The sequence below is a fragment of the Peromyscus californicus genome, unplaced genomic scaffold (assembly GCF_007827085.1).
Source record: "Peromyscus californicus insignis strain IS unplaced genomic scaffold, ASM782708v3 Scaffold_4__1_contigs__length_199733344, whole genome shotgun sequence".
NCBI classification, from domain to species: Eukaryota; Metazoa; Chordata; class Mammalia; order Rodentia; family Cricetidae; genus Peromyscus; species Peromyscus californicus.
Window position 1 is genome coordinate 71,919,343 of NW_026294562.1, and position 121,896 is coordinate 72,041,238.

Below are 121,896 nucleotides of genomic sequence, written 5' to 3' on the forward strand. Positions count from 1 at the left end.
CCATTGGGTAAAACTTAGGAAGCGTATTGTAATGTGCTTGGTTGGTAATGGCATGTTTTATCTTCTAAGAAATGGCCAATCTGTCTTCCATTGTGGTTGAGCTGCTTCTCATTTCCACAGGGAAGAACAAAAGCTCCAGTGGCTTCCTGTCTGTGGCAGTTCCAGGCATGCATAGCGGTGGATTTTGGCCACTGTGGCAAGAATGTGGTGATGATTTGCATTCTGACAGCATCCAGTGTAGAGCAGGATTCCATATACTTGCTTGCCATCTGTAATATATATATTATATATAATATATATTATATATATTTGTAATATATATATTTGTAATATATATGTATTTGTAATATATATATTTGTAATATATATATATATATATTTGTTATTTAAGAATGTGTGTGGGTGTGTATGTGAGTGTGAGCACCCACATGTGTATGCAGATGTCTAGAGGCAGGAAGAAAGCCTTAGAGCCTGTAGAGCTGGGGGTTGTGAGCTGCTCAATGGTGGATGCTGGGAACTGACCTCAGGTCCTCCACAAGCACATTCACTCTTAACCATTGAGCTATCTTTCCAAGCCCTGGGACTACTTTTTAATTTGGTTCTTATGGTAGTTTGAGTGTAATTGGCCCCCATAATTGATGGGTGATGTCATTCTCTGTGCTGTGAAAATGTGTTGCTCTGATTGTTTGGTAAATAAAATACTGATTGGCCAATAGTCAGGCAGGAAGTATAGGCAGGATAAGCAGACAAGGAGAATTCTGGGAAGAGGAAGGCTGGGTCAGGAGTCTCCAGCCAGACACAGAGGAAGCAAGATGTGAAGACAGAACTGAAAAAAGGTACCAAGCCACATGGCTAAATATAGATAAGAATTATGGGTTAATTTAAGTGTAAGAGCTAGTCAGTAATAAGCCTGAGCAAGTGGCCAAGCAGTTATAATTAATACTAAGCCTCTGTGTGATTATTTTATAAAAGGCTACAGAACTGTGGATGAGATACTTGTCCCAACTGTGGGCCAGGCAGGACACAGAAAAACTTCCAGCTACACATAATGTCATAGGGAGTGGCACTATTAGGAGGTATGTCTTTGTTGGAGTGGGTATGACCTTTTTAGAGGAAATGTGTCACTGTGGGGGTGGGCTTTGAGGTTTCTTATGCTCAGGATACTTCCCAGTGTTTCAGTCAACTTCCTGTTGCCTGCAAGATGCAGGAGTCTCAGCTGTTACTCCAGTACCATGTCTGCTGCATGCCGACATGCTCCCCGCCATGATGATAATGAACTGAACCTCTGAACTGTAAGAGAGCCACTCCAATGAAATGTTCTCTTTATAAGAGTTGCCATGGTCAATGGTGTCTCTTCACAGCAACAAAAACCCTAACTAAGACAGAAGTTGGTACCAGGGACTGGGGTATTGCTGTGACAGGCCTGAACTTGTTTTTGTTTGGAGTAATGTGGACTTTGGTACTTTGTGTTAAGAAAGCAATGGTTTAAGTCCTGCTTAATGAGCCATACAAGTAGGAGCATGGAAGACAATGGTGCTAAGAATGATTTGAACTGTGAACATCAGAGGAGAAAAATCTTAGTATGTGGCCTAGAGACTGGCCTTGTGATATTTTGGTGAAGGAAGTGGCTGCCTTTTGCCCTTGTCCTGGTCTGCCTGAGACTAACTAAAGTGAAGAGTTTTGGATTAGTTCTGTTGGCAGAAGAAATCTTAAAACAGCCTAGGATAAAATTTATTGTGTGGTTACTAGTGTTAACTCTGATGAAGATTTATCATGAAAAGGAGCAGGCTGAGCAAGACAAAATATTTGAGGTGAAAAGGAGCACCAGAATGGTGGAATGGAGCTAAATTCTGTGTTCAAGGACGTAAACAGATTAAGAAATTGAATAAAAGCAGTGGTGACCTCAGGTCCAGTTCCCATCCAGCTAAGTTTCCAACTTGTGGAAAGGAACTAAAGAAAAGCTTAGAGCCAGGTATGGTGGTACACACCTTTTTTCTTTTTCTTTCTTTCTTTCTTTCTTTCTTTCTTTTTTTTTTTTTTTTTTTTTTTTTACTTTTTTGAGACAGGGTTTCTCCATGTTGTTTTGGTGCCTGTCCTGGATCTAGCTCTGTAGACCAGGCTGGCCTCGAACTCACAGAGATCCACCTGGCTCTGCCTCTGGAGTGATGGGTCAAAAGATATGGCCTTATTAGAGGAAGTGTGTCAGTGTAGGGTTAGATTTTGAGGTTTCCTATGTGTCCAGCATCTCAGTCAACTTCCTGTTGCCTGCAAGATGTAGGACTCTCAGCTACTACTTCGGTGCTACATCTGCCTGCATGCCACCATGCTCATAATGAACTGAACCTCTGAAATTGTAAGTGAGCCACTCCAATTAAATATTTTACTTTATAAAAGTTGCTGTGGTCATGGTGTCTCTTCACAGCAATAAAAACCCAAACTATGACAGTTCTTCTATTGTTGAGTAGTACTTAGTCTATTATGGATGAAGATTCTGGGAAAACATCTCTTAGTTTGTGGTTTGCCTGTTTATTCTCTCAATTATGTCTTCTGCAGAGCAGAGAGTTCATTTCAGTGATGTCCACCTTATCAAGTCTTTCACAGGTCATGTGCTACTCAGTTTTTTATCACTATGACAATACTTGAGATGGTCAACGTTTAGAGACAGTTCATTTGGCTGTGTGTTTCGGTGGTTTCAGCCCACTTTTGTTTACCATGCTGCTTTTGGATTTGGGGAGAGGCAACACATCATAATGGAGGTGGATGGCCGAGGGAAGCTGTTCATCTGATTCCTCATGGTGAGCCAGGGGACAGGAAGAAAGAGAAAGGAACTGGAGTTCTCCTTTAAGGGGATACCCCTAATGACTCAAAGACCTTCTATTAGGATCTACCTTTATGTTTCCACAAACTCCGAAGAGCACTATGTGGGAATAAGAATTTAGCACATGGACTTTAGGGGACATTGAAGATATAAAGTATAGAAGGTCATGTCTTACATGTGTCACATTCTCTAGGTCAGTGAAATGGCTTATTGGGCAAAGGTGCTTGACTTCAAGCCCAACAGCCTGGGTTCAAGCTCTGGGACCCACATGGTTGAGGGAGAGCACTCACTCTTGAAAGTTGTCCTTTGACGTTCACATGCATTCCATGGCATGTGTGTGCCTCTGTGTACATCACACATACTTAAATAAATAATAAATAAATGAAAAAGTCATTGGCAAATCCAAGATCATCTAGATTTTCAATTTTGTGTTTTATTTTTAGTTGTATTATTTAAGTTTTGTGATAGGTATAATCTATCTTTTTTTTTTTTTTTTTTTAAAGAGATAGGGTTTCTCTGTGTAACAGTCCTGGCTGTCCTGGAACTCACTCTGTAGACCATGCTGGCCTCAAAGTCAGAAATCTGCCTGCCTCTGCCTCCCAAGTGCTGGGATTAAAGGCATATGCCACCACTACTTGGCATATCTTTTTTTTTTTTTAATGCATGTGAGTGTTTGATTGTTCTAGTTCAGTTGATAAGGCTATCCTTGACATGTTTTATTGACTTTTCTCCTTTGTTATTGATCAGTTTGCTACACTTATTTGGGCCTATTTCTGGGCTCTGAATTGTGCTCTATGTACCTGTTCCTTGACTAATATTGTACTATCCTGATCAATGTAACTTTATAGTTGAGTCCTGAGGTTGGGCAATGTCAACTCTTTAGCGTTAGTCTGTCCCTTCAATACTGCTTTGCTTAGTTTAATTATTTTACCTCTCCCACATAAACTGTAGAATTCACTTGTTAATATCTACAAAATGGCTTTCTGGGGAATTGGAAATGGATTGTATTGAATCCATAGTTACAGTAATTTGGGAAGAACTAATATCTTGATAAGACAGAGTTTTCATGAACGTACAATATAACTCTGTTTAATTTGCTTCTTTTGTGTATCGGTGTTTTATAATTTTTCTCAACTAGATCTAGTGCATATGTTGTTAGATTTACACCTATTTCATTTTGAGGGGTATCAGTGTAATAGCATTTTTATTTCTTTTTTAACTTCAAATCCCACTTGTTCCTTGGTGGTATATAAGAGACCGGCCTTAAGAGATATTAACTGTGTTTTCTGCCACCTTACTAGCTTCACATATCTCCCTGAGATTTTGTTATTGATTCCTTTAATCTACATAGATCGTGTTGTGTGAATTTTCCTGGGGAGACATGGACAGATGTCTATTTGCCCCAGAACACCAGCAACAGACAAAGGACAAGAGTCTACTAAAGCCAAGCTTGATGAATCAGTGAGTTTCTTGCGGCTACTTAATGGAACATGAATGAATGTATCACCACAAACTCCACCCCCAACACAGGCAGTGACTCTCAGAAGCTGCATCTCTAGAGTTCCCTGAACAATAGCTCCAACAAAGAGACCTTATCTCCCCTTAATTGTTTACTGCTTATATAAGCTTTGGAGGGGGTCCTTGTGAATCTCAAGACTTTCTGATCCTCCTGAATCTTAGACTCCTTCCTTCCAAGGAGGAAATGTTTCAATTAGGAAGAAATAGCAACACAATAATATCATCTGTGAACAAAGAGATTTGTTCCTTCATTTCCAGTCGTATACCTCTCCTTTTTCTTATCTTACTGCATTAGCTAGGATTTCTAGTACAAGGTATAACATAGCATTTAAAAATGATTTTATATATATGGGTGTTTTGCCTGCATATATGTTTGTGCATCATGTGCATACTTGGTGCCAGCTGAAGAGGGAAGAGGGTGTCAGATCCTCTGAAACTAGAGTTACAGATGGTTGTGAGTCACCATGTGGGGCCTGGGAATTGAGATCCCAAAACAAAACAAAACAAAAAACAGCTAGTGCTCTTAACCAAGTCATCTCTCTAGGCCCAATTATTATTTTGAGATTGTAATTTAATTAAACATTTTCCCCTTCCATTTCCTCCCTCCAAACCCTCCCATATACCTCTCCCCACTCTTCTTTAATTCATGGCCTCCTTTAAAAAATTTTATTGAATGTATATATGTATGCTTATAGACATATATATTCTTAAATATAACCTGTTCAAAGTCCATATAATGCTGTGTTTTCAGGGCTGACTGGTACTGGACAGCTAATTGATGTACTCTTCCCTAGTGAAAGTCACCTCTCCCATTCCCAGCTTTCCTCTGTTGCCTATAGTTTTGTGTAGGGTTGAGGCCTTATGGGATATTCTCTGTCCAGCTTGGCCTCTTCACTGGGGTCATCCTTTTTCTCTTACATTTGGGCTGTCATGTTGATGAGTCTTTATGGGTGTAGCTTTTGATGTTACTAAGAGACAGCAGAGTCCCTGATCCTCTGGCTCTTACAATCCTTCCCCTCCCTCTTCTGCAATGCTCCCTAAGTCTTAGGCGTGGAAGTGGTTTGTAGATATATCCACTGGGACTGTGTGCCACAACTCTGCATTTTGATCAGTTGTGGTTTTCTGGAGGTGTCTCTGTCTGTTGCACAGTTTTCTTGATGAGGAATGAAGACTACACTTACCTGTAGGTATAAGGGCAAATGTTTGTAGATTGTTGTTAGGGATAATGGTGGTTTAATAAATTAGTGATCATAGATTATCCTCCAATAATCATGACTTCACTAGCACTGAGTAGTTATCTAGGCTTCCAGTATGGCCCAGGAATGGACTCCCTCTTATTGACTGGGTCTTAGTCCAATTAGAGAGCTGCTGGTTACCGCCAAGGTATTTCTGCCACTACTGCACCCTTAGGGTTATCACACCATGCTGGTTGTCAATGTGGTTCACAGGTGTCATCGACTTTGGAAACTTGCATGATGCCTTCTTGTCCCCTGAAAGCTAGTCCTCAGGTGAGGGAGCACTGAGATCAGTTCCAGCTTTGGGATCTCCTGGCCCTGTTTCTAAAGTGCATGGTGTCTTCAGCAATAGGAACTTACCTTCCACCTCTGGAGTGTAACCGAGGGCCACGGCATTAGGCTGCGTATTTTGGGAGTCTCTTGGACAGCCCTGATCAACAACTCAAAGGAGGGCTTCTCATGTCTGATATTGGGGTTTTTGTTAGGTGGTCTTTGACTCTTGGAGGTAGTACCATCAGCCCAGATGAGAAATGTTTATTAAAACTATATGTATACCTGGAGTTATGTGTAATATATTTTTTTGTAACTATTAACAGTATGATTCCATGTGGTTTTTTTAGATGTTCTTGTGACTTGACTCACCTCCTTCCTTCATTTACAGCTTCACCCTCCCTATAGAATCCCTTCTTTTCCCATTTGCCCTTCAGATCACTTGCATTCTGCTAGTCCCTTTGCCTTCCTCCACCTTCTTCACTTACCTTCCTCCCCCTCCCTAAGGAGCCCTCCCTTTTTCTGTTTCCTTGCTCAGATCACTTGTTCCCTGCCATTCGCCTCTCTATTGCTCCCCAACCCCCCTATCCTGACAATGGTCCCATTTAACTTTTCTGATTTCTGTAGTTGCTACAGACTGTGTATTCACATCTGAAGATTTGGAGCTAGGAGCCTCCAGTAAGAGAGAAGATATGATGTTTGTCTTTCTGGGTTACCTCTCTAGCCCCACTTGCAAAAAAATAATGGAAAGGCAGACTGTTAACCTGTTAGTCCCAAGAATTTGGCACTCAGTCTGAGATCTTTTCAGAACAAATCTTACACATTTTTCCCAAGTTTAACTCAAATGTTCTCTATGTGATTAGTACCCTTAGACCTGTGGAAGAGAGTTCAGGTCTTCGGCTGCCTCGAGCCTGCATTCCATAAACAAACACATACCAATTGTATTTACTGGGATTCACTGCTTCATGCCAGCACACCATGACCTGGAGCCTAAATATCATTCTCCCAACTAACCCTTTCAAGTCACTAGAGCTCCCCCATCTGCCTTGTCCCCAAAGAGTGACACAAAAGGAGGCTGTATTCAAACAGAGAAAACACCAGGAAAAGTCAGCATCAGAGAAAGAGGCTACTCCAGAGGTAAGGAAGGTTTTCTTAGCTAGAAGACAAATTACAAACCTGTGAAGCCCTCAGATGTCGAATGTAACAGATTCTTGTGTAATCAGTGATTATTCCCCATGACACTGAGCTGATCTTTCTTGGCTTCTCTTTGTGTTTTGATGGGCAGCTCCAGAGGCTTACAGGAATTGGCATGGCTTTGGAGCAGTTTCATACTAGGGCTGAGCAATAGCTTAAAGTATTAATAGTTTGTTACCACTCTCTCTTGAACTTGGGTTGCTATAGAAGCCTATGGTAACACTCACAGAATATGACATGAATTCTCTCCATTCATTCATAGACATTGAATGCCAAGTCTGTGAATGGTTTCCTCTCTCTCTGTCTGTCTCTCTCTCTCTTTCGTAAAAAGACAATATTTAAAGTTTCAAAAGTGACATTTAAAGAATTAGTTTTGTGTGAATAATTTATAACTTTAAATGGTTTAAAAGAGAATTAACACTTTTTATTATTTAAAAATTTTATGTGTATCTGTGCTTGAGTGTATATACAGTGCACCATATGTATGCAGGTACCTGAAGAGATCAGAAGAGGACATGGGATTTTCTGGAGCTGGTGTTATAGGGGGTTGTTAAGCCTTTCCAACGCACATGTTAGAAACCAGACCCTGGTCCTCTGCTAGGGCAGCAGATACTCTTAACCACTGAGCCTCCAGCTCTAGCCCCCAACTACATTTTAAATTACATTTAAAAATAATTCCTGGACCATGGGTATATGAAATGATTATATTACAAATAAAAAATGTAGCAGTAGAACTCTGAATATAAAAGCTAGAAAGAATAAGCCCACCGATGGGACTTACAGACATTTGCTAGCTCTAGGCCAGAGTGCAAACCCTCAGAGAATAAGTGCAGAGAGAGTGGAGGCCTCTGGTGTCCTCTGCTGAAATGACCAGGAGACCCTAACTGAGTTCCTAAGATGGTACAGGAACTGGACACCAACATTTTTTAGAAGTCAAGTGAATAGGACAATGGCTAAGGAGTAAGAGGTGGATCTCAAGAGAAATTACGTAAAAGCCTCAAACCAAGGAACCAATTAACCCCAACACAAGTGCACTGCCTGCTCCCGCTGAACCCCGCTGGACATGAACAAGGAAGCGTGAGGGCTGCCTTTCAAGAGCTATTCGGAGTGCCAGCAGGATGTTCTGCCCTTTGCCTAGAACATGCAACACTTTCCTGGAAGGGAGCAGCAGGATGCAGGGTTTCCTTCACACTTCTTCATTCCCTACACTACTAGCCAGAGATGCTGGGGCCAGCTTGTTCAGAAATATTTGTTCTTCTGGAGATTGTCCTGACTGCTGATGCCCAGTAGACGTTTCATACTAAAAAGAAAAGAAAGGAGAAGAAAGATCAGCTAGAACAAGGGAGACATCGTTAACTCAGGATCAACTGAGTTAGGAAGAGAGCTGGCCCAGATGGCACTGTGCCCACACTAAAGTGACTTCTGAGAAGAACACAGATGCTAAGAAGCTAAGTCCTTTTAACACAATGTTCAAAACATAAAGCCCATGTTTGTTTTTTTTACCCGCCCCCCCCACTTTCTTCTTTTTCTCCAGGTTGTCCATATGAACTTGACTGCCTTGGAACTTGCTTTGTAGTCCAGGCTGGTCCGAAACCTATAATCCTCCCACCTCTGCTTTCCCAGCAAGATTTCAGGCATGCACCAATACATCTGGCCATATCTGGCAACCTTTCATATTAATACATTTCAACCTGAGCAATTCCCAGGACTTCCTGCCCACTGGGCAAGTGAAGGTATTATAAAACACATTTGAAAATGAGCATTATCCATCAATAAGCGTATTTTTAGCTTTTGTGCACTTAGGGAAAGCCACTGGCTGGGAAAGATGGAGTACCGCTCTGTAAAGGATATATATATATATATATATATATATTGCACTAAGGCTGACCACTAGGCTGGATGGACCGTCTGACTCCTAGCCCTCCAAGAGTGCAAAACCTTACCATCTGCTGTCACTTTGTTGTTAGTTTGCATCTCCAAAGGGGAAAAGGTCTCTAAAGGAAATGGCTGGATTTTAAAACCTGAAGCTTCAGTGACACATCTTAGCAGCAGCTCCCTCATAGGCTCTCCTGATTAAGGGGAATGCCTGGTGAAGCAATCCCCACGGAGCCTCCCATTTGGGGGTGGGAGTATGGGAGTGGATGACCCCTGACTGGTTGCAGTAGGTATATGGCTTCCCAGGAGGCCCTTGGGGGCAGAAACGGGGCATCTCTGAGAAGTAGAGAAGGTACTGCCTATTCCCTTTCTCTTCCTTAGGCAGGCAGTGTTTCAGGGATCCCTGCTGGGTTTACTGAGCGAGTCTAGCTGGATGGCACGAGGAGAGAAACTGAAAACGGGTCTTTGGGATGAGAGTTGTTTTGAGAAGTCTTCTCAAGTTTGAGTGTGGTAAAGTTCCCAGGGAGGCTTCTAAACAGACAGATTCCCAGGCTCTAGGCCCAACCAGAGAACTTAAGGCTCTAGAGATGAGCCTTTTAAAAGAATCATTTTTGGTCCATCCACTCTTACAAAAGGCTTCACATGACTCTACACTGTAATACTGATAGACTAGCAGGTCTCCCACCGCAATCCTTCCTTCTGCACTTGAACTCAAATTTCCTCCTGGAGGGCCTCCTGCAGGGTAATTAGGAGAGACTAGGAGTGCCATTCCACAGCCTGCGCTTCTAAGACACTTGTCATTGCTCTAAAGCACAGTGCAGGCTGTTATAGAGAAAAATTCGGCACAAGGACAGCATCAGGAAAAAAGTGGTCGTTTAAGGGAGGAGAAGCCAGTCAAGAGGAGGAGGTCTCAGGCACCGAGCGAGGCTCCAGGGAAAGCTGCCTGAAACCACAGTAGTTGGGATAGATAGAACAGACCACCAATCAAGGGTAAAAGGAGGACTTGGAGTTTAAATCCACCGATAAAAGCGAAAGCAGACAAGGATTAAGGAACAAAGGAACAAGCTATAAGGATGAGGAGCTACTGGGGATAAGGTAACCCTGGTCCACATCCAGGCCTGCAAAGCAGTGGCTTCCAGAAATGTAGTGAGTTAGCTTTGTGAAACAGGGTTGAGAAAAGATTGGATTCAAATTCACAATACTCCTGTCTCAGACTCCCGAGTGCTAGGATTATGGTCATGTGCCACCACACCAAGCTGGGAAATTCAGCTTTTAAGGATGGGAAGATAAGAACGTATTTGTAGATTAGAGGCAGGAGCCAGTAGGATTACAAATAAAACCAAGAGTGAATACAGCCCAGCCTCCAAGGGGAGGGTTTTTTTGTTTTGGTATTCTACCCAGACAGTCTGACTGACTAACTGCTTCAGAGAAATCCATTAGAGGTAGTCATTCAGTAAAAGAGCTGGACAACTTTCCTCTAAAGGGCCAAAACGTGAATATTTTAGGCTTTATAGCAAGAGGATATACAATGTTGGATATTGTATATATTTACATACTGTTTAAAACAGAAACCCATTTTTATTTGTGGATATGTCATGCATCTTAATATCCACTTATAACACAGAAACCTATTAACTTACAGGCTGTGATGAAACAGGCAATGTGAACAGGAGGTGCACTGGATTGGGCCCAAGTCACATCTCACTCACTCAGTTGAAACCAGGCACCTGGGGTCTTGGGCTAGAGACTTCTGGGGGATTTTCTTTCCTCTGTCCCTTCCCTTTGCTCTTGTATGTAGCTTTGGCTGGCCTCAGACTCATGGCAATCCTCCTGCTTCAGCCTTTCTAGTGCTGGTATTACATAGCTGCACCCCAGCTCCCAGCTTTGACCTGTTGATTTCTAAGACATGCCCATGATTGCAGCTTTGTGGATTATTCTCATTTATTTCTATCTGTTTTGCTCTGCATAGTTCCCAGTTATGTTTTTAGGGGTAATGAAGTCCATGGCTGTTGGATCTTCTTGACAAATTCTTCCTTTTTATGAGATACTTTTTAAAATTAGCTTTGTCTTGAATTCAATTTTGTTAGATACTAAGTTATTTTTATTTTTATTTTTATAGCATTTGCAGTCTTTTTCCATATAGTCCAACTTTCTTTTCTTGTTTTAGGTATTTCTAGCTTCACATAGCTAGGATTTAAATTTTTCTTTGACTTCATTTGAATATCGTTAAAATATTTATTATTATGTGTGTGAGTTTTGCTTGTGGATATGTAAGTGTCTGATGCCTGTAGAAGGTGCATGTGAGGGTACTGCATCCCTGGAGTTCGTGTTACAAATGACTGTGAGTTGACACAGGGTTTGGGAACCAAACCTGGATCCTCTGAAAGAGCAATAAATGCTCTTAACTGCTAACCCATCTGTCTGGCCTCCTCATCTGAACACCTCTTTTATTTTTCCCAAGACAGTGTTTCTCAGTGTAGCTCTGGCTGTCCTGGAACTCACTCTGCAGACCAGGCTGGCCTGGAACTCCTGTCGTCCTGTTTACCTACACCTTTACTGGAGCTCAAACCCATGTCTCATATATGCTAAGCAGGTGCTTCTGCCCAGCCACACGCCCCAAACCCACATTCCCAACCCCACGTGCTTACCTAACTTTGCAGGCTTTGTTCTCAGTTGGAAAAGATGTGAGCCTCTTCTCCAAAGAATGATTAGGTAAGAAAGGACCAATTAGTAGTGGCATTTGATTGGGAAGCCTCTGAAGATGACTCCAAGGAATGAGAGTAGGAGAGCCTTCAGCAGCCAGGTTCCCCCCAAATCCTGCCTCGGTCATGAACCAATGCACACCCTATTTAAACTCTCTGTGCTACAGTCTCCTTATCAGTATAAGATACAAGAGTAGCCACCTCAGGGATTGCTGTTAGCAGGTGTCAAGACCGTAGGATGGAGCTGGGCATGGTGATGCACACCGTTAATCCCAACACCCGGGAGACAGAGGCAGGCAGAATCTCTGAGTTCTCGAGGCCAGCCTGGTCTACATAGTGAGTTCCAGGACAGTCAGGGCTACACAGAGTGACCCTGTCTCTTGGCTGTAGAATGACAGCTGGGATGCAGTAAAGGTGGTAAGTGCTTGCTATCCTTTCGAAGCACTTCCCCTTCATAGGACTAAAAATGGCACTTTTCTGCTCAATGTTTTTTGTGAATATACATTAATGAAAACAGAAAAGGGGCACTGAGATGGGCACACGTTTAAATAAGGGACAATTTATCTTTGTAATGGTAGCTCAGAAACCATACCTTCGATGTAGCAACCACAAAAACACATTTCTGAGTGAAAAAATTTTACCAACGTCTAGATTTAGAAACTGATGTAGGGATAAGGAACACACAAGCTGAAATCTCCTATGGTTCTGTACTGTGGTGGATCCCTGAGTAAAAAGTGCAGTAATATAAATTTAGAAAAGTCCTTCTTTAACACACAGGCATACACATCCGCTGGACAATATCTGGGTTGGGAGGATGTGCTCAAAAGCAGTGGCCTTTCTACTGGAGAGTTACCATGAAAAAAAAAAAAAGTCCTCTGGGGGAAAATTTTTTTAGCACCATGAATTTAAACTTGGTCTATATTACAAGACCTCTTCTCTGAAAACAAACAAAACTGGCTTACCTGAGAAGAGAGCTACTGGCATGGTGGACAGAGGCATTATGTCTGCCTTTCGGGAAGACTACATTCATTCTTCATGTGTATGTGTGACAACTGTACTTTATTCTAGCAGTGAGATTCTTCAGTTAATTTAGTGCTTTATCTTTTCATTCTCCATAGAACACAGATTCTGTAACAATGAGCATAATCTGATACATACTGTTAAAATGGAACTTTTACTTTATGACAGGTCAGCACAAATACTTTGCAGGGTATTTCTTTAAAAGCCAGTATAACAGTGATGCCAAAGGATTTCACACAGCCATCTTCAGATCGGACATCATTGCTACAGATCAAGAGAGCCTTTGGCAAGTGACTGATCAATCACAACACTACTGACATGTTCATTCTTTATCAGTTAAACTTGAAATAAATCAACAACAAAATAAAACAAGGACAAAATCCAAGATCTGTTGAGCAATGACTGTGTTTGGTAATGGGAAGAACACTAAATTTGAGTCAGTCTATCTGAATTCTTGTCTTTGTCCGTGGATGGATTATCTGAGAAAGCAACCTTGATTAAGAGTTCTTCGCTTCTAAATTGACAGAGCTAACTTTATGGTTGTCTAGAGTCTTTCTAGGCTTAAACTTCCACAATCATCAAGTTCTTGGCACTGATCCCTTAGCTGAGTCTCATGTGATAAAGTGAAACCTCTAACAAGGCAAACTCGGCAACCAGTTCCACCTGTAAAGCCCAGGTCAGTTCTTTATCGCCTGTGCTCCATGTCATCTCAGTCCTCAAATTCACAAACAGCTTTAGGTTCCCTACAAGATACAAACTCAAAGTACATAGTTTCATGACAGGTTACAAAGTCACAGAAATCAGAAGAAAAACCAGAACGGAAGAAATATGAGTAGACCCCAAACATCCTCTCCGGTGAAACAATACAAGAACTCACTAACAGAAGAAGGCAAGTTTGTATATTAATTATGCTAATTACTAATGCATATTAACTCTTCTTTGTGAACATGCACAAAATATATATACAAAATTAGTTCTCTTTGAACACATTTAAAGTCCAGATATGTAATTGAGTGTTTCTGGTGCTGTGAGTTAGAACATGGTATTTATCACACTTCCATGTGTTTCTCATTCTGGAGAAGGTAGAACTCTGTTTGCTCATATTGACTCCTACTGTATTATCTGCAAGTCTACCTCTTTCACACAAGCACAGAAATTAAAGAGGTGTGAGCCCCATTAGGGCACTGTATCCATCCCTTGCTTTTCTTATCAGACCTATCCATCTTTCTGTTCGGAAAGACTGGATAAGGGGCTTTCATCTTTTCCCATTTGAAAGTCAAGTAGACTTTATCTCTTTGGATTCAAGGTCTAAATTTGTCCTGTTTCTTCTTACTGTTTTAATGGAATTCCTATCTCAACTGTATTTACACAACCTTGCATATTTAACTATGATTTGCATTGTGGAAATTAATTTAGCTCAATAAACATGACTGTGCAAAGCAAAATTACTTAGAAAATGTCATTTTCTTAATAAACATTATCCTTCTGCAAAAGCACTAAAATACTTTCTGTTTAGCAGTAATGGTTATTTTTAGCAACTGCATGAGCCTTGGAGCATTTTCCACATCTAACTTGTGATTCCTCAGGAAATGTGAAACTCACTTGTCTAGTGTCTGCTTCTCTCTCCAAAGACTGAGGATCTACAGCTAGAGGGTCTCGGGACTAAAAGTTCCTAACACTGATCAATGGCTTCACCAGCTGGATATCTGATTAGGCTTTGCCTGGTTGTCATTTGCATTGTAAAATAAAGACCTTTGTCTTCATAAATATAAAATTACTTAATATACTATATAAATGACTACATATACTTATACTGAATGTGTCTTTTCAGACTATCTAGTCTCCTCCTGCTCTCCATTCCTTATGAGATTGTGATATTATTTCCTTATGGGGGTAAAATATTTCTCTTGAGAATCACTAAAACCAAAATTGAATTTCTCAATTAATTACTATTTAGGATAAAGTCCAATAACCAAGTTTGAGGGGAAAAATAATTAAGACACAGAAATAAATCATACTACTGAAAAATAGTGCATGATCTAATGAATATTATACCTGAATGTTTTCAGACGATTAAGCCAAATTATTTAAACTTTTTGTTTGTTTGTTTGTTTTTTGAGACAGGGTTTCTCTGTGTAGTTTTGGTGCCTGTTCTGGATCTCTCTCTGCAGACCAGTCTGGCCTCGAACTCACAGAGATCTGACAGGATCTGCCTCCTGAGTGCTGGGATTAAAGGCATGCACCACTACCGCCTGGCTTTATTTAAACTTTATAGTTGAAAACTAACACAGGGCCATGTTTTTAAATGTCCTGCTGAAGCCATCATGTAACACAGCTTTCATACAGGTCAATTACAGCAGCCAAACATGCTGCATTTGTTGGTTAAAATAATATTTTGGGCTTTTGTTGTTGTCAGTTATATGACCTACAAGTTACATCTTTATTTTCTACTATTTCTTTGATATTAGAACTAGGAGTTCTCGATTTTCCAAATAAATTTTATCGGTTTCTACCCTGTTTAGCAACTTACCACTGAATTTATAAAGTATTGAATAAAAATTGCCTACTGTAACAAATGTTCCTCTGGCTCATACCACAGTACAAAGATTTAGTAGGAATATAAAGTGACTATTTCTGTCAGCAATACCAATACTTCAAAAATTTTCACCTTCCCAGATGTTGGTACAGTGAAACTTGGGTATACTCAAAAACTAGGATGAGAAATATAAATGTGTACAGAAGCTTAAAACTCGTTTTAGAGTAAACTGGAAAGAAAGAGGAACAAAAGCCAGGTCTGAGAACAGGACAAGGGCCTTCCAATAGAACCCTGCAATGCTCTATAGGCTCCACGTAATAAGGCACAACAGTTGGAAATGGTACGCCAGTGACACCAGAGAGGGCCCTGATCCCACAGGCATCAGTATTCTGCATCAATGTGCTTTGCAATGGTGTTCAGCTGGATGTTGGATGTTCCTTCGTATATTGTACCTTAAACAAAAGAGAGAGAAAAGGGCAATTAGGAGTTCACCCACAGCCATGTAAGACATGAGTGCTAAAGACATTAGCCCGCATTTGCACTAAGTACCAGGATTCAGTGTCCACAGTAATTCTGACTAAGGTAACACTTTTCCATTTGATCTGTAGAGGACTAGAATCAGCTTTGAACAGTTAAGGATTTAGCTCTCAGAGCACCAGTGTATAAACCCAGCCACTTCTAAGGACCTTGCAGCTTTCAGAGCTGCTATTTACTCTCCTCACTGCTGGTGGAGCACTGGAGCACTGAGGCATGATGAGGCAGCTGCCTTCTGAAATTAGAACCATACTTCAAAGAACAGTATTAGACTACGGGAACGGCAAATACTAACAATTTTAGTAACAGAAAAATGAAGACAGTGGACTTTGTTGCAGATTTCTTAGAAGGTCTACTGGGGCATTTTAAGAGTCAATTTGATGTTTTTAGAAATATAAATTCATTTTTCTGATAGGACGAAGAAGGAAGAAATCTAGCTATGAAGAAAGTCAATAAACACACTGCGGAGATTAAAACTGCTTTTACCTAAGTACTAGTAATACAAAATCGACAAATACTCTAGCCCAAACACCCGCAGTGGCAAACAAACCAAACCAAACCAAACCATCAAAAGTCTACTGACCGATCTTGGCGTCTCGGAAGAATTTCTCCACAGGGTAATCTTTGGTGTAGCCGACTCCTCCCATCCACTCAATGCACTTACTGGTTGTTATTCCGGCCACCTACCAGAGGCAAGTAGTAAATTAGAGAGTAGAAGTCCGCAAACGTGTGCACGATGAGCCTGTGAGGGACAGTTTCAGGAGCACGGATTGACTGTGAGCAAGTGGAAGGGCTCCAGTTATTTTTAAGTCTCCACACCACTTTTCTAAAATACCCTATTAATTCACAGAAATTTTTTTTTAAAAGAAATCAGACTTGTTAATATGCACATGCTTGCCAACAGGGCATCATTTATTAGCAATGTTTATTGAGGGTGGGAGAAGACAGACACTGCCCCTTCGGTCCTTGTGTTCATTTAGAGACAGCCATTAAACCAACTGGCATAGAAATGTATAAGCTGCAGAGGGCAGAAGAGCTTGTCAGAAAAACTGTTGTGATTTAGATGGTGAGCTGAGGAAAGAGTGTGGCTAGGCCCCACAACACCAATTAGGGGTATTACAAGTTGAGGAGCCACATGTACAGGGCTCCAGGGAGAGCAGGGGCCCATTGGTCTCAAGGACCAGAGAGACTGGGGTCAGGGTGAGAGGGGAGGAGAGACTTGGAGGAGGTCAAGCAGCTTGGCTTCCGCAATGACTCCTCAAGGATGTCCAGAGAGAGTCTAACCCCTAGAAACCAAATGTGCTATCTTACGTGATAACAGAGGGGCTTTACAGCTGGGACTAAGTTAAGGTCTGGAGATCAGAAAATTAACCTCGATTATTGAGATGGAGCATGTGATCCCAACAGTGCTTCTAAAGAAGGAAGGATGCTGGAGAGCTAGTCACTGAAGGCAATCTGACCACAGCAACAAGAGGGAGTCCGAGAGAGAAAGAAAGAGCTCTGAATGTGCCACATTACTGGCCATGAAGAGAGACAAAAGGGCTGTGACTCAGGGATGCAAGCAGCCCTTGGGAGCTGGAACATTTTCCCCTGGAGCCGCCAGAAAGCCTTTCTGCTAACAGGTTCATTTGATAGCTGTAAGGTCCATCTTACATTTCCGACTTCCCAAAATGGCAGCTGATGAAATTGCCCATTTCGGGACACTTAATTTTGGGGAATTTGCTTGCTATAGCATTGTGAGAAATTAATATGAATATTGTTCTGTTTACTGTGAGAAGTCACTATAAAGTTCCAATGGACATCAAAACAACAGCAAGATTGGGCTAGGGACAGCAATAGGGACCACGAGATCAGCTGGGTGACCCAGGAGTTAGGTTAAGGAATGATGCATCCTGGACAGATAGGTGACAGAGAAAGAGAGAGAGAGAAATACAGAAAGAGGGTTGGGGGAGGGAAGGAAGGGGACAAGGGAGAAAGGGAGAGAGGGATGGAAGGAGGGAGGGAGAAAGGAATGGGGAGAGAGAGATTTAGAGAGAGAGAGGGAAAGAGAGAGAGAGAGAGTCTGGGGGTTAGGCTCTGGGGGTTAGACTCTCTCTGGACATCCTTGAGACACCATTAAAACAGTCAAACTGTTCATCCCCCTCCAAGGCCAGCTTGCCTTTCCAATTTCTTTTCCTCTCTCACCCTGACCCCAGTTCATGGCAGTCTCTCATTTTAGGAGCTGTAAGGGTTAAATGAGCATTTGTCAGCATATCCAACCTGGAGCCCATGGACTGTATGTACTGCAGGAAAGCTATGAAGGCAGTCCAATACATCTAGAGATGAGAATGTCCAAAGGTTGGATATCCTAAATCTTGACTCGGTGTCTAGACTGGGAGAGACCTGCCCCATGATGTAGGTCAACTCTCTTGCCATAGTTCCATGTGTACACAGAGAATGGGTATGTCTGAGTAGAAGGTATTACAAATGTAGATCATCTTTTGTTGGTGCTTTAAATCTCGTATGATCCTGTCAAGAACACATCTTCCATGGCATCCACTTTATCCCAACTGAAACCATGGACCTAAGGCCATCACTCAGAGGCGGCCTCTATGTACTTGGGGTGGTGTGTTTCAACCTGAACTGGCCATTCATGAAAACACTGAGACACCACAGAAGTAATACATCTTTCCATAGCAGCTTCACCATTTCCCATTTCTACTGCAGGAAGTGGAAAGAGAACGTTTTCTTCCTTGGAGGATAACCTAAGCTCAATCAATATTCCCAAGTGAAAGACTAATAACCTCATGTATTTTTTTTTAAAGGAGACTGAATAACTCCTTCTGTTTACCTCTGATGTATAATACTTGGCCATAGATGCTTCTTTAATAAATGGCTTTCCGGCTTCTAGGAGCCTAGCAGCGTTGTACGTTAGTAACCGCGCGGCTTCCAGCTGGGTGGCCACCTGGGCCACTTGGTGTTGGAGCCCCTGTAACATTCAGACCATGTTAGAAAATGACAGTTCGCAAAACGCGGCTTACCTCTAACTGCAAGGAAGATACACAATGCCCACGGACTCAAAATACACCCCAAAGAAATCCAAACCCATTCCTTTCAAATACCCTAAATCTGCCATCTAAAGTTAAATAATACACTGCAGGTATTATTGAATCTTTTTTGGGAAAATTTCAAAACTCATGTAATCCTTCACGGTTTGCTATGATTTTAAATAATGTCATCATAAAGTTAGGTTTTAAAACCTTGACTCCCATATTTAATAATTACTTTTAACTGTCTATGATGAAAATTGAGCTTACACTAAGTCCCAATAGAACAAAATTCTTAAATACTCTTTGCCTGATTGAATTAAGAAAATTTTGATTTTTGAACATGGTCTCAACACATCAAGTTGTTAGCTGTAAAGTAGTGAAAGAATATTGGAAGCACAAATTTTCTTCCTTCAACTAAATTTTATTGATGTGAGTCTATCCCCATGTTCAAGAAGTTCAAGTTGTGCCCAGTGGTAGTGGCACACACCTTTAATCCCAGCTCTCAGGAGGCAGAGACAGGTGGATCTCTGTGAGTTCAAGGCCAGCTTGGTCTAGAGTTCTAGGACAGCCAGGACTACAGGGAAACCCTGTCTCATAAACAAACAAACAAACAAACAAATAAATAAATAAGAATAGCAGTTGCTCTACTTTAAAAACCTTTAACTTCAGTGCGTACGCGTGTAGTGTGCATTTGCCCATGTGTGCTTGTGTGGAGGCAGAGAATGCTATTGTCTTCCTCTAATGCTCTTTACTATTTTTTGAGACAAGGATCTCACTGAACCTGGTGTGCATCCTTCCGGCTGCTGGCTAGTGAGCCTCTGGGATGTGACGCCCTACCCCAGTACTTCCATGTTAGCCTCACTCGGCTTTTATCTGAGCTCAGATTTCCAAGCTTGCCCCTCAAGTCTTTTACCAATTAAGCCATGTCCCCAGCTCCCATATATTCTATTTTTAAAGAATAACTTTTAAAAGTATTATTTAAAAATTACTATCACCCTGAAATTTTATTCGTCGACGAGGTGCCACTAAGCGCCTGGCAATGACCAGAATGACTTAGTGAGAAAATGAACGTCAACTGTGGTAGTGATCAACAGTCCACTAAGCTTTGTTGGGCCATGGAGGGACATACTTGTAACCCCAGTACTCGGGAATGAGAAACAAGAGAGGTTGCTGCAAGATCACATTCAGCCTGGGCTATACACGGAGACACTGTCTTAAAACAAAACAAAAACCAGAAACAAACCCCAAAGACCTGATTTTCTAGAAATATAGCTTCATTGTTTATGACAGACTGGAATGATTTTCATACCCAACCTATCTAGCTGTTCAAGCATTTACTGTATGCTGGTTCTGTGTTGAGCAACGGGAGGCACAACATTGAACACCATAGCCAGAATTCCTTGTACTCATTGTTTGAGTCTAACAAGAATAGTCAAATAAATAACTTCAGTAAAATGTGATGAAGATTAAGACATTCTCAATTAAAGCAATTTCTTAATATTCCCATTAATGAAAAGCCTTTCCTAAATGAAAGGAGTGAAAACTGGGGAGGTGGGGGAGATGGCTTATAAATATCTAATAGATTCTTTTCTGTGACATTTGATATTTGCAATATTTTGATATGCACAAAGTCTATCATAGATATGTAAGTTATGAAGTATCACAACAAATGGGACACCTGCAAACCTATGCAAAGAGTATCTCCCTGCTGTGACATGTCTTTTCGCTTATGCCATCTCTTTCTGTGTTATGGGCATTGACTTTTGCTACAAGCTAGGCAGGCACTCTACCATCAAGCTACACCCCAAGGCCACTGTCAGACCACTACGACTTTTTCTTTTTTTTTGGGGGAGAAAAATTTATTTGGTAATCAAATTCTCTGCTTTCCTTCCTTCCTTCCTTTCTTTTTTTGAGATAATGTTTTGGTATATATCCTGACTGCTGGCTGGCTTCTGACTTGCTGTGTACCCAAGGCTGGTCCTGAATTCATGGCAATCTTCCTGCCTTAGTCATGCCATGCTAGTACTACAAGCGTGTGCCACTGTGCTTGGAAAATTTACTAATTCTTTTCATTTACGACTAGTCTTTTTTATGTCTCACTTATAAAATCCCTTCTTATCTTAATGTCATAAACATAGTCTCCTACTTCTTTCTCAAAATTTAAACTTGCTTTTTTTACATGATTTCTTTGATGTATCTGAATTCTCTTTGCTGTAAGAAGCAAAGATAATTTCATTTTTTTCCACATGGAGAGAGTAGTCTCACTTTGTGGCCTACGAGGCTGCTTCTACCATGTATCAGTCTGCACACACGCATGTCTGTTGCTGGCCTTTTTGTCTTTGCCTATTAGTCAATTTTCCTGTTTTATGTGGATATCACTGTTCTATAGGTTTTTGATGGCTTTTTATGTGGAATTCAGAGATTATAATCATTTTTGCAAAATACATTTGGGTCAATAAACTAGTCACCAAGGTGTTGTTTATTCAATGACCACATGAGGTACCATGGGAGGCAGAAAAGTAACAAAGGTATGCCTCCTGCCTTGAAAAAACACCCTCCTACACACAAAAAACTCCTCATGATAGCTAGATGTGGGTCCCCTGAGAGCACTGTAAACACAGGCATTGCATGGAAGACATGCTCAAATCTATGCTGAATAATCAAGTGAGGATAGAAGGATGAGGTGATAGGCCGGCCTACCCGTAAAGCTCGGGAGCCTAGAGAATCCAAGGATGCCAGCGACACACCCAGGTGAAAAACCAGTCCTTGGTGAGAGGATAGGCAGGTATTACCCGACTGACTCTCATTAAAGCTTCGCATAGTTAATGATCAAATTCCTCTCCCCACTTTTGAGGCAGGGTCTTTCTACATAGTCCCGGCTGTCCTGGAACTCACTATGTAGACCAGGCCAGCTTCAAACTCACAGAGATCTGCCTGCCTCTGTCTCCCAAGTGCTGGGATTAAAGGCGTGTGCCACCACTGTCCCAGCAATCAAATTTTGAATATCAAATTTCTGCCTTAAAAAATTTATATACCTCAATAGTTTCTAAAAATGCTACCATGGTTATACTCAGTAGTTTACCAGACCCATATATATTTACCAGACCCACATACATACATACATACATACATACATACATACATACATACATAAACATATACTGATTCCTAGCTAGCAGGGAAAATCAAAGCCCCCTTTAACCTGTCTCACTGATGGTCTTTCTGGCTGCCATCGGGAATCCATCATCTGTGTCTATCCTGAGACAGTGTGCTGCTATACTGAAATGGAAACTAGACTAGAAGCCACCACAGAGCATCATACCAGCTACACAATTTTGGGAACCCATCTTCTGTGTGTCCCAGTTTCTCTTGTGTAGGATGGGGCTAATGGTAGGAGCTGCGGCCAGTACAGGGTAAGCAGTCCTAATCTGAAAATCTGAAATCCAAAATGCTCCAAAATCTAAAACTTTTTGAGTATCAAGATGGTGCCACAAGTAGAAAGTTCAACCCAGGTTCTTTTGTTTCATATATAAAATTATTAAAAGCATTGTATGAAATTACCTCAAAGCTACATATGAGGCATATATGGAATATAAATGAATTTTGTTTCATCTCACATCTCCAGGATGTCTTACCATGTCCACAAAAATGTCCCAAACTCTGAAAACATCTGAAATCTGAAACATTTGTAGTGCCAGGCATTTCAGACAAAGTCATATGAACCTGCACCGGGCAGAGCCAGGATGTGAACTCAGGAGATGGCAGACTTCTGAGGTCGTGAGGAGACAGCTCTCTAGGGCTCACCACAGCATCCCCAACACACAACAGCTGCCTCAAGCACTATGGTTCTGCCCTCGGAAAAGATTAAGGTGGCCGCATGCCCATTAATCCTCCCCCATTAAACATCCTTGCAGGACTCTCCATGGCTTTCAGCACAGGAAGAGGGAAAGCCCAAGGCAACAGAGTTTCATTATACACACCTGAAAATCAAATACTCGTTTGCCAAACTGTATCCTTTCTTTAATGTATGGAATGGTGTAGTCAAAACATCCTTGGGCCAGTCCTAGCATCTGTTAAAGAGAGAGAGAGAGAGGAAAAAAAAAAACCGTAAGATTAAAATGTATTTTGTTACAAGTTTATGCCTTTAGTTACCCAAGTTGCAATTCCTCTCAAGGGAGGCTGAAGCATTCGGGAAGGGAGAAGCGGAATGAAGAGTTGAAGAGTCGGGTGTGTTGGGTATTCACTGCATACCTTTACCCCTCTGGAGTATCTGACCATCTGGAGACAATGTGGGCTGATTTCATGTACGGAGGAGTGAGTGTATCTAATTCTAGCACAGAGCTATGCAGAGAGAACCGGGAAACTGCTCCCAAGTCCTCTCCACTAAGCTCTGATTCTCCAGGCCTAAAGCGAGCCCTAGGAGCTTAGACCAGGCTGACCCAAGACTCCAGACCGCAGACTGTCCCTCCAGTCCTCCTCAGAGCCACGTGTGGGAAGCCACTTCTCTTTGTTTGGTTTTGCTTTCTTAAGTCCAGAGAGGGCAAACCCAGGGTGTGGACAAGCACTCTCCCCGTCAGGGGGGTGGAGAGGGGTGAGGGGGTGTGGCCAGAGCATCTGCATTTTCAAAAGCTCCTTGGGTGACTTAACTGGGGTTCAGACAGCCGAGGAAGGAATCTTGCAAAAACATTAATGTACACGCTTGAGGAACAAGTCAGGATGGGGTAACAATTTTAGCTGAACTGTCTCATTGCTAACCAATTTCCATATCTATTGAACGATCCAAGCTTAAAAATGGTTTCTAAACTTCAACATAAGGTAGCTAGTAAATCACTATCTAATTATGTCAAACTATGTAGGTTTTTAAAAAAGAAAAAAAAATCAATAGTTAAAGCTTTGGGGGGAACTGCTCACAAACATCAATATTTCATTAGTGTTCATTCACATTTTCTTTTAGCCTTTATTTAGTATTCTCTGGAGAAGAGAAGATCATATCTAAAACTAAGGGACAATGCCCCACAATTCCCAAATTAAAATGCCGTAGCAAGTGTTTTTGTGGTTAGAGATGATATCATCTTCCAGCATGTCTCTATTGATGTGAAGACTGATTTCGGTCTTTAAATATTTTTTTCATCATTTTTAAATGTGTATGGGTGTTTTGCCTGCATGTATGTCTGCACCACATGTGCATGCAGGACCTTCAGATGCTAGAAGAGATCACCGGACCCCTGAGACTGGAGTTACAGCTGGCTGTGAGCCATCACGCATGCTGGGAATTGAACCTGGGTTCTCCGGAAGAACAGCCAGCGTTCTTGACTGCTGAGTTATCCCTCTAGCCCCTGATTTTGTTTTTTAGATAGGTTTACTATGTACCCAGGCTGCCCTTGAACTTGCCATGTCTATTCTCAAGCCCTCAACCCTTCTGCGTCAAGCCTTGTGAGAACTGAGATCACAAGCATGTGCCAATACCACTGAAATTATCAACTGTGAGTGAAAATATGCATTTCTATCTTGGCAAAATGTTTCCATTGTAAACAGTAAAGAAATAAATTCTCTACCACTGCAAGATTTTGAGGAACTGTGACTCTGGTTCACTGTGACATATACCTTTTCCTCTACAAGCACACACTGAGACACTAGATACCTGCTCTTAACATTTCACTGGGTTATGAGATATTGTAGAGTAATTGGAATAAAGCCCATGTCATGGACTTCATGATCAGAACATCTATATTATGTATATGTCTAGGAACCATGAGGTCTCATACTGGAGCTTTAATGCTGCTTCTGATGGCGTTACATAACAAGAAAACCTTTAAAAGCACAGGTATGCCAGTACTCTTTCTAGCTTTGTTAGAAACCGAAGTTGAATATTGGTCTAAGAATAGTTTGTTAGGGTGAGGGTATTGCTCAGAGGTAGAGCAGATGGTTAGCACATTTGGGTTCCCGGATTCAATCCTCAGCAACCCAACCCAAAAAAAACCCAGTTTGTTAATGAAGTTATGAACAGCAGAAAAGGGCTGGAGAGATGGTTCAATTCCCAGCAACCACGTGATGGCTCACAACCATCTGTAAGGGGATCTGATTCCCTTTCTGGTATGGATGAAAATAAAGCACTCATATACATAAAAAAAATAGGCAAATAAGTAAATATTTTGGCCAGGTAGCACACCTTTAATCCCAGCACTCGGGAGGCAGAGCCAGGTGGATCTCTGTGAGTTTGAGGCCAGCCTGGTCTACAGAGTAAGATCCAGGGCGGGCACCAAAACTACACAGAGAAAGCCTGTCTTGAAAAAACAAAAAAAAAGAAAAAAAGAAAAAAATGTGGAGTAATAATAATTCAACATTCAACTATTTCAATAGCTAACAGATGTAATTTTTATCAAAAATCTAAAAGCTGTAAGTTAGTAATTATAGTGAGTGATTAAAAACAAATACGTATCTGACTATTGATGAGTCCAGGAAGGGCTTAGGGGGCCCCAACTCTCACTGTAGAACTACCTGCTACTGACAATTTTGGGTGGGGGTAAGTCATTGTCTTCAGTTGTGTCCCCACCGGTGACTCCACCAGGCTCCAATGCACAGCCCCAACCCAGTGCTCACACAGATGGCCCTGGAAATGGTCACTGAACAAAACCAGTAGTCACAAACCCTGAATCTGGTAAGACGAAGGGCTTATGGTGTTGCCATACATACATACATATACATGGATCCTCACATAATAGAATATGTATCCTTATATAACAGGATGGTTGTTCTTAATTTTAAAAATTTCTAAAAGAATGAACTTCAGGTTTTAAAAAGTTAACTGAAAAATAATGCCATATTTAATATGTAATATACTTGGAAGTTACTGGTAATAGATAGTATTGTAATGTTCTCAAAGCAGAAAACAGCTGTCACTAATCCATTGTTTGATCTTGTGGACACTTACATAATTGACCAAAGTGGAATTCAAGAGAAATAATCTGAACCCATTCCTTTTCTTCACTCAAGGGCAGGGTGCCACCTTGTGGTCATAAGCTTCCAGATACTGCTCTTATTGCAATTCTTTTTTTTTTTTTTTTAATTTTATTTGGCTCAAAACATGAACGAGCTAAGATGTGACTTACCTGTGCAGCAATTCCTATTCTACCTTCATTAAGACTTCCTATGGCATACTTATAACCATGTCCAACTTTTCCCAAAACACTGGATTCCGGAACCTGAAAATACAAATACATACTTACTTCTACATTTAGATTTACACAATTTGTTTTGATTCTAAATATACATAACATGTAAATACACATACACAATTGAATGAATGTATAACCCCAACTTGTGAGCTATTACTCTATCACAGTATCGAGTAAGCTTCAATGAGCCAGGCTGCAGCTGGCTCAGGGGTTGGGAGCACTTGTTTTTCCAAAGGGCCTGAGTTCAATTCCTAGCACTCAGTATGATGGCTCAAACCATCCATATCTCCAGTGTCAGGGATCTGACATCCTTCTCTGACTTCTGAAGGCACCAGGCACCCATGAGCTACACATACATGCTCTCAGGCAAAACATTAATACACAGAAAATAAAATAAATAAATCTAACACAATTAAGAAAAAAAAAAACCCAAAACTCCAGTTTGACTGCCTGCTGACATCTGTGTCTCCTCACTATTACATACTCCCAAGCCTAAGCACCATCTACTTAGTAATGAATGAGTTTAGAAAAAAAGAACCTCATCTAATTTGTCAATAACATAAATGAATAACAATTTACCTCCAATCCTTACTTGTATGTTAATAGTGTTGAGATAACTTATTAGAAACTTCAAAAATATGAAGTATTTTAAAGGCAATTCATTGAGACAATTTATTTCTAGAAAAGTCTACTGTGGTGTGTGTATGTGTGTGTGTGTGTGTGCACATGTGTGAGTGTACACTCTCCTGCTCAGTAGTAGAGGAGGAAGGAAGAAAACAAACTATAATATTTCTTTATAATATAAAAAAATTAATACTTGAAGTGGAGAGATGGCTCAGTGGTTCAGAGGATTTGTCTATAATTCCAGTTCCTACATTCTCTTCTGGCCTCCCAGGGCCAGGCACTCTATCTCTCTCTCTTTCAGGCATGCGTGAGAAAACGCAAAACAAAATTCATATACATAAAGAAAAATATCCTTGATACTTAATACTAGGAACAATAGAGAATACTTGGCTTTAGTTAGGAGTGAGAGCAGGGAGGAACTGAGGAGGATAAGGGAAAGCAGGAAGAAGGAAGGAGTGAGGCTCAAAGACATCTGTAAAGACATCTCAGTACCTCCCATACACATGTGCCCACAAAAATCCCGGAACAGTGGAATATCTGTAGCGACCCACCCTCCCCAAGACAGGCTCCATCTAGCTCAGTTTCAGAATCCTGGAGATCTTGTTTTGTGGAATGTTGCCTGGCTGCTTTCCACTCTCACTGAGCAACATCCCCATCTTGTGGCCACTGGTGTACCGACCTCAGAATTCCTTCTTCCAGCAATGTTTGGTTCACAAGTGCCAAGCTTATAAAGTGTAAATGTTTCAGAAGTGTGTAAGTTGTAAAGACAACAATAATTGAGGCTAACTTCTGGTATTTTCTCTCTAGGTCAGAGGCCGGACAGAAAAGTTTCCACTCTGGGCCTCAACTCCTGTGAAAAATGCCCTTGGTCAGGGCCTGATTGCTGACCAGTTCCACCAAGGACCCTTCTGTGCACACTTAACACCATTTGCTGTTTTGACATTTCTCTTGTACACTTCCTGTGGTCCTATGTAAGGCTTATTTCTCATTAGTCTCTTACTGAATGTTCTAGAGTATTCTAGAATACCTACCTTGACATTTTCAAACGTTAACTGGCACGTGGAGGAAGCTCTGATCCCCATCTTGTTTTCCCTCTTGCCTATATGAAAACCGTCTGTGTCTCGATCTACTAAGAAGCAGGTGATGCCTCTGTATCCCTAAAAAGATTTAAAATGTGATTATCACTTGGGCTTTTAAGATCCTTGCTTATAGAATTCAGAATAAGAAAACTAAAAGGTTGCAGAGATGGTTCAGCAGTTAAGAGTATCATTGTCCTTCCAGAGTACCAGAATTTGGTTCCCAGCACCCACGTGGTGGCTCACAACTGTCTGCAATTCTAGTTTCATGGGATCCAGCTCCTTCTTCTGGCTTCCATGAGCATCAGACATGCATGCGGTTCATGATACATGCAGGCAAAACACTCACACACATAAAAAAGTAAAAATAAAATGAAAACGAAAAAACATGAAGAGTTCAAGGTGAACTGAAAGTCACAGGGCTGGAGAGACAGCTCAGCTGGGAAAGTGCTGCTGTGCCAACATGAGGATGTGTGTTTGGTCCTAAGTACCCATGTGAACTTAGCACGCTTGCAACGACTGTGCTAGGGAGGCAGAGACAGGTGAATCCCTGGGGCTTGCTGGCCAGTCAGCCAAGCTTTAGCAGTGAGGCCCAGATCCCAGTGGACCCAAGTGACCTTGCCTCAAAAAGAGCTGGGGGGGGGGGGCGTGGAGAGAGGATTCAGTAGTTAAGAGCACATACTGCTCTTGCAGGGCACTCAAGTTTGGCTCCCCGAACTACATGGGGTGGCTCACCACCACCTGTAATTCCAGTTGCCATGGATCTGACATCTTCTGGACTCCATGGGCACCTGTACCCATGTGTACATACCCCTACACAGACAAATACAAATACACATAGCTAAAAATTAATTAAAAAAAATCAATCTTTAAAACAAAAGTGGCCAGTTCTTGAGAAACAGTGTCTGAGGTTGACTTCTGGTTTCCTCACAGACGTACCCACATCTACACAAATACACACATGTACAAAAAGAAAGGAAAAATAACATGGACTTTAGTAATAGATACTGAAGGACTCTAAATTGCAATATGTGCATTACAAAACCAGAATAACTGGAGAACATGAGTCACTAAGTCTATGCCAGACATGGTGGTGCATCCTTTAAGTACACCTCAGCGCTTGGGAAGCTGAGGCAGGCAGGTCTCCATGAGTTTGAGACTAGCCTGGTCTACATATCAAGTTCTAGGATGGCCAGGGTTACCCAGAGAGGAGCCTTACTACTACCTGTACTTCTCCAGAAACCACAGTGGGTGTTAAAATTATTTTTATAATTAAGTATGTGATCATGAGACCATCAAGTTTTAAATTCAATATTCTTAAATCAGAAGACAAAATAAAGCATACTTACCATTTTTGCTGTATGTCTCTTCCATCTGAATAAAATACTTTTAAAGTAATATTCTTCAAAGTATAAATGTATTTCACAAATATTTAAATCCTTCATTATGACACAGAATAACTGAAGTTCTACCCAATTAAAGATTAGGATATTAGGAGAGAAGTAATAAGTGGTCCTCTATGTAATTAATCATTTTGTCAACAATGGTTATTTTAAATGAATAAGAGTGGGGAAAAAAATGGTCAATTCAACTCACAGAGAATAAGGAACTTAAGCCCAGTCCTAAAAAGGGACTGAAAGAAGGAAAAGAACAAAAATAAAAGGTGAGAAGAGGGAGGAAAGATTTTTCTTTAAACTTACCGAGGTGGGGTCCACATTTGCAAAAACCAGGAAGATGTCTGCGTGTTCAGCATTGCTGATCCACATCTTGGACCCATTGATGATATAGTAATTTCCATTTTTATCAGCTCTTGTTTTCAAAGCAAAAGAGTCACTACCAGCTCCAGCTTCAGAAAGGCAGAAGCTCCCTAACTATACATGTGAGGGGGAAAAAACAAATTAATTGTATTTATTATTTGCATTTTTCGGGGGGTTTGATTTTTCAAGACAGGGTTTCTTTGTGTAGCCCTGGCTATCCTAGGAACTCACTCTGTAGACCAGGCTAGCCTGGAACTCAGAGATCCACCTGCCTCTGTCTCCTGAGTGCTGGGATTTAAGGTATGTACTGACAATGCCTAGCTTTAAAAATGGACATTTGTAAGTCAAACCTTTAGTTACTTTTCCAAAAAAAATCTATATTTGGGCTGGGCATGGGGGCCTATGCCTTTAATCCCAGCACTCAGGAAGCAAAGGCAGGCAGAACTCTGTGAGTTCAAGGCCAGCCTGGTTTATATAGCAAGTTCCAGACCAGCTAAGGCTACATAATAAGACCCTGTATTAAAAATAAGTCTATATTGTCAAAATAGAATTGTGATTATTATTTTTTAAAAGCACCCTTACTATTTAAGATAAAATAAGGATTTAGGAACATATGCTTGCTATGTAGCATTTCCTGGTCTGCCTTCTTTAAGACTTCCCATGGCACACTTCGAGCTACTAGCCATCTCAGGTAGACGATGCAGGGAGATCACTGGAAGTTTGAAACCAGAAAAAAAAAAAAAAAAAAAAAAAAAAAAAAAAAAAAAAAAAAAACAAAATAACACATGCTTAACTTTATTAAATTCTAGTAGATAGTTGTCCTGGCTGTGTTTGTGTGCCAACTTGACACAAGCTAGAGTCATTAGAGAGGAAGGAGCCTCAGTTGAGGAAATGCCTCTATGAGATCCAGCTGTAAGGTATTTTCTCATTTAGTGATCAGTGGGGGAGGGCCCAGCCCATGGGGTTGGCGGTGCCATCCCTCGGCTAGTGGTCCTGGTTTCTATAAGAAAGTGGGCTGAGAAAGCCTTGGGGAAGCAAGCCAGTAAGCAGCACCCCTTCATGGCCTCTGCATCAGCTCCTGCCTCCAGAATCCTGCCTTGTTTGAGTTCCTGTCCTGACTTCCTTTAGTGATCCATGGGGTTGGTGGTGCCATCCCTCGGCTGGTGGTCCTGGTTTCTATAAGAAAGTGGGCTGAGAAAGCCTTGGGGAAGCAAGCCAGTAAGCAGCACCCCTTCATGGCCTCTGCATCAGCTCCTGCCTCCAGAATCCTGCCTTGTTTGAGTTCCTGTCCTGACTTCCTTTAGTGATGAACAACAATTCTGAAGTGTAAGCTAAATAAACCCTTTCTTGACCAACTTGCATTTTGGTCAGGATGTTTCGTTGAAGCAATAGAAACCCTAACTAAGACCACAGTGATCTCAACAAAGGGACTGGAAATGAACTGAAATAGATGTGCTGATGTCTTTTGAGACAGGGTCTCACCACACACCCCAGGCTGGCCTGGAAACTGCTATGCAGCCTAGTCTGGCCTCAAACAAGCAGCCCTCTTGCCTCAGCCTTTGAGTACTAGGATTACAAGCACGCACTGCCATGCCTAGCTAAAAGGAATTGTCTGATGATTATTTCCTAAATTTCCACATGACAAATGAGACGTAGAATGTATTTCTCTGGTAGCAGCAATTTATCGAGCATTGCATGGTTGATTGATGGCGCTGCATTGTGGTCTCGAGTAATTAAAGTCAATATCGCAGTTACTTTTCTCCCGAAAATATTGTAAACTCAGACTCAATCCATCTCAACAAGTCATTTCAACTCACTTTTTCTGTAGCCAGTTTAGGCAAATAGGTAGCCTTCTGTTCTTCTGTACCGAGTTTTTTAAACAGGTTGTTAACTATTGTGTTCTGGATGTCACACAGGAGAGCCACAGATGCATCCACCTTGGCTAGCTCTTCTATCACTATGATGGAGCAGAAAAAGGAAGCGCCTGTTCCTCCATGTTCGGCATCAATTCCAATGCCCATCAGCTAAAGCAATGACAGAGAGGAGAGATGAGACAGGTCAGGAACGCTGTTGAGACTGGGAAACTTCTTGCAAGTAAAAATTCAAAAATAAATTGTAAACACAAAAATGACCTGGGGCCCCTTATGCTAGGCAAGCACTTTACCACCACCTGAGCTACAGTCACAGCCCATCATATATATTCTGAACTTTAAAATTTTATGTATAGTTTAATTGGATATAGCTATTTTGCTATAAACAACAGTCTATTAAAAAACCCTAGGGGTTTTTTTTTGTTTGCTTTTTTTTTTTTCTCTGAAGGATGAAATTTATGCTAGATGTGTTCCCCTCACCCCTGCTTTGGGCCTGGGATAACAAAGAAAGACACAAAATGCCTTGAATAAGGAAAGGTAAGCATGATCTGATGGTCTTTCTTATTAAGGACTGCATGGGATGTTTCAGTATTTCAATACAGGCTCCTGTATACTGATTTGATGTAATAAGCGAATGTACAAGAGTAACCAGCCCCCAGTGGACCTGTCTACAGCTCTAGCTGGCACAGTGTCTGCTAAGCAGGCCTTTCTACTTGACCTTTTCAGTGGAGACAATGACTGCACGGCCATCCATTTGGGGCCACTTTGGCAAGTCCAAGATGGGCAGCAGACAACATGTGGTAGTGTTTGAGTGACACACTAACAAATCACAGGTGCTGACACACAAGATCAAGTGTTGGTCAAGGCTTCCCAATAGGTGGCCATTTGATCTCAGCGCCTATGTCTGGGACATGAAATGTCCTTAGTCCTGCTCTATGTGTAATTGTCCTTATTTTAGGAAAGGAACATAACATATACAAATGGCTCAAGACCCACATCTGGTAGCTGAAGGGGTGATGCTCCCTTTCTCTCTGGGCTCTCCTAGAATAGCACTGATGAGTGAGTTAGGACTCTGGCTACATGTTTCAGGTTGATGATGTAGCTGACATGAAGGCAGATATAGGAAGGATGAAAGCTGCGGTGTGAGAGAAGTGGAAGGGATTTCCCATCGTGAACAATTGTTAGCAACACTGCTTCTCTAGAAAAGTCACCAGTGTTCTGTAATTGGAAATATGTGGCAGGTGACTGACACTGGACTATAGAGTCAGGACTGTAAGAGCAGTTTATGGAGGTGGACAGTGAGTGCCCATGGCCTCGAATACAAGAACTACTACCACAGGAGAGCAATTTTCAAGCTGTGAGACCACCAAAGGTCTCCCCACAGAAGCCAGAGAGTCTGTCAATGATGAGAGCAGAACTGAGCTGGAAGATAAACCATGGGGCCTTTGTCTTACACACTAGGCTTCTGTGTGGTTCAGTATGTCTCCATACAGGATTCCATTTTCCTTAGTGTTTCATTGATAACAGAAAGTTAGCAAACTCATCAAAAGCTGATCCCATTAAAGCAAGGAGAAATGAAATTATACGGCTAAGTGCCAAAAGCCACTTTTCAATAAAGTGACAGACAAGACAAGGGAGGTGGTGCCAAATAGCAGTGACTAATTCTGGCGCATCCTTAGTATTAAAAAAAAAAAAAAATCTATTTGCACCTAGAGAAGGGAGACACAGGAATAAGTATGATGATTGTTTTGCTTTTGTTTTTTATGCCAGGGTTTCTCTGTGTAGCCCTGGCTGTCCTGGAACTCACTCTGTAGACCAAGCTGGCCTTAAACTCACAGAGATCCGCCTGCCTCTGTCTCCCGAGTGCTGGGATTAAAAGCATGTGCCACCACTGCCTGGCTCAGTATGGTGACTTTTAAGATGTTCTTCCTTGAAGTTTCCACACTGATAACACCCCACTCATAGCCAGATTAATTCTACTATAATCTATTTTATATGTCACACTCTCACGGAAAGGCTATGTGAATTACAAAGCTGGAAATCTGGTTAATGTGGAACTCAGATAACGGATCTGCTTTAAGACTGCCACACACACAAGAAACCACGCACAGTGTCTACAATGTAATTGTTGCATGGAGCTAGCCAGTTCTTTGTTGCAGCTGCCCTGGGCACTATAGGATGTTTTACAATTTAAAGTATCAGTTCAGTTAAAAACCTTTAACTGTATAAAATCAACTAAGACCTTAACTGAAAAGAAACACAGATACTTATGACTAGGAGTGAGGAATTCCCTTTGCTTATCATAACCTCTCAATTGAAAAGTCTGCACATATTTTAATATATAAAATGTATTTAAAAGCAATTGGCCAACACAAAATGGACTCGGTGTTATTTGTGTGCTTTTTGTTTTGTATGGGTGTCTTTTGTCTTTTGTTTTGTTTTGTTTTTTGAGAGGGAAAGAACATGAAGCTAAGTGGTTAGGGAGGTGGGGGAAACCTGGAGGAGTAGGGGGAGGGAAAAGAATAGGATACAAATACATTGTATGAACAAATTTAAATAATAAAAAGTTTGAAATGAGAATTATGAAACATATACCCCTTGTTGAAATAATCCTTGTATCACTGATTTCTCCATTTTTGAATTTTCATCCATAGTTGAAACCAGAGGAGCAATTTGTTCCTGTGCAAATTTTTTAACTGTGGTGGAAAAAGAATTGCTGGTAAGTCTATGTTTAAGTAGATAAAATAGATATCTTTAAGAAAGAAATAGCTCATTAACAGTTTGTTGATAAACTTTTACTTTTTAACCAATAAATTAAAATACACATGACTATACTTAGTCTTTTCTCTTTCAAAATAGAAATTACAACTTCCTTCTTTAAATTCAGAAAAAAGCAATCCCCTAATCCCCTTCAGAGCAAAAGTATAAAAACAAGCCGGGCAGTGGTGGCGCATGCCTTTAATCCCAGCACTTGGGAGGCAGAGCCAGGTGGATCTCTGTGAGTTCGAAGCCAGCCTGGTCTCCAAAACGAGTTCCAGGAAAGGCGCAAAGCTACACAGAGAAACCCTGTCTTGGAAAAAATAAAAAAATTTAAAAAATATATAAAAATAATATGGTAGGCACAAAATGAAAAGTGAAAGCCTTATTCTTCTGCCCTGGATTTTCAGTTCATTTCCCCAAAGGTAACCATTTTAAACTTGTAAACTCCTGAAAGCTCCCTTTAGTCTTCTGTACAGCTCTGCCTAGACACCTTGCCTATCGGTTTCCTTCTCTTACACAAAGCAGCCAGAAGACACAGTCAACCCTCTCCTCGCTTTCCTTCTCCTCCTCTTATCCATTTATTATGATTTTTTTTGAGACAGAATTTCACTGTGAAGCCCTGGTTGTCCTGGAACTCCCTACGAGACCAGGCTGAACTTGAACTCACATAGATCTGCTTGCTTCTGCCTTTGGAATGCCGGATTAAAGGCATGCATCACCATGCCAGATGTCTATTGTCTCCCTACTTATACCTTGGTTATCTTTCTCCATCAGCATATCGCCCATCTAACATCTTTTAATAGCTACATGGCCACACACAGGAAGGTTTCTCTGTCTAGTACTAAGAATGTTCTGGGGCAGGGCAGGCAGGCAGGCAGGCCTTTGTTGTGGCGATGCTTGCCCTGTGCATTGTAGAACAGTTAGCACCATGCCCTCCCTCCAGGGCTATATAAGAGACTGGCAATGAAGCAGCTTCTAGAAAGAACTGGAGAATCAGGGAACAGGGATGGGGAAACCTTAACTTGTAACATAGCCTTTTATTCTGCTGTTGTTTTTATATTGGTATATTTACCTTTTTTTATTTTTCAAAAAATTATATGAAAAATTCCACTCTCAGGACTCTAAATCCCAGCTACTTTGGAGGCTGAGATAAGAAGGTTACTTGAGCCCAGGGGTTTGAGACCAGTGTGGGCAACACAGCAAGATCCTGTTTCAAAAATAAACAAACTCCCTTCAACCCCCGCCCCCCAAACAGAGCAACGACAACAGAGACCATCATATCTTCCAGGCTGTCTTGTATAGTTTCCCAATGTAGACCCAACCCGTAACCAGAGGGCTAACGGGATGAAGCTGAGAAATGTACTGACCTATTTTCTTCATCATCATTTCCTCATCAGAAAATGTCTGCAGAGGTGCAAAGGGCAGCGCATTGTTTGTTAGACTGAGTTGAGCTTCTGGCTGTGAGGATTTGAGGACACGAGGAATCTTCCAAGAAGACAAGCAAGTTGGGAAGTTTCTTCGTAGCTTTAGGAATGGCTGCGATAGAAGAAGGGACATAACACATAGGAGGAAGCAATTTGAATGTTAGTTTCTTTGGGGATAACTTTATCATGAATTCTTAAGATGTACTTATATGTATGTGAGTTTATGTCTATGTGAGTTTATTTAGATCACATCTGTACCAGTGCCAGCGGAAGAGGGCATTGGGTCCCCTGGATCTAAAGATTTCGATGGTTGTGAGCCCCATGATATGGGTGCTAGGAACCAAACCTGGGTCCTCTGCAAGAGCAGTAAGCACTCTTAACCACTGAGCCATCTCTCCAGTCCCATCACTGATTCTTATATCCTACATCTACATTTCAAAATAAGAGAGCTGAATTTAGTACATTTTAAAATTCACTGTCTTTAAAACACAAATGACTTGAATATTGTATGGTATCTCTTTTATCCATCAATGAGCTACTCTAAATAAACTCTCTAATTAAAGATTTATTTTTATTTTTAATTCTGTGTATGTGTGTGTGGTCTGTGTGTAGGTATGCACACATGAGGGCCAGTGCCCACAAAGGCCAGAGGTGTATGGTGATATTTTATTTGTACTGAAATGCGATTTTAATTGTATGTTAATAAATAAAGTTGCCCCGGGGGTCAGAGCTATTAGAGCCATAGCAAAAGCTGGGCGTTGGTGTTGCATGAAGTTAATCCCAGCACTTGATAGGCAGAGCTAGGTAGATCTCTGTGTGTTCAAGGATACAGCCAGCATTGGAGACACACGCCTTTAACCAACCACAGAAGACCTGGAGGTCTGTACAGAAAGGCAGTGACGAGGCAGTCATGTGGTTGGGTTTACAACCAATGAGAAGGCAGAACAGAAAGTCTATATAAAGACAAACAGACAGGAAGTAGGTCTCTTTCAGAGAGGTCTCTTGGCTGAAGAGGCTAGCTGCAGCAGGTGGGTAAGGCTCTTAGCTCTGATCTCTTGGCTTTCTTCTTTGCATTGGTTCTGTATTTCTTATTTAATAAGACGGTTGGTTACATCTACAGAGGTGTCTGATCCCCCTGGAGCCAGAGTTACAGGCAGTTATGAGCCAACTGATGTGGGTGCTGGCAATTGAATTTGGGTCCTCTGAAAAAGCAAAACAGTACCCTCCCTCCCTCTCTTCCTCCCTCCCTCCCCTCCTCTCCTTAGGGTCTCTATGTATAGCTCCTGCTATGCTGGAACTTGCTATGCAGATCAAGCTGGCCTCAAAACTCACAGAGGGAGATGGAGAGATGGCTCAGAAGTTAAGAGCACTGGCTGCTCTTCCAGTAGTTCTGAGTTCAATTCCCAGCAACCACATCGTGGCTCACAACCATCTATAATGAGATCTGGTGCTCACTTCTGGTGTGCAGGCATACATGCAGACAGAACACTGCATACATAATAAACAAACAAACAAACAAACAAACAAACAAATAAATAAATAAAGTGGACTTTCCACTTCAAATGATTAAACAAACAAACAAACAAAACAAAATAAAAAAACTCATAGAGATTCCCCCTGTCTCTTCCTCCTGGGATTAAAGGTGTGTGCCACTACACGTGGCTTCCAGGACCTGTTCCCAACACTGAGCCATCTCCCTGGGCCTAGATAACCTTTAACCATCGAGGAAACAAGTTTCTAGACTTGTTCTCTGAGGACATTTGTCATTTCACTAACTTCTTGGATAGGAGTACAATACTCCTGTTGTCTATGACTAACCACTGTCAGGATGGGGAGACAAGGTAGGACAAGGGTTAAGGAAACAGGTTTTGGAGTCTAAAGGAACTAAGCTTAAATCTTAATATTGGACATGTAATAAATATGCAATTTTGGCAAGTGATTTCATTGTTTTTGGAGGGTACGGTGGTTTGCATAAGAATGTCTCCCAAAGGCTCATATATTTGAATGCTTAGTCACCAGGGAGTGGAACTAATTGGAAAGATTAGGAGATGTGTCCTTGTTGGAGTAAGCATGGCCTTGTGAAAGGATGTGTGCCGCTGGGGATGGGCATTGAGGTTTCAAAAACCCATGTCAGGCGCAGGCTCTCTCTTTCTGCTTGCAGATCAGGATGTAGCCCTCAGGTACTTCTCCAGCATCACACCTACCTGCCGGCCTGCCTGCCTGCTTGTGTGCCTGCCCGCCACCATGCTCCCTGCCATGATGACAATGAACTAAGCCTCTGAAACGATAAGCAACCCCCTAATTAAATGCTGTCTTTTATAAGAGTTGTCTTGGTCATGGTGTCTATTCACAACAATGGAACAATGACCAAGAGGAGTACAAGTGATTTTTTTTTTTTAATGTCTCAGGTAAAATCTCTTACAATCTTAGTTTCTATTCTTGTAAAATGCAGGTAAATTCTTGGAGTCTTGTGAGGATTGATAAAACAATCTATGTAAAAGGTTTATCACAGTATCATTTAGTAGGCGCTCAATAAATATCGTGACTGTTTCTATTACAGCTACTTAGAGTCCAGCCGTGCGGCGGCAGTGCTATTGGAGATGGTAGTGAGAATACAAACTGTTAGCTGCCGCCATTGCTGGCTGTGGCAGTTGGAATGTGATTGGCCCCCATAATGTCATAGGGAGTGGCATGATTAGGAGGTATGGCTTTGTTAGAGTGGGCATGGTCTTGTTGGAGGAAGTGTGTCACTGTGGGAGTGGACTCTGAGGTTTCCTATGCTCAGGACACCGCCCAGTGTCTCAGTAGACTTCCTATTGCCTGCAAAATATAGTACTCTGAGCTATTCCTCCAGCACCATGTCTGCCTGCATGCCACCATGCTCCCTGCCATGATTATGGACTGAACCTCTGAAACCGTAAGCGAGTCACCCCAATTAAATGTTTTTCTTATATGAGTTGCTGTGGTCATGGTGTCTCTTCACAGCAATAAAAACACTAAGACACTTGCCATCTTTGGGCTTCTCTGTTGGAGTGGTCCAACCCCTTAACAAATGTAGCATCACTATAGCGACACGTGCTCTCTTGGTGCTTTGTTCATACATTCACTAACTCAGGGAAAAAGACACAGAACCACTATGTTTGAAACCATGATCAACCTTCGTTGCATGTCACTGACTCTTTGCAATTGTATGCTGAAGTACAAACATATCCACATGGGCAACAGAACCATTGGCCAGGGAAGAAAAACATGTGTTGCCACTTTTTTTCTAGTTCGGTTTTTTTTTTTTTTTGTTTGTTTGTTTTGTTTTGTTTTCAGAATTAGAAGACAGTTTAGGGAAAAGCTGCCCAAATAACACCCTTTGTCATTAAAATCAGAATTGTGACAAGAACTTTAGATTGGGAAGAAGGAGGGGGTGAAACACATTATTTTCCTCTTGATGAGACAGGCAAGGAAAAAAAGAACAGGAAATGGGAAGTGCAAAGAGGCTCCAGCTGGGAAGGAATGCTGCTAACAGCCAAGTGAGACAAGCTGTAGCAGGCAAGCTGTAGCAGCCGGCAAAAGGAAGAAAGGATGGGGGGAAGTGGAAATATGGAAGTGGGAGAGAAATAAATACAGGGCAATTTTGCTCAGTGCTGGTGATGGAGTCTTGGATTGTGCCCTCGATATATAGTCCAAGGAATGAAAGAATGAGCCAACTACCTCCATAAACCGCCTGTGAAACTCGCCTATCCATTTCAAAACCTGCAATACACTGGCCTACATTTCTCATTTCTAGGGGAGGTTATTTACTTCACTGAGCCCACTACAGAATTCTTTCTGTCTCTTAGTCAATATATCACCTTTGTACCTAAGTTGATCTTTAAAAGAAAGCCCACCGCTGAGAAACTTAAGAAGCCAGTGGGTCTTACGATAATACCTATTTTTCCTGCTGACACAGTCATGAGCCCCCTTCGTCTCCATATCGCTACTGACAAAGCACACACCAGTTCAACCCACTAACAATGACTTCAGGTTCCGGAGGAGATAACAGGCAAATGAGCTTTTAAAAAGTTCAAAACAGTATACAATCATCATAAAACATGAAGATTAAGTGCTGTGAATAGAATCCATTTCTGTCCAAAGCATCAAGAGTGAGTCCTTTAGTCTCTTGGTAGTTGATAATAAAGGAAAGGAAATTTGTCCTCCTCTTGCCTTTAACTGCTCAACCAGGATTTCACTGTTGATTTTTCTAATGCTTTCCCCTGTGCTTTGGCATTGACCATAGTCATTGCAATTTTGGTATCCACTCCATCAAAATGATCTTCTGCAGCTAGAACCCATTGTACCACATCATCACTTTTTTTTTTTTTTTTTTTTTTTTTTTTTTTGTACAGAGCAGCAGTTGTTGCTTGAATGGCATAATGGTTATTTATGCCTTGCCAAATCCTTTCCTTAGCTCCAGTCTAATACGTTTTTACTCAGCTGGCCAGAGAGTTCTGATGTACTATGGCTAGAACGATCAAGTCCATGAACTTGGGGAAGGGTGAGGAGTGGCATCTTTAGTTCATTAACTGCTGACAAAAATACAGCATTTAAAAAATTGTGAATGTGAGCCGGGCGGTGGTGGCTCATGCCTTTAATCCCAGCACTCGGGAGGCAGAGCCAAGCGGATCTCTGTGAGTTCGAGGCCAGCCTGGGCTACCAAGTGAGTCCCAGGAAAGGCGCAAAGCTACACAGAGAAACCCTGTCTCGGAAAAAAAAAATTGTGAATGTGGGCAACACATTTTGGTAATACTAGCAATAAATGTGACTCTGCCAAAAGAAATCACAGCCATTTTCATATAACACCTATTTAGTACCAATATCTTGAAATATATTTTTGTTCATCACTATGGCAAAATTACAGAGGTTATTAGAATGACTGCTAGGCTGTATTTAAAAAGCACACACTGCTCTATCACATTAAGACATTTTATAACTGTTTCATTATAATTGATTTCCTTTATAATGCAATATCTTTTATTTTATGCATTTTAAACATTTTGAGGAAAGGTCTATAAACTTTTACTACACTGCTACATATGCTGCGCTCAAGGTGCTGGAAAGCTAAAAATGCTTGACTGTAGAATGTTCTGGCAAATCTGTTATTATTCATGCTACATTTATCCATTGTGTCAGTTAGGACCCCCTTTCCACTATGCTTGAACATAATGAAGTGTTGTTTTAAATGTTCCTAGAGTGCTTCAATATCCAACTGCATTTCTAGCCCAGGAAAGGCGAAGAACACATTGCAGAAGCCATGTTGACCTGCAAAGACTCAGTCAGACTGGCAAAAGGAGAGATTTCAATACACATAGTTGCATTTTGTCCTAAATCCCTACAGTCGCTGTTTTTCTGCCCTGCGTGCCATCCTGGCTCCTACCTCTCTGAGACAGATCCAGAAGTATATCTTTGTCTATCCCCTGCTGACACAGGGCATGAGGAAAGTCTGCTTTTCCTGATGCTGAAACCACTTTTTCCCTTTTCCCAGATGCACGGTAACTTTGCTTTCCTCATGAAACTCTTCTTTCACAGTCTCCCTTCCTAGAGGAAGGAGGAAGGGTCCCTGAACTTCCCACTAAAACTTGAGAATGTTACAGCGCCATCTTCTTGGGGGAAGGACAAAGAAGGGAGGCCCTGTCTCTTCAGACTCAGGAAAGTTACCAAAAGCACCCTTTCTACCCTTGACCCTTGTTCTGCCCTCCTGGACAAATGCCCTGATGTACTGCGTCCATCACAAACATTCTTTCCACCCAACACCTACCAGGAGGTTAGGACATTTCAGTCCAGAGGCCACCTCAAGTGACATTCTGGTCATGACCTCTTCTCATATCCAGTGAATCCCCACTTCCACACAATGTTATTGTGCATCTGCTCTGAGATGTCACTCACTACTGCTGTCTCTTAAGGTCTCTCTATCTGACCACAGCCTCAATACCTGTCCCCTGGCTTTTCTGATAAAATATGGTGCTAAACTTGTTTTTGCATGTCACCAGATTTTCAAGCCTATCAACAAATCTATTTTTTTCCTTCCAGCTGAGATCCCATGTTGACCTTTACAAATATCATTTCACAATACTGGAAACATTCTTACCCACATTTTCTTCTTTAACAACAATCTCTTTATGCTGCTGAGAATTTATCTTCCCTTTCCTAGATCAAGGGCAACTTTCCTTTTTTTGCAAAGCTTTGTCTGGAATGACTTATAAATGAGTTGTGAAAGTTCTTTTTCCCTACCACTCACCCAGTTTCCTTAAGTGAACCCTTTTGAAATGCAAGAGTTAAAACTTAATTAAAATGAAAATGTATTAAAACTCAATGGCGATAGGGTGGTATTAAGATGAGAGGCCTCTTAGAGGTTGATGAGGCCGAAGGACTCCCCTCTTGTGAATGGACTCAAATGCCTTTGTATTAGTTACTTTTCTCATCATTGTTACCAAACACCTTCCAAGAAGCAATAGAAAAGATGTATTTTGTTTGGCTCACTGTTTGAAGATGCCTTCCACCATAGCAGCGCTAAGATGTGCTGGTGGGAGTGGCTAGTGGGTATGGTGACAGAAACATGAAACTTTGCTTACGTTTTGATGGATCAGGAAGCAGAGATGGGACGGGAAGCGGGCAAGGCTACACGTTTCAAGGCTACCCCGGAGACCTACTTCTTCCAACTAGTCTCCAACTCCTAAAGGATCTACAACTTTTCAAAACAGCATCGCCAGGTGGAGACCAAGTGTTCACGCACATAAGCCGGAGGGGGCATTTTATATTAAAACCATACTCCCTTATAAAAGAGACTTTAAACAGTATTCCACTCACTTCCCCTCTGAGTCAGTCAGTCATGTAGGTCACAGGGTTCTCAGCAAGGAAGCCCACACAAGGTAATCTATTCTGTTGGTGAGTTGCTTTTGGACAAACCAGACTTCAGAACTATAAGAGAATAAATGTCTGATCTCTGTAAGTCGCCCACTCTCCGGCACTCTGTTAAAGCATTATAAACAGACTAAGATGCCATATTTATAGTAAGACACAACAATTCTACTTTAGTCATAGGCACAAGTACACACATACAAAGGATACAGTGAAGTCAGCAAAAGTATAAAAAATTAAAGAGTCAATTAAATATTAATGAAGAAATGGCTAAATTTTTGTGCTATATTGATTTAATACAGTATTTCATAGTCATCAAGGCAAACCAGGGAAATAATATATCAACATGGGCCAGGTAATGGTGGCGCATGCCTTTAATCCCAGCACTCGGGAGGCAGAGCCAAGCAGATCTCTGTGAGTTCGAGGCCAGCTTGGTCTACAAAGCGAGTTCTAGGACAGGCTCTAAAGCTACACTCAGAGATCCACCTAGCTCTGCCTCCAGAGTGCTGGGATCAAAGGCGTGTACCACCATCGCCCGGCAGAACTGTGGGGTTTTTATTGTTTATTTCTTTGAAGATAAATATTAGCAAAAGTGGGTTCGTGTCAGTTATATTAGTTTCTGCTCTTTCATTAAGAATACTTGACAAAAATTTTAATGTTAAAACATATTCTCTAAAATTGTATTTATGTGTAGATGTGCAAGCCTGTATGAGTATATTTGCTTATAGGATCCCATGTCAGCCAGATGAGGGAGTCAGATCCCTTGAAGTCACAGGTGGCTGGGCCCTGGGGACAGAACCCAGGCCTTCTGCAAGGGCAGTAAGGGCTCTTAACTGCTGAGCCATCTATCCAGGATCTGTTGAAACTTTTTTTTTTTTTTTTTGTTTTTTGAGACAGGGTTTCTCTGTGTAGCTTTGCACCCTTTCCTGGATCTCCCTCTGTAGACCAGGCTGGCCTCGAACTCACAAAGATCCACCTGCCTCTGCCTCCCGAGTGCTGGGATTAAAGGCATGCACCACCACCGCCCGGCTTTTTCCTTTTTTTTTTTTTCTGTTGAAACTTCTTAATGTGCATATAAAATGCTAGAAATAAGTTTTAGGTAATACAATCAACATAATATTTAAGGATTATTTCTTGGAAATTTTTAAAAGTTATATATATCTTTTTTTAACCATATTTAAACTATATCTAGCTTAAAAGTTAAACTAGATAAACTGGTTTATTCTGGAAACATTTCCCAATAACTGACTTCCCTCCCTCTATCTGGCTCCTTTCTCCTGACGGTCAGGAGAACAATGACTTTCCCTGAGGATGCCTTATCTGATTAAGGTAAGTTTTTCTAGAAAGAAGGCGATGTCCTCAACACACCCAAGGCTGTTTCAAACAAGGAAGATTAACTGTAGGATAAGACTAGTGTGACTCAGAGCTCAGATATATTTTGCCCCGGACTACTACTGTCCTTGAGTCCATTCACCTCCCTAAAAATCATTCTCAGTGACCTGCCCCGCCCCCTTTATCGGTAGTTCTGATTTCCACACTCTTTCGATCTGTGGTCTGAAAATAGTAAATGGACAAGTTGCAGAAATAAACCATATACAATTTTAAATTGCAAACCATACTGAGTAACGAAGTTTCCCATTATCTTAACTCTGTCCAGCTGGCCCACTGATAACTGTGTGGACAGCCAGGTTATCAAACAGACTGTATGACAGCTGTTTTGTACAGTTCAGAGAATGATCTATAGGAGCTGTACTTTTGGTTTTCAGTGTATGAGTTTATTAAGTAGATAGGGAGCAAAAGATAAAAGAATAAATAGTGAGTAGATGGCAAAACATTATCAAACTGGGCACTCACGAGTAGAGACACTGGAGTAGCCCGATTGAGAAAACAAACAAAAAGTAACGTCATCAAATCAGGTGGCTTACAAACCCCTACGAGAAAGAACTGGGGAATCCCCTTCAAACAGTGAGCGAGAATTCCAGATTGAGAGAGTCTTGGACAAAGCAGAATATCTGCTGGGTAACGTTTCCAAGTAAAAGAACAAATAGCAAGCAGCAGACAGAGAACATCAAATCAAGTGCTTACGAACATCCAGCAGAGATCAACTGGCCAAAGTGTCAGCAATCCTGCACAGAGAGAAAGAGTCCATCTTCTCTCCACGGATGAGCTCCAGCACCGCTGCACTTCTTCCTAGTCTCACTGTAAGCATTTTTATATTATAGCATAAACAACAGTAACCTGGGTTGGGAACGGCGTATCGTCTAACCGTGTTTACTTCGGGGTTGTCCTTCCCTCTCCCTGTCACAGAGGTGGGGGAGACAACCTTGCTTCCAGAGCCAGCCTCTCAGTGAGCACCAACAGCACATGACAGCTTACCAATATAATGTGCATCACAACAGTGCTTATGTTTAAATAACTTACATTTTTTTAATAATGGCCCTAAAGTTTGAGAGAAGTCAGCCCGGCAGTTTGGATGTGCCAAAGAAACTAGTATTTCCTTTAAATGAAAGGTTACAGTTCCTACCTTAATAAGGAAAGAAAAACAAAACCAGACAAATGGTGAGGTTGCTAGGATCTATAATAAAAACAAATGATCCATGAAACTGCGAAGACGTAAAAAGAAATTCATCCTTCTTTTACTCTAGCATCTCAAGCTACAAAAGTAATGGCCACAGAGTGATGTGTGTGGCAGGTACTCAAGCTAGAAAAGGGCATTATAGACATCGGTACGGTACCAACCACAGGTTCAGATGTCCATTGGGCATTTAGGAAAATACACTTTGCAGAGGAGGGGGACTATTGTAGTCTTCTAAAATTTCCAGCATCTCTCACTTCCTTCTCCTCTGGGAAGAGGGGATAACTAGGGAACCCAAAAAAACCTTCTAGTTTTACTTGCTTTTAGTTGACTATGAGAACATCACTAATTTTGGAGGTCACACACCTGAGCTTTGCTATAGATGACACCTCTGACTGAGGCTACTCAACAGCCTAAAACAGGGTTTTTGTGCCACACCAACTCCAGTGTCGTCCGTGTGACATGAACAATTATGTCAATAATAGCGGACGGGAGATACGTGTCCCACGGGACTAAGCTCCCTGGAGGTCCCTGGCAGAGTGTCCGTGTTATGCCTCCTTCTTGAAGGAGACGTGCTTCACAGATCATGAGCTCTCTGGGCTATGGGTTCTGTATAACTGTTTTTCTGATAATGTTTTAATTAATCTATAAAACACAGTCAAAACTAATGAATGCTTGTGTTGTGAACTATGGAGGAAAGGGGAAGCTGGTCATGGACCTTATTTAGATATAGCAGAATGAGCTATTCATTAAAGACCTCAAGCCATTAGATAATACAAAGTATAACAGTTCAGGCACTTCTAGGGAATGAACACTCACCCACTAGGAATCCTTTAGGAATCCCAACTAAAGTGATTTATGACAGAAAACGTTATCTCATAGGAGACAGATGGTGGGCCCCTCTGTTGAGGAAGTTCAGCATGGAAAACTTAAGGACTGCAGCAGAACCCCTTCCCCTTACAGGAGTAAAAGTACAAGAGTCCATATTCCAGCAGGTAAAAAGGTTTTATATTAAAACAGATATGTGATAAAAGAACTGAAGAAAGACTTAGGGAGGATCTGCAACATCCAAATTGGCTAAGTGGGTCATGAGAACCAGAACAGTAGAAGTGCGTAATAAACTAGCGAGCGGCTGAGATAAAGATGAAGGCCACAGCTGCAAGAAGCCCACACAAGTCCAGGGACCGTACTAAGTTTAAAAAACACAGACTGCTCTTTGGGTCATAAAGTCCTTGTGAGTGAAGGGGTATGTCCAGCGCCGATTAATAATTGTGTGCTTGCTGTTTTTTTTTAAGATGATGTAATTGAATTATTGCCAAGCTCTTGTTGTTCCTTGTATGACTTGACAGTTTTCTTTTCTGTATATAAACTACTGATTTGCAGAAGTAAAATTGCAGCAGATTCAAACCACTTCTGAGTGTGTTGTCTGTCTGTCATTCGCCGAATCCTTGCCTTCCTGACTACCCAAGCTCTGGTCCCCCTATGGTCGTGGTACCCCCGATGGGCCAGTCCATGACATTTTTGTTGTTGTTGTTTTAAGTAGAACATTTGAAAACTTCAGATAAATTCAAAATGTGGATCATCTAACACAAAGCATGTCATTTGCTGCTTTATTTTTTTTTAACTAAAAGCAGACATATAAGAAATATTTGGTTTATAAGTGTCCACCCTATGGCCCAAGAGCCACATGCAGCCCAAGATGGCTATGAATGCAGACCAATACCAAAATCAAATACTTACTTAAAACATTGTGAGATTTTTCATTATACACACACACACACACACACACACACACACACACACACACACACACACACGGTTTATTTTTATTTTTGAATTATGCGTACACGTGTGTCTGTGTGTAGGCATGTGCAAGTGAGTAGGGGGCCCAAAAAAGCAGAGGTATCAGATTCCTGGAGGTAGAGTTTAGGTGGCTATAAGCCATGAACATGGGTGCTAGAGATTGAACCCAGGTCCTCCATAAGAGCAGAGGTGCTCCCAACCACTGAGCATCTCTCCAGCTCTGTTATATGTGTTTCTGCAATACGTTTTTGAAGCTTCATAGGATAGTTCTTGAACAAGAACTGTATAGATGACAATGTCATGCAAAATAAATGTATGCTTTTTGCAACTGCTGGCCCCAGCTTGGACACCTCTGGATTTAATGTATGCCCAAGACATTCTTTGTCCAGTGTAGCCCACAAGTTTGGCTATAGCTGATCTAAAGAATCACAATATTTAGTAAACAAAGGTTCTCATTATGATAAGGACATTCTTGCGTGAAAGAAGGAGGCATGCTGAGAGATGGAGATAGTATTGAGCCTGTATATATATCCCAGCAGTCTTTCTGCTCACTGGGGTCCTTCTTTCCTTTCCAATGAGTCCTTTCACATACCTGGTTTCCCTAAGACAGGCCTGAGACAACAGTCTGTCTTCTTAAAGTACCGGCCCCTGAAACCCGAGTTACTGGATTCTCTCTTTCCTGACTCCCCTTTGTCTGTAATAAACTTGTATGCCTCTTCTGTTCATCTCTTTACTGTCTGTTTCAGAAGGCTCAGTACCAAACATTCAGAGGGTGCACGTCCATGTTACCTGGGGAGCTTAAAGACAAAAGAGCTACCTGAACCCCACCATGAGGTTTGGGCTTCCTTACATCCAAAAGTCCTCCCAGATAACTAGTATGAAACCTGGTCTAAAATTTGCAGGGTTTTGTCTTGGTCTGGCCAAACACCGTAGGTTAGGCTTTTATACTTTCTCTTAGAGTCACTCATGTAACTCGTTGTGAAGTCCGCTGTTAGCAAAAGCACCCCACTAAGTCAGTTCAGTCAGAACCCCCACCTGATATCTGAACAAGATCCCCTTCTACTCCTTCTCAGGGGATGTCTGATCCTTCTGGGCTGTCTTTAGCAAAAATCATGTAATATCAATTTAGCCGGTATTGCTCCTATGCCTGCTGTTTTCTGTCGTTTTCTACCCACAGACCACATTAGCAGAATGTCTGAAATAAAATATTAGTGACATCAAATGGCCAGGGTAATGAGAACATGAAACCCACCATTGCTGGTGGGAATATGAACTCGTATAGCTGCCCTGGAAAACAGCTTAGCAATTCTTAGAAGTGTGCACATATCATATGAGCCAACAGTTGCTTGTAGCATCAATCTTAAAAGTTCTTATTAATAAAATCAGACCTGTGAGCCAGGTATTGGGGTGAAGCTGGAAGATCAGAGAGACAGAACAAGCCACAGCCACCTCACCTGGCCAACTTCTCAGCTGATCTTGTTTCCTCGGACTGGAAGCCTCTGTGTCCTCATATCCGAATGGCTCTCAGCTGAAATGTGCTGCTAGAAGCCTGAAAGCTTAACCAGTCAAATGCTTAACCAGCCAAATGCTTCTAGTTTCTGGTCCTCACGCCTTATATACCTTTCTGCTTTCTACCACCACTCCCTGGGATTAAAGGCTTGCTTTCTGGGATTAAAGGTGTGATGAGTCACCATGCCTATCTGTATCCTTGAACACATGGATTTCTGCCTCTGGAATGCTAGGATTAAAGGCGTATGCTAGCACTGCCTATCCTTTATGTTTAATATCGTGGCTGCTCTGTCTCTGACCCCAGATAAGTTTATTAGAAAGCACAATATTTGGGGGAATACAATACCACAGTTGCACCTTTGAAAACACACACACACACACACACACACACACACACACACACACACACACGCACACGAAGTATATATCAGACATCAGTGCAAGCCTGTGAATCAATCCTTCTCCCTAGGATAAGGGGTGTGTGTGTGACTACAGTATTCCTAACTTTGACAAAAAGAAGGAAGTAGACAGGGCTTTCATGGAAAACACAGCTATTGACCAGTGAGATGGCTCAGTTGGTACAGGCACACAATGCCTAGCCTGATGACCTGAGTTTGATCCCTGGAACCTACACCATAGAAGGAATAAACTGACTTCTGAGAACACAGATATATCTCTGTAGGAAATTTGAATGGTTTTTTAGGGAGGAAATGACCACTTCTAAGGCAGGCTTTGGGCTGGCAAGATGGTTCAGTGGGTAAAGGTGCTTGCTGCACAAGTCCAGCAACCTGAGTTCAATTCCCAGAACCTACAGAAAGGTGAAAGGAGAGACTTCTACATGCATGTCCACACAAACATCACACACTGAGTTCAATTCCCAGAACCTACAGAAAGGTGAAAGGAGAGACTTCTACATGCATGTCCACACAAACATCACACACTGAGTTCAATTCCCAGAACCTACAGAAAGGTGAAAGGAGAGACTTCTACATGCATGTCCACACAAACATCACACACTGAGTTCAATTTCAGAACCTACAGAAAGATGAAAGGTGAGACTTCTACATGCATGTCCGTCCACACAGACATCACACACTGAGTTCAATTCCCAGAACCTACAGAAAGGTAAAAGGAGAAACTTCTACATGCATGTCCGTCCACACAAACATCACACACTGAGTTCAATTCCCAGAACCTACAAAAAAATGAGACTTCTACATGCATGTCCACACAAACATCACACACTCATACACAATAATTAATTTAAAAAAATAAAAACCTTTTTATTAGTTTTTAAATTTTGAGACAGGATCTCACTAACTAGCTTTGGCTAGTCTGAAACTTATTATGTAGACTAGATTGGCCTTGAACTTGCAGCAATCCTCCTGCCTCTGTCTCTCAAGTACTAGATTTATAAGTGTGTACCACCATACCTGGGTATAAGAAAGTTTTTGATGATGTTTGCATAAATAAATGTCAGTGGCCTTTACATTTTCTTCATGGACATAAACCATGTCCATGAAGAGGGATTATGGTAGTCACATTTCCAAGAGGCTGCTGGTTCTTCTTGGGCAAGGGAATCTCCTAGAAAGTTAAATTTCAGATGTCTTCATCTTAAAATAAAAAAAATAGGCCAGGCTGATGGTACATGCATTTAATACCAGCACTTGAAGGCAGGGGCAGGTGGAGTTCTGTGAGCTCAAGGCAGCCTAGTCTACATGGCAAGTCCCAGGACAGCCAGGGCTCTAGAGTGAGACCCTGTCTCAAAGAGGAGGAAAAATGATTCTACCAATGCTGGGGGTCCAGATAGGTCCTAACCACAGTAGGGGTGTACCACAGGTGACTGTTTAGTTAGGGTTTCTATTGCTGTGAAGAGACACCATGACCACGGTAACTCCTATAAAGGAAAACATTTAATTGGGGATGGCTTATAATTTCAGAGGTTTAGTCCATTATCTTCATGGAGGGAAACATTAGGCAGCATGCAGGCAGACATGGTGCTGGAGAAGGAGCAGAGAGTTCTGCAGTTTGATCTGCAGGTAGCAGAAGGAAACTGGCTGAGACCTCAAAGCCTGCCCCCATAGTGACACACTTCCTCCAGCAAGGCCGCAACTACTCTAACAAAGCTACACCTCCTAATAGTGCCACTCTCTGTGGGCCAAGCATTCAAACACCAGCGTCTATGGGGGCTATTCCTGTTCAAACCACCACATTAGCCCTTCACAAGTAAGGGCATACAGATTGTTTCCACTTCTGGCTGCTATGAATATTTGTGTGCAAGTTTGGAACTCACATTTTTTTCCATATTGTACAAATGATATTTTTCTTACATGTTCAGAAGCATTGTCATACAGCACTAAGATCAATCTGTCTTTCCATGTTTTATGCCCTGCTTCCTCCTTCATATGAATACTCTTATGCTTTAGAGCCATTATTAAGCAAAATATGGGTTTATGCAAACACAGGCACTACAATACAAAGGTCAGATCTAATGAATGGGTAGCATATACTTCATATATACAGGTAGCTGGACAGAGGAGTAACTCATGTTATAGATTGGACAGATTATTATGTTATTCAGAATAACATGCAACAAAAACTGAGTTGTTTATTTCTGAAATTTTCCATTTAATATTTTCAGACCATAGATAACTGCAGGTAGCTAAAATTATGGAAAGTTAAACTATGGAAATCCTGGTTGGGAGAGCTTATTTAAGCCTTTAAATGTGTTCACTTAACCAGCTACATACTTGCTATTCATACAAAATAAGCTTCTCATTACTATTAATATGTATTTTTAATTTTGATTCTCAAGGCTAGCCACTGAATCTAAAGGGTAGAAGAAAAATATTTTACCTATCTCTTACGACAGAATTCTACTCAGCACCAAACTGACTCTGCTACTAAATGATTCCATTTCTCCAACATTGTTGAAATAAAATTATACAGCTAGAAAAGTGATCAGTTGTTGGTAGGAATTAAGGACCGGGGAGGGGAGTAAGGGTACTGTGAGATTATAAGAGGGCAACAAAGACCTTTGTGTTGCTGGGAATTCTCTTTAGCTTGACTGGAGTACTGCAAACACAAATAAGGATGTGATGAAACTCTACAGAACTACACAATTATACATAAGCAAACTGATTATCTGAGACAAATGGGTGGATCACACTAACGGCAATTTCCTGAGTGTGATATTGTACTATAGTTAGTAATGTGAGGGCAAACTTGTTAAAGAGTATGTGGGGCTCTATATTTCTTTTTTTAGTTAAAATTTGTGTGTTTGTATGTGTGTGTGCACGTGTGCCTGTGTGCAGGTGCCTGCTGAGAGCAGAAGAGAGAACAGGCTCCCTTGGAGCTGGAGTTGCAGACTCTAGTAAACTGCCCAGTGTTGACTGCTGGGAACCAAGCTCAGAAGAGCAGTGCACGTTCTTAACCATGAGCCATCTCTCTAGACTCATCTCTAGACTCTTCTCCTTCCCCTTCCTCTTCTATCTCTTCTTCTTCATCAGTGTCTTCTTCATCAGTGTCTCTATGTTGGCTGTAGAGAACTCACTACGTAGACCAGGCTGGCCTCAAACTCAGAGATCTGCCTGCCTCTGCCTCTCAAGTGCTGAGATTAAAGACGTGTGAAGCCATGCCTGGCTAAATTTCTTCTTAAAACTGCAGGGAGAGCTACATTTATTTGAAATGAATGTTGAGAAACTGTCATGCCTTCAAAAGAAATTAAGCAAATTATGGCTTTAAAAATTCCAGGAATTGGCGTGGCTTATGAGAAATTCAACAATTCAGAAGAACTCAATGGTAAAAGTTTAAGATTGTATCTATAGCAAATAATTTGTGCCTATTACGTGAACACGAATAAGAAGCATCCAATATGAAGTACTGATCTTCACAGCTACTGAAACTGAACTTTTCTCTCCCCCCAGGTCTCCGGCTCTCTGTTCTAGCCTCTAGGAGTTCCTAACAATGCCTTAATTTTCTAGAAGAACAGTGACTGGTCCAAAAATGACTAAACAAACCAAACTTCTGGAGTGCACTGTTAAACTTACTAGACTACTAGCTTCCACCAACCTGAAAGGAAAGAATGTTGTAAGGCAGTATTTGAAAGCTACCGACAGAGTTCTCAAGTCTGCTGCAACCCATTTGCCTCATTATCTCCAGCAATGTATTTGGTAAATGTACTTATTTAAGACTTTCTTCTGTGACTACAAAAGTTCATGGAATCTCTTCCACAGTGGAACATGTCCTTTAAAACTACTTGAATCCATCTTTGAAGGCTATAGTTACCCATATTTGGGTCAGAATAAACTATCATTTTATTTTCTTTGGAGTAAGAACCTGGTCTTACCTTAATACCTACAAGGTTATGAGGAAAAAGTCACCCTTTCCCAGACTTACAACATTATACAGTTCTATACCAGTGGTTCTCCAATGTATGAATTTGCCTCCAGGCGACTACTGGCAATCTCTGGAGATAGTTTTAGCAGCCCAAATTCATAACCTTGGTATCTTATGATGCCAGAGGTGACACTAAATATTTTACAACACAGAGGACAGTTCCCTATAATAAAGAATGAGCTGGCTAAAAATGCCATCAGTGCCAAAGTTGAGAAACCCTGATCTAGCCCTTAGGAAAGAAATCCATACAGTGTAGGCCCAAGACAGCTAGTGCACAATGATCCTGAGAGAAGATTATAGTTTCCAGAGAGGATTTTTATGATTATTGGTCTTGGCATCTGAGAGAAAAAAAAGAGTGGGAAACAGATGTAATCATTTTTGCAAAAAAAATCTGTCATTTCTATACTGATGAAGATAAATGTTTTCTACAAGCCCATGTTTTGGTAAACAAAAGGAACATTAGTTGGGACTATGGGTAATCCTTTGGGCAACAGACATATAGGAAAGGGCAGAAATCTGTGACTAATTTCTATAATGGAGAAGTTTCTTAGATTTGAGAAGCCAAAGATCCATAACATGATACAGATATGCCATTGGAGAACATTATATATCTCTGTAAAATCATCATACCAGCTATTCTTATATTTTTTTAATCAAGCAGAGTATTTCTCTATCTTTATACTTTTATTTACACATCTCCTTGGCCTTACTCTCTACCTGAACCTAAGCCACCCTGCTGTGGATATCGCTCTGTATAAAAAAAATACTGATTGGCCAGTAGCCAGGCAGGAAGTATGGGCGGGACAAGCAGAGAAGAGAATTCTGGGAACAGGAAGGCTGAGTCAGGAGACGCTGCCAGCCGCCACCATGAGTATCAACATGTAAGATACTGGTAAGCCATGAGCCATGTGGCAAGGTATAGATTTATAGAAATGGGTTAATTTAAGATAGAAGAACTAGATAACAAGAAGCCTGCCACAGCCATACAGTTTGTAAGCAATATAAGTCTCTGTGTGTTTACTCAGTTGGGTCTGAGCGGCTGCTGGACTGGTGGGTGAGAGAGATTTGTCCTGACCTTGGGCCAGGCAGGACTGGAGAAAACTTCAGCTACACCACCCCTTCTTTGGGCAGTCAGGTCAAGATCCATCTCCTATAAGCCTATCTGCCCATACTACTTCCTCAACGGTAGCAATATTCTGTTTCCTCATTCCTAATATTCATTTTTTAAAAACACACATGCCCCATCTTCCCAATTAAAAACAGAATTTCACTGGTGTCAGGGACCCTGTTGTCTCTAAGACTTGCCACGTACTGTAGTGGCTAGGTGTTCTGTCTATGACCTTGAAGCACTGCTCCTAGAGATGTAGCAGGTAACTGTCCTACCTACCTATGACCTTGAAGTACCTGCCCCTGGGGCGTGGCTCAGGCTACCCTTAAGACCTCAGTTGCACACACATAGGCCACTCTCTTTTCTCCCTCGTGGGCTTGGATGCTGAGATGGACCAGATGGAAGAACAGCGTGGAACTGTAACTAGGCCTTCCAGGACCCTACACTAAATCTCCCATGCTGTAGTGAGTTTTCCTCCCTAATAAATTCCTTCATCCTTTAAGCAGACTCTGTAGATTTCTCGTAGTAACGTACTTTACATAAAGACACCTTTATTCCCTTCCTCTCAGTGTTACTGGTGATGGGTTTTACCTGTATCAATAGCTAGTGTTTACTAAGCCTTTACCACATGTAAGAATCTGTTCTAAGTATATAATACCTAATATCTAATTTAAGCCACTGCTCTCCCCCTTTGCAAGCACTGGGTGTTGTTTCTGAATTTGTCTTTTGCAACTGAAGCCACTAATACAGAATTCAGAGGGTTCATAGAAAGAATGAAAATCACAGATATAAAATACTGTCCCATCCATAGGAAGCTCTTAGCAGATGCCAGACTTCCTGTTTGTCTTTGAACAGGGACTTCTCTACCTAGTTTGTTTTGAGATAGGGTCTTACCATGTAAGCCCAGGCTGCCCTAGAACTCTCAACCTTCCTGCTTCTGTCTCTAGAGTGGGAGATTACAGGTATGTGCCATTGTTGAGACTCATTTCTCTACTCTGTCACTTTCTATCACAGCAATTTTACTGTGATTAAATGCTCCGAGGCTCTCAACCTTCAATAGCACTACATAATCCCAAGGGCTAAACTCCCAAATTCTCTAAAATAGTATCATTCCCTGTTTGTTACAGAACCCCTCTTTTCCTCCTAGATTCTAAAACTGGTATCCAAAGAGCCTCTCTACCCCACCATTGCTCTCTCCTCTGAACTCAGGGGTACACTGTGAACCCCTAAGGACTTGTTCCACAACTAAATGGCATGTGGTTAGGTAGATGTAGTTGTAAAATCTTGAGAACAAACTTTTTGACCATTCATGTTTTAGTCCATATTGCATTTGCTATAGCACACAGTGCCTCATGCAGGACAGCAAGGACATTTACTGAAAGCTGAGTGGACGCTAGGCTCTTCTAAGGGCCTTCCATGAACATATGAATTCATTTAGTCTTCACAACTACCCCATAATTGGTACTGTCAGCTTTTTCCATTTTACAGATCAGAAAACTGAGACTCAAAGAGTAACTGGCTAAGGTTACACCACAGAGCCTGGGCTCTATATCCAAGCAGCTAGCCATCAGAATCTACCTTATTAACCACCATGCTAGTCAAAATTTAGTAAAATATGCTAATTTGTGGTAAAAAAAAAACCTATTTAGGACTATAAATGCACAAATCCAAACAAAATACCTCTATGGTCTCTCCAACGAAGGAGAAGCAGCGGTAGCTTTTGTCAAAGCCACCTCCTAATCCTTTGTATGAAATCTCTACATCTCAAGATTAAGCTGCTGCTACTTGTCAAGATGTTTATAAATTACGTGAGATCAGAAGCTGAAAGAGCACCAAGAACAGGTAGGGTTACATAAACAGTAGATCAAACTGGAAAAAAAAAAAACCCAGATAATTTTCTTTGCTACATTATTATTAAGCAACAATTACAAAACAGTATTAAATAATAATCATGAGAACCTACTGCTAATCCTTTGTGACAACACACTAACATAACTTTACTAATTTACTGAAGACCCAAGACTTGTAAAACAATCAAATAACATTAATTATCTATAATGTGAGACAAAGAGGTGCCGCCTCCAGGCATTCGACTAAAGAAACAGAAGAGCCTTTGATTCCTTGCAGTAAATGCAAAGGAAATATAAAAGCAAAACAATAAAGTCCCAAGAAACTAAACTACTTATACTGACAACCGCAAGTGTATCCAAATGTATGAAAGGTCTGTGAAGCATGCTGTAAGAGGCCAAAGGACTGTATGACAAGAAAGGAAAGTGTGGCAATGCTAATCCTGACACAAGAACTTCAAACAAGTCAACAGTTTGTGTGGCTACAAAGGCCAAAAATAAACACAAATGTAGATTTTTGTCAAGCTTTAAGTTCGTTGAAGATGGACCCTTCCCCTCATCAATAGCTTGTAAAACCAGGAATACTGCAGGATTTTGATTTCTATTCCCAAAATAATGGGATCCGAGTCTTATCTGGCTTGAGACTTGACAGCTGCCCAACAAAATAGATTACTATCTAGTTGGAGGTTTTCCAGTTCACCACCACCACCACCACCACCACCACCACCACCACCACCACCACCACCACCACCAAGGCATCGGATTTCCTTTCCCTTAAAAGTTAATCCAAACCAATTTATCAATCACCAGAGCAGGAAAAACACCCTCCAGGAAAGCTGTCTATTTCAGGCACCTGAAGAAATAGCATAAAGTCTAGCTAAAAATGTAGGCTGGCACAGTGGTTCCTTCGGCCATTGTCCACTCTGGTAAGAGTGTCTTCTGTTATTTCGTACTACAGTCTATCTTCTGCACTGTGCTATGTGTCTGTCTAATTCCAAGATGAGAAAGTCCAAGGGAGCCACAGGAGGCCAGAGAGATGCAGGTGAGACAAGAGGTTGGAATCAGTTCAAGTTTGAGGAAGGGGACTAGAATGGGCTCTTGGGCTCCCCAGAGTCTAAGGTAGGTCCCTCCAAAGGGGCCGCTCAGGTCCTCGCAGTTAGATAAATCATAAGAAATTCTCTCCCTGAATAGTAAGTCCCAGGAATATGAGGTCCCTTCCAGCTTTTTTCCAGCTGGGCTGCTGAAGGGAAGAGGGTGATTCGACGACTAGGCCTAGATTTTAACCATTTAAAAAAAAAAATGTGAGCCAAACTAGTGGAAACACATAAACTATGAACCAATAGCTGAGCAGCCCCCAACTGGATCAGGCCCTCTGGATAAGTGAGACAATTGATTAACTTGAACTGTTTGGGAGGCCCCCAGGCAGTGGGACCGGGACCTGTCCTTAGTGCATGAGCTGGCTGTTTGGAACCTGGGGCCTATGCAGGGACACTTTGCTCAGCCTAGGTGAAGGAAGGAGGGGACTGGATCTGGGTCGACTGAATCTACCAGGCCGAGCTGAATCCCCAGGGGAGTCCTTGCCCTGGAGGAGATGGGAATGGGGGGGGGGGGGGGGAGGACAGGGGAATCCGGTTGATATGTAAAATTAAATTAAATTATAAAATAAAAAAAATGTGGTAACATCGGGGAAATGTGGCACGAGAGAGGTGACATTTCTGCAAAATGCTTCCGAGGACCCTTGATTTTGCAGGTCGTTGAGACTCAGTGGTCTTAGCAAAGGGCATCTTGCAGAGGTGGCACTCCGATTCCAGGCGTGTTGGTTCCGCTGAAGCTTCTAGACCGGCCTCTTCCTTCTTCCCACTAGCTGCCGCACCTGCCCTCCCCAAAAGAAGCTGAAGCAGGCTGGGACCGATCCAGAAGGAAATCTAGATGGCGGTGTCCCGTCAGTGAAAGGTCTGAGAAGACCGTCCCCAGGCCCAGAGCTCCCAAAGACCATTAGAAGATGTCGTCACCAGGGACCAGTGTCGCCTGGACCTCCCGAGACGGTCGTTTCGAACCCACTCACCAGCCCGCCGGCACGCCACAGCTGGAGCGCAGAGACCGCCATCCTCGTCCTAGGCTGGGCCGCCTGCTAAACCTCAGTGCCAGGCACCCTGGGTGGGGCAAGCCCGGGCCCCGCCCACTCTGCTCATCCGCCCCTCGCACACCCCCTGGAGTCCCCGCCCACTCCCGCCTACGGAACCCCAGGAGAGACACACACTCTCTCCACTTGCTCCCTACAGCTCGCTCACGCGAGACTTGGGCAAGGCGGGGGGCGGGAAGGGAGAGGAGACACAACAAACATGGCGGTCGCGGCTGCGACGCTGGGGAACGCTGAGGCGGTGGCGGCGGCGGCGGCGAACAAGGTTGTGGGGATTCCTCGGTGCAGTAGTCCGGAGGTGAGTAACGGGATGTCAGCTTGTACGGCGGCGCCACGGTTAAGCTGGGCACGTTGACGGAATGGCGGACGGTAAAGTGCCGGGTTCGTCGCGGGCCGGCTAACACCACTGTAGCCTTGGCCACAGCGGAGGGAGGGGTCGTGCGCCCCCCGTGGGCTAGCAGCGTGGTGACCCGGGACCTTCTTGGGTCCAGCATGTAGGTGCCTGGGTCCTCCTCCGGGAGGGAGCAGCTTGCAAGTCGGCGCCGTCGGGCGGGGGCTCGGAGGCTCAGGGTGGGGAGCTGCCTTCTGCTTTGACAGGTGGCGATCGAGGGTGGGGGGTGCTCCCCCTATGTGGGCTGTTCTCGGGGTGCTAGGGTCAGGAGTCGACCCCGGCAATCCCAGGTACTGGGAATCTCGGAGAGGGTGTTACTCCGACGCCAGTCCCGGGCTGTTGGGAAGGAGTTTCTAGCCCCTCAAGTTTTCTCTTAGGAACCTTCCAGGGCTGGTTTCTACTGCCTGTGCCTTCCAGTGTTGGGAATAGATGAGGTTGGGAAAGGTGTTACAGCCAAGAGCTCTTCTGGTTCATTCAGGGCTCGTGGATACTCAACTCCTCAGGCGAGCATCAAAGTGCTCTGTGTCTAACTGGATCCAAAGTGTAGTCGGTTGAATCTGCCAGTAATCACGTGGCCCATTTTTAATGACCCCATTATGTGCTGGTCAGAACTGGACAGAGGCGTGACAAGTGAGAAGAGGACATGGTGACTTCTTATATTGTGAGATCCAGGGAAATTACACTTAGAAGACACAGAATGAAAACCATGGCTTAAAATATTTGGACTACTTTCAGATTTTGTCTTGAGTTTATGTTGTCTTCAGCACAGCTGAGGATGAATGTTTTCTTGGAAGTTCCTTGTAGTGAGTTGAGATATTTGATGTTCTTTTTCTGTAATGGTCTGGTGTTTCCCAGGAAACCATAACTGTTGAAGATGGGGATCAGATACGCCCTTGTTGAGCTCTGGTGGTTGTTACAAGTATTTCCCTAGTATAGGGCTAATGTACTTTTTAATGTAACTATACTTACTCAGCAATACTAAGCCTAATATCACTGGTTGTATACTGTGAATAACTGAGTAACTGCAATTACTATATTAAATTACATTTAATTTTTTTTAAATCACCAGTGGCAAAATAATAGTAACAAAAGTGACGGTGTTTTAATTGTGGGCCACCATGCTCTGCTATTGCTTTTTTTTTTTTTTGTCAGCCTATTTTTTTTCAGTTAGTGATAATGGTACACAAGTTGTCTTATTAGTTTATTAAACCTGTAGTTGCTAGTAAAGTTTTGACTTGTGTGCCTTCTTTTTTTTTTTTTTTTTTTCTTTTTTCTTTTTTGAGACAGGGTTTCTCTTGTGTAGCTTTGGAGTCTTTATCCTGGAATTCACTCTGTAGTCCAGGCTGGCCTCGAACTCACAGAGATCCATCTGCCTCCCGGATGCTGGGATCAAAGGCATGCGCCACCACTGCCTGGCCTACTTGCGTGCCTTCTTTACAGACTTTTTGTTTTTTGTGGCTTTTGAAGTTTAGTTGAAATTTCCTCTATGACCTTTTGGAGTCCCTTGGTGTGTGTGTGTCTCTAGAGTAAATTTCAATTATTCGACATTTTGTCAATGTTGTAGTGGAAAGAAAAGGTGGAACTAATTCGGGGTGGAAAGGTTAGATTGTATAATTCTTTCTGATTTCTTCTGATGTGGTTTCATTCTGGTTTTTTTTTATATTATATTTTCTGATTTCTCAGAAGAGCCTTATCACAGTGTTTATGCATTCAGTCTTAAGCAGTTAGGAACTCAGGAATTGTGTTCTAATAGTTTTTGAAGGTCCATGTTACTCTGTATGAACCAAGTCTCGTTTGTCAGCGTTCTTTGCTAATGTACTTTGCAGAGTAAGTCTTTCAGTGACCATAATCAGTAGGTTATGGAAGTAAACATGCCTATGGAACTATAAACAACTTTATAAGCCTGCCTAACCTCTGGGTTAAATTATCAAATAAAAAGTTAGGGCTAAGGATTCTTCCTTACAGTTAGTAACCCTTCAGTTTAAACATTTCTTTTTTAAAAATGCTAGATAAGTGAAATAGACTGTACCATTCTCTAATCAAGCTCTTTCAATTCTCTCTTAGTCAGTAGGGAGGGCATATTAAAGAGATTCTTGGTTTAAATTTATTTTTATTTTTTATCATGCATATGGGTGTTTTGTCTACATATATGTCTGTGTATCATGTGTATTCTTGATGCCCACAAAGGCCTGAAGAGGGCATCAGATCCCCTGGAACTCAAGTTAGAGATGATTATAAGCTTCCATGTAGGTGCTGGGAATTGAACTAGGTCCTTTGCAGGAGCAGCCAGTGCTCTTACCTGATTCATCTCTCTAGCCCCTTTAATTTTTTTCCGAAAGGTTTTATATATTTTATTACTGAACAAACCAGTTGGCTCATGTGAAACAGATAAAAGCAAATCAAACTCCATTTTAAACATGACCAAATCTCCAGAAGTTAAAAGATGTTCAGGCCCATGTGGTCGGATTGGTAGATGACTGTGATTCAGCATAAACCCTTGGTCATGACATTGTGTGCAAATTCTTGTAGACCCAGCCTCGTTCTCCTCCAGTGTTGGCGTTGGACCTGGTTTTGTTACCAGTTCTCATCCAAATCCATTGGGGGACTAGAACAATTTTACTTTTGTTTCATGGCCAGGAATTGCTTGATTCTGAAAGTCTTGTGAGAAAACATAGTGAGAAACCAATCAGGCCTAAGGCTCATGATGGATGGCAGAGGAAAGAAGGCCCTTTGATTTTTATATTACCTGTTTCATATTTCCCAATTCAAATCTTAACACCTCTTTTAAATAAGTAGCTCCTGATTAAAAGGTGTTTGATTGTATATATGTGTACATACACATATATGTGATTTATGGAATATTAATTCTTAGATTTTTTTTTCCCCCTCTATTAGCTTGAGCAATCTCTGTCTTATAAGGTTTGGAAGTTGTTCTCTTCTTTAGCTGATGAAGTAGACATACATCTTAGTTCATGCTAGTATAACAAATTGCAGGGACTATGTCTTAAAACCTGATGACTAGCTGGGTGTGGTGGTGCACATTTTTTATCTCAGCCATTAGGGAGGCAGAGGCAGGTGGATTTCTAAGTTCGAGGCCAGCGTGGTATACACAATGAGTTCCTGGACAGCCAGGGCTGTGTTGGAAAGACCCTGTCTCAAACAAACAGATTAACAAATCATCATGACTAAAAGTAATTCAGGGTTTATTTTATCCCGTACTTCCATGTAACAGTTCATCACTGAAGAATATTGGGGCAGAAACTCAAGCAGGGTAGGAATTGTGGTACAGAAGCTATGGCTGCTTTTTCTTTATGCTTACTGGCTTGCTTTTCTTGGCTTGTTCAGCTGCTTTTTTTTTTTTTTTTTTTTTTTTTTTTTTGGTTTTTTGAGACAGGGTTTCCCTGTGTAGCTTTGCGCCTTTCCTGGATCTCGCTCTGTAGACCAGGCTGGCCTCAAACTCACAGAGATCTGCCTGCCTCTGCCTCCTGAGTGCTGGGATTAAAGGTGTGCACCACCACCGCCCGGTTCAGCCTGCTTTTTATACAACCCAGGACCACCTGCCAAGGGATGGCACCTCCCACAGTGAGCTGGGCCCTGTCACATCAATCATTAATCAAGTCAATAGCCACAGGTTTGCCTACAGGCAAGTTTATGGAAGCATTTTCTCAAATAAGATTCCTCTTCTTCCAGGCGTTGTGGTGGTTCAAGTCTTTTTAATTCCAGCACTCAGGAGAGACAGAGGCAAGGAGGATCTCTACAAGTTGAAGGCCAGCCTAGTCTACATAGTGAGTTCCAGGCCAGCCAAAGCTACCCTAATGAGACCCTGTTTAAAAAAAAAAAAAAAAAAAAAAAAAAGTCTCTTCTTGGATATGCCTGGATTTGTATCAGGTTGACAAAAACCACCCAGCACAGGCTAGGTGGTTTGAACAAGCATTCATTAAGGTTGGGGACTGGTAAGTTTGAGTTTGAGGTGCTAGCAGATACAGGATCTGGTTTATGGTTATATACTCATAGTGCAGAAAACAGAGAGGAAATTAACTATTATTATTATAATCCTATTCTTGACGACCCTGCCCTCACAGTAAATGTCATATTAGAAGTTAGGATTTCAACACAGAAGTTTTCATTTGGAGCAATATTAGTTAGAAAAGAGTAGATCTGGCTTGGAATATAGCATCAGAATCTATAATAATATTGAGGAATGCTTAAATATGTTTTCTGATGACATTTTACATTGAAAATTTGAGCAATTTCTTGATAAAGAAGTCCAAGGTATTGAGTTCACAGCCGGTTAGAAAGATCATACTGTTCCAATTCCTAACCTTTATATAATTAGTTGTTCCTCTGTACTCCTGGGGGATTAATGTAGGACCCCTTGTCGATACTAAAATCTGAAGATGTTCAATCTCTTACATAAAATGCAATAGGATTTGCATGTGACCTATTACACATCCTTCCATATACATTGTTTTTTCTTTTTGACATGGGATTTTTATGTGTTGCTCAGACTAGTCTTGAACTCCTTGAATTTTCTTGCCTTGGCCACTGAGTGCTGGAATTAAAGGCACACACTAGCATTCTCTTTAAGTATTCTCCAGATTGTCTATATTGTATACAGCATAAGTCATTCTGATTCTGTATTGTTTAGGGGATACCAAGGAAAATGAGTCTAAATTGTTCAAGATGCATTTTAAAAAAATTGTAAATGTTTTCCATTCACAGTTGGTTGAGTACATGTATATACCATTTATATTGTGTTTGTAGAGGTTTTAAAATTTGTCAGTACTGAACAGCTTCCTTAGGTATCAGGTTATATAGGGAGTTCTTGTTTTTTTTTTTTTTGTTTGGTTTTGGTTTTTTTTTTTTGGTTTTTCGAGACAGGGTTTCTCTGTGTAGCTTTGCGCCTTTCCTGGAACTCACTTGGTAGCCCAGGCTGGCCTCGAACTCACAGAGATCCGCCTGGCTCTGCCTCCCGAGTGCTGGGATTAAAGGCGTGCGCCACCACCGCCCGGCCGAGTTCTTGGTTTTGACAGGTTGGTTTGGATAGCAAACCCATATTTTATTTTTATAGTAGGGAGTTTTGTTTTTTAGCTTCAGAATTATTGTTTTCCCAGATATTGTGCTTCGAGGTATTGACTTGAGATGGAAGAAACTAGGGTTTAGGCCAAAGACTCCACTTAGATTTAGGCACCTATCATTTACATGAGTATGTTTCATTGCCCACTGCTCTGTAAATAGCTTGCTTGTTGTTCCTATTGCCCACAGATACATGTGATGTAGATGATACAGGTCTGATGGATACAGAGATGCTCAGGGATGAAAGGACACTTAGTTTTTACTTTTGTTTTGGTTTAGGTTTTTGGAAGCAGGGTTTTTCAGTGTTGCCTTTGCTGCCCTGGAACCAGCTCTGTAGACCAAGCTGGCTTTGAACTCAAGAGATCCACCTGTCTCTGTCTCCTGGGTGCTGACACCACCCAGCTGACAGTTTTAAATCTCGGATGATTGTGTAAATTAAACCATATAAGAATGTTTGAAACTCTAATTCAGAAGCTGGGCTTCATGTTTGGAACATTTTCAGTTATTTCACTGGCATTTTTTTTCTTTAACCCATCATGCATAATTGATAGCAGCATACAGTTGTGGCAGAGAACACAGTGAAATTTGTAATGTGACAATGTGAATAACTAAGACTGTCAAAATATGTCAGCCATGCGCTATAATTGGGCTCATTTCTGCCCTTAAACTAAAGTAGGATGTATAAAAATACTGTTTTCTTCTGCTTGCTCTAGCAAGTCTTGTGTTTTTGTTGCGTTGTCACACGTTGTGCCGCAGCATTGCTAAGCTTTCTAATCAAGATTTGGTAAAATTTGTCTTGCTTATTGAAGCCCATTAAAGTACATTCATTTTGGGGGAAAATGTATCACTTTGCAAATGAATTGAATGGCAAGAAGAAATTCTGAATTGCAATGTAAAAATTGGGATTTTTTTTCTTATAGCTTTTTTGTGTGTGTTTACATATGTGGGTGTATGCATGTATTATGTGCAGATGCACATGTACATGTATGTGAAGACTACAATTTGACATCTGGTGTCTTCCTCAATCTCTCTCCACCTCCCTAATGCTGAGGATTATAGGTGCCTTCTGACATGCCTGTCCTTTTCTGTGGGTGCTAGGGATTAAGCAGGTCCTAATGCTTGCATGCCACATTACTGACTGGGCCATCTCTTCAGCCCTATTTATAACTTTTATAATCAGAACACAGACAATTGTAAGAGGCCCATAGCCCTTATATTTACAAAAAAAGAAAAAAGAAAGAAAGGAAACAACTATCTTGGATATGAGCCATTTAAAATTAGTATATCTTAATTGTACAAGAGGTCTTAATTATGACATTTCTGTACATGCATGTGATATGCTTTGATCATTTTTCTCCCTTCTATTACCTTTTTTTGTCTGCTTTGCCTCTCTTTTCTACTTCTGTGTTCCTAATGGTCCCCCTTTACTCTCATGTCTTGTTTTACTTTTTTAATTAAAAATTCATTTTTTAGGGGTTTTGGTTTGGGTTTTTTGTTGTTGTTTTTGTTTTTTAATTTTTGGAGATCCTCAAACTCTAATGAGTTATGTATTATGTAGTGGAGGCTGGCCTTGCAATGTTTTTCCTGCCTCCACCTCCTGAGTGCTGAATTACAGGTAAGCAAGGCCTGGATCTTATTAATGAACTACAACAATGGCCAGCATGGTGTGATATCCCTGTAGATGCAGTAGCGGCACTCATTTCTTGGCAGTACCCAACAGCTGTCTAATTGGACTTCAGGCCCACTCAACCGGAAGGAAATCGTGTCTGATACTGGAAACCTGGGGCCGGCCAGTGAGGCCATGGACCTTAGAAGAGAGCCTACTACCACCACTTTGTAAACCAGCATAATTTCCCAACAGCATTCTAAATACTTGCCCTTATACCCACATATAAGTGCAGCTTTCACCCCTCATCAATTTCTCTTTGCAACTGATGGAGATCGTTACAGAAAGTGGTCCACAAGTGGTCAAAATGTAGAAAACAAGCGATCATGGAGTGCCCAGCCCTAGTGGATACATCTGTAACACAATTCCTGCACCCAAAACTCAGGGAACATTATAGAAGAGGGGCAGAAAGAGCATAAGAGCCAGTGGACCAGGAAAGGTACTGTGAAATAGTATCTCCTAGAAATGAAAGGGAAGCTACACCCATGATATATCAACAACATGGCTGTCTAAACAAGACCTGAACAATGATAACGTGGAAGGGGGAATTATCATGGGTCCCATCCCTAGACAAAGAACTACAGACAACTAAGGACTGCTGAGAAAGGGGGAATTAGTCTTCCTTAGGGATGAACCCCTAATTGGTTATCCAATACCAAGTTGTGAGCCCTGAAATTATATACATACAAGCAACACTAAACAGACTTGGGGAAATGAGAGGAGTTGGAGAGAAAAGAGGGAATGGGGGAAATGATGTAGTTATATTTTAATTAGAAAAAAAGTAAAACAGACTTTTGTTCATAAAGACTGGTGGCATGTGGAGGGCATGCACAGATCAAAGCCAGATGGGGTCTCAGCCCTGAGAGAGAAAGTGGACTCAAGACCTCATCCCTAACCCAGAAGCTATCTCCAATTGATAACTACTCACAAAAGAAAATTTAGTTTTTTCCAACAGTCTCACTGGTGATACAAGCCACTCTCGAAGACAGACCCCATGCCCAGAAGTAGATGGCCGATACAAAATGAACTCAGAGGCATTTTTGGAGGTTCCTTGCCTCAATGTTTTGTCTGGGCAATGTTTTTATTTTATTAATTAATTTATTTTTCCTTATAGGTCTTTTGCCTATATATTATGGTTTCTGGTGTTGTGTCTTTATGGGATTTCTGTATGTGTGAACATGTATGTCTCTGCACTATATATGTGTTTCTTGTGCTTTTTCTTTGGCTCTTCTATTTTTATTTTATCTTTACTATTTTTTTAGATGCTTGTTTGTATTCTGAGGGGGGGCAGAGAGAGAGAGAGAGTGTGTGATTTGGGAGAGTGTGAATTGAGTTAGGATAGGGGAAACTGAAACAATATATTGTATAAATATTCTATTTTCAATTGAAAATATCTTAAAATGCTCAGCACAAGACTTGGAGACAAAGACTAACACATACATTTCTTGTATTCAAACATCCCAATGATTACATTTTGTAAATTAATTGTTAATTTAAAATGTAGGTGAAAATCTTATCCAAATGAACTCTGGTTTTGGCCCAGTCTCATTTTCTTTTGATTATTATTTAGTGTTGGTACTATTGTGATTTACATTAGTTGTACTGTCACTTGCTTTCAGAAAAAATCTTGAAGCCAAGCCATGGTGGCACATGCCTTTAATCCCAGCACTCGGGAGACAAAGGCAGGCGGATCTCTGTGAGTTCAAGGCTAGCCTGGTCTACAAAGTGAGGTCCTGACAGCCAGGATTGTTACACAGAGAAACCCTGTCGTGAAAAACCAAATACACACACACACATACACACACACACACACACACACACACACACACACACACACACACACGTATGTATATAAATTCTTATTTAGAAAAGACATACAATCTGTGGGAAAACTAATAAACATTACTCAAAAGAATATGAGTAGCCACTCATACAACTTCATTAATCATTAATGACTATAAGTCAAAACTGGTGTGATAGTCCCACATACCTTCCAGAGTGGCCACAGTGAAAAAACCAAGTGTTATTGAGTGTGTGAATCAACTATTCTTATCCATTGCTGGTAGAAGAATAAATAAATCAGTATAATGACTAAAAAATTATTTGACATGTTTAAAGCTGAATCTGCATACACTTTCATTTCAATTCCTGTATAGCCAACTCAAATGTGTAGACAGGTTTCTCAGGAATTTTTTTTTTTTTTACTCAAATTATTTAATGAGTAATTTTTCATCTCGAATGGTTAGCAGTATGTATGCAAAGATCACTCAGTTCTCTGTTGCTTGCTTAGCTTTTTCTTGAAATCTAACATGTATATAGAAAAGCTTATAAATCTTAAAGCTTGGCCTATTGGATTGTCAGAGTGCATAGGTCATGAACTCAGCACTGATATGAAGAAGTGGAAGGCAACCAGCAACCCAGAAACTCCTTTTTTGCCCCCTTTCAGTACTAAATTCTGTCTGCCCTAGCAAGCAAGGGTTACATTCTCCTTATCTCTGGCACTGGCCCTTAGTTTTCTCTGGTCTTCTATAGGTCATATACTAATCTTTGTCTGGCTTCTGGTGCTCAACAGTGTGATGGTGAGATGCATCTGTGTTGCTGCATGCAGATGAAGTTTGCTTATTTTCACTGCTATAGGCTATTGTGTGATCATGTCACAACCAATTTACATGTGGTACTATTGGGGGGTCATTTGGGTAATTGTCAGTATTTGGCTGTTATAAGTTATTTTTCTCTCTTGGTAATTTGTTTCCATTTTCTATTACTCAGTTTAATTATTAAATATGTTTCTCACTGTTTTGTATGTCTTCAATTTTCTAGATAGATTATAGAGTATTTAAAGACAGCTTTTGTCTTTTGTTGTTTTGTGTAACAATGTCTTATACAAACTAGTTTTTGTCTATATTTTATTTTGTACTGTATTCTTAAATAGTGTAAATCTAAGGGTTCTTAAGTTTAGGTTCTCTATTTAAATAGGGTTCTCTATTTCCTTGTTCCCTAGATATAACAAATTTTCAACTTAAAAGAAAGAAAGAAAAAGCACCAAGATGGGTGAAAAGAAACCAGAGCCTTTGGACTTTGTGAAAGATTTCCAGGAATACCTGACCCAGCAGACGCATCATGTGAACATGATTTCGGGATCGGTCAGTGGGGACAAAGAAGCAGAGCCTCTTCAGGGAGGTAGACTTATTTTACTACTACTGAAAAGTTCGCCTTTGTAAATGTGTTCTTGTTCATGCAGAGCTCTCCATTCATGTGCACCACTATCCACTAGCGTGGAGCAATCTCTTCTTTTTCTAGAAAGACACGGGCATTTTCTCACTTCTTTAACATGCAGAGTTTTGCTATGGGACAATGATTTAATGTAGTGTAGAGAACTATTATATAGTCTTGTTGAAAGATTAGGGCTTCTAAATCCCTTGTCTGTCCTTCATGTTCTGTTAGCTGACAGTTGATTCAAAGAACCCAGAGAATTTGTTCACAGAATTTGCCCATCAAGCAACATAGGTTAGACCTGAGCCCCAACTAGAGATTTTTTTCTCTGTAAGTGAAAGAAGGCTGTCCACATTTACCTGTTTAAGAAGAGAAACTAAATTAGATGAAGCAAAGATTTGGTGAGCCTGTTAGAGGTAAAGTTTCTCTAGCTTGTGGATCACATACACTGTTCTTAACCTATTTCAGGGTCAGCAGAGTACCACCCATGGACCTCCTATAACTGCTTTCCTATGGCTTTGTATCATTAGAAATGATTGGAAAAAAATACAAAAAGAATAACACATGAAAATTATATGACATTGTATTTCATTGTTCATAATCAAGTTTTCTTGGAACACATACATGCTCACTTCTTTACATGTTTCTACCTTGTTTGTGCTGCTGGGGATCAACATCTGCTGCATACATTAGGCAGGTGCTATACAGTGAGGTACAGTCAATCATCCCCAACTTGCTTATTTTCTATAGCGGCTTTTACGGGACAGCAGCAGGGGTGGGGTGTTGGAACAAAGCCATCTGGCTTTAAGTGTTTGCCATCCCAGCCCTGGAGAAAACATTTGCTGGTCTCTGACCTAGATCTTGTAAGCCATGAAGACGCAGGGACTGGCAACAGTGATCAGGTGTCACCTCCAGAAATTTTGTTAGAAACATAAGCACCAGGTCCTACCCTGGGTCTAGTGATTCAAGTTTATTTTATTAAGATCTCCCAAGTAATTGATGCAGACATCAAAATGTGAGCATCAGGGTCTTAAGAAAACTGTGGGAGAATGGGAGACCACAAGCCTGAACTCTTCAGTTGATTCCTTTTGGACTAATTTCCTGGACTTGAAAGGCAGAAGAAAAGGAATAGTATTTGAACTGAGCATGTGAGGACTGTGCCTCTTGGCGTTGAGCTAAAGTCCTGTTCCCATGAAGAAGAAGGAATACAAATTTTGCTTCTTAATACTAATGTGAACAGATTCCAGGAGTGGGATTCAAGAAACCAGGGTATAGTATACCCCAACATGTGTAGTTCCTAATTACAAGTACGTGCTCCTTCCACTTCTCTATACAAAGTTTGTCTGTTCATATGCAATGTAAACACTGAAACATTTCAGTTCTGAAATTCTTATAGTCCTTACATTCAGAGCTGTCAGATACCTTGTTTTCCTTGATGTGCTTAATTAGAATTTTAAGATCTTAAATGTAACTCAAAACCTCGAACACAAATGACTCTAACAGGGTATACAATAATTATTTTTAGACAAAAAGAAATTTAGTAATTTAGAGCTGTAACAACTGCTAATTAAAATTGTTACCATGGCCAGTATCAAACACCTGTGTGTGACTGTGACCTTAAGGAATCTCTTCATTCCTCTCTGTTTTATCTGCTTTCTACAAAAGCATGTTATTAAGAGTTGATAAAATTTATATGTAAGTAATTTGAAGTCCTCTTTAAAGGTTCTTAGAATATAGTTTGTATTTTTGTAGAAAATTTGTCCCAGTTCAAGAAGTCTGAATTGTTTTGTGAATTAAATTCTTGGGAAGCAAGCTATCAGTTTGTGGAAGATCTTCAACCCCTTGAGTAAAATGCTGAACTGAGTTGATTCTGAGGTGCCTGATTTCTTTTGCTTGTGTTTATAGCTGGAACAGATGGTGATCAGAATGGACTCGATCACCCATCTGTTGAAGTTTCCCTGGATGAAAACTCAGGAATGTTAGTAGACGGGTTTGAAAGGACCTTTGATGGGAAGCTCAAGTGTCGCTACTGCAACTATGCCAGCAAAGGGACGGCCCGGCTCATTGAGCACATCAGGATCCACACAGGTAATGGAGAAACAGCTGGAGAGGGGCCGTGTCCTGCAAGTCCACGTAGTGCTGATTGTTCAAAGCAAGTTTGATGAAGGTTTGTTGGGTACTAACTCCATTTTTTACAAAACTGGCTTAAAGGCATACAAATACTGGAAACAGGCTCATTGGAGAGCTTGATCCTCCATTTTCATGCTTGATCTACACAATCTTGCATTGTCTTCCTATTCTAGGGTGGGAGAGGTTATTACTAGGGTTAATGTTTTGTCTTTTTCTTCACAAGAATGTTTAAATTCTAGAAAAGAGAAAGGCTTCTGTACAGTTGCAGAGTATACTTGCTAAGCCCATGTCTCTCTAGCCACTCTTTGGAGAAATCTTCCTAACTATTCCTTACCCTCACCCAAGCCCAGGTATTTTTCCTGTGTGCTCCCTAGCAGTCTGTGCTCGTTTATTACATGGTGGCCTGGAAAGCTTCCTGAGGACATCCAAAGGCCGTCTTTGCGCCCCCAGAGCTAGCAGGGAATTTGGAATGTGGTAGGAGCTCTGTCCTTGTCAATTGACTCTCAGTTTCACATGCTAAATGATAGTTTTACATATTTGGAGAGTTTGGACTTTAAATACAATTGGTCCTTGTCTTAGAGTTTCTACTGCTGTGATGAAACACCATGACCAAAAAGCAAGTTGAGGAATTTATTTGGCTTACACTTCAGAATTGTTCATCATTGAAGAAAGTTAGGACAGGAACTCAAACAGGTCAGGGTCCTGGAGGCAGGAGCTGATGCAGAGGCCATGGAAGGGTGCTGCTTACTGGCTTGCTTCCCCTGGCTTACTCAGCCTGCTTTCTTATAGAAACAAAGGACCACCAGCCCAGGGATTGCACCACCCACCATGGGCTGGGCCCCTCCACATTGATCACTAATTGAGAAAATATCTTCCAGATGGATGCCATGGAGGTATTTCCTCAGCTGAGGCTCTTTCCTCTGATGACTCTAGCTTGTGTCAAGTTGACATACAAACACAGCCAGTACAACTGACCCCTTGTCAACTTGACACACAAACACATCACTATTAAGCCACAACCCTTTCTTTCTTATTCATCCCCAAGATCCCACATTAAAATCATAAATAAACTTTAAAAGTTCCACAGTCTTTACAAATTCAAACACATTACATTTCCAGCCTCTTTAGAATATCCAATCTCTTTTAAAAGTTCAAGTCTTTCAGCTGTGGGCTCCTTTAAAAATCAAAATTAAATTAGATACCTTCTTCAAGAGGGAAGAACCAGGGCATTGTCACAGTCTGAATGAAGCAAAACCAAACTCCAACAATATAAATAACTCAATGTCCAATTATCTGGGATTCACTGTGATCTTCTGGACTCCTGCAAAGGGCTTGGGTCACTTCTCTGGCTCTGCCCTTTGCAGCACATATGGCCTGTCTTCTAGGCTTTAGCTGGCTCCACTCCGCTGCTGCTGCTGTTCTTGGTGATCATGCTATGGTACTGGCATCTCCAAAATGCTGAGGTCTTCTGCTGCAACCGGGCTGCACTTTCATCAACAGCCTCTCATAGGCTCTCCTTAGGGTGCCAAGCCTCATCTCCTTTTTATGACCCCTTCAGTCCTAGGCCTTCAACTGCCACTGAGGCCTCACCAACGACCTCTCCTGGCCGCTCATATTGCCAAAGCCTCAGCTGCTCTCCATGACTCCTTCATGCCTTCAAAACTAGTACCACCTGGGTGACTTAGACATTACCAAGTCTGGCTGCCACCACGAGGTACAACTTTAGCTGCCTCTGAAACACTGCTTCTCTGTGCTCTCAGGAAACACTTCCAGATTTCACCTCAGTGATGCTGGTCTCCTCTTAATCACCACTAATTTCTTAGCTCTGGCATCAATTGTCCCAATAATGTAAAGGTTTCACTTTAGTAATTCTGGTATCTTGTTAATCACAGCTGATTCTTTAGCCCCAGCTAACCAGAACCACAGAATCTTAAAATAGCAAACAGCCCTGGTAGAGTCTTTAATCTTCCCTCTGAAATTTCACAAGCCAGGTCTCAATCTTCTGCACTCCTCTCAACATTTTTTTTTCTCATGTGGGAGGTTTATTGGGGTGGGGGGGGGTGAGAGCAGAAGGAAAGAGAGAGAGGGTGGGTGAGAAGGGCTACCTTTAAAATGGGGATATAGCACATGTGCATAGGAAGAGTGCTCTACTTAATGGCTGCAGCAGCTACAGTGGCACATCTTGGCTGTTGCTGATGACATGTCCTACTAGGTCCCTAAGAGCAGGCCAGTGTAAATGCCTGAATGCTAACAATCCTCTCTTTTGTTTAGTATAAAAAGGTGAGGAAATAGGAAGGGGTAGCTGGTGAGGTGGGAATGGAGGGCACCGTGTTCTCTAGACTGCTTCCTGAAGTCTGGGGGCATTGGCATCTTGAGGGGATCTGAGAAGGATGGGATGCTGGCCAAGTCCTGGTATAGCTGGCTGTTTCACTGCTGTCCAGGCTCAGTGAATGCAGATTTTGAGAGGACCTGACAAGATATTGTCAGAGCAGAAGATACAGTTAAGTTTGGGGAGGAAATTTTTTCTTAGGTCCCAGTAATTAAGGGAGTGGAGTCCCAAGACCAGGGGAAGGTAGGTGAGATCCCACCCTCAGGAACAGGCAGTAGGTGGATAAACTTAGGCTGTTGATTGACAGTACTTATCTGGAGTCCATTTGATAACCTGTCTGAGGTGGATTCAAGTTGACTCCCTGGAGCTTACAAGAATTTTTTGAGTTTACAAAAAGAGGTAAGTTTTAGACACATTAGCATTCCCACTGTTTGTAATCTGTACTGAAATCCACATTGTATAAAAGGCAGTAGACTCATGCCTTTGAGTCATAGGGGACCCCAAAATGATTCTGGTTCAAAGCATTAACTCTTTCCTCTATCCATGTATATAGATGTATATAGATTAGACAGATGTTTTTAGCACAGGTGAGAAGCACTTTTAAATCTATACTTAGAAAACAATCAAAGAGAATTTAAAATCTTTAGTTTGTGTCTGATAATAGTAGTGGTACTCTGCCAGAGCTAGATTAATAGCTTATCAGAATTTCCTTGATTAATGTTAAGACTATTAACTTTGGAGTCTTAATATAACAGTAGTATAGCAAAACATTTCATTTTTTTATACACCTTAAATCACTTTCTTTTTATCACCACTTAAGCTTTTTCATTCTCAGACATTTATAGCTTGCATTTACACACCTTAAAACACCTTCTTAGACCCTAAAATATTTCTTAGATTCTCAACTTAAGCTTTCATATCTTCACAGAAACACTATACCTTAAAACACCTCCTTTCTATTTAATTCACCAGGAGATACAGGCGGTTGATTACTGAGAGCAGTCATTATAAAGCAAGTTCCTTTCAATAAAGGAATGGCAAAAAGTTACACTGAAATCTGTTCTGTGAGTTTGTCTCTTCTGAGTCTGGTATCAAGGTAAACTGTGTCTAGACTTAGTAGTAGCTTTAGGAGAGAGAGGCCTGTGGCCTGAATTTTACACACACGGAGAACTGAGAAGGCAGCTGAAGCCTTGGCTGCTGCTGTTAAACTGACAAAGCTACTAGCCTAGTTGTCAAACACCATCAGAGTTCTGAGAAGGATAACTTTTACTTGAGTAAGCAGAAGTGTAAACCAATAGACCAAATCTATTAGAAATGACAGAGACTTACTGGCTACCTCCACATCTACCCCAGGTTCCTCCGTGGTCGTTGGGGCAGAGGTCTCAGGGTAGCATCAGTCTTCGGCTGCCAGGATCTAGAAGATCTGACAGACTTTCCTGTGGAGTAGGAATGTTGGGAGGACCAGCCTACCTAGTCTAGGCAAAGTGGGGCAGTTGATCCCTCAATGTCCTGATTGTCCACAGTCTAGACAGGGTCTTGGCAACAGTTGAGGTGAAAGGCAGTTTTTTGTTTTTTGTTTTTTTTTGCCTAGTGGCCAGGCATTTGCCACATTTAAAGCAAGCTCCAGGTGGAGGTTCTTCTGTGCCCATCCATCTTCTTTGGAGGAGATAGCAGTGCTGCCAGGAGCTGGCATGTCTCTCTATCATGAAAAGCTTTTTTATTAAACATTTTTAAATGCCGTATTCTCAGACATCTAAAGCATTTGAGGACTGTCTATCTAATAGGCATATCTGAATAGACAAACTTTGTTTCTAGTTACTTATGTTAAGCTTAACTTTGAAAACACAGGAGACTAAGTAAGACTTATTCCTGTAATTATATTAGTATTTAGCATGACTATAATTAAAGAATTTGGTCATTTATAAGATGACTATTAACTTATGTTCCTTAACAGTCTACAATTCATTAGCAGCTTTCATAAGACTAGGACTTTACATTCCATTCCTGTTAATTAAGGTGGCTGACCATTAACTTGCATTTCTTAATTATCCTTAACAGTTTACAATAAGTTAATAGCTTTTATATGAATAGGATTTTACATTCCATTTTCCATCCCTGTTAGATTTAGCCTTAAAAATAACTAATTTTGAATTGGGGCTCTTTTACTATCAAAATAAAACTTTTTAATCATAGATAGTGGGTTCAGTAAAGAAACCTAAATAGCCATTCCATGGAGTGAAAATGGAACAAGTTTGTTCCAAACTGCTAAGGCTGTCTCCTGAGAAAGCAAGGAAAATTGACAGGGGATAGATCCCCAGGACCAAAATGGGAACAGGAGAAAAGGGGGCCTGTGAGCAGGGACTGAGGGAGCCCAGAGGCCAGCATTGCCCTTGACATGCCATGGGGGCCCCTGCCCAAATGCCCAGCCCTGGGAAAAGGACCCTCTAGGGGGACCAGAAACTCCATTGTAGAACATATATCTTACTTATCAAATATGTGTTGCCGCTTGTCTAAATTTTCTAGAAGCTTGGTGTTGAACACTTGGCAAAGACATGAGTACTTAGGTGCAAATCTCTAAGTCAGCTTTTGTTAATCTGAATAGATCTTTATAATCTTAAAATTTTAACACGATAGAGTATATTTTAAACCAGAGTTGAATCACATATACAGTATGTTGTAACAAATAACTTTATATTTCTATCATCATTCAAAAGTCCATACCAATATTTGAGACTTGTTGCTTCCTTCGTCTCAAAGGAGACACAATGAACAGAGAGCTCATTAGGACTAAGAAGTGTCACATGATATGTACTGTCTAACCGTAGTAAAGATGGTTGCCAGCCACATGGCTGCTTATATCATGATGTCACCAGCCAAGATGGAGGAGAGCCACATGGTTACTGTTTAAAACATGTTTTCCTCAACAGTAGTTACATGCACATATATGCAGAGTTGAATCCAAGTTACATACATATACATGTAGAGTTAAATCCAGCTTACATTCACATATATATAGAGTTAAATCCAGGTCATATATGTGTACACACACACACACACACACACACACACACACACACACATCTTAAACAGGAGTTGAATCACATATATATACACCCATGTATAGAATTTTAATTATAAGCCTTTTGTTGTAAGCTTAAAGCCAAATTTTGTTACAAATTATATATTTTAAACCATACCCAATGAGTAATTTACAAATCCTGAGATAAGAGTTTACAGCATAATCTTAAGATACTATTTTATTGTGTGTGTGAGAGCAGAGTGAAAAGAAATCAGAGATCAAAGATTTTTAGGAGTGGGGAAGTAGAGCCTTAGAGGTTAGGGACTTTGGAAGTATAAGAGCAAGTTTAGGTGTAAGATTTTGGGGATCATTTGTGGCAGTAGCAATTAACAATTCCTGAGAATTTGGAAATCAAGTTCGCCAATTTTGGCCATTGATTCATGCTGAGGCCAAGATGTTGTAATAAAGTCTGAGTTCATCGAGGAAGAGAGAGAGGGTTGCAGAGTGGAACACTGAGACTGTGTTCCAAGGGGAGGCTGAGAGTCGAAGTGAGCTGCAGGACTGTGGTAGGAAACAGATAGCACAGTGGTTCTGCAGTCTGGCTGCAAGGTGAGAACAGGAAGGAGCAGAAGAGAAGGGAGGTGTTTACGTAGGTCAGCAGGCTGCAAGAGCCAGAGTCACATGGAGAACACAGCAGGCTAGTGCTTAAACTGTGGGTCTCTCAGGCTGCTGGGAGAGGGGAATGAGCAGAAGAGAAGTCCACATGGTTACAGTAGGCTGCAGAAGCCAGACAAGCACACATGTCCACATAGGAAGAATCAGACTCTAATATTTGGAAACATGTTAGTCACAGACAAATGTAGTACAGTAAGTACATACCTTACTGAAGGTTAGATCAGCAGATACTGCAGGGAAGAACCGGTGTGTGCTGAGCAAGACGAAGCTGGCCTCTCTGACTCCCATGTTGCAGCAAACAGACAGGACATTTATGAAGTTTAGAGAGGGAGAGCAGACAGAAACAAGCAGTCTTGGAGCAAAGACAAAGAAAGAAAGTGGAGAATTCTTTCTTGGTTCCCTGGCAGCTTGGTCCAAGATATACTGAGGCCAGATTTGATTTGAAAGGAGTGGTCAGTGGGTCTCCAAAAGACATCCCAATTGGTGCGAGGAGGTGTGTATGACAGTTCCCAAAGGTGAGGCAGAGAGAAGTTCAAAACCTGAGAGCCAGAGGTGTCCCCAGGACTCAGAGGAGGGCCAAACAGAGCAGGCACAGGCTATTCAGTATGGTGTCATACAAGAATGGGGCTAAGAGCTCCGAGCCTGAGAGACATGGTCACCTAGTACCAGGACTTCGAGAAAAGCCAGAAGGGGAGGAGAGGACTGAAGCCTCACATCTAGGGGAATGGTCAGAGGCAGGTGACACCGCCAGAGACTCATTGCCAGTATTGAGTGGAGGCAAAGCTGTGGGTGAACGAGAAAGCAGGTCTGTTGTAGGTGGAAGAGAGTGGATCTATTGCAGATTGATAGGGTCCCAGCATGGCCATATTAAATGCCAGGAGAGCCTGTTGTCTCGGCACCAATGAAAGGATAAATAAAAAGAAAGCGAGGCGATAGTGGGTACCTTTCGGCAGGCCCTGCCAAGGTATGCCACTAAGCAAACACACCACTCCCAACAGAGTTAGTGCACGAGGTTTATTGGGGGAGGGGGAGAGCATCAGTGTGAAAGGCCAAGTAGGAGTGGGGGCTTGACAGAGGCAAACAGACAAGAGGAAGAGAAGCAAGAGAGAAAAGAAGAGGCAGGAGAGGAAAGGAGAGACATGGAGAAAGAGGCAAAAGAAATGGGAGACAAGAGGTAAAAAGAGAGTAAGCTGTGCCTGATGGCTTTTAAAGGGTGTGCATGTCGCACAGCTGACAGTGGAAAGGCACCTGGTGACAGGTAGTGACGGAACTGCTTTGGCGACAGAGGCGGGCTGCTGCTGATTCTGCTGCAGTGGCAGAAACTAACATTCCTCTCTTTTGCTTATTATAAGAAGGTGAGGAAGTAGGCTTGGGTGATATATTGGAATTCTTTAATGAAAGAAGCAGAGTATAAGACCCCAGTTTGTTTGTTTGGTTGGTTTTCTGTTTGAGAGAGTTCACTTAATGAAAAGGGGACATGTATCTTGACCAGGCCATCCACCCTGGCAACCTCCCACAAAGGGAGAACTGTGGCCAGGTTAGGCTGGCTAGAGAGAGGTAAAGGGGGGTCCCACAACAGTAGGAGTGAGTAACAGGGGGACTGTAGGCTGCTGGTGGAGTGAAAGTGGGTGCCAGAGTGGGATGGTTAGAGCGAATCATTGCTGGAGAGGAGGGAGAGGAGACTGAAGGAGCTGGCAGAGGAGGAGTTGTGCATTGAGGTTGGTAAGGTGGAGGCTCGTTAGCAGGGTCAAGAGTGGTGGAGGCTCGTTAGCAGGGTCAAGAGTGGTGGAGGCTCCTCTATTTCAGGCCTCAGAGCTAGTAGTAGTTGAGTGGGGGAAGAGAAAGAACAGAGTGAGGGCTTGGCGTGAAGATGAGAGAAAGCTTGGACACAGGGTACCCCCTGCCATCTACCTGATTACTGGCAGAAGTTGCAAAGTCTAGGATGCTGGTAGGTGGCCATCTGAATTGATTATCTGAGGGGTATTGGGGCCAGATTTGACTGAAAGGCGGATAAGTTTAAAAGCCCTTAAGTCAGGTGCTAGGTGTCTGAGGTTTTCCAAAAGGTATCCAGGGGGAGCTTGGAGGTATGGTGGAGGATGAAGTTCCCATGAGTGAGGTAGAGGAAGAAGATCCAAAGCCTGAATGTCCTGGCATCCCAGGGATCCAGAGAGGATTGGATTGAGTGGGCACGAGCTGTCCAGTGAGTCATCATGTACTGAGCAGGGGCCAAGGGCTAAGAGTCCAAGTGAGACTGTGGCTGGGGGTCCCTCCACCTCCAAGAATATCAGAGGGGTGCTAGAAACTCAACAGTCTCTTCCCCAGATCCAGGGAAGTGTTTATGCTGACCAGGAGAAGGGGGACTTACCAGTTGTTGCTGGTGTTGGGTGAAGTGCTCAGTGATGGGTTAATTGGAAAATGTAGGTAGACTGGTATGTCTCAGATTGCCGGTGGGCAGGAGGAGCCATCAGGAGGACCTGCCAGAGTCACAGCACCAATGGAGTAGTTTAATGGCAGAAGGTGACATTGGAGCCATGGGGCACCACAAAGTCACAGCATGCAACAGAGCTCATGTGGGAAGTTTATTGGGGGGAGGTGCAGAGGCAGCCTCTGAGTGAGAGCAGAAGGAAAGAGAGAGCTGCTCCCAACATTCTTATCTTCCAAGCTCCTACAAACCATCCCACTGAGGTTTCAGCACTCAGTGGCTTTTCTAGCCCTAAGTTCCAAAGTCCTTCCATAATCCTTCCCCAAACATGCTCAGGTTTGTTATAGCACTACCCCACTATGCTGGTATGAATTTGTCTTAGGGTTTCTATTGCCGCAATGAAACATCATGACCAAAAAGCAAGTTGGGGAGGAAAGAGTTTATTTGGCTTACCCTTCAGCATTGCTGTTCATCACTGAAGGAAGTCAGGACAGGAACTCAAACAAGGCAGGATCCCAGAAGCAGGAGCTGATGTAGAGGCCATGGAGGGGTGTTGCTTACTGGCTTGCTTCCCCTGGTTTGCTCAGCCTGCTTTCTTACAGAACCCAGGACCACTAGCCCAGGGATGGTACCACCCACCATGGGCTGGGCCCTCCCCCATTGATCACTAAATGAGAAAATGAATTACAGCTGGATCTTATAGAGGCATTTCCTCAACTGAGGCTCCTTCCACTTTGATGACTCTAGCTTGTGTCAAGTTGACACAAAACCAGCGAGTACAACACTTCTGTCTTAGGGTTTCAATTGCTGTGAAGAGACATCATGACCACGGCAAAACTCTTACAAGGAAAACATTTTATTGAGGTGGCTCACTTACAGTTTCAGAGGTTCAGTCCATTATCATCATGGCAGGGAGCATTGCAGCATGTGGTGCTTGGTACATCTTGATCAGAAGGCAACAGGAAGTGGGCTTCGACACTGGGTGGTATCTTGAGCATATATGAGACCTCAGAGCCCACCCCACAATGACACACTTCCCCCAACAAGGCCACACCTACTCCAACAAAGCCACACCTCCTAATAGTGCCACTCCCTATAAGATTGTGGAGGCCAGTTACGTTCAAGCTACCACAGTCCTGAACTAGAAGACTAGGAAAGTGGAGTAGGAGTCCTGGCAATTTTAAAAGGTATATCCCATAAGTCATGTAAGTTAACATAAAGACTTCTTTTAAAGGAGGCGGGGTTGCTGTTTTTTTTTTCTCCTTGAGGAAAAAAAGTATGCATAGATCTGTGAACATAAACTTTGAAACATACTGTTGATAAAATCTTTATTATGTGGGGAATATTTCTTTTTTTCCAAGTGCCAGCTGAAACTGTAATGGTTTTCATAGTAAATAGAATCTATGTTGTCACAAGTTGTTGCTAATGAATTCTTAAGCCTTATTTCAGTTCTTAGGTTTCTTTATAGATTTTACTAACCTATTATACAATTATGAATTTCTGAAAAGCATTTTATTTTTTGTATCAATTCCCATATCCGATGGACAAACATAAAATGTCTTATAAATGAGCTACTCTTGCAGTTTCTCCCATTTCTCTCTTGAACAGGTGAGAAACCTCACAGGTGTCATTTATGTCCATTTGCATCTGCTTATGAGCGCCATCTGGAAGCCCACATGCGTTCACATACTGGGGAAAAACCATACAAATGTGAATTGTGTTCCTTCCGCTGCAGTGACCGAAGTAACCTGTCCCACCATCGAAGGCGCAAACATAAAATGGTACCAATTAAAGGTACCAGGTCTTCCTTAAGCAGTAAGAAAATGTGGGGGGTTTTACAGAAGAAGACAAGCAATCTGGGATATAGCAGAAGAGCACTAATCAACTTAAGTCCACCTTCCATGGTGGTCCAGAAACCAGACTACCTTAATGATTTTACCCACGAAATCCCAAATATTCAGACTGACTCCTATGAAACTTTGGCGAAAACTACACCAACTGGTGGCCTGCCAAGGGACCCCCAAGAACTCATGGTTGACAACCCTTTGAATCAGCTCTCTACTTTAGCAGGACAGTTGTCCAGCTTGCCACCGGAAAACCAAAACCCTGCCTCCCCTGATGTAGTTCCCTGCCCTGATGAAAAGCCTTTCATGATTCAGCAGCCCTCTGCCCAAGCAGTCGTCTCTGCTGTGTCAGCAAGTATTCCTCAGAGCTCCTCCCCCACCAGCCCAGAGCCTCGGCCATCGCACAGTCAGAGGAACTACAGTCCAGTGGCAGGGCCGAGCAGTGAACCAAGTGCCCACACCAGTACCCCCAGCATAGGAAACAGCCAGCCAAGCACTCCAGCTCCAACCCTGCCGGTCCAGGATCCTCAGCTTCTACACCACTGCCAGCACTGTGATATGTACTTTGCAGACAATATCCTTTACACTATTCACATGGGATGCCATGGGTATGAAAACCCTTTTCAGTGTAATATATGTGGATGCAAATGTAAAAACAAGTATGATTTTGCCTGTCATTTTGCAAGAGGGCAACATAACCAGCACTGAACACAATCAACATTGTTCTCACTTGGTTTGGCCTTTGGGGGTTTTGTAGTTTGGTCTTTAGTTTTGATCATCCCTAATACAGTATCTGTTAATTTAAAATTTATATATTCTATTCATAAAATAGTAATTTGATAGTGAAAAGGGGTTTTGTTAACTTTTCATAAAAGTCTGGTCAGGGTTATTTATGCATTAGATAGTTAGATGCATTGATATCTTTTTCATTTAGACATGTAAGAGTTGAAGTACAGTTGGAATCTTACCAGGTGTTCAGTTTCCTACACTTGTCCATAGGACTCCCAGGGTTATCTGTACTCTTGATAAATATATATATACTACAGCTAAATAGTCTTTCTGCCATATTTCAAAATGGCACAATAAACTTCTCGTAAAACCTTTTACAACATTTCAGTGTTTATAGAGAAACTGCCTTTAGATTTGCTCTTAATTAAAATGCTATTTTCATTCACTTAAGTTGAATTTGTTTCATTTCAACCAAAAACAGTACAGTTATTTCAGTGTAATAAATCTTTCTCTTCAAGGGGAAATATAAAACAATTCTTTTCAAATTTAAATTATAAAAATGCAAGTCCTGGAAGTTGAAATTTGGGGCTAAGTTGAAAATTGTGTTTGATATTGGAGATATCTGTTCATTTAATGTCTAGTTTAAACATGTTAATTTTTCATTGTTTTTATATATATTTTTAACTATTGTTTTAAAGCCACAGGTAAATATATCAGAGTGCTAGATGCCTTTTCAATCTGAATCTTCCACTGAAATTCTGCACTCAGCTATTATTGGTGTCAGGTAAGACTGACACCCACACTGATAATCTTATTCTTCCTAGTCTTTGATGACCAAAGAGGAAGTGGGGTTCATCCGTCTTATAAAGATGCTTCAAAACTATCTCCAAAGTTTCTTTTCTGCCTTCTGCCCATAATTTCCAAGAAAGGTGGGTATAGAAACACAGAACAATGTGATGAGGAAGAAATGGCTATGAAAATGAGAACATGCCTAAACAGATCCTACTTTCAAGTCTCTGCGGCGTAGGCCATGTAAGGTTACAGTGGGACCGTCACCACAGTGGGAAAGGATAAAAAATTAACACAAAGCACATTTAAATGTGACATTTAATTTGTTGATAATTAGAGGTTCGTTTGACATAGGAAGCTGTTGTTTTTGTATTGTGTAATGAGCTTACTCTGAGGAGGACCTGGCAGAACAATAAAACACTGTCGCTTCCTCTTGGTTTCTGTGCACTTTGCAAGATTTTCATTTTTAATTTGGTTAATATTTTAAAAATATTCCTAATTGGCTTCTTAAAGAAATATCCTGTCAAGTATTTATTAACCAAAAATGCCTCTTACAGTAAATAAGAGGGAAATTGATGGTGTCTACCCATTAAGCCCCAAGTGCCCTGTTAAGGGATCTGTGCCCTCCCTCCCAGCACTCGAAAGCCATTCAGAGGGTGCCTGTGCTTGCTTTACCAGTGTTGGCTCATCCCGACTGCACTGTTAAAGAATAGCACGGAAGACACTTTCTCTTGTGACCCTAACTTTCTAGAAAGTGAGTTTGGTCTGTTGCTTAAATCACTCACTGGTTAGATTAGTTTTAGTGCAACACTTTCTAAATACATAACTTGACTGTAGTGATTATCAGCTGCCAGGAGACAGGTTGTTGTTTGGAAACTTTGCTATTTTTAAAGTTTGATCCAACTAAAAGCAATACCCCCAAATAGACAATGAAAGCTTCCCTGAGAGAGGAAGAAGCCCAGTGTGGTGCTGTGTACCTGTAGTCCCAGCTGCATGGGAAGATGCAGCAGGAAGATGGCTAGAGCACAGAGTTCCCTGCCAGGCTGGGCATCCCTGCAGTCTCAGAAGCCAAATGCTCACCTTAAAGCCAGCTTTATCATCTTTACACTCTGGGCCAAACAGTGACATATGCATCCTGTTTTCCTAACAACTAAAGATGAATGTGTTGAAAGTACATTTCACTTTAAACATGGAAAAGACTTTTCATAATTACAAGCTAGAAGGAAAAAAATCCTAATTTTCTAATACTATAAAGAGCACAGTTGGTCTTCCAAAGGTGTTGATGTGTAAAGCTACAAATAAATGCACTAAAATTTTGAAGCAAATCTACCTTAGAAACTTTTTTGAAATTGTACTTTTAAAGATTTAGGATTTTGCTTAAATATTCTGAGTTAAATTCTGTATTAGGAAAGATGTTAGATTCTTTCCTTAAATATTAAATATGTTCCTCATTTTATTTTTAACCAAATGTTTTATAGAAATGAGTTGAGAAAAGTTTAACATGCACTATTTATAGTACTTTGCCATTAACAGGCAATGTTCTGAAACTAAATTTATTTTTGTTCAGTGAACATAAGTTTAGATTTTTAAAGTTGGTAACTTATCTCCACTAATATTTTTTTAAGAAACTGTGAAGAGATTAACGGAATAATTTTATTTCAGATTTTACTAATGTAATGTGTAGCTACAACTTCTTGACATTCAAGTGAAGACTAGACTTTTATTTTGAAAATTTTCCATTGGGTAGTTCTAGTGCTGTTTCATTTTAGAAATGTGTTTGCCATTCATCTGCAGAATTATTTGACAAAGGGAATATTACTTAAAAAGAGAAACAAAAAATAAACAGAAGTAACTCTTGTAAGTTCTGCAAAAATACTTATCAAATGAAGAATTATTAGAAAAAATTAAATTCCCTGCTAAAGATGTTTTCATTAGTCTTAGGGGGTAGGCATTTGCTTTCTAGAACTTGTTTTTGTTGATGCCTGGATGTATGGGACATGTTGTCTACACGAGGTGTAAATCTTGCATTATAGTTGTAAGGTACATTATATTATTTAGGGATCAAGAAAGCAGTTTCATGCTGAAGTAACTATATCTAGTATGTAGTTCCTATTGTGAATAATGCTTTGCTTTTGTAATATATGAATAAAAAATTAACACTTTCTAATGACTTTGATTTTTTTAAAACTAGAATCAAATTGATTTTTTTTTAGTAATCTGTGATACATAAAATATTAATAAAGGATTTTATGGCTGGCTGGTTTGAATTTCTAGAGTCCATTATGGAAAGAGTTATGAGTTTACAACAAAAGAGCTCTATAGGTCTAAACTCATTTCTAATTGTCATAGTTTGAGTGAGAAACGTGCCCTGTAGGCTGTTGTTCACTTGGTTGGCAGTCAGAAGGTTGGTTTTCTAGACCCTTGGGGATGTGGCACTTCTTGGTGGAAGCAGTCACTAGGCCAGGCCTTGAAGGTTTTATCTGCCTTGGATTCTGGTCTAGAGCTCTGTTTCCTTGTCCACAGTGTGAGAGATGACAGCCACAAACTTCTGCCACTGTGCACACAGCCAGTCCAGCAGCCATGCCTTCCCCACCAGATGTCCACCTCCTGAAGCTATGAGCTCAAATAAATCATTCCTCCTTCAAGTGGTTTTCTGTCAGGTATTTCGTCATAGTTGTAAGCCAGTAACTAATACATTCCTCATTACTCAAATCAGCTTAACCTGCTGTACCCTCCAGTATGGCACATCAGTGAGGAAGGCTGCCTCTTACATCAGGTATCTATGTCACATTTGACAACCAGCTCTCTGAAGTAATTTCTGGCATGTAAAACTGAACTTTGAAAATAGACATTTTGGGTTGTTTTTATGTTCAGAATGGTCTTTGGCAGTTCACAGTATTGGTCTAGAAAACACCCAGCCATACAAAATTGTTTGCAAAAGTTTACCCAAGTCAGACATTTGATTAGAAATTCAGAAAGTTTAATGTTGCTTTGAAAAATACTTCTGCACAACAGTATCTCTCTCATCACAAAAAGAAGAAATAACATCTGATAAGTCGGTGGTGTGCTGAAAGCACAGATATTTTCTGTTTCCTCGTCTTAGGTCTTCCAAAAAATCTGCTTTGAGCTTGTTAAGTTCTTCTGCTAGACGCTTCAAGTTATTAAGAGGTATTTGCTCATCTAAAATCAAAGATATTCTCAAATTATTCTTGTAAGCCAGTCTGAGCTGCCTACTGCCATCTGATTACATCAAACAGGCCAGATTCTCCAATAAACAATCAGGATGCATTGTAATAACTTATGGACAAGAAATAACATTAATGTGATCTAGAGAAGTCATCTAAAACAAGAGCCACAGGCAGTTTAATTAATCTGGTGTATGAGCAGAAAAAGACAAACCTGAAAGGGTATATATTTTTAAGATTTTATTTATTTTTATATTTTATATTTGAATGTTTTTCCTGCATGTATATATGTGCACCACTACCATGCCTGATGCTCACAGAGGCCAAAAGAGGGCATAAGATCTCTCATTCTTAGAGTTAGAGATGGTTGTGAACCACCATGTCAGTGCTGGGAACTGAACACAGGTCTTCTGCAAAAATAGCAAGTGCTCTTAACTACTGACCCATCTCTCCAGCCCCCCTAAAAGGATGTTTTTGTGCTTTTTGTTTGGGTGCCTGTTTTTTGAGACATTAATGTGTAGCACTGGCTGGCCTGGACTTCACTACAAGCTGACCCTAAACTCACATAGCTGGCATGCTTCTGCCTCTCAAGTGCCAGGACTAAAGGCTTGCAGTGCCACAGTGGACTATTTTTGAGCCAAGGTACCTATTTTACCATCTCTTGCTTTGAAAAATAAAATGACAATTTGGATTTTTAAATAATACATTTGAACAGTTGTCCTAAGTAACTTTTCTATGATGATGGAAATGTGCTACCAGGCACTGCCATATGGGTAGTGTTACTGCGCATCTGAAATTAGCTTTATTGAGATATAACTCACCATAAATGTATCAAAATGTAATGGTTTAAATTGCATAGTGGCATACTCTTTCAATCCCAGTACTGGGGAGGCAGAGGCAGGTAGATATGTGAGTTCAGGCCAGCCTAGTCTACAAAGAGTTCCAGGACAGCCAGAGCTACCCTGTTCCCCCCCCCCCCAAAAAAAAAGTTTTTAGAATATTCACATATGTGCAATTATCAGCACAGTTAATTTTAGAACATTTTCACAACATGAACATTTCACAACATTAAAAGCAAAACCTCTGGCAGTTGCCCTTCTCTACCCCACTTCTCTACCCACCACTAACCCTTTTGTTGTGATTTCCAGTTCTGGATATTCATATGACCACTTTTAGTTTGGATGTTTTCAAGGTTCCCCATGTTCTATCCTGATCAGTATTCTAGTCCTATTTACAGCTACACAACATTCCACTGTATGAGCGACCTCATTGTATTTATCCATTTGTCAGGTGCTGGCGGTTGGGGTGTTTCTACCTTTTGGCTGTCATGAATAGTTCTGCTATAAACTGGCTTTGTATCAACATTATGTTTTCATTTCTCTCAAACCTATCACCATGGAGCAGAATAGCTGGGCCACATGGTAATGACATTAGAAGGACTGCCTGGCTGTTTCCAAAGCAGCAGGATCATTTTCTATTTCCATCAGTATGATGGGAGGGTTCTGATTTGTCCACATCTTCAACAAGTCTTGGACCTTCTCGTTCTGACCATTCTAATGGCTATTAATTGCTATCTTCTATGGTTTTGATCTGTATTTTGCCGCGCTGGTTACTAAATTTTAAACACATCTTCATTTGAATATTGGTTATCTCTGTATCTCCCTTGGGAAAAAGATGTCTATGTAGATATTTGTCCATTTTAAGATTGGGTTACCAGTATGTTACTGCATAGTAAAGAGCTCTCTCTATATTTATATTTATATATATATTTGCAAGAGTTTCATCCCATGTCAGGGCTGTCATCTCACTTTCTTGATGGCAGAGAAATGGAATTTTCAGTTTTATTCAAGCACACATTTAGAAACTAGTACTGACTCCTCTGCCCTCCAGAAAAGTCTCCATTTTCCCAGTGGGTAGGAGTGGTGAGTGATTTGGGACTAAAACAGAACAAGAGGCAAATGGCTGAGAAAAAGCTAGGATGGTTTCTGCTCTGTTCTAATTTACACTAGCATTTCTGTTCCAATCCTGTGTTAGAAGTTTTGGATTGTAATTTATTAATGAGTGGCAACAGGTATTCTAAAATGAGAAAATAAAACATTCCATTAAATATGAAGAGGTGTTTGTGAAACTTGTTTCCACATGTGCCTGCATTTATACACTGTATCACACACCATTTCTGATGTAAAAATCTATGTATGCTCATGCATAAAGAGAATGTGAAAACTATGGTGTGGTTAACATACCGTCCTTTTCAGTGTCCCCAGCTGTTATGAAAGTGACAATAAAGGCAGGGAGCATAACAACAGACTGGAATCAGAATTAACTTTGTCCAGGTTGCCCCCAAATTTAGCAGCTGTTCAGCTTTGGGAAAGTTACTTGATTCACCGTGAATCTCCATTGTTCTCATTTATAAAATTACATGATTGTAAAGAGTAGCACATCAAAGGAGTTAAATAAATGTTAGCTGCTGTTTTCTTTTTTCTTTTTGTTCTTTTGTTTGTTTTTCGAGACAGTTTGTGTAATAGTCCTGGTTGTCCTGGAACTCACTTTGTAGACCAGGCTGGCCTTGAACTCACTGAGATCTGCCTGCCTCTGCCTCCCAAATGCTGGGATTAAAGGCATACACCACCACTGCCACGCTCTGTTTTGTTTTTAAAACAAATTTAAGCATAGCAAGGAGTTAAATACTCAAGACCTAAAGCAACTATTGAAAAAGCTATAATTACCAGATAGCTGAAACATTATTATTTCTTTTTAAATCTTATTCATATTTATAATACAGTGACCTTGTTCAAATCCCATGCTTGTCTTACCCCTGACCCTGGAGTACCCTTAACCCCTAAGCCACCTCTCTAACACCCTAATTACTCTTAAAAATCAATCTACTGCTCTACTTCAAGGGACTGACATATTCATATAATTAATTACCTTTTTGTCTGTCTCCTCACTAAAATGTTCTGCTTCCTATTGATTCCCTGGTATCTAAGAAAAAGTCTAATGAAAAGAAGAGGCCATTCAATAAAAATGAATGAAATGGTTAAATACTTAGTTCCAGGGGACGGTCTAGCTATGTAACCAAACAGCAAGTGTTAAACGGAAATGCTGATATAAACTCTGGTGTCTGGTGACAGCAAGAAAGAGCAGCCCAGCATCTAGACAGTACAGACCAGTCAACATACCTTTGGCTTCCTTCATTGTCTGAGAGATGGTTCTTCGGAATGTCTCATCAGCTTTATGGAGGATGTTAGTAGAACAAATAAGTCTGTCTGTTTCCTGTGTGATATAGATATTGTTATTGGGAATGGTTTATAAAGTAAATGACCAAGGTATAGACTCATTTGAAGGGACCAAAAGAAAAGCCACAGTGGCTTTTCTGTTCGTTTTCTCTCGCAGAAAATCCAAATGAATCCTGACTAGTTGTAAAGTAGGTATGCTGGTGAGTGTGCAATAACTGGCTTTCTAGAAAGAACAACTTCCTCCAACCTATATGTAGTGTTTCTGTGCTTTGATGGTGTAAATGCTTCCATTATTGCCCACTTTAAGTCACCAATATAAGGTTCAGCATTTCTGAACATTCACCATGGGTCTTTGACTGGCTGGCACTGGCCCTCAGCAGCTCACTGACTGGATGTCAGAAGCCAAAGGCTGGTGCAGGGCCATTCTGCTAACAGACCATCTTATACTTTTCTCTTGCTGTCTCCCTGCAAAAGAGTTCTTCCTTCTCATGTGCACCAAGTCTAACTGGAGCATTTACCTTTTGTTCCGTATTGTCCTCAGCACATTTTATGGGGTTTTCCAAAGCAGTAAGTAACAAATCAGTCACCTCCAGGCTACAGAGAAAGTGAGATGAAATATAATCAATCCTTCCTATAAAACATTTGCTTTTTAAAGAACCTGCATCAATAATACTAGGTTGAATGCAGGAGAGCAAAACTGTCATCCAAGGTCCTTATTGAAAGGGAGTAAACTAAGTGATTTGGAAGCCATCTTCCACTTGTAGAACGTTAAGTGAAGCTCACTCAAAACAAATTGCAAGCCATTCCTACCTCATAAAAGCTAATTTTTTAAGACTCTTGCCAATAAGCAGTCTCTTCCCCTATTACATCCTGGACTGTAGGCTTTTAAAACTCCTAGTCCCTCAAGAAAGATGGTGTTTACTTCTGGCTTCTGCTCATTTACTAGATAAGGATTAACAAATTTCCTCACTAGCCAATGGTCCCTAGAGAATTCAGGTAGAATTGATTCATTCAGTAAATCTATATTGAGCATCTCATAGGTAAACACTATAAAGCTACATCAGTGAAACTGCTAATCTGGGGGTATAACAAAGTGCCTAACCACTCCAATCCTGAAAATGGAATGGAGTGAGACAAGTAAACCACTGAGCACAAACATAATACTGGACAGTGATAAGTGGCTAAGTAAAGACAATACAGTGATTGTGCTGAGAGACTGGGTGGCCAGATAACCATTATTCACTCCAGTTAGACGGCTGAGCCAGGCAGTTAGGGCAAACTGGACTACAAACACCAGGGCCTGGAAAGAAGAACAAGTTCTTTGTGCCCACAGAGTGAGCACAGGAGGCTGGTTTGCAATGGTGGTGGGGTAGTTATTAGGTTATCATGTAAGTCATGAGCAGAAGTTGGGTTTTACTTAGAGTACAGGGATCAGAACTGAAGTTATAAGCCAGGGAGTGTACAATGTAACATTTTCACCTTCATATTTCTCATTTGGAGGAGTTCAGGCTCTAGAATGTGACTGCACTCAGTCCCATGGTTCTGCCACTCACTTCCTGGGCATGTTACTTGATTTACCTGGGCCTCAGTTATCCCAGCATAAAATGGAATTTTTATGCATTTTTTACCCTTAAAAGGTTATGAAGATGGAATGGCACTGTAAAGTGTCCAGAACCACAGCCAACATGTAGTATGTGCCAAGTAGTTATTACTTTAGAGAAGCCAGGGAAAGTTACATTTATTAGATTACTTCTCAGTTTGTAATATGGGACTCCAGACTCGACACTACCTGCTTCAATTGCCCTGTGGCTATTGCATACGCACAAATAACCTGACCAAGTTCATAAGACCTGGGACAAAACTGCACATTACAGTAGGGCTGAAAGTGGCTACAGAGACCCACATTCTGCTGGCCCACATCTCACTGGTGTCAAGGCAGTGGAGATCAACTGGTACCATTCTAATAATACCTCAATCAACTACTTGCTGCCAAAGGAAAAAACATACACAAGAGCTCCAGAAAGGACAGCAATCCATTGATGATGTACACACACCTATCTACAATCCCAGGACTTGGGAGGCTGAAGCAGGATCATGAGTTCAGGGCCAGCCTAGTCTACATACTGAGACCCTGTTTTGGAAAACTGGAAATCTCACCAGTGGCTTATTTCATGAACTGTATAAACAATCGTAATCTAAGTGATAGTTCTGTTTTGTTTTAGGTATGTGAAATTTATAAACTATATAGAAAATGTACTGTTAAATCTGTTTAAAGACATTCAAAGAATAAATTTAGCTTAAAACCAGCATGGCACAATATCCCTAAAGGTGCAGTAGCGGCACTCATTTCTTGGCAGTACCCAACAACTGTCTTAATTGGACTTCAGGCCCACTCAACCAGAAGGAAATCTGTCTGATACTGGAAACCTGGGACTAGTGAGGCCATGGACCTTAGAAGAAAACCTACTACCACCACTTTAGTAAACCAGCATAATTTCCCAATAGCATTCTAAATACTTGTCCTTATATCCATGTATAAGTGCAGCTTTCACCCCTCATCAAAGACATTTCTCTTTGCAGCCAATTGAGGCCATTACAAGTGCTCAAAATGCAGACAACAAGCAGTCATGGGGTGCCTCATCTACAACACAATTCCTGTACTCAAAGTTCAGGTAAACATCATAGAAGAGACAGAAAGATCGTAAGAGCCAGTGGACCAGAAAATGTGCTGTGAGATTATATCTCCTAGCAATGACATAGAAGCCATATCTGTGACTATCTCGACAATTTACCTGCTTAAATAAGACCTGAACTATGACAACACAAATAGACACGCTGACTTGGAAGGAGGAATTCTAATGGGACCCGTCCCTAGACAAAGAACTATAGGTGATTAATGACTGCTGAGAGAGAGAGAGAGAGAGAGAGAGAGAGAGAGAGAGAGAGAGAGAGAGAGAGAGAGCGAGCGCGCTTTCCCTAGGGATGAGCCCCCTAATTGGTTATCCAATACCAAGTTGTGAGCCCTGAAATCACATACATACAATCAACACTAAACAGACTCAGCAGGTTGTATTTATATACTGTGTGTAAATATACATACATATATATGTATATATGACAATAATAAAGAGGCTGTAGATTTGAGAAGGAATGGGGGAGGGGAGTAACAATGGGAGTGGGGAGGAAAGTGAGGAAATTAAAGCTTAAAAATTAAACTAAAGAAACATGCACAGTGTATCTTAAGAGCTACACTGTTCAACAGCACAGTTTGTAGCCATATGAGGCTATATTAAATTAACAACTCAGGTATTCAGTTGCATTAAATACATTTAAGTGTTCAATAACACTCATGGCTAGCTGCTCCCATACTAGACAAAGCAGAGAACATTTCTATCATTCATGAAATTTCTAAGAGAAATAAATTGTTCCAAAATTCTCCAGATATATCACCAATGGAAAATGATACCAGAGTCCACAGGCTGCACACACACACACACACACACACACACACACACACACACACACACACACACACACACGGGCAGGTAACTATAGAGAGTTTTAGGACAAATCAAAATCCATTATTAGTTTTATTACACTTAAAACTTTTGGGGAGTGCTAGGGTTCAAGCTATGGCTTTGCACAGGCTGCAGGCACTGGACTACTGAGCTGCACCTCCAGCTCATAGATCTGTACAAAAACACTGCACAGCCTCTTTAGGCAGCTTTAACAAGAACACCAAAGGACAGAGCCCAGTGTGGTGGCGCATGCCTTTAATCCCTCCACTTGAGAAGCAGAGGCAGGTGGATCTCTGTGAGTTCAAGGCCAGCCTGGTCTACAAAGTAAGTTCCAGGACAGCTAGGGCTACAACAGAGAAACCCTGTCTTGAAAAACCAAATAAATAAATAAAATAAAAAAATCACTTAAAAAAAGAATACCAAAAGACAGGGTCTCTTACTAGACTGGCTGGTCAGCAGGCACCACCTCCACCCAGTGCTGGGATCATAGATGTGAGTAGCTATGCCCAACTTTACATGAGTGCTGGTGATTTGAACTCCAATGCAGTGAGCGCTTTACCCACTGAGTTATCTCCCCAGCCTGAGACATTACAATTTGAACAGTTAAAAGCAGACATTTATAAAAAACAAAACAAAACAAAAAACTTGGATTCAAATCTCAGCTATTACAAGTTTGGTGACCTTTCTCAATTTAGTCTGTTGCTCCACACAACTCTCCAAGGCCTGTGGGAGAATGGCCAGTCCCATACCGTTAAGCATGTTTTACAGGGTACCCACAGAAGAGCACAAAGAAGGCTTAGAGCAGGATACCTGGCCTCCAAAGAACATGCTGAACTCTGAATTGTGAGGCTGTTGTGTTCCCAGGCATTTTTCTCAGGGTCAGGCTTTTCTATCTTTTTCTCCATGAGGTGGATGGTCTCATTAGGCAGTGGCTGGGGTCTCTGGCCATTCCTCAGCAAACACGTTTCCAGGGGACAATCTAAAAAGAGCTGGCAAAAGCCTAGTGAATCTGAAAACAGGTTTAAAATGGTCAAGTTACCAGTCTGTCTCTCCAGAAATGTGAAATAAATATATACTAGACCCAGATGAAGCAGGAAAAACTCCATTTGCAATACTGAACACTCACTTTAATATATATTAAATCCATATTATAAAATCCATATAAACCTAATCCAATTAAATGCTCACTAAAGGCAGCTGTGATTTGACATATGCGAATCGATGTTTCCATGTATAAGAAAATAATGCTGGGCTGGGGAGATGGCTCAGTGGTTAAGAGCACTGGCTGCTCTTCCAGAGGTCCTGAGTTCAATTCCCAGAAACCACATGGTGGCTCACAACCACCTGCAATTAGATCTGGTGCCCTCTTCTGGCCTGCAAAGACACATGCAGGCAGAACACTGTATACATAATAAATAAAATAAATCTTTAAAAAAAAAAAAAAAGAAAAGAATGCTTTAATTACATTTCCGAGCCAGTTGGTAGACTTCATATCTCATACTTTGGTAATAAAAGTTGTCATCTAATACCAAAAACAAAGGTCTAGAAACAGCAGTTTTTGCCAAGAGGTGGCAAGGCTGGGCCTCATGAGCTGCAGAAATGATCAAATACTGGTTCTTTAAGCAAGTTATAAAATCTTCCCACACGGCTTCACTCCTGTTGGGTGGGGCAGACATCTGACCCCCACTAATGACCGCCACAAGAAAGCATTCCAGGTGCTTTAACAGTTCTTGTCGAAACATTTTCCATTGGGATGGCTACAAAAAACAACAAAGAATTGAAATTTAGTTTAGGCTTTGGACAGCAGGCTGGTCATCCTGTCCTCATGTAAAATTTCAGCTCACAATACTGAAACATTGGAAGTTCTCAACAGATGCCTTGTTTCTCATACCTTCCTGTCTTCATAGGTCCTGAACCCTCTGCCTGGAATATCCCCAATGCCTCCGGGGCTGTGTGAAGCCTTCTCAGATTCAATCATGTAGAAGGCAGTCCAGCCCCACTCTGTATATTGTCCTTACTCTAACAGGGCTTACATCAGATATCTATGCACACCTTCATATCTCTTCCTGCTAGATCACCCAGCCTCCAGCAGACAGGCTGACAGGCATTCCAGAAATGTATTTTAAGTGAATGAATGAATGAGTGAATACATGAACATGAATACCCTCTACCATATAGCAGAACAAAGGAGCCAAAATCAATATCCTGCTGAGCTAAACCAACCTAAGATATAACAATGTTGGTTTGTCCTTGAAATGAAAAGGGACACCGACAGCAAGATAAGTCAGTTGGAAGGGACTTTGGTCAAGATGCAAAGACCTCAGGCTAAGAACAACTGGACTGTGAGATTGGGAGAGATGGCAGAAACAGATAGGAGGAAATAAGGAGCTTGAGAATACAAGTCATCTTGTTTTGGGAGGGGTGGTGGGGAGCACTATAGTTCTGAAGTCAAGCCTGGAGGAAATACAAAAGGAGAGGAGATGAATTCTTCTCCTGCCTTGTCCACATAAAAGTACACCAGATAAACCCACTGAGAAGGAAATTTGTGCCACGTCCTAAAGGGGGGAGATTTTCTAATCACAGTGACCAAGTGAGATCTGGAGGGGGAGAGTATTATTCACAGTAATAAGGTGAAGGAAAAACAATCCATATCAATAACTTTTATCTTTATCCAAAGTGGTGAGACTACTACCATACAAGTAACTCCCAATTACAATACTGCTTCCCTCCCCCCACAACCAAAACTGAAGCAGCAGACAAATTCTGATGGAGATATCCAGAATTTTTTCACATACCAAATACATGCATCTTTGTATATTTTTTTCTTTGTATATACTTACAGAGTGGAGTCATTCTATTTGCCTTTAATTCATGTGACTTGTCTACACATAAGCACTAACCATCAAAAGGAACAATTTAAGATTTCAGAAGATCTCAAAAGATACTGCTTTAGAGTAAGTATACAACTGGAGACTGGACTCTACTCCACCATGTGGTCTGCTTCCATGTGCTTCTATCGGGTTCACCTCACTGGGATGTAAGGCAGGAATTAAGAAGTATATACTTGGCACACACAAGTCAAGCTTATTACTCCATCTGACTGTCAACCAAGAAAGCACCACCTTTTCCAATACTAGTGGCAGACCAGACCCTTCATCTGGTAAATTTTCCTTGGAGGGACCTAGCAATTTTGTTATCACTTTTATTCTTTATGCTCATGGGGAGTTCCAAAATGGTACAGAGCTGAAGTCCCACAAAATCTGGTTTTAACCAGCTATAAGCAGAACCTTTTTTTTTTTTTTTTTTTTTTTTAAGAGATCCTTTCTTTTGTCTTGGGATAAACTACCCAAAGGATTGTTATCAGGAGGTATCTGACTAGAACGTTCACCTTGTAAACTAAACTCAAAACTTCACTCTGACATAGGACTTGGAGGTGGCACCTGTAGTCCCAGATACATGAGAGGCGGTGTCAGGATGATCCTTGAGCCCTGGAGTTTGGGACCAACCCCGGCAACATAACTAGGCCTTATCTTAAAGCTCCACTGCATAGACTAAACAATATGTGAACGTACCAAACTTGCATTAAAAACCTCTACAGAGCATGGCCCTTAGCCCTGTAACATAACTTTCGAGACACAGGTCTACGTCTCCTAGAGCGGAGCTAACCAGCTCCCCTCGTCTCCAGCTCCGGTCAGGCTTCCCCTCCTACACTGGCACTGCTGAATCAGGATGCAGGGCGGCTCTCGGTCAACAACCCACAGCCCCACTGCCTGGGCCGGGTCTGCGCACCTGCCCGCCCCACCTACTCGGTGCTGACCCGAAGCTGTGTGCCAGCGCGGTCCGGGAGCGCGGGGGGCAGCAGATCGTCGTAGGAGAGGACGCCCACGGCCCAGCCCCGCTCCTGCCGCAGCCGGAGGGCCAGAGCACGCGCGAAGGTCGACTTTCCCGCCGCCGGCAAGCCGCAGAGGACACACAGTCCCAGCTTCGGCCGCCCATCAACGTGGACCTCCCCAGACCCCGCGGCCGTCTTCATGCCTCCACTGAGGCCTGCAGAAACCTTTGCGCCCGCTGCGCATGCGCAGCGCACCAGCGCCATGCCGCGCCCCGCCCCCGGCGCTACTCTGGGTGGGAACTAGCGAGGATGCACGTCTAGAGAAGATGCCTTGGTCCAGGCTGCTACTCAGGGCGCCTTCTGGACCATGTGAACGACTGGTGTCAGTCCCCTAGCCCGGGGAGGCATCGGCGATTCTTTCGTCCTCTGGACACTCTTAAAGGGCCCCTGAGTTAGGTTTACTCCCGATAGAATCATCCTCCCTGTCCCACCTTCAAACCATTAGGGCTTTGCATTTTGGTTTGTTTACGGTGAGGTTTCTCTGTCCAGGAAAATCTCTGAAGAGAGGCTTGAAAGTTATTAAGGAAGGCTTTGAAGGTAAAGAGCGGGAAATCAAACAGCAGGAGGCGATGCGAGGACAGCCTATTTTCAGCTGTTCCTGGACTTGATGGGTTCGAGGGTTGAGTATTCGTTATTGAGTCCTGGTGCCGCCAGGCGGCAGCAGTGAGAATAAATAAGGACAGGAAACGCACCTCCCTTAGACCTTATCTCCGACACATGCAGGCAGAAAACATAGGGATTATCGATAGATTAAAAAATAAAGTGGTAGCGAGCTGGGATTTGGGACACAAGTTTATAATCCCAGCACTTGAAAGGCAGATGCAGGAGGAGCAGGAGTTCGAGGCCAGCCTGTGCTACATAAGATCCTGTCTCAAACTCCTTACCCCTCCTAAAAAACACAACAAACAAACCGGGAAGAACTACCAAACAAGGAAAATGTTAGTGTGTGTAGTGTAAATAATACTGAATTTAGAAATTATTTGAGCTGCTCCCCCATTTTTGCTGATTTTTTTTATAGGACTATCAACAAAACATCATCTTGATTCCTCGTCCTTTCCACTCCATCATACACAATTCGTGTAGGTAACCAAGTAAATTTGTGACCAGTGAAGGAAGGTATAGCTATGTGGTTCCAGCCAAGAGGGAAATTAGTTTCCTATAACCATCTTGCTGGGATGTATACCCCTGGATAAAAGGCAGGTATATTTATTCACCAAGGTCTCACTACTTAACAATTAAGATGATCTAAATGGTTGCATTACCAAATGAAGGGTATAAAGAAAATTAATAATTCCTCTTCTAAAATGTACCTTTCAAATGTGTGTTAATTCATAAGATGAAGGCATTTTTTTTTTTTGAGACAAAGTCTTGCTGTTGCCAAGTTTAGTCTCTTAACTTGTGGGCTTAAGGGATCCTTCCACCTGTGTCCCAAGCAGCTAGGGGCAACAGGCATGTAGCACCATGCCCCAGTGAACACAGATTTGAAATATTCTCCTAGAAGGCATAATGAGCTCTTATATCAATACATTATAACCATAAAATAGGCAATCAAAACCCTGACCTGTTTAACTTAATATTGGTTATTGGTGGGAAGTTTCTAACAATTTTTTTTTAAAGATTTGTTTATTATGTATACAATGTTCTGCCTGCATATATGTCTACAGGCCAGAAGAGGGCACCAGATCTTATTACAGATGGTTGAGAGCCACCATGTGGTTGCTGGGAATTGAACTCAGGACCTCTGGAAGAACAGTCAGTGCTCTTAACCTCTGAGCCATCTCTCCAGCCCCCCATTTTTTTTTTTTTTTGAGACAGAGTCTTACTGTGTAGACTGGAACTTACTGGCTATACTGGAACTCACTTTGTAGACCAGGCTGGCCTTGAACTCAGAGATCCACCTGCCTCTGCCGCTTGAGTCCTGGGACTAAAGGCATGTGCCACTACCTCCAGCAACTAACAAACATTCTTAATTATTTCAAGAGAGAAAACAAAAAGAAAATCCTTTGCAATTCCTTACATATTAAGATTAAGGTCAGCTCTGAACCATAACCACACCGGCTTTGAGAAGAACCCCACATGTTCACCATTTTTTGCTGCTTTGTGCTTCTGTGATAAAGTTGCTACTTCTCGCCAACTTATCAGTTCCACACCGTAGAACTGTTCTTAACTTTACAAGCACAAAACAGTTCCTTATACCAGCAAGCATGCAGCTGGGAGAAGTAACTATGGGAACTGGTTAACTGAGACTGCAAGGGAATGATATAAGACTTCAAAGAGTGTAATGTAGCAGAGGAATCAATTCCATTCTATAACTCAGATTCAAGCTTGGTTATATTATTTTTATTTTTTAAAACTGTTGGGAAAACACAGTATTCTGGGGAGAGGAGGCCGGGAGGAAGGTGGGATCAGAGTTCACCGGGCTTTGCGATGCTGGTTCAGTCAGCAGCATCAATCATTAGAAGGGACCGAGAGCAGAGGACAGAGCGTGGTTGATAAGGCAACGAACGATGAGACTAGGCTAATGACCTTGGTAAAGAAACTCCCAGAATGGGTCAGATTGACAAGCAGAGATGAAGAAAGGTAAGAGATTTTGAGGAAATGAAGAAATGGTGATTCATTGGCAGGAGTCTTTATGACAGGTGTCTTTCGTTTTCTGATTCATTAGCCTTATTTAAGGAAGTAAAAATCCACACGGTATTATTAATCTTGTGCACAAAACTGCAAGTTAGCATTTCTAGAGTGTACTTCCCTTTGGAATGTCTACAGATACTAACCTAATTCATGACCAGAGGAAGCGGGAAATACAGTGTGACGGGGCAAGGCAATGCAGAGGTTGCTCCATCTTGTATTCCTGCTGAAGCCGCTTCCAGGTATAATTTGAATCTGATCTTGATGGGGAATCCCACGGAAAACTACCCAACTCTATTCTAGGGACCAAAGGTCAGGGTGTCCTAGCTAACTTATCTTAGCCTTTGTTAAAACTGTTTGTCCGGAAACTCTTCCAGCTAACCATTCACCTTAGCTGCCTGTTTGTGCGGAACCTCCTCAGCCAGCTAAAGGTTATCTCAGCTTCTGTTAAAACTGTTTACTCTGCGAAGTCCTGCAGCTGCTGAGGGAGGTTCCTCAACTTTTAAGATCTGTCTTTAAAAACCCGTGTTCTGGACACTCGGGGCCACACCTAGGTCCCAGCTGGCTGGAATAAAGACTTTCAAGCCTGTAACATACAGAATGAAACACTCACACAGTGGGCCTTTTAAAATTAAAGGTTACTATTTCTGGATTTTGTTTATATTAAGTCTTTGATTTCTCCTTCAAACTTGATGAACGCACTTCACATACACTCTGGTGACTGCCTATAGAAAATTACATTCGATCATCTTTTTCTTGCCAGAAGACAAACACATTTTTGGACAGGGGTACACATACAGACTAAAGTGATACCTGAGGCCCAGGAGCCTGATCTCAGTCCTACCATGGGTTCAGCTGTTTGTTTAATGCCTTTTGTCACCCAACAGTATTCTGCGGCGCTAAACACCGGCGAGCTCCACGATCGGGTGACGTGCGGAGTGGAATAACACTTGATCAACCCTAGTCGCATTACTCTAAATGCGACCGAGCAGCCTATACTCGACAGGCTGGCGTAGGAAGGGCACTGGCGTCCTCTCCCGAGGTCCTCAGATTGGGAGCTAGTCTTAAAGTGGCTTGAACTAAGGAGATTGCACCTCTCTGCTCTGGGACTACCCTCAGGGTCCCCAACCCGCCCCGTCCGCCCCCAAACCATCGGTGGTCGGCTGACTGGGTCACTATAGCCAACGTCGAAAAGAAACCTCTTCGTTTTCCCATGCAGAGTATCGCGCATGCGCACGGCACCTGCGACGGGAGCGAGAAAGTCACAAGCGACAGCCTCAATCGCATCCCGCTAAGATTTTGAACATCTAGAAGTCAGATGATATGTGCATGCGCATTTAAATTGGTTGGTTTCCCGGGATTTGAAGGAGGAAGGGGGGGGGGGGGGGGGGGGAAGAACCGGAAGTTGTACTGAACCTTCACCTCCGCTCGGCACTGAAGGAAACGCAAGCTCCGCGAGAGAGGTTCCGGTGCTGCTTGGGCTTGGAGGAGACAGAATGGAGACCGCGATCGAAGATCCGGGTCTGGACCGCGGCCCGACGCTGACCTCGTCCTGGGATGCGGCGTGCGGGGCGCTGACCCAAAGCCTCCTCCTTACCCGGATTGGGCCAGGTGCCCAAGACTTGAACTTCGAGCCGCTGCTGGCCCCGCCAGCTCCGGGGTGCGCCGGGCCGGGGCCGAGTGACAGCCACGCTGCTGAGAAGCTGGGAGGAGGACGGGAGAGCCGAGCGAGGCCGCGGGGCCGGCTGGGGTGGGCTGAGGGAGCGGTGCCGGGAGGTGGGCGAGGCTGCGGGCAAGTGCTGCGCGCTGGGCCGGAGAGGGCTGGAAACTCGGATTCAGGATCCTAGAGTCAGCGGGAACACCTCCCCAGGCTCCTGTTTAGAACCCTCCTCGCCACCACCCCGAAACCAGCCAACTTTCTATTCAGGGGAACTGGAGCGGGACAAGTCCAACCATAAAGAACCACGGCAACTTAGAAAAAGACATATCGTTGTTTTTTCTTCACACACTGAGAACGTTTTTAATTGACTGCGATTAATTAGAGATTTGAGTAGAATGACCACGGTCTAGGAAAGGTGGAAGAGGATGCCCGACGCCTCAAACCTCCCTTCTTTATGAATTCAGTGTGGAGCATCTGTGGGTCTTGGGAAAGGTTCTTGACCCTCAGGGCAAGTAGAAGTGAGTTTGAAGAGATGGGTTATGGTTCTACTCAGAAAAGTTCTCTGTGTGATGTTTTATCAATTTCCTTCTCAGCCCTCCTGATCTGGTGAGTCTGAAGAGCAGCCTGAGCCCCCGAGATGAAAATCCCTGCTTCCTTTACCTGAAGTGTGGACCTAATGGGGGTGAAGAAATCCTTTCTGTTGGCGTTCTGAGTTCAGCAAGAAACATGGAAGTATACTTAGGAGAGGAATATTGTGGAACCAGTCGGGGCAAGAATGTCTGCACTGTCCTGGATGACAGGTTTGTGACTTGTCCAGGTGAAAGCATTAGTCTTTATTCTTAGCTCTTTCAACATTTGTGGATAGTCTAACACTGACACCAGAGGTTAGGGGAGAGAAGTTAAAAGCATACCAATAAGTATAGGTTAGACCACTAAGCCTTCAAAATTCAAAAGACAGGGCAGATGAGCGGGCTTATAAATACGGAAATTTAGGGCTAATTAACTGGAAGTGAATTGGTAGGTCACTGGTAATTAGTGGAAGAGTTTTATTAGACTAAAGTCCTGGTAAGTATTCTTGTTTCTCAGCTAGGTGTGGTGGCACACACTTTTAAGGAGGATCTCTGTGAGTTCCAGGACAGCCAGGGCTATTATGCAGAGGAAACCCTGTCTCGAAAACAAACAAACAAAAAAGGATTCTTTTCTCTCATTTAACTCAGTGGGGTCTAATTTTTACAACAGTGAGACATTCTGAAACCCTGAATATACTTCCTTCTAGAAAGCTCCTTATAAATGATATAGCAACCTAAGACTGCCACATCAGTGTGCTCATTAACTTATTATAAGATGGACAATTTGTGATTTTTTTCCTAGTCTCTTTACAAGGTTCTGCCCAAATCTATCAATATAATCCAAACTCTTTATGTTATATGCATGTTAGAAATAGTAGTCGTATGTACAGAACTTTTAAATATGCCCTGTGCTACTTAGTTGAGTTTTCTCACGTAGCTGGTAAGTGGGAGATAAAGCTCCTCCAAGCAGTGCAGCACAGCCAGGAACCTCTTAATCCCTGGGCCTGACCAGGAAAAGGGAATCCCAGGAAACATTTGTTCTTAAGTATATATTAATGCTTATAATCATTGGCTGTTAAAATGAATTCTTTTATTTTAGTGAACATGAAAAGATTCTGTTGTACAAAAAATACCTAAAATTGGAATCTCCCACACATGCTTGTAAAATAAAGGTAAGTCATCACTAAATTTTAAGATTTAAAGTTAATCAAATTGTTTTTGTTCTATACATACTTATTTTCTCTTGGTTTGGTAGTACAATTAGTCCAACTTGGTTCCTAGGTCTAGCTCAGAAATGTTTAGTTAGCTTGGAGAGGGATATTATTTTCTATAAAAAAAAAAAAAAAAAAAAAAACAAAAAAAAACCCTATCAATCCCTTTAGACATTGAAATTCTCTTTAAAGTGGAGTAATTTCTTAGTTATAGAAAATGTTTTGTCGATATAGTAGTACTGTATTTTGAAGCATTATGAAGCTCAGCTAAAAACATCTTAAAAATCTTTCTTTAAAACTGTAGTACCAAAAAAGGCAAAGCGAACCTGGCCCTGTATGTAAAGAATGAAGGAAAAGTTCAAATGAGAGCCAGAAATTTTAAGGAATTTGGACTGTTGTCTTTAGCCAGAAAAATGTTCTTGAGATAAACATTAATGATGTTGTCAGAGTTTAGGACTAGGTACTGAGTTGGAAAACTCGAGGCAAGTCAGAAATACTAATTCAGCTTTGTTGCCAATGAGTGCTTTGGATAATGTTAGTTTTCTTAACTATCTGGGCCTACTTCAAGAGGAAAATTAATGGGTTCTAGAAACCAAATTCGTAGGTCCTTTTTATCTCTGAAATTATGTGCTTATTATCACAGAGGACAGTAAGACTTAGTTTTAAGATAAGAAAACAAATAAATGATTTTCATTGACGAGCCCAGTTCACAGAACTGGTTATTCCAATGTCAGTTTAAGTGGAAATATTTAACAGCTTGTAAAGGCATGTAAATTAAGTGATTTAATTTATCTAGTGAATATTTAGTACCTATTGATAACAGACATTGCACTAGGCATTTAGGAATATCAATTCCTAATTCTGAAGAGAGCGTTCAATTAGGGGATCCCTCTGGCCTATGTGAAAGCCTGTGTAAATGTTCCTAGTTCAGAGTTCTGAGCTCTTACTCAGTGAGACATAGTGGTTGCTTTGGCGCCAACCTCGGCGGTCATCTTTCCATCCTCGGGTTTACTCTTAGCATGTGCCCAGGACTGCACGGGTGACAAAGTAGCAGAACTCAGAATCTAAACTCGGGTGTGTCTGATTTAACCCTTCCCCTTATACCACATATGAAACATCTTTGGGTTCAGAACCATACACAGCCTACACTGTCAGAGTGATGGGAGGACGGCCTGGTGGCGAGCACTGAACTAGCATGCTTGAAACCCTGGTTACTATTCTCTCAGTACCCCAAAGCGAGTGGAAAGACATCATAAACAAAAATGGAAAGTCTGTAGTGATAAAAGCCAGGAGAGCCGGGTTCCAAGCTTGACTTACACCACTGAGTATCCTTTACCCTGTTAGAAAGTCACCCCGAACTCCACTTTTTATGTAAATCATCATCTATTACGTATAAAGTAGTTCTAGCATGACATCCCTTCATTTCTGAACTACACAAGACTGAATTATGGTTCGGATTTAGATAAATGCTGTATGGGCATCTGGACAGTTTTATTTTATATTAAATAATATTAAAGCCAGCTGGGGAATGCTAGGATCAAGGGCTCTTAGGTTTCTTCTTCTCCTTGGTGATACCGAGGACTCAGACCTGGGGCCTTGAGCATGCTAGTCAAGTGCTCTACCACTGAGCGATACCCCCAGCCAGCTGTGGCTTATTTTTAATTCCTTAAATCAAGTAAACAAACCTTTCATATTCTTTATGGGTATCTTATGGCTTGGGAAGGATTTCTTTGTTTAAGTATTTATGTTTGCCTCATGATACATTGGAATTTATTTTCTAACTTTGACTACTATAAAGAAAACTTGAAATGTACTTGAAGTTAATTTTTAGGCTCTTGAATGCCCTGTCTTGCTTTGGTAGTACTAAGAAGTCACCTTAAGTGATGGTTGTTTTTAATACCACTGTCATTTCCTGGAATGTTTTTGTTTCATGATAGCTGCTGTCCTTCGGTGAAAAGCAGTGTGTGCTCATCAGTAAAGTTGTGGTGCACGTGAGACCAAGGTCAGCCAGTCCTTCACCAAGCTCTTCTGCTCTAGGATCACGGATAGACCTCGACAATATCCAAACCATAATGGAGTCCATGGGGTCAAAGTTATCTCCTGGAGCTCAGCAGCTGATGAACATGATTAGGTTTCAGCAGCAGGCAAGTAGAGAGATATTTTATTAAATTTTAAAATGCTGGTGTGGGGAGATGGCTCAGTGGGTAAAAGGCTTGCTATGCAAGCCTGATGACCTGAGTCCATGTAAAAACAGGAAGCATTATTAAACAGGTCTGTAATTCCTGTATTCCTACCAAAAGATGGGAGGTGAAGGCCTGAGAATCCCCTGATGTTCACAGGCCACTTAGTCTGCTATATACCAAGAGGTTTAGACCTTGTCCCAAAGAGGTGGAAGGTGAGAACTTGAGGTAATCCTGACTTCAGAGCTCCCCTGCTCCCAAACACACACACACACACACACACACACACACACACACACACACACACACACACACACTGCCCCTCCTCCAAAAAAAAAAACAACCAAACTATTTTTTAATGCTGACCTTTAATATGATAATATAGTATATTGATTTTTTTCCTTTTAATTTCTACTATTGTTTTAACTGTCTTCTATTTTTAATTTTTATAAAAATCAACGTTTTGTAGACTTGCCCTTCTACAAATGTTCTGACTGCATAGCTTCAGTTTTCCCTGAATTCATTTTATGTGTTCATTCAGCAGTGAACAAGACTCTGGCTTGCTCCCTTTTGACTGTATAAAGGTGATCAGATAGTGTGTAGCCAGTCTTTAAACACTGTACCTGGGGAATGATGAGATTAAGAAAGATGTACTGAAGTAAGTGGCATTTCATCTGGGCTATTAGAGAGGAAGGTAGGGCTAATCAGGTCCATCTAGAGGTTGGTTATTTTAGAGAAATGCTAGTAATGGATAAGATCTTCAGTGCTAGAAGGAGTAGGACCTAGCTAAGAAGTGAAAGGAAGTGAATAGACAGGAGAGATTCAAAGATTTAAAGATTGTGCTGGACATAGAGATCTAGCACAGAGATCACTTAAGTTTGTAAATGTTTTTGGCCTATTTTTAAAGAGATTTTATTCCACTATTCTGTGGAAGGTAAATCAAAAGAAAGTAAGACTACATCAGAGAGACCAGCTGTATGTGCTTTCCCTTACCCAGATGAGCGGTGATGGGGTCCCGGCTAAGTGTTGTACCATGATACTGGGTTGTGAGATTAATAAACCATGAAGCATGGCATCATTGGGACTAGACAGTTAATACCACTATTGAAGGAGAAAATCAAGTCACATGAGAAATTGAGGCTTTGAGGATGGCATTAACCAGAAATATAAATGGAACCAAAGGGATGAGGACACTTGGTAAAAGGTGTCTAATTTTGGGAATATTAAATTTAGTTGGGAACAAAGGATTGCCTGGAAGGGTATTTTAGCATTTGCAGACAGGATCAGGAGAGAGGAGGTGGCTGGCTACAAAGGAGGTTTGGGAAATGTACCCACAGTAGAAACCCTGCGAACAAAGAGGCTGAAACTGGAAAGCAAGACTCTTGGAGAGTAGCTACATCTAGCAAAATATGGGGAGAGGAAGGAGGCGCCAGAACAGGAGGCGCCAGTACGATCAAGTAGCAGGTGTGATCAAAGAGAGGCTTTAACATCAGGTTAGCTGACGCTAAGCTCTTGTCCTGTCACTCAGTAGTTCCGGCTCCCTCAGCAGGGTCAGTCATGTATTTTTATAATGAAATTGTCTCCTAGAAAATTTAAGTGATGCTACTGTAAAGATCACAGGATTGATGTGGAAATTTAAGGAAAATACTGAAAACATTTGTAAATACTGCATGGTTTCACTGCTGAAGTCAACGTAGTCCTGGGGTATAGGTAAAGGAAAGAACCAGGAGAATCTAAGATTTCAGAACCACAAAAGCATTTTAAAACAAATGGCAGTCTCTGGCTTGTTTCCTATCCAGCATGATCTCACTTGGGTCCCTTAGGTTCCTGCCAGTCCTTCTGCTCAGCCACAGCCCACCCTTAGCACCCAAGCAGAATGAACTCCAATGTGTAAAGCTCTGATCACTTGTCTTTGCATTTAGTATGCATCTAGATATTTATATTATCTTGGCCCTCCTTCCCTCCTCATCTTGGCTACAGATCTTTGGATCCCTTGTTCCAGACATTCTCATGTTCCTATTCCTCACATATACAGACATGTTGCTACCTCCCAGCCTTTGTGTTCAGTTGTTTTCTTTGGCTGGAATTCTCCTCCTGTGATATTATTGTTATCTATTTTCTTATTATTCTAATTTCACCTTAATCGTTATATTCTTAATTAGACTTGTCACCCAATTTATAGTGCACAACCTTCTTAATCTTTATCATAGTTTCATTTTCACCCTTCTGACCACTTTGTCATGTATTTTCTAGTTACTGCTTTTGTTTTTCTCACTGAAGTGAGAATGCTGAGTGTTGGGTTTAAAAGTGCAATCAGGGAGTTGTCTGTTTTGTTTATGGCACTATGTGTATATATACACATTTGCACATTTCGTTTATCATATAAATACTTCTTTGAGTGATTTTAGATAACAATAGGATATAAAACACATTATGGAGGGTTAGTAGTAGCTGAGTTTGGGAGGTATTGAATGCAAACATTTTTTCCCCAAGAAGTTTAGACATAAAGAGGAAATTAGAAGGTGGATATATAAAGGAATATTGAGGATAATGGAAATATTTGTCAACTTGTGAGATTTGTCTCTTTTTAGAAGTTATGGCAGTTTAATTTTTTTTTTTCTTTCCATTTGTCTTATGCAAGGTCTCTGTATGTAGTACGGGCTGTTCTGGAACTTGCTTTGTAGACCAGGCTGACCTCAAACTCACTGACATCCTTCCTCCTGCCTCTGCCTCTGCCTCCTTGGAGACTGCTGGGATTAAAGGCGTGCACCACTGTGTCCGGCTAGTCTGATTTTTCTTAAAATATGTTCCATGGAATGCAGAGTCCTTTGTAATGTCTTCAGAAGGTTGCCTCCAGGCTCTTGCTTTTTACCTACTAAATCTGACAGGGTGGAATTCACAAATAAGTATTTTTGGTTTGTTTATTGTTTTTTGAGACAGAGTTTTTCTGTGTAACAGCCCTGGCTGTCCTGGAACTTGTTCTGTAGACCAGGCTGACCTCAAACTTATAGAGATCAACCTGCCTCTGCCTCCTGAGTGATGGAATTAAAGGTGTGCACCATCACCGCCTGGCAGAAATCAATACTTTTAATAGTGACTTCTGGGGCAAAGTTCATGTGTATTGTATAATCTCTTAGTAGAAGATGTAAAAAAGCAGTAAGACAACTATGGAAGGATTGTGGAAATGATTAAAGGAGAGTGAGGAATCAAATATAATCAGCTCACTGATTTCTGCGTTTTAAAAACTTGACTCTGGGGAAAAAATTCCTTTTTTTTTTGTTTTATTCTATTAATAGTAGCTTTTTTATTCCACGAGTTTCACTCAAAGAAAGTTATTAGATAAAAACAGCAGTGTTCTTGCTGCTGTCCTTCTGTTCCCCAGAGGTAACCAAGGCAACAGTTGGTGGTGTGTCCTTGAGTTTTCTCTGTGTATGGAACACATGGAAGGGACAGCCACGGTGATGGGTTATTACCATGTACCCTGTGACCAGAGAGTCTGGAATCTGTTTCCCATTACTGCACTTTACATTTCTGCTGGCTAATTTTTGTTTTTATTTTAACAAATATTTTTACATTTATGATTATCTATTTTTTTTTCTGCTTAACTAATGGCAACCCCATAGTTTTGACATGGACTATAGTGTAAATACCATTACTGTTAGTATATGTATTTCATTTCCCTGGAGAAGTGGCATTTTCATTATGACTAAATGAAGCTCCTTCAAGCCAAAGGAAAGATGTCAGATGTTATGATTGTGTAAATATAGATGATTTTTTTTCTTCCAGGAATATGTTAAGATTTATTCAAAACTGGTGTTCAGTAGAACAGGATAAGTTGACAACAGGGTAACATTTCTCTACAAAGAGCCTGTTTGAAAATGAAGTTCAGTAAAAGGAGTTAGGTGGAGACTGTCTATTACAGACACCCCCTCCTACACACCTCTACTTCCCTGGCCATTATTCTCCTTTCCTCTTTGATTTTTTCCCCTAAAATATTTATCATCATCTCCATCCTGCAATATATTCCCTCTTCCCCTCCTTTAGGGCACCGCCTGCTCATGTATCACGTAGGCTCCATGTGAGGTCAGGGATTTTTTTTATCTTTTTTTTTTTTTTTTTTTTTTTTTTTTTGGTTTTTTCGAGACAGGGTTTCTCTGTGTAGCTTTGCGCCTCTCCTGGATCTCGCTCTGTAGACCAGGCTGGCCTCGAACTCACAGAGATCCGCCTGGCTCTGCCTCCCGAGTGCTGGGATTAAAGGCGTGCGCCACCACCGCCCGGCGAGGTCAGGGATTTTAATTTAGTTTGCTCACTGACATATGTCTTATGCTTGAAATGGAATGTAGCACAAGATTTCGGGTAAAAGTTTGTTGGATAAATGCCTTGCAGATTTGGTTTGGCCTAATGATAATATTTAGAGTATTTAGATGAATATATTAACGTAGTTTCTTCAACTAATCTTGGTGATTACTTTTTGTACCCGTCTCTCAAAAGCTGTTGACTAGCCGGGCGGCATTGGTGCATGCCTTTAATGTTGGTGCATTCCTTTAATCCCAGCACTTGGGAGGCAGAGCCAGGTGGATCTCTGTGAGTTCGAGGCCAGCCTGGTCTACAGAGTGAGATCCAGGACAGGTACCAAAACTACACAGACAAACCTTGTCTTGAAAAACCAAAAAAAAAAAAAAAAGGCTGTTGACTAGTCATAATGGGAGATGATAGTCCCTGGTTAAAAAAAAAAGTCCATGATTGGTGTCTAGATTTTGAAGTTGAAATCAAGTCATTTGTCTTGACAGTGTTTGTTAGACTGGAGGTCATTTTACTTTTCTTTACTAGAAAAACTGAAAGGCATAATAGGGAAGTAGTCAGCTTTCCTTTTAAGATAAGCCAGGGTTGTCTTAGGAGTTTAGTTGTGGCCCCAGAATATAACTCTCATTATCCTAGAAATTTTTAAAGCAAACAGCCAAGGAATAGGTTATTTCAGTCATCAAAAATGTCACAGATATATCCATAGAACATCTACAGAGCAACTGTCCACCATGTAACTTCCATGAAAACTCATGGTAAAATGAATAGTTTTATATATATTGAAAATTGGGCATATATTGAAAAATATTTTGAAAATTGGGCATTTTAGGTTGAATTTGGAGAAGGTAATTGATTGGGGGCTACAGAGATTGTTCAGCAGTCAAGCATACTTGCTGCTCTTGCAAATGCCCTGAGTCCTGTTTCCAGCATCATTATCAGGTGGCTCACAACTGCTTATAACTCCTGTTCCAGAAGCCAACACCTTCTTCTTGCCCCTGTGGGCACCTCCACGTACCTGGTGCATATATGTGCATATGTACATAAAAATAAAAAATCTAAAAGAAAATGATCAACTCTTGTGACTAATCTTATATGTTACTGTCATAAGGAAGCCTTTAGTAGTGAAAACATTATAGCCTGTTAGTGTATTTTACTATCGTAGTAGTGTATACTTTAATATGTTCCTTAGGAAAAGCAACTGAAATGATTAAAGGAAGTTTATGTCCCAACCCTGCCACTTACTGTCTGGTTTCTGTGGGCAGTAACCTATCACTTTGGTTTCCTCTCCTTAACATTGAACAGTAACAGCTTTCTTCATGGGGGTCCGGGGATGCAGTTGAGGATTAACAAAAGAATGCACAGTGCCTTACTTCTAGCAGCACTCCAAAGCTCAGCCTTCACTCTTTACTCTTCCCTTGTTTTCCTTGCTCAGAAATGTCTTCCCATTGGAGATGAGCTTCAGTCGGTGTTGGGAACCACAGGATACAAGCATCTGATCGCACTGCAGTCTTCGCCTTCTTCAGGAGTCTTAGATAAGACGTCCTCTACACCGTTTCCTTTTAGAACTGGATTGACACCTTCAGCCATCTCTGAAAATTTGAAGGCTCTTATTGATAAAAGCACACAGCCACCTGGAGAAGGAAATACCACAAACCACGATGAGTGTCACCTTGTACCACAAAACCATTCCCTTCTTGAAAGTGATCTTAAAAACGCAGTGTCTTCTTTCTTACCAAAGAAGGCAAGTGGCAACTCAGGCGTGCCCAACTCTGAGCTGCTTCCTTTCCTGCAGAATTTATGTAGTCAGGTGAACCATCTCCGTGTGGGACATAGCGCCAGGTGGCAAGAAAACGTCTCCAAGCCCCGAGAGAGCCTCGTCGGTGTTTCGTAAGTATTTTATCTTAAAGCAATTAGAGTTGAGATTTGGTAGGTGGGAGAGGAAGATGAAGGAAAACAGATTTGCCTCAGTTGCACTACCTGATGGGCTGTTCCCAGCAGTTACAGTTCATCATTGACACACTTACTGGGAATGGGATAGAGTGGACTGCATTAAAGGGAGTGTCTGGAATTGGTGTTGGACAGTTTCAGGGTTGCAATACAAAGTTATGGGCATGAATTTGGAAGAACTGTGAGAATTTACAGTTTTTGACTAGGTGTGTTACGCATGCCATTGTAACAGATTACCTTTGTAGCTTGTTTATAGTCAAAAACTATAGTGGGATGGGAATTATTTATAATGTAGGAGCTCTTCTCCTCTGGTCTCAGTCTGTTATCTGTGTAGCATATGTTTGATTAGGATGTTGCCAAGTAGCACATTCCTAATCCTTTTCACAGATATATTCTGTCAAAATAGTATTCTAGTCTGAAATATAGGACTCTGGTCATAGTTCAGATTAACCATTTTCCTTTACTGTTGAATCTTCTTAGTTTAAAGTTTACAGCTGAAAATGCTGCTTGGATTAGTTTGGAAGAAAACATCACCAACCACCAACATGATTACATCAGCACTTATACTAAGTTCTACTGACAATAGCAGAATACAGTTTTGTTCATGTCTGGAAGATTCACAGAAATAGATTATATTTCAGGTCATAAAGAAGGAAATAGATTGTTGTAGCTCAAGTTTTTTTCTGGCCCTGTCCAGGTCCTGCGGTCCTGAGGTCCCGCAACTGCCACTCAGACCCAAGTAAACACAGAGGCTTATTTTAATTAAAACTGCTTGGCCATTAGCTCAGGCCTACCACTGACTAGCTCTTACATTTAAACTAACCCATAATTCTTATTTATGTTTAGCTACATGGCTTGGCACCTTTTCTCAGTTCTGTCTTCACATCTTGCTTCCTCTGTGTCTGGCTGGCGACTCCTGACTCAGCCTTCCTGTTCCCAGAGTTCTCTCTGCTTATCCCACCTATACTATACTTCCTGCCTGGCTACTGGCCAGTCAGTGTTTTATTTATCAACCAATCAGAGCAATACACATTCACAGCATATAGAGCGACATTCCCATCAGATTGTATTTCAAGTCATAAAGAAGGAAAGAGATTGCATTTCAAGTCAAAGAAGCCTCACCAAACTTAAGAGTACTGAAATCATAGGAGTATTTTCTCTGACCATAAAGAAAGATAAGAAATCATTTACCAGTAACAGAAAGACAATAGAAACATTTCCAAACACTTGATGATTAAACAACGTAGTTTACCTGATTGAAGAAGTCTAGGGGTTGGAGAGATGGCTCAGTTGGTAAAGTGCTTGCTCTGCAAGCCCGAGGAGCTGGTTTTTAAGCCTTAGTACCTATTTTTAAAAAACAAAACACCTAGTGGTGTACACCTGTAATCCTATAATCCTGGTGCTGGGGAGACACAGACAGGAGGATCCCTGGGGATTGCTGGCCAGCTAGTTTTACTAAATCACTGAGCTCTAGGTTCTGTGAGAGACTGTCTCAACAAATAGAGTGACAGAGGTAAACACCAGCTATCAGCCTCCTGCTCTATAAGCTCATGTATACATACACATATGCATCCACGTGAACATGTACACATGTATACAACATACACTTCACACACCAAAGAAATCTCAACAGAAATATATTTTAAAGTACATAAAACTGAGTGAACATGCAGAGGTGAAAGTGTGTGGGCCGTAGCTGAAGAAGTGATGACGGGTCTGTAGCATCACGTGCTGCCCTAGTGAAGATGGCTCTGAGGACGGTGGCACAAAACTACTACCCAAAAAATGAAATAAGGGCTAGAGAGGTGGCTCAGCAGTTAAGAACATTTGTTGGTTTAATTCCCAGCACCCACATGGCTTACAACCACCTGTAACTCTAGCCCCAGTAGCTCCAGTGCCCTCTCCTGACCTCTGTGGGCACTAGGCACGCACATGGCACATATGCATACATACAAGCAAAACACCCATACACATAAAATAAACGTTTTAGAAAATGAAACAATAAAATAGATGCTCTGAGTAGTTCTAAGCCATTAAAGACTGAATTCAAAGTCCGTTGGTGGCATGAACCTACAACTCTGGCATTCAGAAAGCCAAAGGAGGTTCATAAGAACAAGAAAATAATGAAAAAAAGAAGGTGATTCTTTGAAAATTTGTGAAAGTTGATGAGCTTCTAACAAGATTAGAAAACAAAGGAGAAGATACAAACTGCCGGTGTGAGATGATGCAGTAGAGAGTTGTTACTGCAGAATCTTGGACATTTCAGTGTGCACGCATCCCATATTGAAGGCTTAATTTCCACTTAATGGATCCAGTTATTGAATGATGATTGGATCATGCGAGCACTCTGCTGATGTAGTTGTATTTTATTAGTAATATTTGGAGATGGAGAAGGTCTCATCCCAGGCCCCTCCCTGGTTCTTCTTCTCTGTTATCTGGCTGTCATGAGGTGAGCCACTTTGCTCAGGCATACATTCATACCCCGGGTCCACAGAAATGGAGAAAGCAGGCTATGGGCTGAGAACTCTGAGACCAGGAGTCAAGTAAACCTGAAGTTTATTCTCAAATATTATCACAGTGATGGAAAGCTAGCTAACACAGGATGTTTATGGAAAAAAAAAAAAAATCCTGGCCTAGATAGTTCCACTGGAAAATTCTGCCAGACATTTAGAGAGCACTGTTTTTCACATAATCCAGAAAATCAAAGAGGAAAAAAAATTCTCATTTTATGAAGCCACTGTTACCCCGGCACCTGAACTAGATTCTAAATAACTTGAAATACATAAAATATATGTAAATACATATTTGAAACATCTATAAAATAGTTATACATAGCTGACAAAATAGCATCTGTGAACTGGAAATTAGAAAATATTGGCAGAAGAAATTTTGAAAAGGCTTAAAATAATGCACAGACATGCCATGTTGATAGATTTTTCAGCATAGTAAAAGCAACAATATTCCCCTAATTGATACATGTGCCTGATGAAGCAAGAGAAATCATTTCATATATCAGGATATGGGAGAGCCGTAGCGTCAGGCCTGGCATCAGCAGGGGATGGGACATGCCGGTGGACGGGACAGCACAGAGGTGGCTTGCCAGCATTGCAGTTCAGCTGAAGAGCAGTCTTAAAGGTGCTGCTAAGCCAATGTGATATCCACAGGCAAAAATAAACCAAGACCTGAATCTCACACCTTCTCTGAAAATGAACACAAACGGGCCATACAGCAAAAAGGAAACAGAAACTTTCTAATATGGGAGAAACTGCTGGGAACTTAGGAAAAAAGTGCTAAGATACACCATCAAAAGCATGATCAACAAACAAATGATGTGTAGACCCCAGCAAAATGTCAAACTTATGCCTGTGGAGACCCTCTTAAGATGATTTAAATATAAACTGGAAGAAGATATTTATAAATCACAAATTCAGGAAATGACTTGTTTCTAACATGCAAAGAAACCACACAATTCAGCATTTAAAACAATACTGAGTAAAACAGATGAAAGACAAGGAATCTTGCGCTAGGGAGACTACACAGGAAACAGACAAGCACAGAGAAGGGTGGCCAGCATGGCCTCATTGTCACCAGGGGAGTGCATATTAAAGCCACAAGATAAAGCTGGGCGATGGTGACTTAGGCCTTTAATCCCAGCACTCGGGAGGCAGAGCCAGGCGGATCTCTGTGAGTTTGAGGCCAGCCTGGTCTACAGAGCAAGATCCAGGACAGGTACCAAAACTACACAGAGAAACCCTGTCTCGAAAAACCAAAATAAATAAATAAATAAATAAATAAAAATAAATAAAAATCCACAGGATAACTGTGTTTCTTGGAATGACTAAAACTTAAAAATGCTCACACGCGCTTAGAGAACTAAATCTCTTACAGCTTACTGCTGGGTTCATAAAATGGTATAGTCACCCAAAAATATTTTGACAATTTAACTACTAGATGCACATTATCATATAACCTGGCAGACATATTCCTAGGCTTTTAGCCTAGAGAAATGAAATTTTATGGCCATATATAAATCAGTACACAATTGTTCATAGATGCTTTATTTGCTTTGTTTTGTTTTGGTTTGCTTTGTTTCTTCAAGACAGGGTTTCTCTGTGTAACAAGTCTGGCTGTCATCCTGGAACTTGCTCTGTAGACCAAGCTGGCCTTGAACTCACAGAGATCAGCTTTCCTCTGCCTCCTGAGTGCTGGGATTAAAGGTGTGTACCACTGCTGCGCAGGTGAAGCTTTTTTGTAATAATTGTAAAATGGAAACACCAAAATATTTTGTAATAGACAATTTTAAGAACTGGTGTATCCACACTGTGGAGTGGTAATCAGCAGTTATAAAAACAACAACCTGAATGGCTTTCAGGTGAGTTATGGTGAGGAACAGCAGAGACTCAGGCAGGCACATAGCAGACATCCTTGGAGTTAGGAAAGGAAGTGTGACAAATGGAGATGACAGGATGGGTATCTCTGTAGTTAAAAGTTCTGCATCTTGACTGGTGGTGTTGGGGCGAATATCGTGCACATGATAAAATTGCACAGAGCTCTATGTACATGTTGTATAAATATTACTATGCTGGTTTTGTTGTTATTTCACAGTTAGGAAGTAATCAAACTGCCATATATTAGCATAAGTATGAAAAATAAGTTCTTTTAAAACTTCAGTGAAAATTATGTTTTAATGTGTGAAAATCTGTATTGGCTTTTGGCTGCAATCTTCTCTGTGTGCCTTATAACAGGTAACTAGTAAGCACACTGAAAGCAAAGTGAGTCAGTGTCTGAAATACACGTATTTATACAGTCAATCTATTCCTTAGGACATTCTAGGAAAAGAAGAATTCACTGCTACCACTTCTGTGGGTTATTAGAGCAGGGACATAACACCTCATGTACATTTGGAAAATGCCACTGTGTGTTCACATGAGCATAAGAATGAAAGAGTCAGATACCACCATTCTATTAGTACAAAGATAATTTGGACCTCATTGAGTCCCTGGAGGAGAGAACACAAGGTTTGTAGACCCCACTGTAAGGTTCCTTGTTCTGGTGTTCACTGAATCTAACAACCTTTTCCTGAAGGCGCCTTAGTTTTTTGAGACAGATTCTTATGTAGCCCAGTATCCTAGTCACTTTTGTTGCCATGACAAAACACCATGACCAAGTCAACTTATAAAAGAAAACGTTTGATTTGGGAGCTCATGGTTACAGGGGTTAGAGGCCCTGACCATCACAGTGGGGAGCATGTAGCAGGCAAGTGGTCATATCAGTGAAGCAGTAGCTGAGCGCCTACATCTGATCTAAGCACTAGGCCGAGGGCAAGCTAACTGGGAATGGTGTGGACTTTTCAAACCTCAAAGCCCACATCCCCAGGGACATACCTCCTCCAAGAAGACCACACCTTCTAATCCTTCCCAAACAGTTCCACCAACTGGGGACCAAACATTTCAAATATATGGGGCTATGGAGGTCTTTCTCATTCAAACCACCACACCCAGGCAAGCCTCCAATTGACTCTGCAATTGACCATGAACTTTTGATCCTCTTGGCTCCATTTCCCAAGTGCTGAAATTACAGGTGTGTGTCACACCTTGTGTTTGTGTGTGCTTGCACATGAAGCATGTTCAGCATGTGGAAGCCAGAGGACAACCTCAGGTGTTGTTCTCAGAAGCCATCCACATTGTCTTTTGAGATAGGGTCTCTTTCTGCAAACTAGGCTGGCTGGCTAGTGAGCCGCTGAGAGCCTTTTGTTTTTTGTGTTTATATACCCAATGCTGGGATTTTAAGTTTACATACCATGCCTGCCATGTGTATGTGAATTTATGTAGTATGTGTTCATGTATGAGGGTGTACATGCAAGTCTGTGCAAAAATGGGTGGAGGGGAGAGGTCAGTTTGGGGTGTCTCCCTCAGTCATGTCCTACCTTGGTTTTTGAGACAGGGTTTCTTGCTGTATCCAGAGCTCCCTGATTTGGCAAGATTAGCTGGCCAGTCGGACATCATCTCCTTGCCTCCTCAGCAGGCCACAGCAGCAGGTTTCTTATGGAGTATGCTGGGGATGTGAACCCAGGTCTTCATACTTGAATGGCAATTTCTTTCCAAACTAAGCCATCTCCGCAGTCCCAGCATTCAGTACTGTAATTTCACTTTTTAATTTGTATTCTGAGAATCTAGCTTGGGTCTTCACGCTTACAAGGCAGTTCTTTTAGTGACTGGGCTGTCTCCCTTACCACTGCACCTGGTCATCTGCTGTGCTAGGGATTAAACCCAAGGCTTCTTGCATGCTGGAAAAACACTCAAGCAACAGAGTCCAACCTCAGCTTATCCTTTGCTTGCCTTTGCTCTCTGTTGTTCTTGGTTGTCTAACTAGGCAGAGCAGTTAATAGGAGAGTGTTGTGCATTCAGGACTGTGGCCACTGTTGTAGGTTTAGAGCTGACAGTGTGCCGTGGGGAGAGCGGTTGTAGAGACCAGTGCCCGTGGTGCGTCTTGTCTGCTCTTTGGCTGGCTCACTTTCTTGTTTTTGTTGTCATAAAAGAGAAAATTGATATACTTAAAATTTTTATTTTTAGGATGGAAGAGCAGCCTATTTGCTCCTACTTGGAAAAGATTCTTTCTAAAAACATGGAACTGATGGAAAAGAAGCTTATGGACCACATTGATGAGAGGATCTACCAGCTCCAGGAGCACATAGATGCTAAAATGGCTTTGTTAGTGGACTTGCTGCGAAATCCCAACTCCCCACCCCCAGGGATGCCTCTAAGACACTATGACTCCAGGGAAAGACTTTCCAATGGAGAGAGATAAGCTATTGACATGCACAATTATTGCAGATATTTATTACATATTTATTACAAAGCCCAAATCCAAAAAGGTTATGGAAATCAAGTCTTGAATGTCCTTTGAAGGATCGTTGTCTTACATGGTGACCTCAGTGCTCATTTTCATGGCATTTGTTACTGTATATCCAGGTCTGTGCACAGCAGCCACCCTGATGCAGTCCTAAGTTATTTTGCTTGCCATAATTCATTCTTACAGAAATGTGTACTTGTATTGCTCAAGTGTTTGGGATGTGTAAGAACTTCTAATGCAATTCATTAGTCTGTATTGTATATTACATATGTTTGAAGTGAATTTTTTATTTATACAGATACCTACCTATAAAATATAGTCTCAGGAGTATGAAAAGTAATGCTATGATTTTTTTCTAATTATTTTTGGAAAGTTGGGTACCTGAACTCTTTCATTCAGATTCCTAGTTTACACTTCCTGTTGTTTCTCAGAGATGGATATGTGCAGAGCTCGGGCTGTCTGGGATAGTTTACAGAGCGAGGGGTAGTGCTGTTGATCATTACAGCGTCGCTGTAGATTGCTCATTTTAATCCCACTATTTCAGGTGTGGTGCTGCAGGGGAAATGGAAGGAAATTATTTTCTGGAACTGACAGTTTCTTCTCCCAGAGGCCTTTTCTAGCATGTATGATGTGTGACATTCTGAAACTCTAAAACGAGGATTAAGATAGATGAATCTAGGGGTTTGTAATCTTCAACAGACTGAATTTTCAGAACTAACTGTTACATCCTTTTCGGTAATACAGCTGTACCTAAATGCATCTGCTCTTAAGACCACCTGGAAGTGAATAGAACTCTTTTTAGCTAATTTGCTTATATTGTTTGTTTGTTTTTCTTTCTTTTTTCTTTTCTCTCTCTTTCTTCTCTTCTGTAAGAACAGGGGTATTTCGTACTTATCCATTGTTTTGGCAAACTGTTCTTTAAAATGCCTGTTGGTTTTGATCATGGCAGAGGTGACACAGCATGTAGGTCACACCACACTTTTGCTGGTCTTTGGGCTATGGTTGGCAGGATAGTCATACCATGTGCAGATGTAAGATGTACTTCCTGATCTGTGAGGAGCAATCCACTCGCTTACGGCTGCAGTCCATGGTTTTGCAGCTTTCGGTAGTTGTGGTTCTTACAGAATACCGTCCATGACTTAGTAGTGCCCTCAGGCCCATAAATCATTAGCTGGGGCTGCCCAGGTCAGCAAGATGGGATGAGACCCCTAGTTGAAGACTTTGAAACCATCTCCATCTCAGTTTGACACACCTTCCCAGCCTCGGCTCTACTGCCAAACCCTGCATTTTCATCTCTGATCCTTGTGACGTAGGGACTGACCAGGGAGCAGGAAGGGGCCCATGGGAAGAAGTTACAGAAAAGCAAGAAGTGTGAAAGATGGAAACACATCTCATAAACCATACGATGTCTGTCATAGTGTAACATAGACCCTGAAGAATTACAGCCTCTCCAGGAAATCCTGTGTTGGGGATGAGAAGAGCCTGAAGGCCGCTAGAACAGACGCCTGTCAGAAAAGATGGCTCACAGTTCTGGTAAGTTATTTCACAGCTAGGTCTACATATGCATATGTATACTTGTTTCCTGGCTTTTGTTTCTTCTTTTCTGTAGATTGTAACACTGCTATAGGAAAAGTAGGGAGAAAGGAACATTTCCCCATCCCCACGCTCCCCTGGTTCTGATGAAAAGTGTAAACAAAACCCATTTCCTCTTTCTGTCTCTTGACTTTTTTAGTGGCTGGTAGCAGAACCTCCAGATGCAGATAACAGCTTGATATGGGATCCATAAACATCAAATTGGGCTTTGGGTTGGGAAAAAACAAAAAAACCTTTAATTGTGGACATCATGCTTGGTCTTGTGCTGTGCACCCCGATGTGACAAAGAAAAGAAATATTCCTAGTCAAACTAGTTTAAAATACGACCACCAAGAAGAAGAGCCTGTGCATAAGGGCTCGGGAAGTCCTCCGTCCCTGCTGTGTGTACTTTTGCTCTGTAATAAAACTGTCCTCTCTTTCCTTTTCTCATCTCTGAATTCTTTCTCTGGCGGTGATAAGAAACTGCTAACACCTAGTAGAACTAGCAGGCCTTCTCTGAGACCTCCCTGGACTTGGCCCCCAGCAGCTCTTAACTGCCCGTGGTCTCCCCGTCTACCTCTGATGACCTTGGGAGACAGTTAAAGGTCTTCACACCAAGGATGCGTCCCTTGTCCCGGCTGCCCTCTGCTCATATTAAGGACCCTTGCCCATCTCTGTGTCTTACTTGTGTCTCTTTGAAGCCTGAATCTCATTTAGCGTGGTGTTTACCAGCCATGACTTCCCTTCCTGAACTGATTCTCCGGCCTGTGCACCCAAATCTTCTCTGGCAGAGCCCAGTATTGTAGAACGGGAGGTGCTCAAGGAAATTCTCTGTGAGATGAACTAGATTTTCTACATTGCACTGTGTGTGTGTGTGTGTGTGTGTGTCTGTCTGTCTGTCTGTCTGTCTGTCTTTGGGTGTGTGCAGATGTGCACGTGGAGGTCTGAGTTTGTGGGTGTTTCTCAGATCTTTTCCCTGCTAGACTAGGCCTGAGATGCAGAACTCACCTCCTGGTCCCACCATGTCTGGAGCTACCTCACTGCTCTGCATGATTGGGGACAAGATAGGCTACGCAGAGAAGATTATGCAGAGAAAAGGGAGCCTTCACTCTAAAGTGTGGTTCTAGCCTCCTTACTACCTGAAAATAAAGAATTCCAGGACAGTTACTACTAATATTTGCTCTAAAGGTTGCCTACATACAGGCAATATTTTTTGATACAGAAATATTTCCAAAAAAAGAAAGTTAAAAAGCTGGGCATGATGGTGCACACCTTTAATCCCAGCATTCAGGGGCTGATCTCTGAGTTGGAGGCCAGCCTGGTCTACATAGCAAGTTCTAGGCTAGCCAAGCCTACCTACAAAGTGAGACTTTTTTTATCAAAAACAAACCCGAAAGAATGTTAAGGCAGTAGTAACCAGGTTTAAGGCCTGAGTGTACATGGCCTTGAGTATGTATGTCCTTAATGTTCTCCTGGATATTTTCTGGGAATCCCCACTAACAAAACAGTTAACTGTTGTTCACAGTGAAGATACCCCAAATTCATGCACCCCTGTGGTCTAATGTGTTACAGTTGTAATTCTGTCCAGCATACCTCAGGAATCTTCCTGTGACCGCATTTACATTTAACAACCCTTTCAAGATATAACTTTGGAAATCAACAAAACCATAATCTATGACTTATAAAGAAATGAGGGATGCTTCTCCCTTAACCCCACACCCACATGTTTGCATGTGATTTTCTTTTCCCTGAGCAGTTCTCTATTAACCTCTGTTCTTCAACTTCTTTAATAAACCACAACTATGCTTCATACCGGCTTGTCCTGAAATGCTTTTCTGCACCATACCAAAGATTTGGCTTTCTCTGAGTGGACATCCCCAAGTGGGGGGGCGGGGGGGGGGGGGGCGGGCACTCCTTCTCAAGCTGCAGGTGCCAGAATTGTCTCCAGCACTGGCACTACTGACATGGAAGCTGTTCTGTGAGGGTTTAGGTTATATACTGTTTTATGTAGCCAAGGCTGGCCTTGAACTTTCTGATCCTCTTGCCTCTGCTGCTTCCTGAATGCTGGGATTTCAGACCTGTACCATAATGCCTGGCCAAGGCTTTATTCTTTTGTTGATGAGAACAGTAACTGTGACTTATCTCTAGAGTGAGTGATAACAGAAGGGCTGGAACTTCTTAAGTATCCTGAGCAATGATCTCCAGTTACAAAACAAAATCATAGCAAATCTAGTTTTAATATTGACATCGATGTTTTTATTAGCAATTTGTGACTGGGAGGCACTCTTGAGCTGAGTAGAGGGGATGTAAGCAGAGCTTTTCATCAGAGGGCCAATAAAAGCAGAAATAAGGAGTGAAAACTAGATTGGACTTCTCAAAGCTAGTTCATATGGAGCTAAAACAGAACTCACTTGTTCTTGTAGCTCACATAAATGATGCCTATGTGGACTTGGCACTGTGCATGTCCTGTGTTTTGAAAAACTGGCCCGTTTCTAAGTTCAGGCTTATGTGGCACATAGTCCGTGTCACCGTGATGGCTGTTCTTGGTTGTTAACTTCATCTGAAATTAGGTAAAACATAAGCAGCTGAACATACCTGTCGGCGGGGGGGGGGGGGGGGGGGGGGGGGGTGGGGTGGGGGGGGGGGGGGTGGGGTGGGTGGTGGGTGGGGGGGTGTTTACTTAATTAATCCTTTGAAGAGGGAAGACCCACTTTTAAGATGGATCTTTTGGGGTAGAGAAATACACCTTTAATCATGATCTTTTGAGGTGGGAAGACATACCTTAAATCTGGGCTACATCTTCTGGTGGCAGCCTATTATAAAGGACATGGGAAAAGGAGTCTTGCTCTCTGCCTGCTTGCTCTCGCTCTCACTGGCAAGTCCATTCCTTCATTGGCATTAGAGCCTACTTCTTCAAGATTCTGGTGTCTACTGAAGACCATCTGAGACATCCAGCCTCGTGGACTGAACAGCTGCTGGATTCTTGGACCTTCTGTTAGTAGACAGCCATTGTTGGATTAACTGGACCACAGCCTATAAGCCACTCTAATAAATGTGTGTGTGTGTGTGTGTGTGTGTGTGTGTGTGTGTGTGTGTGTGCACGTGCATGTATTTCATTCATTCTATAAGTTCTATTCCTCTAGAGAACCCTGACTAGTTACAGATTTTGGTATCAGAC

At 41.6% G+C, this 121,896-nt stretch overlaps 4 protein-coding genes, 1 long non-coding RNA gene and 1 pseudogene across 10 annotated transcripts; 2 read left to right on the forward strand and 4 right to left on the reverse strand.

Moving 5' to 3' along the window:
• The window catches only part of LOC128123828 (motile sperm domain-containing protein 3-like), a 7,018-nt pseudogene extending 1,051 nt beyond the window's left edge, over nt 1–5,967 (reverse strand).
• Nucleotides 5,968–12,767: 6,800 nt separating this feature from the next.
• Acadsb (acyl-CoA dehydrogenase short/branched chain) lies at nt 12,768–57,740 on the reverse strand. The gene is made up of 11 exons (XM_052714189.1): nt 57,609–57,740; nt 35,362–35,530; nt 33,830–33,930; nt 31,181–31,387; nt 29,307–29,477; nt 27,562–27,687; nt 25,841–25,933; nt 22,712–22,801; nt 18,533–18,670; nt 16,286–16,385; nt 12,768–15,620 (listed from the first exon to the last, which is right to left on the reverse strand). Exons 1-11 carry the CDS (start codon nt 57,648–57,650, stop codon nt 15,550–15,552), a joined length of 1,308 nt encoding a protein of 435 aa, XP_052570149.1. The 5' UTR covers nt 57,651–57,740; the 3' UTR covers nt 12,768–15,549.
• Nucleotides 57,741–57,855: 115 nt separating this feature from the next.
• Ikzf5 (IKAROS family zinc finger 5) lies at nt 57,856–84,222 on the forward strand. The gene is made up of 4 exons (XM_052714190.1): nt 57,856–57,981; nt 67,818–67,996; nt 69,935–70,117; nt 80,213–84,222. Exons 2-4 carry the CDS (start codon nt 67,864–67,866, stop codon nt 81,154–81,156), a joined length of 1,260 nt encoding a protein of 419 aa, XP_052570150.1. The 5' UTR covers nt 57,856–57,981; nt 67,818–67,863; the 3' UTR covers nt 81,157–84,222.
• Nucleotides 70,776–80,206, reverse strand: LOC128095326 (uncharacterized). Its single transcript, XR_008213217.1, has 2 exons — nt 79,058–80,206; nt 70,776–78,656 (listed from the first exon to the last, which is right to left on the reverse strand). It is a non-coding gene; the product is annotated as an uncharacterized LOC128095326 (long non-coding RNA).
• Nucleotides 84,223–84,924: 702 nt separating the features above from the next.
• Nucleotides 84,925–96,002, reverse strand: Pstk (phosphoseryl-tRNA kinase). Of its 4 annotated transcripts, none has more exons than XM_052714185.1 (7): nt 95,723–96,002; nt 93,371–93,662; nt 93,094–93,279; nt 92,716–92,914; nt 88,906–88,981; nt 88,331–88,424; nt 84,925–85,146 (listed from the first exon to the last, which is right to left on the reverse strand). In XM_052714185.1, exons 1-7 carry the CDS (start codon nt 95,999–96,001, stop codon nt 84,947–84,949), a joined length of 1,326 nt encoding a protein of 441 aa, XP_052570145.1. In that variant the 5' UTR covers nt 96,002; the 3' UTR covers nt 84,925–84,946. The 4 variants fall into 4 exon arrangements, with proteins under 4 accessions (XP_052570145.1, XP_052570146.1, XP_052570148.1 ...); XM_052714186.1 differs by having other exon boundaries at nt 95,695–95,993; XM_052714188.1 differs by lacking the exon at nt 95,723–96,002 and adding an exon at nt 95,478–95,688.
• Nucleotides 96,003–99,880: 3,878 nt separating this feature from the next.
• On the forward strand, nt 99,881–119,163 carry CUNH10orf88 (chromosome unknown C10orf88 homolog). 3 transcript variants are annotated; one of them, XR_008212788.1, is made up of 7 exons: nt 99,881–100,175; nt 100,679–100,885; nt 101,754–101,826; nt 103,803–104,009; nt 109,780–110,234; nt 116,867–118,679; nt 118,879–119,163. XR_008212788.1 is itself a non-coding variant. In XM_052711736.1 (6 exons), the coding sequence occupies exons 1-6, from the start codon at nt 99,922–99,924 to the stop codon at nt 117,099–117,101; spliced, it is 1,431 nt and encodes a 476-aa protein (XP_052567696.1). In that variant the 5' UTR covers nt 99,881–99,921; the 3' UTR covers nt 117,102–119,163. The 3 variants fall into 3 exon arrangements, 2 of the variants coding, with proteins under 2 accessions (XP_052567696.1, XP_052567697.1); XM_052711736.1 differs by having other exon boundaries at nt 116,867–119,163; XM_052711737.1 differs by having other exon boundaries at nt 99,882–100,085; nt 116,867–119,163.
• Nucleotides 119,164–121,896: the final 2,733 nt, after the last annotated feature.

Bases quoted from the DNA above. Each gene is read 5' to 3' on its own strand.
- Acadsb (XM_052714189.1), bottom strand. From the start codon at position 57,650: ATGGCGGTCTCTGCGCTCCAGCTGTGGCGTGCCGGCGGGCTG. The intron at 29,478-31,180 runs GTGAGTTGAAAT...TCACATGTATAG, and splicing joins CTAAACTGGCTACAGAAAAA to TTAGGGAGCTTCTGCCTTTC. The intron at 16,386-18,532 runs GTAAACAGAAGG...TGCCTCTGGTAG, and splicing joins CCAAGTATTATACATCAGAG to GTGGCCGGAATAACAACCAG.
- Ikzf5 (XM_052714190.1), top strand. From the start codon at position 67,864: ATGGGTGAAAAGAAACCAGAGCCTTTGGACTTTGTGAAAGATTTCCAG. The intron at 67,997-69,934 runs GTAGACTTATTT...TTGTGTTTATAG, and splicing joins AGCAGAGCCTCTTCAGGGAG to CTGGAACAGATGGTGATCAG. The intron at 70,118-80,212 runs GTAATGGAGAAA...TCTCTTGAACAG, and splicing joins GCACATCAGGATCCACACAG to GTGAGAAACCTCACAGGTGT.
- Pstk (XM_052714185.1), bottom strand. From the start codon at position 96,001: ATGGCGCTGGTGCGCTGCGCATGCGCAGCGGGCGCAAAGGTTTCTGCA. The intron at 88,982-92,715 runs GTATCCTGCTCT...CTTTCTCTGTAG, and splicing joins GCATGTTCTTTGGAGGCCAG to CCTGGAGGTGACTGATTTGT. The intron at 85,147-88,330 runs GTATGTTGACTG...CTTTGATTTTAG, and splicing joins GACAATGAAGGAAGCCAAAG to ATGAGCAAATACCTCTTAAT.
- CUNH10orf88 (XM_052711736.1), top strand. From the start codon at position 99,922: ATGGAGACCGCGATCGAAGATCCGGGTCTGGACCGCGGCCCGACGCTG. The intron at 100,886-101,753 runs GTTTGTGACTTG...CTTTTATTTTAG, and splicing joins TGCACTGTCCTGGATGACAG to TGAACATGAAAAGATTCTGT. The intron at 104,010-109,779 runs GCAAGTAGAGAG...TTCCTTGCTCAG, and splicing joins TGATTAGGTTTCAGCAGCAG to AAATGTCTTCCCATTGGAGA.